Source organism: Moschus berezovskii, chromosome 2 (genome assembly GCF_049115385.1).
Source record: "Moschus berezovskii isolate FMDL1 chromosome 2, NW_MosBer_1.0, whole genome shotgun sequence".
Classification (NCBI taxonomy): domain Eukaryota; kingdom Metazoa; phylum Chordata; class Mammalia; order Artiodactyla; family Moschidae; genus Moschus; species Moschus berezovskii.
Genome location: NC_142461.1, coordinates 35,598,304 through 35,742,482, shown reverse-complemented (window position 1 = coordinate 35,742,482; position 144,179 = coordinate 35,598,304).

Genomic DNA, 144,179 nt, shown 5'->3' with positions numbered 1-144,179 from the left:
AAGAGTAAATAGAGGAAGTAAGTTTCTGTAGCAAGGCTTGAGGTTAAGAAACATTCACTACCATATTTTTAGTGGGGAATAACCATACCTAACGGAAGCCTTCCTGGTCCTAAAGGAGCCACTTTGTAAAGGTGAATGGGACCTTCAGATAAATTTCTAACAGACATAAGTCACTGACTGCAAGAAGTTCCAGAGACAAGACACATATACAAAAATCCAAATAAAAACTGTTATTGTGCTTGTCCTACATATAAGACATCATGTTAACCTTGTAGAGGATACAAAAACGAGACTATCATGGTCACTACCCTTACAGTTTTTATAGTTTAATATAAAAGTAAATATGAAGACTACAACCAAGGTTTTACAGAAGTGCCAGGTATGTGGAAGTAAGTATAAGGTTACGTCTAAAATGACAGAAATGTGAACTGCCAGGAAACTACAATGGCACTTAGATGACAATGTCAAACAGTACTTAAACACAGAGATAATCACTTCAAGCATGTTTCCTTCCTGACAAGTCCTGCCAATAGCAGATGGAGACCTGAAAAGATTGCCCATTTAGTTAATAGTAATGGAAGCCGAGGCAGTTGACTTTTCACTTCAGTCACACCTATATCAATAAGAATGACACCTGAGCAAAAAGTGTGTATGTGTGTGTATGCACATGCATGCATATGTGTGTTTGAGCCTTCTTAACAATTTGGCAGTCTTTCTTAAATATGTCCATTCCTGTTCTCATTATCCAAGAGATTTTTCTTAACCTCTAATTTAAAGATATACAGATAGTTACCATATGTTTGCTACTATTTACTTCTCTTTTTTTCCCCCAGAATGAAAAAAAAAAATTTACAAAGATTCACAAATTAGTTTTCCTTGCCAATTCTCTCCTTCCATCAGGAACTTATCTTTCAGTTCATAAATAAAGCATAAATATAAAATGGCAGTGAAACTCAAACGGACCATCTGAAAATTGAAAATTGAGTCTACATAAACCTTAAGTTCTAAACAGAAATTGTGTTTTCCTATTTGTTTTACACTCTACTTGTATCAACATATACTAAATAGAGAGTGAAAACTTGGTCAGTTTGTTTTTATATTAAAACTGCTAATCAAGAAGCTGGAAAACTGGTTCTGAAGCACATCCTAAAGGAATTGGTTTAACCAAAGAATCTCTAGAGACTTCAAGTTTAGCTGTTCAAGAAAGTCAATATTCTCATGAATCAGAATTTATGGATGCTGTAATGGAGAAATATCAAAACTGGAAAGAAAGCAAAGTGATTTCAGAACACATAATTATACAACTGAAAAATTCAAGCAAATCTATTTAAAAACTTCTGTGGATGGAAAAAGGAAAGAGAGATAGGACTCATATATTATAGTAAATGAAAAGAAGTTTGAGAACTGTCAAGTGAGCCTCTGTTAAAGCTGACGTTGAGGTCTGACACCATGTCCATGAATCTTCACATGGTCAGTTCATCACTTCCTTGTCATGGGCACATTGACCATTTAACATTTTTCAAATTATTTTTATTCTTAGCCATATATTTATTAACTTATAATCATGATGGATTGTGGGTTAAAAACAGGAACCATGAATGCTGAAACACAATCTCTTTTTTGAAGTTTGTAGAAAATTCAATATTTTTGCAAATCTACATAAGATAATTCATTTCTCAATAAATACAGAATGAATGACTTCTATACATCACGTATTATGCTAAATGTTGTGTCTAAAATGAACAAAATAAACAAGATTCCTGTTCTTAAGGATTTTATAGTTTAGTTGGTGAGGAAATAATGTAGGAATAAGCATATAATTATAAACTCTTAAGATCACTATGAAGAAAATGAATAAGGTACAAAGACATAACCTAAACTCAAAGTTAAGTAAGCTATCTCTGAAAAAAATAAATATTTAAGATGAGGTGAGAAGGATAGAAATTTGAAGCATTCCAGAAAAAGGAAATGAAAAAGAGGTTAGCACAACGGGAAACAAAACGGTCCCAGTGGGGCCAGAGCGTGGTACCTAGAGGAAACCTACACGTAGAGAGTTAGGCGGTGGAAGAACTTCACCGTCCCTAGTAAGGAACTGAACTCTTATTCTAAGTGTAGTTGGAACCATTAGGCAGGGGAATGAAGTGAATGGATCATTGCATTGTCAATGATGGTTATAACATCTGTGTAGAGCTGGCTAATAGGGTGACAAGGATAGAAGGGAGAATAACATAGGATGCTACTGCTGTATTCCAGGGAAGAATTTACTTTGGTAGGTGCAATAGGCAAGTCTACAGCTTGGACTATGGCGGGGTCAGTGGGGATGGAGAGAACTGAATACATTTGAAAAAGTTTTAGCAGTGAACTGGACAGGATTTAATGATGGATTTTGCAAATGGAGGATGAGAAAACTGCAAAGGTCCAATGTTTGTCTTTTGCTGTAGTTCCAAAGCCTAGAATAGTATCTGGCACAAAATGCTTTAAAAATATTTGCTAAATGAATAAGTGAAGTTCTAGTCTTGTGTAACTAAATTAAGGTAGATATTATTTATTAAAATGAGAACTGGAAAAGTTGGGGTTTTCTTGACAGACAGAGAGTATCTGGAGCTAAGAGGCCATAATCTAAGATATGAGTTTGGGGAATTATAGCTATAGTAATGGTTGGTGATGGACAGGGAGGCCTGGCGTGCTGTGATTCATGGGGTCGCAAAGAGTTGGACACGACTGAGCGACTGAACTGAACTGAATGGTATTTAAAGCCAGTGAACATACACAGTGTGAGAAAAGAGGATTCCAGACTGAGCCCTGAAAAAAGTCCAATACTTAGAAGATGGGCAAAGAAAGAGGAGTTAACAAAGACTGACGAGGAGCACCCAAGTAGGCAGGCAACATCCTGGATGGCGCAATATCAATGATGCCAAGATAAGAAGTGCTTTAAAAACTATGGAGTAGCGACTCCCCTGGGGGTCCAGTGGTTAAGAATCCACCTGCCAATACAGGGGACACAGGTTTGATTTCTGGTCCAGGAAGATCCCACTGGGTGCAGAGCAACTAAGCCTTGGCACCACAGCTACTGAACCCATGAGCTGCAAATACTTGGCCCATGCACTCAGAGCCCGTGCTCCACAACAAGGGAAGCCACCACACTGCACTGAGAAGCCCAAGCATCACAGTAAAAGAGTAGACTTCACTTGCCACAACTAGAAAAGCCTGTGCACAGCAATGAAGACTAAGCAGAGCCGAAAATGAAAATTTTAAAAATGATGTAGTCAACTTTGCTAGGTCATTTAGTTATATGAAAAGTTTAGTCCATTAGATTTTTGCAACACTGAGATCCTTGATAATTTCTATGAGAGCAAGGTTTATGATAGAAGCTGAATAGTGAAGGAAGAGTAAGGAAGTAGGAACCACATAAATGGACAACTCAATTATAAGTTACATTTATCTGATTCAAACTCTTCAGTAGCATATGCGATTGTTTCTAGATCTCTAGAAACAATGCTAATGAGGTAATATAAGAATGATTGTGTGAAGCTTTTTTTATTGGGAAGAAAAGCTATCCACATTTAAAAAACACTCTTATTTTATTATTTAAAATCAAATCTCAAAAAAATTAAAGAGTTATGCTCTAAAAAAGAAAACTGAAGATTTCAAAACAGCAATCATGAATGATATTTCTCTCTACTTTTGATGCAACTTGTGGAAAATAATAAAGTTTTACCAGGTGGTGATGTACAAAACAGCATGACTATGGAGCAGAGCCTGGCTGCTTAGAAGGCTTAGCTCAGATTATCACATATGAGACAAACACACTCACTGAATTTTAAAGATTTCTTCAGAGTCAATGAGGCTACCACAGCTAATATACTGAACTCAAAATAAATACTTCTTACTTGACCATTTGTTTATCATATAAAGTGCAAAAAGAATTCTAATTTTTTTTTATTCTAGAGTTTCTGTGATTAATTTTACTATGTGTGTGTTCTCAGTCACGTCCAACTCTTTGGGACCCCATGGACTGTAGCCCACCAGGCTCCTCTGTCTATGGAATTTTCCAGCCAAGAATACTGGAGTGGGTTACTCTTTCCTCCTCCAGGGGATCTTCTGATCCAGGGATTGAATCTGTGTCTCTTAAGTCTCTTGCATTGGCAGGCAGATTCTTTACCACTGTGCCACTTGGGAAACCCCAATGAATTAGGTCAATAAATGGTTGGAAACTTAACTCTGGAGGAAAAGCTACAATTTCCTACTGCTGAGGTTCTAGGAGATGCCCTGGTTCTATCCTTTCTGTGACCTCTCCTCTCCCTCAAGTATGTCTCCCTCATTTTTCTGCATAAGCTGTCTTGAATTGTCTCCTTGCACTGCCAAAAATTTAACAAATGCATTGTTTTCAGAAGTAGCCAAGAGAAGAAAAACAGAGGCTGCATTCTTTAATACTAGTGTCTCAGAAAATGAATCCTAAGAGACTAAGTGACAACTGTTTTGTTAAAGTCTAAAATTCCTCACACACATACACACCAGATGGAGAGGATGAGAAAATGATCAGGAGCCGAAGTGAAGCTGAAAATGAATTAGTTGAATTGATCTTCATGATAGTAAATTCATATTTACTTCTCTAAATTTAGTTAACTTGCATAACAATTTCTTGATCCACAGTTCTAGTTTACATTTTCATTCAAAGGGAAAGATACATTTTTAAATCTTAACTGTTTCCTCTTGGACTTATCTTGTGGAGTTTTTGTTCAAGTAAAGGCACATCTATAAATAATAGACAAAATAGAATAACCCTTAAAAAATTCCTTTCAATCATGATTTCTTCAACCATTATCAAAGAATAGTTCAAGGTTACTCAATCAAAATAACTTTATTTCTGGAGTTCTAAACAGGAGAAAAATTAACTACCTGAAAGAATTAACCATGCTAGTTTACATTTTGGTAGGATGCAAACACAGGCACACATATATGTAAGTATACAAACATATACTTTACACTATTTAAGTTCAGTTCAGTTCAGTTGCTCAGTCGTGACCGACTCTTTGTGACCCCATGAATCACAGCACACTAGACCTCCCTGTCCATCACCAACTCCCGGAGTTCACTCAAACTCATGTCCATCGAGTCGGTGATGCCATCCAGCCATCTCATTCTCTGTCATCCCCGTCTCCTCCCATGCCCAATTCTTCCTAGCATCAGACTCTTTTCCAGTGAGTCAACTCGTTGCATGAGGTGGCCAAAGTATTGCAGTTTCAGCTTTAGCATCAGTCCTTCCAAAGAACACCCAGGATTGATCTCCTTTAGAATGGACTGATTGGATCCCCTTGCAGTCCAAGGGACTCTCAAGAGTCTTATAAAGCACGACAGTTCAAAAGCATCAATTCTTCGACAATCAGCTTTCTTCACAGTCCAACTCTCACATCCATACATGACCATGGGAAAAACCATAGCCTTGACTAGACGGACCTTGGTTGGCAAAGTAATGTCTTTGCTTTTTAATATGCTATCTAGGTTGGTCATAACTTTCCTTCCAAAGAGTAAGCGTCTTTTAATTTCATGGCTACAATCAATATCCACAGTGATTTTGGAGCCCCCCAAAATAAAGTCTGACACTGTTTCCACTGTTTCCCCATCTATTTCCCATGAAGTGATGGGACCAGATGCCATAATCTTTGTTTTCTGAAAGTTGAGCCTCAAGCCAAACTTTTCACTCTCCTCTTCCGTTAAACTAAAAAAGACTGAATAGTCCAACTTTTCTTTCACTCTAATTCAAAAGATTAAGTTGATTAAACATGGATAATAAGAGTGGCACTTCATTAAGATCAGAGCACACTTGGGATGCTTTACCCAGTTCTGGACTACAAAACATTGGCAGACATTGACAAAATACCCACAGTTGGAGGACTATGCCATATAAGAACAGATTGATGGAACTAGGGCCATTCACCTAAAGAGGTGGTATAATAAATATCCTTAAACAATCGTGAGGCTATCATATGAAAGATGTCCAACCTTTCCTGCCCGGTGGCAGTTACCCCAGGAAAGTGAAGTCCAAATACACTAGGAGGGTACTGAAATTCTGGAAACACTTGTTTTAAGACTGGAGTACTTACAGCTGATGGAGACAAATCAAAACTTGCAAAGCTTGGACCAATGCTAGTACCATCCAATGTGCGTGCTAAGTCATTCAGTCGTGTCTGACTCTTTGTGACCCATGGACTGTCAGTCCATGGGATTTCCATTTCCTACTCCAGAGTATCTTCCCAATCCAGAGATTAAACCCGTGTGTCTTACATCTCCTACATTGCCTGGCAGGTTCTTTCAGTTCAGTTCAGTTCAGTCCCTCAGTCGTGACCGACTCTTTGTGACCCCATGAATCACAGCAAGCCAGGTCTCCCTGTCCATCAACAACTCCTGGAGTTCACTCAAACTCAACTCCATTGAGTCGGTGGTGCCATCCAGCCATCTCATTCTCTGTCGTCCCTTTCTCCTCCTGCCCCCAATCCCTCCCAGCATCAGAGTCTTTTTCGGTGAGTCAATTCTTCCCATGAGGTGGCCGAAGTATTGGAGTTTCAGCTTTAGCATCAGTACTTCCAATGAACACCCAGGACTAATCTCCTTTAGAATGGGCTGGTTGGATCTCCTTGCAGTCCAAAGGACTCTCAAGAGTCTTCTCCAACACCACAGTTCAAAAGCATCAATTCTTCGGCGCTCAGCTTTCTTCACAGTCCAACTCACACATCCACACATGACCACTGGAAAAACCGTAGCCTTGACTAGATGGACCTTTGTTGGCAAAGTAATGAATGTCTCTGCTTTTTAATATGCTATCTAGGTTGGTCATAACTTTCCTTCCAAGGAGTAAGCGTCTTTAATTTCATGGCTGTAATCAGCATCCACAGTGATTTTGGAGCCCAAAAAAATAAAGTCTGACACTGTTTCCACTGTTTTCCCATCTATTTCCCATGAAGTGATGGGACCAGATGCCACGATCTTAGTTTTCTGAATGTTGAGCTTTAAGCCAACTTTTGCACTCTCCTCTTTCACTTTCATCAAGAGGTTCTTTAGCTCCTCTTCACTTTCTGCCATAGGGTGGTGTCATCTGCATATCAGAGGTTATTGATGTTTCTCCAGGCAATCTTGTTTCCAGCTTGTGCTTCTCCCAGCCCAGCGTTCCTCAAGATGTACTCTGCATATAAGTTAAATAAGCAGGGTGACAATATACAGCCTTGACGTACTCCTTTTCCTATTTGGAACCAGTCTGTTGTTCCACGTCCAATTCTAACTGTTGCTTCCTGATCTGTATACAGGTTTCTCAAGAGGCAGGTCAGGTGGTCTGGTATTCCCATCTCTTTCAGAATTCTCCACAGTTTATTGTGATCCACACAGTCAAAGGCTTTGGCATAGTCAATAAAGCAGAAATAGATGTTTTTCTGGAACTCTCTTACTTTTTCCATGATCCAGTAGATGTTGGCAATTTGATCTCTGGTTCCTCTGCCATTTCTAAAACCAGCTTGAACATCTGGGAGTTCACAGTTCACATATTGCTGAAGCCTGGCTTGGAGAATTTTGAGCATGACTTCACTAGCGTGTGAGATGAATGCAATTGTGTGGTAGTTTGAACATTCTTTGGCATTGCCTTTCTTTGGGATTGGAATGAAAATTGACCTTTTCCAGTCCTGTGGCCACTGCTGAGTTTTCCAAATTTGCTGGCATATTGAGTGTAGCACTTTCACAGCATCATCTTTTAGGATTTGAAATAGCTCAACTGGAATTCCATCCCCTCCACTAGCTTTGTTTGTAGTGATGCTTTCTAAGGCCCACTTGACTTCATATTCCAAGATGTCTGGCTCTAGGTGACTGATCACACCATCGTGATTATCTTGGTAGTGAAGATCTTTTTTGTACAGTTCTTCTGTGTATTCTTGTCAACTCTTCTTAATATCTTCTTCTTCTGTTAGGTCTATACCATTTCTGTCCTTTATCGAGCCCATCTTTGCATGAAATGTTCCCTTGGTATCTCTAATTTTCTTGAAGAGTTCTCTTGTCTTTCCCATTTGGTTGTTTTCCTCTATTTGTTTGCATTGATTGTTGAGGAAGGCTTTCTTATCTCTCCTTGCTATTCTTTGGAACTCTGCATTCAGATGCTTATATCTTTCCTTTTCTCTTTTGCTTTTTGCTTCTCTTCTTTTCAGAGCTATTTGTAAGGCCTCCTCAGACAGCCATTTTGCTTTTTTGCATTTCTTTTCCATGGGGATGGTCTTGATCCCTGTCTCCTGTACTGTGTCACGAACCTCCGTCCATAGTTCATCAGGCACTCTATCTATCAGATCTAGTCCCTTAAATCTATTTCTCACTTCCACTGTATAATCATAAGGGATTTGATTTAGGTCATACCTGAATTGTCTAGTGGTTTTCCCTACTTTCTTCAATTTACAAGGTGTTAATCTGAATGGACTATAAATAAGAATAAATTGAACACAAATACTGTAGCTCAAATGCAGTTAAAGTTTAAAGACAAGACAGAAGTGAAAACCTGACTTAAAATCTATGCATTATTTAGAACCAGTTATCACTTTGCTGAAATTTTATTTTCATGATTTCAGAAAGAGTTGGTGAAGGAAATACCAAAAGCCTTAAAGCGATACCTGGGCACTGATGGAATAAACTCAACATCTTTTACAAGTTATTAAGTACAAGGCATTTCACATGCACTACTTCATTTAACCCACACCACCAATTTCAGGTCACATGCACTATTATGATTGTTATCTTCATTCTTAGATAAGCTTTAGCTTACTACACCACACTATTTTGCTACAAGGGATTAAATAATTACATTTGACACTTGTGAAGTGAACCAGGTCCTATCCATAGCAATACAGAGGGAGGCAAACTTTCAATAACAGTAATTCTTCACCAAACTTTCTGAAAATGGAAGAATTTGCCTCAGAGTGGATTGAAGTTTCCATCATTTAGTGGCTTTGAGAAGAGTGAAGAAATATGCAGAGAAGTTAAGCGTTAGTTTAAATAAGAATGTCTTTACAGTACCTTCCTATTTGAAGATTTTAATTTTACAAATGAAGCAAAAGGAGTTAAGTGTTTCATTATTTTAAGCACAGGAATTAGGTTAAGGCAGGCTGGATCTAAATTTTAGGTAGTCTATCCATTGCCAGCTGTTTGATTTTATTTAATATGTTTTTTAGTTAATTAATTAATTAGGCTGCGTTGGGTCTTAGCTGTGGCTTGCAGGATCTTTGTTGCACCATGCAGGATCTTTCATTGCAGTGCATGGGTTCTCTAGTTGCAGAAAACAGACTTAGTTGCTCCATAGCATGTGCGATGTTAGTTCCCTGACCAGGGATGGAACCCACGTCCCCTGCATTGCAAGGTGAATTCTTAAACACTGGACTACCAGGGAAGTCCCCAGCTGTTTGATTTTGATTGACTTACATAACCTTCTTAAGCATGGTGTCCTATCTTCACTGGTAGAGAGAACAGTATCAATCACAAGAGTGTAAATAAAACCATGAACAATAATACAGATAATATACTAAGCACAGTGTCTGACACACAGTGAGAATCACTAAATGGTAGCTGGAGTTCACGCAGTTCAGTGAATTACACACTGCTTAAATTTTGTCAACAAACAAGAACGTCCACGACTTTTTCATAACTAAGAATAAAACACTAGCTTCAGAGTGTCTAAGTCATCGTAAAAGTTGAACTTCAAGAGACCTGGGATAATGAGGAAAAGAAAGAAAATAATAAAAGAAGACAGGAGGCCTTTGTGAACCTTCCCCTCACTTCTCCCAGAGAGATTCCGTGAGTTACCTCAATAGTATAACAGTTTTCACTGATAGAAGGTCATCAGATGGCACAAGCCAATATGAGCCAATGTGGAAGCACTACAACAAGAACCAAACGCCTTCCATCTATAAATTAACTATCAGAACAGCAGTGAATGACAGCAAGATACTTCCAATTTTTTAGTAAAAATCTTACTCCAGAAAGAAATGGTCTTATAATTCTACATCAGTTTTGATCATTTCTTTCTTTTAACTTTCCTCTCTTTTTTCTTTTCAGGATACCTGTAATCACAGAATCATCCTTTGCCCTGAATTTTTTTTTTTAAATGCAGTTTTGGGGAAGGGAGGTATATAGAGATCTGTCATGCAGGAACTATGGAGAAGTATAAAGGAAATCAACCCTGAAAATTCATTTGAAGGATTTATGCTGAAGCTGAAGCTACAATACTTCGGCCACTTGATGCGAAGAGCCAACTCATTGGAAAAGACCTTGATACTGGGAAAGACTGAGGGCAGGAGGCGAAGGGGATGACAGAGGATGAGATGGCTAGATGGCGTCACTCACTCTATCGACATTAATTTGAACAAACTCTAGGAGACAGTGAAGGACCGGGAAACTTGGCATGCTGCAGTTCATGGGGTCTCAAAGAATCAGACACAACTTAGCAACTGAACAACAAAGGAGAAGTAAAATCTTTAAATTATTAAATATCATAAAGAAAGGAATTACAGAGGAAGCAATATACCACTCAATCCACCAATGTTAAAGAAGAATTTCAAAAATGCCTGTCTTTGTAGATATTATATAGAAACAAAATCAAATATAATAAGGAAACATAAGCAAACAGTTGAGAGTAAATGTTTCATTTGGAAAGGAGAGGCAGGAAGCAAGCAGTTTTCGGCTACAACTAATTTTAATATGGATCCTGAGATCTCTGGAAAAGATTTAAATCTACATCCTTGGAATTATACAAAAAGAGTTCATTTTATTCTGTATAAATAGTGACCATAGTGAACAAATTCTAAAGCACAGAGAGGCTTCATTTTGACAGGCCTCCGGGGTAGCAGTTTGGTCCCTGACTTAAGGTGTTTACTTGTTTAGGGATTTTAGAAGAGATGAACAGTTTAGAAACCCTCTTTGGGTGGTTCTAATAGAGTTCATGACCTTAGAGGCCCCCAGTTCAATGAAGATACTCTAACAATCCATTATAGTTCACTGAACTTTGGACTTCTGCTCTGTATGTACACTTGGTTATGGTTGAATTTCTCAGACACGTGTCCTCAGGGATACTAACTGGCCCTGCAAATCATTCTCACTGGTCCTGATCTCTACTGACAGGACACAATCTCCTTTCAACAACTTAAAAATCATTATTTAATCAATTAAAAACATTCAAAACAAAAACAGAAGAAAAACCTATACAAAGAGTGCCAGATAGAAATGTGTTTACTTGTAAGTACCAAAAAATTAATATTAGTAAGTATAAGGTCTATAAAAAAGGAGAGTATTGCTTACCTTACAACTAGAAGGCCAATCCTAGGTACCTTGGGCTAGGACAACAGCTAAATGATGGCATCAGGAATCCTGACTCTTTAAACTTTTTACAATCCTTGAAAAGTGGCTTTGTCACTGTGGTTTAGAGATGGCTGCTGTACCTCTGCAAGTTAGTCGCTAAGTCATGTTTGACTCTGTATCCCCATGGACTGTAGCCTGCCAGGCTCCTCTGTCCATGGAATTCTCTAGGCAAGAATAATGGAGTGGGGTGCTGTTTCCTTCTCCAGGGGATCTTCCTGACCCAGGGATCGAACCCATGTCTCTTATGTCTCTTGCATTGGCAGGCAGATTCTTTACCACTAGCTCCACCTGGGAAGAAAATGCCTCTGTATGTATTGGATACATTAGATAAAATGTATTCCATACATTTTATGGAAAAACCCAAATGAACTTTTTGTCCAGTCCAATAGATCCTAAAAAACACTGCAATTCCTGCTAACCCAGTAATCATAGAGAACAGTGTGACCGGATCTTGCTTTCCTTCAAGAATAAGAGGTATCTCCTGATGTGCTTCAATTGTGGGCATAGTTAGACTTCCCCTCCCTGCTCCCAAAAAAGCCCTCCCACTATCTCCTTCTATCCAAGAGGTCTCACCAGCTGATCTAAAAAGGTCTTGGAGATTTTCCTACACATTCTCATAGAAGTAGGCCAAGAAAGATTAAAAGGCATTTTAAGAGACACCATCACTGGAAAATGGAAGGCTCAAACTAAGAGATTTATATGGAGGCAGAACTAATATAAAAAATAAGACATACTCACACAAAAGCAAGTATGTATTACATCTTGCTTGCACAGCATTAGATTAATCATGACCTTTGGTTTATTAAAACATTGCTGTTAGGCAAGGTGTTATCATCAGTTTTATTATTCAATTTGTTTTTAAGCAATACAATTTATTCATATAACATAGCGCAACATCTAGAATATTACAAGTTACTTAAATTTATTTGTTTCTTTTCTCTTCTTCTCACTCCTCTTACATAGAGATAACTGCCATTCTGAATTTTATTTTATTTATAGATCTATTATTTAAATGGGTATACCTAAGGATTCTTCGGACTTCGCTGGTAGCTCATCAGTAAAGAATGTCCTGCCAATGCAGGAGACGCAGGAGACTTTGAGTCGATCCTTCAGACAGGAAGATCCCCTGGAGAAGGGAATGGCAATCCACTCCAGTATTCTTGCCTGGGAAATCCCATGGACAAGGGAGCCTGGTGGGCTACAGTTCATGGGGTCACAAAAGAGTTGAACATGACTGAGTGACTAAACAACAACAAGAAGTCTTTAGTTTTGCTTGCCTTGTGAACTTTTGGAAGAGGGAACCTTCTGGTACTCACTTTAGAACTCAACCTAATGTTATTAAGATCGATGCACAAATTTGCTGTGTATTAGCTGGTTTCAACTTTCATGTAATATAATGAGTGTACCACTACTTATTTATTCATTATACTATTAATGAGTATGTGGACTGTTTCCAGTTTTTGTTTTACCAACAGTGCTGCCACGGATATTCTTTTCCATGTCTTGAACTGAACATATGCAAGGGTTCACCTGTTTGATACACACTAGTTTCACTTGGGAACTGCTGAGTCCAATTTATGGAAGTATTCAACTTACAGAATAACGTCAAATTGTCCCAGTGAATAAGAAATCTCAATGATTTCAAATTTGGGGTCAATTTCTGCCAATCAAAGTGTACAAAATAGCATTTCAGTGAGATTTTTAGGCTCTTAAGGAGACATGCCGTTCATGGGGTTCTCAAGGCAAGAATACTGAAGTGGTTTGCCATTCCCTTCCCCAGTGGACCACATTCTGTCAGACCTCTCCACCATGACCCGTCCATCTTGGGTGGCCCCACACGGCACGGCGTAGTTTCATGGGTTAGACAGGGCTGTGGTCCATGTGGTCAGCCTGGCTAGTTGTCTGTGATTGCGCTTTCTGTCTCTCTGCCCTCTGATGCCCTCTCTCAGTGCCTGTTGTCTTACTCGGGTTTCCCCTGCCTTGGACGTGGGGCATCTCTTCATGACTGCTCCAGCAAAGTGCAGCACCTTTTTAGTGGAGGTGATGGAATTCCAGTTGAGCTATTTCAAATCCTGAAAGATGATGCTATGAAAGTGCTGCACTCAATATGCCAGCACATTGGAAAACTCACCAGTGGCCACAGGACTGGAAAAGGTCAGTTTTCATTCCAATCCCAAAGAAAGGCAATGCCAAAGAATGCTCAAACTACCGCACAATTGCATTCATCTCACACGCTAGTAAAGTCATGCTCAAAATTCTCCAAGCCAGACTTCAGTAATACGTGAACCACGAACTTCCAGATGTTCAAGCTGGTTTTAGAAAAGGCAGAGGAACCAAAGATCAAATTGTCAACATCCGCTGGATCATAGAGAAAGCAAGAGAGTTCCAGAAAAACATCTATTTCTGCTTTATTCACTATGTCAAAGCCTTTGACTGTGTGCATCACAATAAACTGTGGAAAATTCTGAAAGAGATTGGAATACTAGACCACCTGACCTGCCTCTTGAGAAACCTGTATGCAGGTCAGGAAGCAGCAGTTAGAACTGGACATGAAACAACAGACTGGTTCCAAATAGGAAAAGGCTGTATATTGTCACCCTGCTTATTTAACTTATATGCAGAGTATATTATGAGAAACGCTGTGCTGGAAGAAGCACAAGCTGGAATCAATATAACCGGGAGAAATATCAATAACCTCAGATATGCAGATGACACCACCCTTATGGCAGAAAGTGAAGAGGAACTAAAAAGCCTCTTGAGGAAAGTGAAAGAGGAGAGTGCAAAGTTCGCTTAAAGCTCAACATTCAGAAAACTAAAACTGGTCCCATTACTTGATGGGAAATAGATGGGGAAACAGTGGAAGCAGTGTCAGACTTTATTTTTTGGGGCTCCAAAATCACTGTAGATGGTGATTGCAGCCATGAAATTCAAAGACGCTTACTCCTTGGAAGGAAAGTTATAACCAACCTAGACAGCATATTAAAAAGCAAAGACATTACTTTGTCAACAAAGTTCCATTTAGTCAAGGCTATGGTTTTTCCAGTGGTCATGTATGGATGTGACAGTTGGACTGTGAAGAAAGCTGTGACAAAGAATTGATGCTTTTGAACTGTGGTGCTGGAGAAGACTCTTGAGAGTCCCTTGGACTGCAAGGAGATCCAACCAGTCCATTCTAAAGGAGATCAGTCCTGGGTGTTCATTGGCAGGACTGATGTTGAAGCTGAAAGTCCAATACTTTGGCTACCTGATGCAAAGAACCGACTTGTTGCAAAAGACCCTGATGCTGGGAAAGATTGAGGACAGGAAGAGAAGGAGACGACAAAGGATGAGATGGTTGGATGGCATCACCGACTCAATGGACATGGGTTTGGGTGGACTTCGGGAGTTGGTGACGGACAGAAAGGCCTGGTGTGCAGTGGTTCATGGGGTCGTTAAGAGTCAGACACGACTGAGTGACTGAATTGAACTGAAGGAAACATGATTAGAATATCAAGTTTTTATTTAACATCAAAAAGGATTCTGTGTCTAGATGAATTCCACTAAATTCTCCTTTCTTTCAGGGAACAGATGATTTTGAAAGTATTCTACAACATGGAAAATTTTGAAAGCATCTCTACACCTAAGTTTAAAACCTTAGAACCTAAATTTTAAAGTGCTACTAAAAGGGAAGCTATAGATTAACTTCACTTATGGTCATTATCAAAAAATCCGAATAGTTACTCCATCTGTAAGTTGAATCCAATGGTGTATTAATATCATCAGGTATCATGACTAAGTATAGATTTCACAGGAATGTAGGACTATTTCACTATTAGCAAATCTGTTAAGATGATTTGTTCCATCAGAAAATTTAAAAGAACAACCAAACAAATAATCACCTGATATTGAACTTTGATAAAATTCAGCAGGCTACTAAATTTCAGTAAATAGAAATGAAACTGTCCAAACATGAGACAGACTCACACATCCATGTGCTGGAAAAATCCCTTAGGGACAATTATAGTATTCGTTCATTTTTATCCTCATTATCCAAGGTTTTGTCACCTAGTCGAAATTCAGAGAGGAAAAAAATAAATATATTCCCATTTACTTCCAACTTAAAAGAAAATAAAACTATAGGGTAAAAAAAAGATTCTGTATTCATGGAAACTCTGATGTGATACAAATAGAAAGAAAGATTAATGGAAGATTGAAAAGTGGAAAAAAAATCAACCAGGGTCATCTGTACTCTTATCTTGTGGATGTTAAGATACAATCCCATGCTAAAAAAATAACCTTACAATAAATATCCTCACATATACGAGAATAACCTTGAAGTCTTTTCAAACATTTCCCTCTCATTAACTTCTGAGAGTCTCTGGCATTAATGCAAATATGAAGGACTGTCACACTCCCATGCCTGATCTGCAGTTATTGTACAAGTACATCCAGGAGGTCATAGAAAACCTGGAAAGTACTTTACTAAACTCTAGAAAACCCTCTTGTCAATCCTAATACAATTTAATGTGCTGCCACTGGTCTTCATTTAATTCAATTTTTTTCTTGACTGATTTTTATTCTATACCCATCTACAGTTTCATGAACCTCTGCCATTTGAAATAATTTACATCTGAATTCCCTGTAAGCTCACTGTGAAAGTTTTTTTGCTTTTATACCTTTTCCTTAGATACTGAATCATAAACTAGCTTCTTTAATCACAGAACCCAAGTCTATACACACACACCAACATGCACACATATTCTTAACTGGATCACTTAGTGACCTAACCTATAGGAAAGCATGGAATTCTTTTCTCTCAATATATAACATTTCCAAATCATGTGATGTCAACAGGAAGCAAAACCATGTGACTGAATGCCTCCAGTAAATTGCTAGTGAAAAGGAAACTATTTCTACGTTGCTGAAATTTAATAATGTGTATTTTCAACAACTATTAACAATAAAACCTAATGTGGAAATTCAAATGTCAAGGATCCAAGAATGATACTGGGAGAGAAGACAGTAGCATTCTTCGTTACTGTCAGTAGATATTCTTGCAGTTTGAAAAGAAATAAGGTTAGATACCTCAATTTTATGTAAGACTTAAAAAACTACTGCCCTTTGTTACAGTAATTTACACCTACCAATTGGAAGCAAATAGTGTCTGTTGTACTTCAGAAAATCACATTTCTTTTCATCAAATGTTCATCTCACTGTAACGTGAAATCACTTTTAAAAAATTGAAAAACTTCTGTATATTGATTTTTAAAACATAGAATCTTTTAGAAACTGGGCAGGAAGAAAAGCAGATACAAACATTCTGAGAGAATTAAATTACCCACTTGTAGTTCCGCTACAAAGCTTTTTACAGATAGTGTTCTCTTCTGATTTCTTACGGGTCAGCGATATAGGAATAATTTTTCCTAAAAATAATATTGAAAAAATGAAAGTGCTAGTCTTTCAGTCATGTCCAACTCTTTGCAACACCATGGACTATATGTAGCCTGCCAGGTTCCTCTGTCCACGAAATTCTACAGGCAAGAAGACTAGAGTGGGTTGCCATTCCCATTTCCAGGAGATCTTCCTGACCAATGGATCAAACCTGGGTCTTCTGCATTGCATGCAGATTATTTACCATCTGAGGCACCAGGGAAGCCCAAAGAAGCATATTAAGTTAAATACTACTCAAAAGTCTTGCACTTGCAACAGTTAGTTAGTTCAGCCACTCAGTCGTGTCCGACTCTTTGCAACCATATGAATCACAGCACGCCAGGTCTCCCTGTCCATCACAAACTCCCGGAGTTAACCCAAACTCATGTCCATTGAGTCGGTGATGCCATCCAGCCATCTCATTCTCTATTGTCCCCTTCTCTTCCTGCCCCCAATCCCTCCCAACATCAGAGTCTTTTCCAGTGAGTCAACTTTTCACATGAGGTGGCCAAAGTATTGGAGTTTCAGCTTTAGCATCAGTCCTTCCAATGAACACCCAGGATTGATCTCGTTTAGAATGGACTGGTTGGATCTCCTTGCAGTCCAAGGGACACTCAGAGTTTTTTCCAATACCACAGTTCAAAAGCATCAATTCTTCGGCAATCAGCTTTCTTCACAGTCCAACTCTCACATCCATACATGACCACGGGAAAAACCATAGCCTTAACTAGATGGACCTTTGTTGGCAAAATAATGTCTCTGCTTTTTAATATGCTATCTAGGTTGGTCATAACTTTCCTTCCAAGGAGTAAGCGTCTTTTAATTTCATTGGTGCAATCAGCATCTGCAGTGATTTTGGAGCCCCCAAAAATAAAGTCTTGACACTGTTTCCACTGTTTCTCCATTTATTTCCCATGAAGTGATGGGATCAGATGCCATGATCTTTGTTTTCTGAATGTTGAGCTTTAAGACAACTTTTGCACTCTCCTCTTTCACTTTCATCAAGAGGCTTTTTAGTTCCTCTTCACTTTCTGCCATAAGGGTGGTGTCATCTGCATATCCGAGGTTATTGATATTTCTCCCTGCAATCTTCATTCCAGCTTGTGTTTCTCCCAGCCCAGCGTTTCTCATGATGTACTCTGCATATAAGTTAAATAAGCAGGGTGACAATATACAGCCTTGACGTACTCCTTTTCCTATTTGGAACCAGTCTGTTGTTCCATGTCCAGTTCTAACTGTTGCTTCCTGACCTGCATATAGGTTTCTCAAGAGGCAGGTCAGGTGGTCTGGTATTCAAATCTCTTTCAGAATTTTCCACAGTTTATTGTGATCCACACAGTCAAAGGCTTTGGCATAGTCAATGAAGCAGAAATAGATGTTTTTCTGGAACTCTCTTGCTTTTCCAATGATCCAGCGTATGTTGCCAATTTGATCTCTGGTTCCTCTGTCATTTCTAAAACCAGCTTGAACATCTGTAAGTTCACGGTTCACATATTACTGAAGCGTGATTTGGAGAATTTTGAGCATGACTTTACTAGCGTGTGAGATGAGTGCAATTGTGCGGTAGTTTCAGCATTCTTTGGCATTGCTTTTCTTTGGGATTGGAATGAAAACTGACCTTTTCCAGTCCTATGGCCACTGCTGAGTTTTCCAAATGTGCTGGCATATTGAGTGCAGCACTTTCACAGCATCATCTTTCAGGTTTTGAAAAAGCTCAACTGGAATTCCATCACCTCCACTAGCTTTGTTCATAGTGATGCTTTCTAAGGCTCACTTGACTTCACATTACAGTATGTCTGGCTCTAGGTGAGTGATCACACCATCATGATTATCTTGGTTGTTCTTGCCACCTCTTCTTAATATCTTTTGCTTCTGTTAGATCCATACCATTTCTGCCCTTTATTGAGCCCCTCTTTGCATGAAATGTTCCCTTGGTATCTCTAATTTTCTTGAAAAGATCTCTAGTCTTTCCTATTCTGTTGTTTTCCTCTATTTTTTTGCATTGATCGCTGAGGAAAGCTTTCTTATCTCTCCTTGGTATTCTTTGGAACTCTGCATTCAGATGCTTATATCTTTCCTTTTCTCCTTTGCTTTTTACTTCTCTTCTTTTCAGAGCTATTTGTAAGGCCTCCCCAGACAGCCATTTTGCTTTTTTGCATTTCTTTTCCATGGGTATGGTCTTGATCCCTGTCTCCTGTACAATGTCACAAACCTCCGTCCAGAGTTCATCAGGCACTCTATCTATCTGATCTAGTCCCTTAAATCTATTTCTCACTTCCACTGTATAATCATAAGGGATTTGATTTGAATGGTCTAGGGGTTTACCCTACTTTCTTCGATTTAAGTCTGAATTTGGCAATAAGGAGTTCATGATCTGAGCTACAGTCAGCTCCTGGTTTTGTTTTTGCTAACTGTATAGAGCTTCTCCATATTTGGCTGCAAAGAATATAATCAATCTGATTTTGGTGTTGACAATCTGGTGATGTCCATGTGTAGAGTCTTCTCTTGTGTTGTTGAAAGAGGGTGTTTGCTATGACCAGTGCGTTCTCTTGGCAAAACTCTATTAGCCTTTGCCCTGCTTCATTCCATGCTCAAAGGCCAAATTTGCTTGTTACTCCAGGTGTTTCTTGACTTCCTATTTTTTCATTCCAGTCCCCTAAATGAAAAGGACATCTTTTTGGGGTGTTAGTTCTAAAAGGTCTTGTAGGTCTTCTTGTACTTGCAATACGCTTTGCCAAAACAAAGTACAAAAACAAACAAGACAAACAATCCCACCAAAAAAACCAACCAGGAAAAAGAAAGCAACATTTACATTTGAGTTCTATTAGAGAGATTTAAACTTTTTTTTAACTTGATAGTGTTTTCAATAGCTAGTGCCCTTCAATTTGATTATCTGTGATAATATATAGATATGAATTGCCTGCTTCCTAATTCATTGAAAGACAGGTATTGTTGTTACCATTTGTTGAGTACTTATAATGTACATTGTGGGCTTTCCTGATAGCTCAGTTGGTAAAGAATTTGCCTGCAATGCAGGAGACCCCTGTTTCATTCCTTGGTCGGGAAGATCCACTGGAGAAGGGATAGGCTACCCATTCCCATATTCTTAGGCTTTGCTTGTGGCTCAGCTGGTAAAGAATATGCCTGCAATGTGGGAGACCTGGGTTCGATCCCTGGGTTGGGAAGATCCCCTGGAGAAGGGAAAGGCTACTCACTTTAGTATTCTGGCCTGGAGAACTCCATGGACTATACAGTCCATGGGGTCACAAATAGTGAGACACGACTGAGTGACTTTCACTTTCACTATAATGTACATTATAATTTAAACTTGTCTTTCCAGGCACCACTACAGGACATGCCCATTATATCTTATTTATGTGATGCAAAAAATTGAGGCTTACAGACTTACACCACCCAAAGCCTCACAGCCTGGAAGTGGCCCAAGATAATATTAAAACTCTAACACAAAACATATTTAAAAAAAGAAAACACATATTTTAGCACTTTCCCCATACGCATCCATGATACATTGAAAATTAAAATAAGTCTAGGCTATAAAATGGGCTTCCCAGGTTGTACAGTGGTAAAGAATCCACCTGCCAATGCACGAGACACAAGCGATAAGCATTCAATCCCTGGATCAAGAAGATCCCCTGGAGGAGGAAATGGCAACCCACTCCAGTATCCTTGCCTGGAAAATCCCATGGACAGAGGAGCCTGGCAGGCTACAGTCTGTGGGATTACAAAGAGTCAGGCATGGCTGAGCACACATGCACTGCAGGCTGTAAAATAAGTGCTAGTTCAAACAAAATCTTATATTTTCAAGATGAATTTTTTTCCCCTTAAGTATAAATTCTTTCATTTGGGAGGTGAGTTTGAATTTGGACTTTGGATTCAGATGCTTGAGTCCAAATTCCTGCTCTGTAGCTTCCACTTGCTCATTCCATGACTTGGAAATAAAACCTCTTGCTGCCTTTGTTTCCTGAGGGTAACAGTAGAATCTCTTCATAGGACTACTTAGAAGGGTAAAAGAGCTGATCTATGTGTCAAATGTTTCGAGTAGTACCAGGCACACTGTAAACCTTAAACAAGCATTAACTATGATGATGAATATGAACATGTTGTCTTATATTTCAGGGACCTGGTTTTTCCCATGCCCCTAACCAGGTGCCTGGTCTGCCTGTTTATAATCCACTTATGCAGTCATTTGTTCTTAGCTGATCTACTAGCAGCTGAAAATTTTAAGACACAAGAACTCAGGGACTGTGGAGGACTCATCCTCATATTTCAGGAAAGGAAAGACTAAAGGTGAGCATGGGAAGTGAAAGGAGATGGGAGATGGGTTGAGGTTGACACTTTCTCAGGCTGGAGAAAATCAGCAAATGAGGACACAATAAAGTAGGACTCTTAAGACATGTCCTTGAACTTGAGCATCTCAATGTGACTTTTCACATCCATCTTGAAATTTACTAATTGTTCCTCTGATACTGAACCCTCCATAGGTGTCTAGTTCAAACTCTGGAACAAATTCTCATGAAAGTTAAACATTTCACTGATGGTGAAGGAAAGCATTAGGATAAACAAGAGATGAGGCTTAAGCAAGAATATTCAGAGCAGTTATATTTGTAAAAGATGAAGCCTGAAAGCAACCCAAATATTCTTCAGTGATAGACTGAGTGGATTGTGATATAATTACAAGGGATGTCTGAAGATATTTAAGAACATCTTTGAAACTATAGGAAAATGTCTTTAATCTCATCAATGGATTAGAGGAGAAAAGTTTTATATATAATATAAAAGTAACTGCCAGTACTTTTTCTCTCTGCCTGACTCTGAATATTTTGCATCTATGATTGTTCTTGCCTGGAGAATCCCAGGGACAGGGGAGCCTGGTGGGCTGCCGTCTATGGGGTCACACAGAGTCGGACACGACTGAAGTGACATAGCAGCAGCAGCAGACCTCACAACAATTTCTGTCCCTATTTTACAGATGAGAAAATGGGGCTCGTTTTACTGAGGCTTGTTTTCTTACTTGTACAGGAAAATTTGTACTTACTTGTACAAGTAAGTAATGGGACTACTATTTGAATCCAGTTGAGACTCGGAGTTTGGATCAGTTTGGGAGATTTCTATCTTGTGCTTCCATCTACAGTTACAGCTTCATCTAGTAGTATATTACATCATGTGGAAAGAATAAGAGATCTTACTTTAATACATAAATAAGTTCAAAAGACAATCAGAAATAACTGGTCTCTCTTTTCCCAAATTAGGTTTCCCAGGTGGCTCAGTGGTAAAGAATCTGCCTGCAATGCAGGAGATGTGGGTTCGATCCCTGGGTCAAAAAGATACCCTGTGGAAGGAAATGGCAACTCACTCCAATATTCTTGCCTGAGAAATCCCAAGGACAGAGGAGCCTGGTGGGCTACGGTCCAAGTAGTTGCAAAGAGTTGGATACAACTTAGTGACTAAACAACCACCACCCCCTTTCCCCAAATTATTCCAGACTCAACAAATGGTTTCCTTTCAAGGACTGCATGCAGGGCTTTTGGACACAAATGTTTAGGAATGGCAAATAGGTGCTGGGAGGGATTGGGGGCAGGAGGAGAAGGGGACGACAGAGAATGAGATGGCTGGATGGCATCACCGACTCGATGGACATGAGTTTGAGTGAACTCCGGGAGTTGGTGATGGACAGGGAGGCCTGGAGTGCTGTGCTTCACGGGGTTGCAAAGGGTCGGACACGACTGAGCGACTGAACTGGACTGAACTGAACTGAATGCCTCATCTAGAGTCGTATGGAGATGCCTGCTATGCCTGCTGGCCACCAGGTGCACCAAGTTGCAATATTTGAGATGCATGAAAACTTATACATGCTGTCCATTTTACTAGAGACAGATGTGATTAAGGAACTAATTAAAATACATGAATATAATCAATCTGCTTACATTATTTTAAATTTTCAGATAGTAATCATATATACAAGATTTTTTGTTGTAATATAAAAATATATATGTTGTATTTCAGAAAGGTATTTTTTTATTTTTGAAAATGGTTTCCAATATATCATACTTTAAAAATCTGTCGAGTAAAAAGTAAATATTCCAGGAAACTGAGTGATGCTGCTGATGTTGAGTACCTCCTCTGGGACAATGTATTGAGTGGTTTCCTGTTTGTAATTCCGTGCTGCCTCACCATCCGCTCCAGGCTGCTGGATCTTTCTCTCAGCCTCACTCTGAGTTAGCCATTCAGCTCCCTTTAGTTGCACTTGAACTGAACTTGGGCCTTTTACGTCAAAGACCCACAGGGTCTTTGTTGTTGCAAAAATAAGTACTGGGTTTGCCAAGAAGTTTATTTGAGTTTTTCTTTAGAAAGGGAAAAACTTGGAATGAACTTTTTGGTGAACCCAATATCAGTCCTGGGACAGATTTATGTTAAAAACGTTGTCATCTCTTCCTCTGTCTTGACCAGCACTACCAAAGGGTCTTTGGGGCTTTCTCCTAATTCCAGAAGATGAAGGAGAAAAATATCTATCTGACATATTATTTGTTTAGTCACTAAGTCATGTCCAACTCTTTTACAACCCCATGGACTACAAACTGCCAGGCTCTTCTGTCCATGGGATTTCCCAGTACTGGAGTAGGTTGCATTTCCTTCTTCGGGGAATCTTCCTGATACAGGGATTGAACCCATGTCTCCAGCATTGCAGGTGGATTCTTTACCACTGACACACCAGGAAAGCCCATCTAATATACACGTATAGATAAATAGATACAGTTCAGAGACATCATGTTTAGTGTATTATCAGTCACTTTACCTCAAACCTTCTTGGAAAAGACTGTGTTTAAATAAATTTCAAAGTACATACAAAGCTGTTATCTATAAACTTATTACCTTCTTTGGTAAATTCACCTTTCACTTTCTTTCACCTCATTCAAAATGTCTCAGATCAAGATACTTCAAAAATAGTTGACATCTCTTTTAATTATGTGGCCGCCAAATTGAACAGTATTCTATTTCACTTATACCCAAAATACTTACCTCCCCAGCCATTATCTTGGAGGAAAGCCACTCAAACGGAGTTTTCAAACGTATATGCATTATTAGAAGCCATGCCTTGGCTTCCCATTCATCATTTTAGCACTCTGGACCATCTACACAATAGAAGGGAAAACAAGAAAGTCTGCTTAAGACTCAATAGAGCACCATGTGCCAGTGGAAATATTTTCAAATTCAAACTGCCAATGACTGCTGGATATGACTTGCTGACACCCAGTACCCACTTGCCCTCTGAGCTCACCTCGAGCTTGCAGGAGCACAAAGCTTGTAAACTCCATTTCCATATTCTCATGCCAGCAAGGATCCAGGGACAGTCCTTCAGTGAGAAAAGCTTGTGTGAAAGCTGGAGGGCAGCAATGAAGAGAAGCCACTGATCTCAGGTGGCAGCTGCTGCAGGTGAGGTCAGGTCAGAGGGCTCAGGTGCTTTAGCGCAAGACTTTGGGTAACTTCCTGAGATGTACGCCTGTTGGTTGCTGCGGGCATCTGAGAGTGTTAGTCCAACTTTACTCAAGTTCTGCCCTTCCAGATTCCCTACATTATGCCTCCATTCTACAATAAGGATCTAGGATGCTTTTTACTGACCCAAATCATTTATGCACCAAACACACAAATATTCAAACAACAATTCAAATTATGATTTTCACCTTACGTATACAGTATTGCATTGTTAGAGAATTATAGTCACCACGATGTACATTAGATGTTCAGAACACATTCTGTTTTTAAACTTTATTTTTAAATTTTAATTAATGGGTCTTAGTCACAGCATGTGGGATCTTTGATCTTCGTCACCACGTGGGAACTCTTAGCTGTGGCATGTGTGATCTAGTTCCCTGACCACAGATTGAACCTGGGCCCTGTGTATTGGAAGAGGAGAGTCTCGGCAACTGACCACCAGGGAAGTGCTCAGAATGAGTCTTTTCATAACTAAAACTGAGCCCTTTGACCTGCATCACTCCACTGATTCCCAGACCCTGGTACCCACCATTATATTTTCTGTTTCTACAAAATTAGCTTTTTTTAAAAAAAAAAAAGTTCAACTATAAATGAGACCATACAATATTTTCCTTTCTCTCTCTGACTTATTTAACTTAGCATAATGCCCTCCAGATTCATCCATATTCATTTCAGTTCACTTCAGTCGCTCAGTCGTGTCTGACTCTTTGCAACCCCATGAATCACAGCAAGCCAGGCCTCCATGTCCATCACCAACTCCGGAGTTCACTCAAACTCAAGTCCATTGAGTCGGTGATGCCAACCAGCCATCTCATTCTCTGTCGTTCCCTTCTCCTCCTGCCCCAATCCCTCCCAGCATCAGAGTCTTTTCCAGTGAGTCAACTCTTTGCATGAGGTGGCCAAAGTATTTGAGTTTTAGCTTCAGCATCAGTTCTTCCAATGAACTGGTATACTTGAAAGTTGCTGAGAATAGATTTTAAGGATTTTCATCACACATACACACAAAAGAGTTATTTCTGTTAACTACCTAAGGTAATGGATGTGTTAATTATCTTGATCTTGCTAATCATTCTACAGTGAGTATGTGTGTAAAATCATTACAGTGTATACACAACTGTATTTGTTAATTATTCCTCAATACAGCTTAAAAATAGCTTTCCGTTCATAGATTTCACAAGGATCCATATACAATTTCATCCATCTAACTTTTAACCTTGTCTCTGTGACAATTCCCAATCAGGTAGAAGGCTTCTTAATTTACCTTCCTTTATGTGACCCGCTGGGTTAACACTAATTAACAATTCCCATTTCCATCAGCAGTGACTGATGTGATTGTACACAGTGATCCCAGCTAATAGGAGCCCCATAAGTTAAGTTTCTCAAGAATCAGTTGTGTTTATTCACAATCTTGTTATACCAGTGGTCCCCGCTGGTATTATGCAATTTGATAAGTATTACATAAATACTGTCGTTGTTCAGTTCAGTTCAGTTCAGTCACTCAGTCGTGTCTGACTCTCTGCGACCCCATGAATCACAGCACGCCAGGCCTCCCTGTCCATCACCAAGTCCCGGAGTTCACTCAAAGTCATGTCCACAGAGTCGGTGATGCCATCCAGCCATCTCATTCTCTGCCTTCCCCTTCTCCTCCCGCCCCCAACCTTTCCCAGCATCAGAGTCTTTTCCACTGAGTCAACTCATCGCATGAGGTGGCCAAAGTATTGCAGTTTCAGCTTTGGCATCAGTCCTTCCAATGAACACCCAGGATTGATCTCCTTTAGAATGGACTGGTTGGATCTCCTTGGAATATTTATAGAGCAGTTACTATGTTCCTCCACTGTTCTATACACACTTTATAAATTATTCCACCTAACAACAATTGTATGTAGCAGACACTATTATTACCACCCCCCCCCCAGAGGTGAGAGAATTGAGGCCCAAAGAACCCAGAAAACTTTTCCAAAGTCATACAGAGAGTATGTTGCAGATTTGAACACAAACAATCTAACTCCAGAATCCATGTTTGCTCTTAACTGTTCAGCAAACCCTGAAAAGTACAGTTGATTTTCAAAGAGAAGCATGAAAGCCACATGATCTGGATATGGTTAAAAGCACTTCTGTGCCTGGAACATGAGGCAGGTGCAGAGAAGTAAGAGGAAGGACATGCAAATGGAGAGGAAACTCAGGCCAAGGATGTCTCACTCAGGATTATACCGCTTATTCTGTCAGTCCAAGGGATCTCACAAAGATCTTTAGGTGAGGGTCGAGCAGCATTGCAAACCTGAATGTGTTGGGGTGGGGGGTGTTCTGTCTGCAATACAGGCAGATTGGAGGCAACAACAATGGAGGCACAGAAACCAACCCTGCGGTTAGTCACTATCAAAGCAGGAAATGCTGAGACCCAAGCCGCAGCAATGATTAAAAGACAGAGAGGAGAGGATGTGTCGATATCTTTATACAGAGTAGAAAGAGCTGAGTGACAAGAATAGAGGATGAATTCCATGAGGACAGGAAGCAGGTGGCTTTGCTCACAATTTTACACCAGAGCTTATCCAGTTTCCTAACACACTAGTGTTCAATGTTTGCTGAGTAAATAAATGACTTCTGAATTTGAAGGAGGGAACAGGGATGAAAATGTTCTTTGTTTTCTAATAAAATTTTCTAGATTTGATAATGAGAGCTTTAAATGGAAATGAAGATTGCAAGAGAGAGATCTCAAAGAGGAAATGATAAGTTCTGTGGGACAGCTTGGGACTGAAGTAACTGAAAATAAGAAACTGGCAAACATGTACATACAACTAACTAGAAATAGAGGGCTGGAGTTCCAGAAAGAAAGGAGGATGTAAATTTCAGGAGGCCTTGAGGTAAATAATAGATAAAACTGAGAAAATGACTAAGCTTGAATCTGCTAAATCTTCAGTGAAAGAGAGAATGTTAGGTGTGGTAGCTTGAAAAGCTAAGAAACATAAGCCCAACCAAGGCAGACTGTAGAAGGATGCTCACAGAATTAGTGAGGGGTGATGTTAGAAAGTTTGAGAAGAGAGTTAATATTGGGGTTTCCAATCCTGAATGCAAATTTAGAAGAATTATCCATTATCTACTCAAAATCTACATGGTAGAAAATGTCATTCCAATCATAAAAACTCATTATGAAATACAGTTCTTGGATTTGCTGCTGCTGCTGTTGCTGCTAAGTCACTTCAGTCATGTCCAACTCTGTGCGACCCCATAGACAGCAGCCCACCAGGCTCTGCTGTCCCTGGGATTCTCCAGGCAAGAACACTGGAGTGGGTTGCCATTTCCTTCTCCAATGCATGAAAGTGAAAAGTGAAAGTGAAGTCACTCAGTCGTGTCCAACTCTTCAAGACCCCATGGACTGCAACCTACCAGGCTCCTCTGTCCATGGGATTGTCCAGGCAAGAGTATAGGAGTGGGTTACCATTTCCTGCTCCATCTTGGATTTGAGAACCCATCAAATAAGTTCTGAGTTGTCTGCCAGAAGTACCCTCAACTAAACTATTAGATTTTCTTTTTCTTTCCAGATCATAAGTTTGCTGTACTTATATTAAAACATTACCTACCATAAAGCATCATTTTAGAGATTTTCATGTAGTTGGAAAATAGTTCAGTATAAAGACTTGTTTAGTCACTCAGTTGAGTCTGACTCTTTGAGACTCCATGGACTGCAGGCACGCCAGGCTTCCTTCCCTGTCCTTCATCATCTCTCAGAGCTTGCTCAAACTCATGGCCACTGAGTTGGTGATGTCAGCCAACCATCTCATCCTCTGTTGTCCCTTTCTCCTCCTGCCCTCAATCTTTCCCAGCATCAGGGTCTTTCCAAATAAGTCGGCTCTTTGCATCAGGTGGCCAAAGTATTGGAGCTTCAGCCTCAGCATCAGTACCTCCAATGAATACTCAGGACTAATTTCCTTTAGAATCGACTGGTTTGATCTTACAGTCCAAGAGACTGACAAGCGTCTTCTCCAACACCACAGTTTAAAAGCATCAATTCTTTGATGCTCAGCCTTCTTTATGGTCCAGCTGTCACATCCATACAAAGACTCGTCTCTGCAAATTAAATTGCAATGACCAGCATCTATCCACAGAAACAAACTGCAGTAATGAAATACATTGTCAATCAGTCTCAAGCTAACAATATGAGGATGGGTTCAAAGAACAGGATCCAGAAAAGGGAAGACCAGAAGGATCAGGAAGTTCCAGCTTCTCTCTAGCCCATCCTGAGGGAAAGTTCATTGACTTGAGGTATCCATTCTCAATCTACAGACAGAAATAGCTTTGAGGTAGGGAGGAGTTAATTCATCACAACGCCTACAATTGCTCTCAAGATCAGGCAGTTTCCTTCATTATTATTTGATGGCCTCCAGCCAACCTCTTTACCTGTAATTGTTTCTGGAAGAAGCTGCCCAGTGTGTGGTAAATTTCCAGTGAGGTTCTTCAGTGTCAGCCATAATCTCCCTTCTTTAACATCTCTTCATGGGAATACACAAATCCAAAAGCCACCTCATGTCTGCTCCACCCCATGTCCTAGTTGAGTGTGCTGTTCTCAACATCAAAAACCTAAGAGAACAGTCATTCATGAAACATTATTTTTGACTGTCTTCTATGTGTTAGGCATCGTGCTACATACTTTGAATACTGGATACATCAGAGATTAAAAGAGAAATCACTCTTACTTTATGGAGATCCAAGAGAAAGAGAGCAAGGGGAGAAAGGATTAATTAACTTTCATAATGTGATGTTGAGTCAAAAGCTGAATCTACTCTACACTCACTGGCCCTTCATTGCTCCTCAAACAGGCACAGTCCCACCCCAGGACCTTTGCATTTACAGTCTCCCCACTGCTGTCTGGAATGATCTCCCTCTAATCTATGCTCCTTTAATTCCTTGACATCTTTGTACAGGTCATCATTTCTTGTCATCAAAATGGAGGACTCTTCTTACCATACCACTTAAAACTGCCATTTTCACTCCTAAACTTTTCATCCCTATTCTCTGCTTCATTTTTCTGTAAAGCATCTATCACCTTCTAGCATACAATACAATATGATACTTTTATTTTCTGTACTAGAATGTAAGCTACTTGAGGTTGGAGATATTTGTCTGTCGTATGAATTGATTTATCACATGTCTAGAACAACTCCTGGTACATAATCAATGCTCTTTCTAAGACAGATAAAGTGGGAGTAAAGAAGGATGGACTGTTTTAGACTGGAGTGAGGATCAGAAGGGATTCCCTGGTGGCTCAGAGGTTAAAGTGTCTGCCATCAATGCGGGAGACCCGGGTTCGATCCCTGGGTCGGGAAGATCCCCTGGAGAAGGAAACGGTAACCCACTCCAGTATTCTTGCCTGGAGAATCCCATGGACGGAGAAGCCTGGTAGACTACAGTCCACGGGGTCGCATAGAGTCGGACACGACTGAGCGACGGAACGGAACGGAGGATCAGAAGGCTTCCCTGAGAAAGGGACATAAAGAATCAATAACAGCTAACCATGCCAAAGGAAGCATAGTGCCTTCAAGCAAAGGCCCCAGATGCAGGGAGAGGTCAACAGGGTGTTGTTTGTAACTAAGTAGTGTTGACTCTTTGGACCCCATGGACTGCATCACTCCAGGCTCTTCTGTCCTCCACTGTCTCCTGGACTTCTGGAGTTTGCTCAAATTCAGAGTTGGTGTTTCTATCTAACCACTTCATCCTCTGCTTTCCCCTTCTCCTTTTGCCTTCAGTCTTTCCCATCATCAAGGTCTTTTCCAATGAGTCAGCTCTTCATATCAGGAAGCCAAAGTATTGGAGCTTCAGATTCAGCAACAATCCTTCCAAGGAATATTAGGGTTGATTTCCTTTAGGATTGACAAGTTTTATTTCTTTGCAGTGGAAGGGACTTTTAAGTCTTCTCCAGCACCACAAGTTGAAAGCATCAGTTCTTCAGAGCTTAACAGGGTAAGGACCTGAAAAAAGGCCAGTGTAAAAAAGCAACCAGACCACATTACTTGCCTCCTGAGAAATCTGTAAGCAGGTCAAGAAGCCACAGTTACTCATAACAACTACTGGACATGGAACAACAGACTGGTTCCAAATTGGGAAAGGGGTATGTTAAGGCTGCATAGTGTCACCCTGCTTATTTAACTTCTATGCAGAGTACATCATTCAGGCTGGATGAAGCACAAGCTGGAATCAAGACTGCCAGAAGAAATATCAACAACCTCAGATATGTAGATGATACCACTCTTATGGCAGAAAGCAAAGAACTCAAGAACCTTTTGACAAGGGTGAAAGAGGAGAGTGAAACAGTTGGCTTAAAACTCAACATTAAAAAAACTAAGATCATGGCATCTGGTCCCATCATTTCATAGCAAATAAAAGGGGAAAAAGTAGAAGCAGTGACAAATTTTCTTTTGGGGCTCCAAAATCACTGAAGATGGTGACCGCAGGCATGAAATTAAAAGATGCTTGCTCCCTAGAAGGAAAGCTATGACAAACCTAGACAGTGTATTAAAAAGCAGAGACAGCATTTTGCTGACAAAGGTCTATATAGTCAAAGCTATGGTTTTCTCAGTATTCATGCATAGATGTGAGAGCTGGACCATAAAGAAGGCTGAGGATCAAATAAGTGATTCTTTTGAATTGTGGTCCTGTCCCTTAGACAGCAAGGAGATCAAACTAGATAGTCCTAAAAGAAATCAATGCTTAATATTCATTGGAAGGACTGATGCTGAAGCTGAAGCTCCAATATTTTGGCCAACTGATGCAAAGAGCCAACTCATTTGAAGAGACCCAACGTGGGGAAGATTGAGGGCAGGAGGACAAGGGGTCAACAGAGGATGAGATGGTTGTATGGTATCATCAGCTCAATGGACATGAGTTTAAGTAAACCCTGGGAGATGGTGAAGGCGAGGGAAGCCTGGTGTGCTGCCTTCCATGGGGTTGCAGAGTCGGACATGACTTAGCAACTGAACAACAAGAACAAAGAAAGCACAGCAGGAGAGGTCTGAGGCAGAGTCCTAGAATAGGCAAGAGGAAGATGATGCAGTTCCTTGAATGTCAGGATGAGGATATACATACACGAGCTAAGAGGATTGGAGGGAGAAAAGAGCAGAAGTAGACAAACCGCGTCTGTTCTATGATAACACAGATTGGACGAGGCAAGAATAAAAGTATAGAGGACCAGCCAGGAGACTGAATAAATATTTCAAACTTGGGATGAAACTAACTGGGACAAGGGCACACCAGTGGAGATTCGAGAAGTAAAGGAATTTGAGAAATGTTTTGCAGATACACACATTTGTTGATGGATTCTACCAAAAATCCATTTTGCAATAGATCACATTGGCTGATGGATTCTACCAAGGCATAAGAAGAACATGGAATTGAGAAAGACCTGGGTTTCTAGCTTAAGCATCAGATTTCACATCAGCATCTAGAGATTCCAACAGGAATACACTGCTCTGACTCTCCTGTAAAATGAATGGGATATAAATGAGATCAACCATTTGTTGAATGCACTGAATGTCTTCGAAGTCTACTGTCTAACTCCATAAGTCTAAGTTAACTTGCATTTCTATTTTAATCCAAAGCTTTCATTGATTTTAAACTTGCAGCCAATACATAGCTTAGTTGGTCAACATCTTTAATTCTATTGAAGGGAAAGATGAAATATTCAACATGTGTGCCTTGCTTCCTCCTTTCTTTGTATATACTCATTGCTTTACTGATGCGATTTCATTATTTCTTGTCAACAATCCTTCTGTGTCTATTTGTTATTATTTATGAGAAAACCAAGGCTCTAAGAGGTTGAATATTTTGCCAAATATCACTGAGCTAGCACAGGCTGGGGTCAGGATTCAAAACTAGGCAAGCTCATTCACAAAATGTTTTTTCTTTATACCATGCTACTTCTGATGGTTTAAATTATTTGAAATTCAAAATGGCAACTCATCCCCACATTCCTGCCATTTTACCTTCAAATGCATTATTTCATTATTTACACAGTACTTTCACATTATTTCACATTTAGATTAAGATTAAAATAGATGTTGGATTTTTCTGGGGGAACGCCACCTGGATCAGGTGAAAAGGGAACAGAAAGCTCAAGATAAACCTGTGCTGTGCTGTGTTCAGTCACTCAGTCGTGTCCAACTCTTTGGGAACCCATGAACTGTAGCTCTCCAGGCTCCTCTGTCCTTGGGGATTCTCCAGGCAAGAATACTGGAGTGAGCTGCCATGTCCTCCTCAAGGATAAACCTACGAGAGACTAAAGATTGACTCTGAGTCTGACAATCCTTTTATAAAACATCTAGAACAGATTGTGACTTATTTATTAATTGTATCACATAAGATAGTACCAATTAATAAAGAATTTTCTCCCAAGATCTGATTATAAAAGAGGATCTCTCTGTTGTTATTTAAATAGGGGAACATAAGTTAGGAGCAAAATATATTTTATCACCTTAATTTCATCTCCAACATCTAAATGTCTATAAAAATATATCTGATTCTAACATAATAGCCCACAGCCAGAGGGATATTCACTGTTTATGGGGTATTACAGCTTACATATACAAAATAAAGGAAAAAAAGAGTTCCTTTCTTCACTTGACTTATAGTATGATCTGATTCCATCTTTTTAGGTTGGAACGAAATGAAATGAAATGAAAATGATCAAAATCAGAAACAGATGGTATAATAAAAATGCCTGCATATGTAATTCTTTACCTCAATCCTCTAAATGTTTAGTCTCACCAAAATGAAGCAAAATTAATAGAAAACTTGGTCTTGTGCTGTCTCCAAATTTGAAATTTCCATCAATCAGTTAATCTTTCACTTTCTTTTTACATGCTTCTATTATTAATGGTATAGAAAACCTTAATATACATAGCTATTAATTTTTTAAAATGCATATTAATATTAAAGCAAAAACACCTGGAATCCTGGATACTGATCACAATATGCATTATTCAATGAACATAAAATATTACATGTGAAATAATTTATGTTTATGTCGTCTTAAATGATACCTGAACTAACATCCCCATCCCCATAGGCTAGGGGGAGGGAAGAAAAGATTATTCTATTATTATTATTTTTTTAATGACAAACAGTTTTAAATTATCAAAATAGAATGAGATATACAAGCATTAACTATTGCTTTGGGGCATCTTAAATGTATCTTAATTATAGCATAATAACTGAGGAAAAATAATAATAGGCTTCTGCTGCTGCTAAGTCACTTCAGTCGTGTCCGACTCTGTGTGACCCCATAGACGGAAGCCCACCAGGCTCCCCCGTCCCTGGGATTCTCCAGGCAAGAACACTGGAGTGGGTTGCCATTTCCTTCTCCATAATAGGCTTCTAGTAGCTTATAATTATATTGCTATTCTTTTCACCTAATTCTTTTAAATAAAATTTAAATGTGTGAAAAAATACTTCCCCCTCCTAAAAGAAGTGCAAGTATATATTATTCCACAAGGTGGCGCAAGCATGCCATGCGTTGTTCTTTCTTTCCGGCTCAAAACGTACTTTTCTATTTAAACCTTTTTATTCCGTGATCATAGTGTTTTCTGTTATAAAGAGTTCACACTTCAAAAAGCCATCTTTTTCTTAGGCAGTGCTTGCTAGTACACAAGCTACTCATGTTACATGCAAAAGGACATTGGAATCAGGACAATTTTAAGCAAATAAAATTGCAAACCTATTCAATAACCTCTTCTGAGAGGCTCCAGTTATCGCTTTGACTTTATTGTTCTGGACTGTATCAGAATCCCAGTGCAGCAAATGGTTTGTATTTTCAGTTTTAAAATATATTCTACCAAATATATTTAGAATATTCTTAACCTGAAAGTGTTAGACGCTCACTCGTGTCCGACTCTTTGTGACCCTATGGACTGTAGCCCACCAGGCGTCTCTGTTCATGGGATTCTCCAGGCAAGAATACTGGAGTGAGTTGCCATGCCCTCCTCCAGGGGATCTTCCCGACCCAGGGATCGAACCCCGGCCTCCTGCATTGCAGGCAGATTCTTTACCGTCCAAGCTACAGGGAAGCCCCAGTGTCCTGTGTCCCTGGTTAGTACTGTTAATGTTTCCTGATAATGTGAATAACTCACATTAAACATCTTGCTCAGGACCCAGTACAGAGCAAAGACTCAATTTTTTCTTTAAATCTCTAAGCTGTGTCTGATTTTTTTGTGACCCCGAGAACCGTAGCCTGCCAGGCTCCTCTGTCTATGGGATTTCCCAGGCAAGAATACTGGAGTGGGTTGCCATTTATTCCTCCCAGGGATCTTCCCAACCCAGGGATCAAACCCAAGTCTCCTGCGTCGGCAGACAGATACTTAACCACTGAGCCACCAGAGAACCCCAAGGACCCAAAGAACAGTAGCTATTGTGATGATCATGGCATATTTCTTACGAGGCCTTTTCATTCAGTGACTGGAATGGGGCAATGGAAGATAAGAAAGAGGCAGCAGAAGACTAAAAAATAAATTTTGTATGGCAGTTTTGTACATGGTAACATGTGTGCTGTGCTGTCCCTCCACTGCTATGACTTCTGAGAATTTCAACGATGCCCCTCTTAAACTTCCATTTTGAAGTCAAAGTTTCCTGTCTTCAAATCCTACCCACACCTATGCAACAAGAAGCCTGAACTCTTCAAGAACCCCGTCTTTCTCTTCTTTCTATGGCCCCTCTCCCCAGTCTAAAATTCAACCAATAACTTCCAGGGTCTCTGAATGCTGCAAGCACTCAGTAAGTGCCTGCCAGCTCAAGCATCACTATTCAACATGCACCAATAGCTGAGAAGGTTTTTGTCTCCTGGTCTCTTCCAATCTTTTGTCTCATATCCAAATCCTTATATAACATCAGTACTATTAGATAGTCTGCATTCTCACATCTCAGCATTACTCCTGTCTCATGGAAGGCTATTAAGTGAAGTGAAAGTCACTCAGTCATGTCTGACTCTTTGCGACCCCATTGACTGTACAGTCCATGAAATTCTTTAGGCCAGAATACTGGAGTGGGTAGCCTACCCTTCTCCAGGGGATCTTCCCAACCCAGGAATTGAACTGGGGTATCCTGCATTTCAGGAGGATTCTTTACCAACTGAGCTATCAGGGAAGACTGAATGCTATTAACTTAACCAAATGGGGTCACTGATAAGCCTGATTAAGGAGCCAGCTGTATCCTTCAGAGCTACAGTAACTTGGAAACTTGGATTTAATGCACTGTTGTTCTTTTAAATAGGGGCAATATGTTACAGTATCAAGGAAGGTGATTTCATTTCCAAGTCTTTGTATTTCAAATAATTAAGCTAAATAAATAAGCAGAAGAAGTAAACCTATGTTTGACCCAGCCTCCTGATTTTTGAGTAGGAAAAATACATTCATCACTTTAATATCAAGTTATTCTTTTGCACAATAGTTTTAAAAATAGATCAGAACAATGATAGAAGAAATTTAACTGCTGATATTACATCAAGGTGGTGATGCTATTATAATCTTGAGACTAAACCTGAGGAGTGAGGTTGGGTCATTACATGTGCTATTCAGGGCTCTGGATTGGGAACTGGTGCAAGCCTGGCCAACTGAAGGAGCAGAACACTCTAGATCCGCAGTTCTCAAAGTATGATCCAGGGTCCCTGCAAGTCCCCAGAACTGTTCAGGTGGTTCACAAGATGAAAGTTATTTTCATAATATAAAGATATCATTTGCCCGTTTCATTCTGACCCTGTCACAAATGTATTGTGGGATTTTCTAGAAGCTGTATCTTTTTTATTTATTTATTTATTTTTATTGGAGGCTAATTATTTTACAATATTATATTGGTTGGTTTTGCCATACATTGACATGAATCCTCCCCGGGTGTACATGAGTTCCCCTTCCTGAACCCCTCTCCCACCTGCCTCCTCCCTTTATCCTCCTTCTGGGTCATCCCCGTGCACCAGCCCCGAGCATCCTGTATCATGCATCGACCCTGAACTGGTGATTTGTTTCACATATGACAACATACATATTTCAATGCCATTCTCCCAAATCATCCCACCCTCACCCTCTCCCTCAGAGTCCAAAGACTGTTCTATACATCTATGTCTCTTTTGCTGTCTCGTATACAGGGTTATCATTTCCATCTTTCTAAATTCCATATATATGTGTTAGTATATTGTATTGGTGTTTTTCTTTCTGGCTTACTTCACTCTGTATAACAGGCTCCAGTTTCATCCACCTCATTAGAAGCTGTATCTTTAGAGACCCTTGAAGAGTAAGGAGATCAAACCAGTCAATCCTAAAGGATATCAACATTGAATATTCATTGGAAGGACTGAGCTGAAGCTCCAGTACTTTAGCCACCTGATATGAAGGGCTGACTCTGATGTTGGGAAGGATTGAGGGCAAGAGGAGAAGGGGGCAACAGAAGATGAGATGGTTGGATGGCATCAGCAACTCAATGGACATGAGTTTGAGCAAACTCTGAGAGTTGGTGATAGACAGGGAAACCTGGCATGCTGCAGTCCATGGAGTTTCAAAGAGTTGAACAAAACTTTGCAACTGAAAAACAACATCATACGTGTCTTGTCATCACTATGGCCAGTTAATGGATATGCTTGTGTATTCTCACATTGATAAAACTTTTCATTTTTAATTTCTAAATGGTAAATATCACTAGACATAATGTACCTGAACTACAAAAGTCCACCTAATTTACATAATCTACATGAAGTTCTTTGAGGTCCTCAATAATTTTTACATGTTCTTGTTCTCTGTTAAATACAAAATTTTCTAAATACTTTGTACTTACATAATTAGCATTTGTCTTGCTAAATTTCCTTCAAAGTAGCTTCTATCACTTATAGTATTCTATAATAAGATCTGTCATTTTAAATTATTCCCATATTGTTTCTTGTGTTTAATATTTGCTACTTTTCATAACTGTAAATATTCATCTTTACATGCCTTTTTCCTTAGGATAAGTTCCAATAAGTAAAACTTTTAGGACAGAGAAATGAAATTAGTGAAGTTTTTTGATATAAATCAGAAAATGAATTTTCAGAGAGTGTACCAACTTTACTCTTGTCACCATCAGTACAAGACAATGCTGTCAGACGACACTCTCAGCAACTCTAAGAATCTACCTATTTTCTTGTCATTTCAGTTAGATCAGAAAAGCATAGAATGGAAATTCCCTGGCAGTCCAGTAATTAGGACTCCAAGTCCTCACTGCTGAGGGCTCAGGTTCAATCCCTGATTGGGAACCAAGATTCTATAAGACTCACAGCATGATTAAAAAAAATAAATTAATTAATTAAAAATTAAAATTAAGAAAAATTTTAAAATAAAGCATTTAGTACAGTTTGCAACTCATAATAACTAGTTAATAAACAGCAACAGCTACCATTATTATTTTTTTAAATAGAAAAGCATGGAATCATATTTGTTGTCTCAAATTTTATTTGTTTGATTATTAATGCAATCAAACACTTTGTCATATTTTTACCAACCATGAATATCTCTTCTTGTGAACCGTCTGAATCTGACTTCATGCCACGTTACTCTTGACATGTTAACACATTTTTCTAACCGGAGCATTCCAGTATAGTAAAGAAAAGGGTAATTGTTTTCAACTAGCCAAATATAAACTATGAAGATGCACACAGTTTATACAACCCAAATCACTGTCTACACATTTAGAAAATAAAGTAAAAATAATGATAATAATAATAAAACCTTAAACACTCCATGCTGATTATTCTCCATCTGCCCCCAGATCCCTCCTCTGTCCGTCTCAACCCTGTTCCGTGCCCTGGGAGGCTGACCCCTACAAGAAACAGCACCTGCTTTCCCTGGCTCTTGTGCTCTTGGTTGGGTTTGGCTAAGAGGGTTGCCAATAGAAGGTCTAAGTGCAGGAGGAGAGAGGTTGAAGGACTCCGTCTTGTCACCTCTCCTGCTTTCCCTCAGTTCTTTGTGGCTACTTAGTACGCAGCTCCTGTTTGCACCTCCATTATCTGGTTGCAGACATTAATAGGGCTCAGCAACTCTTATTGCTTCCCTTGATCCCTTAGCCTACAGAGGTAATGGCTTCCTCTTTTTGTTAGTTCAGAGGTGACTCAGTCACACTGGGTTCTTTTAAATCTGGCTGCTGCTGCTGCTAAGTCGCTTCAGTCGTGTCCGACTCTGTGTGACCCCATAGACGGAAGCCCACCGGGCTCCCCCGTCCCTGGGATTCTCCAGGCAAGAACACTGGAGTGGGTTGCCATTTCCTTCTCCAATGTGGCTACACTTCTCTAAATAGTAGCTGCATTAAAATACTTCTTGAACACCACCACTGTACCTAGTTTCATTTTTGCTAGAACCCTGAAAGATATCCAGTATTCTTGCTTGGAGAATCCCATGGACAGAGGAGCCTGGCAGGCCATGGTCCATAGGGTTGCAGAGAGTAGGACACGACTGAAGTGACTAAGCACCCATACACTGAAAGATACACTAATCAAACTCACTATTCAATTTATATTCAGGATTGTCTCTGATATTTCATTCATCAAAAGTATCTTATTCAGGGGACTTTCCCGGCAGTCCAGTGGTTAAGACTCCATGCTTCCCATGCAGGGGACACAGGTTCGAGCCCTGGTGGGGGAATGAAGATCCTGCATGCTTTGTGGAATAGCCAAAAAATAAACAACATTTAAAAATACATTTTAAAAAATAACATTTTATTCAGTATTAGCTGAGTATTTACTCTGAATCTACTGATGTCTCAGATGCTGAAGAATTGCCTGCAGTGTAAGACACCCGGGTTCAATCCCTGGTTTGGGAAGATCCCCAGGAGAAGGGGCTGGAAAAGGCTACCCACTCCAATATTCTTGCCTGAAGAATTCCATAGAGAGAAGGCCCCAACAGGCTACAGTCCACGGGGTCGCAAAGAGTTGGACACAACTGAGCAGCTAACACTTTCAGCACTTTTCTTTGAATTTGGCCTGGTGGTAGTGCTGAAGATGTGTAATTCACCTTTCCTAACTTGGGCAGGTTTTTGTTTAAAAGTTAAAAACTGTTAACATTTTCCAATTTACCCAGCACTAAGTGTGATGACATTTAAACTAAAACCTAAATACCTCTTTCTTACCTATCTGATCTGAATCTCCGGCTCCTTAGCTGTGCGTCATCAGCCTTATAGAGCCTCTCTCTGTCTACTGAATGTGTCAAATTTCTTCCCCACCTTCTAAGCATACTTATGAGTTCTTTTTTCAATTGCTAGGACAATTTCACATTTTTTTTCTCCCTAAACTGACGTAATGTTTAAAACACTTTTTTTCCCCTACCTCCTCTTTCAAGTTTTAAATACACAGTGGCGGTTTTCCTCTTGTATTTTTTTCATTTCTAGCTTTAATCTGGCCTTAACAAGTTTCATGCTTATATCTTGGGTGTCTTTAAAGTTAGAGAATGAGTTTTTTGATATGCTTTACCAAATCTGGCATGATACTGAGCGTACAACAGTTGTTCACAAAGACCTTTTTAGTTATTGTGAGACAGGATTTAGTTAATACATAAAATAATAAAACAGGAATAGAAAAGGCAAACTTAGAACAAGCCAGTATTCAGAACAGAACTTAAGGGAGTCAGTTCTGACTTAGTGTAGTATAATATCAAGCATATGATTTAATTTTCAAAGATATATGAGCTGATACTTGGTTTGAAATAACTGATGAAAGGGAAATTCTTCAGACCTCAAATACAATTAGAATCACACAGGTTATAGATGCAGTTATTCATGTGGAAATTGACCAGCATAATCTGGAGGCTATTATGACTTTAAGTGAGACCCATTGTGAAAGTACAGTAGCTAATGTAATTACAAGAAACCCAGGCCTAAGATTTCTCCTTCCAATTCCAGAGCGCACATCTGTGTGTGTTCAGAATACAGAGGTTAGAAGAGTCACACATTCACCCCTGACTTGGATCAGATTCCAGCAGATGTGACAACCAGCAGCCCCTGCAGCTGCCTCCTAACAATTTCCTAAGCAGCTCTCACAGCTGCATAGTAAAAGGTTGGAGCATTCAGGGGACACACAGCTGTGCTCCCAGACACAGCTGTGCACCAGAAAAATTACTGGGTGGGGCTATACTTAGCAAATGCCACCCATTGTCACAGACCCCCACTAATGGGACCTGGTAACTTGGTTTGCATGAGCACAGTACCTTTGAGGTTAGTAGCAAAGGGCATAAACCCACAAAGTTGGATTATGAGCTGCTGTTTTGTTTAGCTTCAGAATGGAGAATTAAGTGCACTTTCTCTCTTGCCCATATAATACGCCGCACACACAAGCATACACACACGCACACACACTTGCTCTATTTTGTTTTGTTTCATTGTGGAGTTAATCTCACTGGATTATCACTTGAAATGACACTAGTTTGTGTCTGCATTGACCCTGAAGGAAGCTTTACACACTGATCAGTTATACTCCCCCCAAAAGCTTAATCTTTCCACGTATGTAACCAAGAAAACACAATCTAAAATTGCACAGATAATAACCTAACTCAGCCTTTAAATAACAGCTAATGTTTCTGTATAACTCTTGAATCAACATTTCTTTAGCAAAATATTTATTGTGTATCTACAAAATACAAGGGCCTCAGAAACAAGTCTTAGATTTAAGAAGAAGGCTGGTAAAAATATTTGTTTTACATTACTGAATTTAAAAGCTCCATCTTTGAACTTTATGAAAAGATACCTTCCAGATTAATTTTTACGTGTTTTAGCTATTTAGGCTTTTGGTTAACAAACTCTGAGTTCATATCTGTGCTGGTACTAGTATAATAAAGATCATATATTGAATACCTGACACTTAAGAAAGTTTAAAGAAATACTTACAGATTTAATTTATTCTAAAGTTTACAGTTTTAAAAAGTAGTAAAACAGTTTTCAGTTTTCTAGATTCATTCTTCATGAAAGAATCCCAAACACGTGACAAATGTTAACTGTTTTTTCAAAAATGTGCAAAATGATACACATAAGTCAAATGACATGAATGTTGAAAAAGTGGTGGTGGTGGTGGCTTAGTCACCAAGTTGTGTTCGAATCCTGTGACCCCATGGACTGTAGCCTGCCAGACTCCTCTGTCCATGGGACTCTCCAGACAAGAATACTGGAGTAGGTTGCCATTTCCTTCTCTAGTTGAAAAAGTAAATGAATGTAATAAACCAGTAAGATTTGATAATAAAAGCAAACTAACATTTGCCTTTTTTTCTATCTGATAACTATTCCTCACTGTTTTGTAAAACACTATTTGGCATTCATATTTGTTAAAATTAGTGTCATGACAATTATTGAATTGTCATGCTGATCTGTGTACCCATACCTCATTTGGTTTTTATGTAAGGTGCGTGAATAGTTTTAGGTAGGAAGCTGGCTATATAAAACTGCAGAAGAAGTCTATGTCAGGATTAACCTGTCAGTATCTGTGTAAAAAATTAGGCAGGAATCTTGCAATTCAAAAAAGTTTTTTAAAAAGGCTGATAGTAAGTAGTAAAACATCCAGTTATGCACCCAAAGAAATTCATTTGGCAACACCTACATTTTATATGTCTCAATTGACATTAGCGTTTTTTTTTCTCTATTCTGCACACCCTTTAGGTAGTGTCATTATCAGTTCATCAGCCATTCCATTAACAAAAATATTCTCTTTCCTGCTTTTTCCTGGCATAGGCTTGTTCTTCCACCCTTCCCACATATGTACTCTTCCAGTAACTAATCTCTACAACCCTGGCAGTAAGAATCTGAAATGTTTAGTGTGAGATTTAAAAGAAAGATGGGAGCATAAGTGCCAGTGCTTGAGCTCTAAAGCACAGAATTAAAATCATATATCACTCTTTCCCACAAAAGTCTTTACTCATTGCATTTATTTTAAACATAGCTGTCTGAACTAGAAATTACCATGTTGCTACGCATCAAAATGTAGATCAGAGAAGCAGACTCACATAATTCAGTAACAACTTGAACTACACACTGCTCTATGAATGAGAGCGTTACAGGGATGGATATTCTGACACAGAGGAAGTGAAAAACCTTAAACTTTTGCCCCTCTCGCAAACTGATGATCATGCAAGAGGAGAACATGATGGTCAGAAAGAAAAAGAGATATTTATAACTGGATCTTGATATCGATGGAAGGCAACACGAATTTACAGCCCATGTTCTTCACCTGGAGAACAGCCACTTAACGAAATAATGAAATCCAGTGGAGAATCCATGGTTGGCTCCCAATTCAGTACAGGTGCTCTCCTGATACTTTAGGATGACTGGAGTGTAATGACTATAGGATGCTCTGGGAGTGCTCACAGTGGAGACCTAAAGCTTTAATTCAGTAAATTTCTATAATAGACACAAATAGTAATATAACTTGCCGAAAGAAGAAAGGGGAGAGCGAAGAAATCAAGTGACTATTAGCAAATGAGCCAAGTAGAGAAAGCATCAACTGACATAATGGCCTTAGAGGAGAGAAAGCTTGAATCTTTTAATTAACCACTTCACTTAGATGGAGATTGAGAACACACATTCTTTACATTTTTTAATGTGGTTTTGCTTCATCAATGAAAAAAGAAACTTACCCTAATACATATATATAATACTTATATATAATATATATACATGTATATATAAAAAATACTATAGTGTATGTATATATATATGCATCTATATGATTTATATACTATATACCTGTGTATGTGTATATATATATTGTATAGATATATATTTTATAGATACATACCTGATGTATGTATATATACTTTGCTAAAAGAAAATCTTCCCCAATGGTTATGACTGATAAGCACTTAAAATGTATTACCATAAGGGGTGGTCAAAATTTATTTTTAGTATTTTTTTTTTTTTAGTTTTCTATTTGCCTGAATATATTTAGATCCAAAGAGAGGGGATGAAATGGTTAAAGTTCAGTGTTTATGCTTAAATAATTAGGGATACAATGATGCTCTAAATCATAAGATCCTGAAGGTACATCTTACCAAGAGCCTCCAATCAAGAGAAGAAAGCAGTTACTTATTGGTCCAATGCTAAATTGCTTCAGTCGTGTCCAATTCTGTGTGACCTTATGGGCTGTAGCCCAAAAGGCTCCTCTGTCCACAGGATTCTCCAGGCAAGGATACTGGAGTGGGTTGCCATGTCCTCCTCCAGAGGATCTTCCTGACCCAGGGATCAAACCCATGTTTCATTATGTCTCCTGCACTGCAGGTGGGTTACTTGCCATTAGTGCCACCTGGGAAGCCCTATTGGTCCAGAGGACAATTTAATTCACATGACCAGGTCAGTTAATGAGTTACTTTCCACACTGTTTATAAAAAGCCCAGAGTAGATTCAAGTAATTCCATTAATGTGCTGGGACTTTTTATAGCCAAAATCAACACATACAATATTTCCCATTGCATTAAAAAAAAAATAGTAAGTTTTTTCATGGTTAAGGGTAGCTTAAGGGTCTGAGATGGCTGGATGGCATCACCGACTCTGTGGACATGAATTTGAGTGAACTCCGGGAGTTGGTGATGGACAGGGAGGCCTGGCGTGCTGTGATTCATGGGGTCGCGGAGAGTCGGACACGACTGAGCGACTGAACTGAACTGAACTGAACTGTAGGGTCTGAAAGTTTTCAGCCAATTCTTTGTGCCTTTCACTCTAATTCATCACTAGTTTGCCAACCACTATTAAAACACTTTCATGTCTAAATGTAAAGGCCCATATCCTGACATTGATCCAAACGCGGAACTCCCATTGAAGTCGATGAGAGTGTTGCATAGAAATCAATGACAGGATATGGACCTCAAGGCTGGACCATCTCTCCCCTGGAAACTTTTTTTCATTGACACTCAGAAATTTGAGAGTATTACAAGAAATGAGATACATAAAGCAGAGCATTTGCAGATGGGCTCCTTGGTTCTCTGTTCCTTCCCTGGCAAAGTTGATTGTGGGTTAGATGCCAATTGTATTTTTTAAAAGGGGGGACTGTAAAAGTGCCAACTTCAGCAGCAGCGACATGCTTGACTAGAATTTCATCTCTCACTATGCAGGTGAGCAGGCCTTGTTTTAATCACAGCCTCTGTTTTGGCAAAGACACTGCCTTACAAACTGAATGAGTTCTTTTTCTAGCTCTGATGGCTGAATTGGCAATCATAAAATATTTTACAAAGTACACTTCTTATTCAAAACTTGAATAATATTGAACATTTTATACTCTAATTTCTAATAACGAACTATATGAATTATTCTGCAATGCCATAAATGTGAGGAATAATCCTTCAGATTTAAAATGAGTCTTTCTTCCAGTAAATGCAAAGCGTTTCAGGCACACTAAAGGTAATTCTTTCATTTTTGCAGTCTTGAACATAATTTTCAAAGATCTTTAAGAAAATGCAAACACCCTAAAATAAACTCAAAAGTTATTCCTTCCTTACCATTGTAATATTCTCATTTACTTAAAAATGTGAAGTAAATAGAAAATTACAATATATATTTGGTCTCGTTCAAGTAATGTGCTGTGCTTAGTCACCCAGTTGTGTCTGACTCTTTGCGACTCCATGGACTATAGCCCACCAAGCTCCTCTGGCCATGGGTATTCTCCAGACAAGAATACTGGAGTGGGCTTCTTGCCCTCCTCCAGGGGATCGATCAAACCCAGGTCTCCCGCACTCCAGGCAGACACCTACCATCTAAGCCACCAGGGAAACCCAAGTAATAAGTTCAAGTAAATAAATCAAGGATTAGTTTTCTAAAAGGACAACTTTGATTTATATGGTTGTTCAGAATATTAACTCATGTTTAAAGCGAACAAGTCAATGACTCATCTTGGCTTTGACTTCCTTCTGGGTCAAAAATTGAATAGACTGTCTAGAATCAGTGGTTCTCAAATTTTAACTTCCTTTAGAATCAGCTGGGGCACACCCCAACAGTTTCTGATTCAGCCTGGAAGGTTACAGTCCTTGGGATCACAAAGAGTCTGACAAGACTGAGTGACTAACAATTTCACTTTTCAGGTCTTGCGAAAGACCAAAAATTTGCATTTCTAACAACTTCCCTTGGAGGGGCTGATGCTGAGGCTGACCATCTGATGCAAAGTGCTGACTCATTGGAAAAGACCTGATGTTGGGAAAGATTGAAGGCTGGAGGAGAAGGGGATGACAGAGGGAAAAATGGTAGGACGGCATCACCGACTCAATGGACATAAGTTTGAGTAAACTCCGGGAGGTGGTGATAAACAGGGAGGCCTGGTGTGCTGCAGTTCACGGGGTCACAAAGAGTCAAACACCACTGAGAGACTGACCAACAACCAGAATCTGGTGATACAGATTCTGCTGGTTTAAAATTACAGCTTTAGAACCAATGGACTTCAGTGGTCAATGGACTTCAGCCTTTTGAGGGCATAAAAATCAGCAGGGATGTTCATTGGAAGGACTGATGTTGAATCTGAAACTCCAATACTTTGGCCACCTGATGCGAAGAGCTGACTCATTTGAAAAGACCCTGATGCTGGGAAAGATTGAGGGCAGGAGGAGAAGGGGACGACAAAGGATGAGATGGTTGGATGGCATCACCAACTCAATGAACATGAGTTTGGGTAAACTCCGGGAGTTGGTGATAGACAGGGAGGCCTGGCGTTCATGGGGTCGCAGAGTCAGACTCGACTGAATGACTGAACTGAACTGAATCAACTGGGAAGCTTGTTTAATAAATTGTGCCGCCCATCTCTCTTCACCCTTAATTTAGACTGAACAGATGTGGAGTGGGACAGACTGGGTATTCTCTCCTTAAGGAACACTGCAGTTAATTCTGGTGTGTTTGTTCTCAGAATACTCTGAAGAAAAAAAAAAAAAAAACTACTTTCTAAATCCCTTTAAACTGTGAACAAGTAGGATTGTTTTTTATAAATCAAATTAGTAAAGTTAAATAGCCCAAGGACAGAAAACAAATCCCAGAAACAAAGACATCATAGGAGTAATAGCACAGTGGCTCTACACAGATAACCTTTTAGATTCTTTGTTTAGTGGTGAAGACCAATGACTAGACCACCTTCCATCCTAACCTTATCCTTTGTAGCATTGTATACATTTGTAGTTGTACAACTGCCTATTTATAAGAATATATATAATGGTTATCTTGTCAATGACAATCAAATAACCAGGTTTCATCATTTTTTAAATTCACCATTGTATCTATTAGGTCTGATGTATAATTAACACAGACTTCCCAGGTGTCACTAGTGGTAAAGAACATGCTTGCCAATGCAGGAGACATAAGAAACACTGCTTCGATCCCTGGGTCAGGAAGATCCTCTGGAAGAGGGCATGGCAACCCACTGCAATATTCTTACCTGGAGAATCCCGTGGACAGAGGAGTCTGGCAGGCTATAGACCATAGAGTCGCAAAGAGTTGGACATGACTAACGTGATTTAGCACGCATGCACCATTAATATATTTGGGTTAGGGCCACTTTCTTTTGTGTGGGAACAGTAGACACCCTTCTTCCTACAATATGGAGAAATCCTACAGGTAGAGAATTCAGTAAGATTTATAAAATTACTTCTGTGTTGATTGAATGTCTGATGAGCAAGGTATAGTACAACTATGTACTTCCTTAACAATATTCCATATACATGTAAAGATTATAGAATCTAATACTCCTAATTTATTATCTATTACATGGAAAAAATTAGTTCACATGAAAAATAAACATATGCTTTGCTCAGTGAGAGCTCTTTTTTGAGGATTTAGGGAACCATTCAGCACCCTTGGCCACCTTAGTTCTTCACAAGAGCATCATTTGTGAAGATAATCATTTTTGACTTAATGGTAAAATAAAGGGTTCTTTCCAAATTCAGGGCACTCATTATAGGGTAAGTCACTGAACACAGAAAACAACAAAATTTTCCATGATTCAGTTCTTTATTTACAAAGGGGAAAGTTGGAGTATAGGTGACTTCTAGGGAAGGTCTCTTCCATTTCCAAATCTTTTATGACTTATGACTTACAAGTACAAAGTTCACCCAAATGTCTATTATGTAAAAAATTCCCATAATGATATATGTTTTATATTTAGTGTCAAACTGATACTATAAATAATTTCATTCTTACTCAGCCTCTTAAATGCCTGTATATTTCTTTATATCTGAAATTAAATCATATCTCTAAGGGTAGATTTCCTGTAAAGTGTGCATGTTGTTGTTTAGTCGCTAAGTCATGTCTAACACTTTGTAACCTCATGCACTGCAGCACACCAGGCGTCCCTGTACTTTACTATCTCCTGGAGTTTGCTCAGATTCATGTTTACCAAGTCAGTGATGATATCTAACCATCTTGTCCTCTGCCTCCCTCTCCTTCTTTTGCCTTCAATCTTTCCCAGAATGAGGGTCTTTTCCAATGAGTCAGCTCTTTGCATCATGTGACCAAATTATTGGAACATCAGCTTCATCATCAGTCCTTCTAATAAATATTCACGGTTGATTTCCTTTAGGATGGACTGCTTTGATCTCCTTGATGTCCAAGGGACTCTCACAAGTCTTTTCCAGCAATACCAAAAAAATAAAAAGTAAAGAAATGTTTATCTTTGAAATAAAAAAATAAAGCGGTCCTCAGTTTGGAGTATTTAGTAGCATTTTTCACATTATAGTTACCTAGCAATTAGGGTGTTTTTCCCCCATTAATCAGAAGGATTGAGTATAGAAAATTAATTTCTCTGATTTTTTATATATTTTTCATATACTCCATAAGTTCCAATGAGTGCTATAATTGTAACCCTTTATAATTGGCAGACATTAATTACTGAAATTGTACTAGAATTTCCATATAATTTTATACCAAAGCCACATGAATACTGAATACATTCATCATGTTTAGAATACCAATGGAAGAAATTAATTTCCTACTATTAGAATATGAAAGAACTTATATGAATATGATAAGGATGAGATATGCATGTTCCTGAGTCCTATGTCACAAGTAATACTTCTGTGTATGTTCAAGTGTATTGAATCTAGAGCAGTTGTTCTCCATTCACTAAAATGAATCCAGTTCTCTCTTGCTAGAGGATTCATAAAAATGGAAGGCAAGAACCAAATCAAGAAAAAGCTCCCAGACAAGAGTGGAAGGTAAGAAGTACCACAGCTATCCTCAATAAGCTCACTTTGCAGACACTTTGCAGATCTCCCAAACAGCCAGGTTTACAATCTCAGAGGCATTTTCAACTCCCTATTCCATGACACACGTTCTGTAGATTCAACCTCCGTAATCTCTTTTTAAATCAGGACTTCTTACATGGACCTTGGCTGGGTCCATGAATTACCTCAAAATGTCATAAAACGTACAAGAATTCCATGCAAAATTACACATCTGTGTATGGACATCCTTTCTAAGGAATGAGTCTACAGATTTCATCAGATTCTCAAAGAGGGCTGTCACTCAAAACATTTAACGGCCACTGGGCTAACCTGGGTCATCCTTTTCCAATTCCACAGCCACCAAACAAAGCCTGCTCTGGTGTTACCTTTTTTGAATATTATCCAGTCTCTTGACTCCCGTTTCTTGTCATCTTCATCTACATAACATGGTGCTTTCAGTCATCTTCCTGAAGTTCAGGATTAGTCATGTTGATTACTCCTGTTTACTAATTTTCAGGGCCCTCCCCTGCACACTAAATAATGTCCAAATTCCTGGGTGCAGACATCATGCCTTATTCATCTCTGTATCCTCTGTATCTGGATGGCCCAAAACATTCATGCTTTTGAGTTCTCCTGATGTCAGAAACCGTCTGCGTCCCAGCTCCTACCTTTCTATGGTGCTAGCTGCCACTATGTCCTTTCACGAAATCTATTTTCCAACCAATTCAATCATCTGACTTTCTGTTGGTTCTCTGAACAGAATCCGTGTTTTTTCTCCTTGCATCCTTTAATCATATTTTTTCTTTGTTTGAGTGCCTTCCTGACTTCCCCTCCCCCTGACAGATCACTTCTATCTGATGAAATCTTAACCATCCTTCAATGCTTAAAAAATGCTGCTTCATGAAGACTTCTAACTCTGGCTCCCTGTGAGAAATAACTGCTTTCTTCTGTAAATGTTTTGTACATTTCTTGGGATTTTACTTTCATTAAGTGCACAGAACACAAATTTTAATATTGAATAAATCATTTCATAGTTTATATATTACACAACACTCTGCACACTCTTTGAAGGCAAGGCTGTTTATTTTTCTCTTTCCCGCAACACCTAGAACAGTCTCACACATCATAATATTTGACAAATATTTGCTGAAGAAATAAAGAATAAATAAACACAAGGTCACTGATTTTTTCAGAGGCTTCAGTGATGATGAGAGTTCAGCACTGGTTTTACTGGTGAAGAATGTGAAGTTCAGAGAGGCTGAGAGGGCAGCACAGGAGCACACAGAAGTCACACTGCCAGTGACTGGCCAGTCTGGACTGGTGCTCAGATCAGATATTTCAACTTGATCTTAGTCTCTGCCCATCACACAAAGACACCCCCCATTTTTTTTTACAAGAAAGTGCACTTATATGTGTTCTTTTAAGCAAATACAACCTTATTTTTATAATTCTAATTATTGGTTTTAACATTTATTATCTGTGTCACTGAACATTTTACTTCATTTTCTTTTCTATAAATTGAGGGTCTAAATTTAATGCTCTCTTAGCTTCATTCCAGCTGTGAAGTTTGAATTGCTTCTGTCACCTCACCCTTTTTCCCCAGAAAAGAAGGTTACTTCTGCAGGTTTTCCCAAGTTTCCTGGTGTTCCACCTCCCATTCTGTGTTCTAAATGACACTTGCTTACCAGTAGGTGATAACAATATGTTTTGTTTTGTGTGTGTGTGTGTTTAAATTTTGGGGCTGTGCCAAGGAGCATGTTAGTTGCTCAGCTGTGTCCCACATGGGGTTCTCCAGGCAAGAACACTGGAGTGGATAGCCATTCCTTTCTCCAGGGATCTTCCTCACCCAAGGATCAAACCAAGGCCTTTTGTATTGCAGGCAGATTTTCAACCATCTTAGTCACCAGGGAAGCCAAACCAGTCAAACCTAAAGGAAACCAATCCTGGATATTCATTGGAAGGACTGATGCTGAAGCTGAAGCTCCAATACTCTGGCCACCTGATGTGAAGAGCTGACTCATTGGAAAATATCCTGATGCAGAGAAGAATTGAAGGCAGGCAGAGAAGGGGGCAACAAAGGATCAGATGGTTGGATGGAATCACCAACTCAATGGACATGAGTTTGAGCAAGCTCCAGGAGATAGTGAAGGATAGGGAAGCCTGGTGTGCTGCAGTCCGTGGGGTCATCAAGAGTGGGACACGACTGAGCAACTGAACGACAACAGTGGAGCATGTGGGATCTTAGTTCCCCAACTAAGCATCAAATCCACACCTGAAAAGCAGTCTCAACCACTGAACCACCAGGGTTGTCTGCATAGATGGTAAGGACAAATATAATAGATGGGATTAAAGAGCTCATATGTAAAGATTAGGCTTTTTTTTAATTGATTTAATTAGAGGCTAATTACTTTACATTATTGTATTGGTTTTGCCATACATTGACATGAATCTGCCCGGGGTGTACATGTGTTCCCCATCTTGAACTCCCCTCCCACCTCCCTCCCCATCACATCCCTCTGGGTCATCCCAGTGCACCAGCCCCGAGCATCCTGTATCATTCATCGACCCTGGCCTGGCGATTTGTTTCACACATGATAATACACATGTTTCAATGCCATTCTCCCAAATCATCCCACCCTCACCCTCTTCCACAGAGTCCTAAAGACTGTTCTATACATGTGTCTCTTTTGCTGTCTCATATACAGGGTTATCGTTATCAGAAGAAAATAAAAAAAAAAAAGGTTAGGCTTGATAAAGATAAGAGTTTAAAGAAGTTTGTTTTCTTTTTTAATAAAAGATCCTTTAAGATATTTAAAAATTCAAATAATTAGGTAAAAGGCTAATTCCGCAGATCTGATACTCAGCCCATAAGGTTATATTATGAGAAGCTCCCATATGGTTTTTTTCATTGTAACAAATATGTATAGCAAAACAAGATTTAAATCCGAATGCCTCTGAGTTCCATCCCAATAATAAAAAATGAAACTATTTTTCTTTCATTTTTAATACTCTAAATATTTTCACTTTGTTTCCCACACACTGCATTATTGTTCCTTCTAATTTATATATTCTATTCTAAAATGCATTCTCACTCCACTCAGTTCCAACCCAAAGTCTTGGGCAAACTCTGGTATTAACCACTGAGTTCTGTAATTCCCTCTCCCGTCTTTATTCTAGTAAATCTTACGCGATAGATTTAAGAAGTGCTCACATTCATTGTTTGATAATGAATGTCTGTTATCCGCATAGTCTTCAAAAGAACATGCTTTGCCTTCTTTTAAGGGTGGCGTACATTAGAGGGAACAATGTAACCTGTGTTCCAGAAAGAGTGTCTCAGAATCCAACAAGGAAAAGTTACTGGAAGATATGAGCACTATAAAGAGCAAATTGGCCCACTTATTAGTCAAGAGACTAAGTAAGTCCCTTCAAGGTCTCTAGATTTGGCAGAGGGCACAAAAACCTCATGCTTTCTAAATTTGTTTCACAAATTTATTACTTTCTCTCAAGATACATTGATTTTTAGTTGATTTGATATCAGGGTCTTTAAATCAAATTTAACTTATTGTATTTTTCTGTCATAAGAAGCCTGAGCAAAACAATAACAGGTGATCATAAGGGAAATTAATCCTCAATGTCATTTTAAAATACAAATAGCCTTATAGCTCAAAATGCTACCTCATTCATAGTAGCTAATTTGTTATTACATATGCTCCCAGAAAGCAAATAATAATGGGGATAACTTGACAATTTATTAAGATAAGTTGGTGCCTATGCACACATAGGTAGTTTAGGATTTTACATATGTATATTTTGGATAAATATTCTTCACTCTCTTTAAAGAATAATTGTATATAAATATGTGTGCTTATACATGTTATACATTATTTATGTTTGTGTAAACCCACATACTCATATCATGAACAGAAGAAATAACTGTCTTTGAACTGTGAAAAGTCGTGTGCCAACCCATGGTGTTCAAATCTTGTTAAGCCCTATAACACAGGTTAGGTTAACTCATTGTTACTTTCTTACAGTTGTTACATAGTTGCAATACTGCCACTCAGTTTTAATTTGTACTAGAAACTACCAGAAATTAAAATTTCATGGCCAGGTGACACTGTGCATTAAAGATAATTGAGGCAATCATATATAGTAACTCTTGGAGTTTGGAGGTGACAATGTTGAGGTACAAGAAATTTGCTAAGTCCTATAGAGACCAAAGAGAGAAAGGGGAGGTGGGATGACTTGGAAGATTGGCATTGACACGTGTACACTACCACATATAAAACAGATAACTAATGAGAACCAACTGCATAGCACAGGGAATGCTACTGAGTGTTCCGTGGTGACCTAAATAGGAAAGAAATTAAAAAAAGAGGAGATATATATATATATGTACATATAGCAGATTCAGTAGTCATGTACAGATTTGAGAGTTGGACCATAAATAAGGCTGAGGGCCAAAGAATTGATGCTTTAGAACTGTGGTGCTGGAGAAGACTCTTTAGAGATCCTTGGACAGCAAAGGAAATCAAACCAGTCAATCCTAAAGGAAATCAACCCTGAATATTCAGTGGAGGGACTGATGCTGAAGCTGAAGCTCCAATTATTTGGTCACCTGATGAGAAGAGTCAACTCCTTGGAAAAGTCCCTGATGCTGGGAAAGACTGAGGGCAAGAGGAGAAGGGGTGACAGAGGGTGAAATGGTTGGATGGCATCACCTACTTGATGGACATGAGCTTGAGTAAGTTCAGGGAGATACTGAAAGATGGGGAAGCCTGGCATGCTGTAGTTCATGGGGTCAAAAATGGTCGGACACAACTTGGTGACTGAACAAGAATAGCTGATTCATTTTGCTGTACAAGAGGAACTAACACCACATTGTAAAACAACTATACCCCAGTATTTCTTTTTAAAAACAGAAATTTAGTAAGTCCCCCAGTGTTTATGCAAGACTCCATAGGACCTCACCCCTGACAGGTGAAATGCCCTAACCATAGTCCAAGCCTGGTTCCCTGAGGAAACAGCAGACACTTGGGATTCCCACTCTCTGAACTTCCCTAGCCTTAGAGCCTCTGCAGTCTTTCAGCTTCTCACAATACGATATAACTTATATGAAAAGTATACGTTGACATGTTGACTTTTGTCAAGCCTCTGCAGGGCTAATTCACTATTGGGTTTAATTAAGTCCATGGGGTCGCTAAGAGTTGGACATGACTGAGCAATTTGCTTTCACTTTTCACTTTTATGCACTGGAGAAGGAAATGGCCACCCACTCCAGTGTTCTTGCCTGGAGAATCCCAGGGATGAGGGAGCCTGGTTGGCTGCCGTCTATGGGGTCACACAGAGTCGGACACGACTGAAGTGACGCAGCAGCAGCAGCAAGAACAGATGGTTAAGAAAACCCCAAAACACCGAAGTATTATCAGTGCAATAAATTAGCAAGGATTATGCATTTAATGTCTCTCAGATATTTCTAACATTTGAGGTATAGTTTATATTACATGGGCATCCGTGGTGGCTCAGTCAGTAAAGAATCTGTCTGCAATGTAGGAGACCCAGGTTTGGGCAATTTAGTTTAATTCTAGTATATTTTCAGTTGGGTCTGTCACAAAATATAATACACACACATTATTATTTTTTTCTCTTTCTACAAGGAAATCTGATTCTTCCCTTAAGACTGGAGAAAGTTAGGCAATGAGAATGATAAAATGGTCCAAATCATTCAAATCATCACTTTTAATGAATATGATGTTTATGTAAACTCTGAGAAACACAGCTGAGAGGAAACTGAAGGGAGATGTGAGGATCCCAGAGAACATGATGCCACATCAGCTGACTTGGAGGAGGTTAAGGGACTTCACTGAGCATAGAGTTCAAATACAGAAACCTTAGCCTCGGGTTGGCTATGGACTGAACCTTCAGAGACAGTTGGTACAGGGAGGTAAGTTAAAAGGTAAAGGACAGAGTCCAAGCAAAGGTTAGAAAACACAAAAGGAACCATGTGCAGTGTGTGCTTGCTCAGTAGTGTCTGACTCTTTGTGACCCCACAGACTGTAGCCCACCCTCTGTCCATGAGATATTCTTGGCAAGAATACTGGAGTGGGTTACCATTTACTAATCCAGGGCATCTTTCCAACCCAGGGATCAAATCCGCTTCTCCTGTGACTCCTGCACTGGCAGGCAGATTCTTTACTACTGAGCCACCTGGGAATCCACAGAAAATCCAAGGAATCCAGGCTAAGAAGTTTGGATTTTAATCAATAAGAAGTGGGGAGCTATTGGAAGTTTCTCAGAAGAAAGAGGGATATATTTCATTATTAAAAATGTGTAAAAAATACATAGAATGAATTAGACAAGAGAAGTTTAGCTACAGGAAGTTGCTACATTTATCTTAGTTTCAGGAACAAGAGTTGAACCTGAACCATGGAAGCAGGAAGTGATACTCGTCAATTAATAAAAGAATAAAGTAATATGATTCAATGGTCATGATTTCACCTCAGAAGGGTTGGAAACTTAATCCATGCCTCCCCCAAAAAACTATAAACAGGAAATTCTAGGGGATTTTGGACTGAGTGCACTTAATTTAAAGTTTTGACTTCAGTTAATAAGCATGTCTCAGAGGAACACCTATGAGATTTTGTAATAAATGAATTATATTATAATTTCATATTGAAAGTGTTAGTCGCTCAGTCATGTCTGAATCTTCACAACCCCATGAACCATAGCTCTCCAGGCTCCTCTCTCCATGGAATTCTCCAAGCAAGAGTACTGGAGTGGGTAGCTATTCCCTCTTCCAGGGGATCTTCCTGACCCAAGGATTGAACCTGGGTCTCCTGCATGGCATGCAGATTCTTTACAATCTGAACCACCAGGGAAACCCCAGTTTCATACTGGACACACATAATATCACAATAATAACACTGAGATGGGACTAGGATAAGTTCTCTGTGCCTCCTTAGATACAAAATGCAAAAACCATACAAAATGATAATCACTGTATCAGTTAAGGATTTTGTGTAGTGGCTAACAACCAAGATACAACCAAAAGAGAAGTTCATTTTCTCTCATGAAAAAGAAATCTGGTGCAGGTATTACAGTTTTACAGTATTCCTGGTGTTCAACAGCTTTTCTTATTTTTCTGCTTCATCTTCCTTGTTGCATGACTTGAATTTCCATGGGTGTAAAATAATGACTATCATCTGGCCAGCTCATCTATATCCCAGCAGAAGGAAGGCATTGTCCTCTTAAATGATCTCAGAGCCCTTCCCAATGACTTCTACTTAGGATTCATTGGTTGTGACTATCAGCAAGGGAAGGCTGGATAATATAATAAGTCCCCTATATACGAACAAGTTCCATTCCAAGAGCAGGTTTGTTAAGTACAATTTTTCTAAGTCTAATGAAGTTGGCCTAGGTACCTAACTAACAATACCTATATAGTAATTGAATATAATAGATTGATAATACTTTTCACACAAGTAATACAAAAAAAAACAAACAAAAATAAACATAAATCATATAGTACCTTGAAAAGTATAGTAATACACTATAACAGCTGGCATCAAGTGAACAGGCAAGAATTATTTACTAGAGGAGGGAGAGGAGGTGGGAGATGGCAGAACTGAAGGATCGCTAGCAACAGGAGATAGAGGGCAAGCTGCAATTTCACTCCTGCCTGACATTGACGGAACGCACGTTTGCATCGCCATTAAGTTCACAATCTGAAGGTTCATGTGTAGGAGACTTACTGTAATCTCTTTCAGCTGAGTACATTGCCACGATGAATTACACTGGGTTCTGTTATTAAGGCAGAAGGGGGAGACATTGAGTGGGTCACTAGCAGTCACTGCCGTAGTCACAGAAACTCATCCCAATTCTAGAATTTTGGGATTGTAACACCACATAGTCTTCATGCACAAAGAAATAGCTACTAATTGTTTGACAGTGTCTTCTTCAAAACATTAGACTTCTTTCTCCTACTGAATCATGGGATATAAGTCTGTTTTACTCTAAATGTTAATCCACAAAAATAGCTTAAAATATTAAAAAAAAAGAAAGAAAAAAAAAACTCCCCATACCACATTCTACCTCCTAACATGGGAATTTTTTCTTTTCACTTATAGGCAATCAACTCTGCCCACAGATAAAAGATTGCTGCTTTTCCAAACTGGGAGGGACACTCATCTATTATGATACAATGCAAATGTACTGTGAAGGCTGCCAGGGAATATCCATTATTTGCACACAGCAAATTTGGAAGTAACTATACAGTTTTTCAGCACCAAAAGCCAAGGTCTTATCTTTGAGTTTAAGTCATCTATTTAGGAAACTCATGTTCCTGTCAACCTGTATATCTCTAAGGACTCCTGACATCTGAGGTCACCGTTGCCTTTAATATTTAAATAGAATGCATGACTACCCATTCAGATTCATTGGGAAACCTGGCCTCCTGCACTGCATACCCACACCTATAGAGACTGTTAGAATGCTTAGCATCTCCTGGTCACCTCTTGATCTGACTTTTGCTTTCACTGAATTACCAATGTCCTGTTTCCTGTACTTCTATGTCCCCATCACTTTCCTTTGCAGCTTCACCCCAAGTGGACACTGTCTGTATTTGTTAAATCCCCTGAAGTACTATTCACAAATTGCTATTACTGTTAACCAAATTTTCCTAATGATTTTCAGTAACAGAGAGAAATTAGAGTGCAGCACAGTACAAATACCAACTGATTTCTCAACATTGTGCTAAAAATTCATCTGATTTTCCCTGGGCAGAGAGAGATCTCTTTCTGACTCTGTCCACCTTTCTTCCTTGCTCAGTGCCCACATCTCTTTGGCTCTCTTTTTTTTTTTTTAATTTTAAGTTTTGGCCATGCAACACAGAATGTGGGATCTTAGTTCCCCAACCAGGAACTGAACCCACGCCCCCTGCAGTGAAAGCACTGGAGTCTTGACCACTGGACCATCACCAGGGAGTCTTCTCTTTTGCTCTCTAGACCTTTCACTCATTTCCCCTTTTCCTCAGCCTCCCTATTCTCTCTACTATTTTATGCAAAGGAATTTATGTTTATTCCCTGCCTTCTTAAAAAAAAAAAAAAGACCCACTGGCACTATCTATATCTGCAGATTGAAAACTGTTAAGATGCTCTGGTAAGTACAAGACAATTTTTAATATGAGAAAAGAGCAGAAAATTTGAAATTATCAGTTTCTGTTTCTTTTGGATAACCACACTAAATTAGAAACTGATACAGCACAGCCTAGGACAAACTCAGCTCTGAGAATTAGACCAATAACAAAAAAGATCATTGTAAAAGCATTACAACACACACAATCATCACTCAGAAACCATCATTGAGAATCTAACTCACAATGCAAAGCACTATCTCACCACACCCTTTGTTTTCATTCCCTCCAAACCTATTATTATACCCCAGAGATGTACTTGTGTCTTGCACAATTTAAACTTCAAAATCTCTCCCAGAAGCCCCCTTGCTAGTGAATTTCCTGTCACTTTCTTTCTTCCTGCTTCTTCACTTCTTCCCCTCTAATTATTCTTCCAATTGGGCATCACAAGCCCAAAGAAACTGGACAGAAAAACGTGAAAGAAGTTGATAGTGACACGCTCCCCTGAATCAGGTAACCACTGACTAGAAATATCTCAGTATAACCCAGATGTGTCCAGAGCCATCTAAGAAAGTGACCTATCCTTAGCAGGAAAGCCAAGAATGAATAGAAACCCACTGGTAAAGAAGAAATGACATAGGACCATCCAAGAAGTACTCCTGGCCAGCAGTTAGATCAGAGAAGATCCACGAGATGTATTAGACCCAGCTCTAGTCCAACGTTAAGCCATGAAAAGTCCTTTGTCTCTTACAAAGGTAACAAGACAGTTTTGAACTATTGTTCAGTTCTTGATTGTTGGCTTTGGTAATCACAAAATCAAATACACAAACAAATCTAAGAGGAGGTTGAGAAGAAATGTCCCCATTGCCCAGTAATTGGCAAAGATTCACATTTTAAAACAATAGATTCGATATATCCCACATTCTAAAGAGAGCAGTCAGCAGCGATCTGTCATGTAAGTCATCACCTATGAAGCTGTTGTAAGAAAGAGCAGGATCACTCACACTAAAATCAAGCACTTCCCTGTCCTCCCGCACCCCATCCATAATATACAAGAGGGTATGAAGACAGCAACTGAAAAGAGAAGTCTGGGTAGAATTTACTGTTGTTTATGTTTCGGTCACTAGGTTGTGTCTGATTCTTCTGTGACCCCATGGACTGCCTGCCAGGGTCCTCTGCCCTTGGGATTTCCCAGGCAAGAATACTGGAGTGGGCTGCCATTTCCTACTCCAGGGTATCTTCCCAACCCAGGGATCAAACCTGTGTCTCCTGCATTGGCAGGCAGATAGTTACTGGCCTAGTACAAGATGCAGTGATTGTGGTAAAAGGCCCAGTGAGAGCCTCCAGGGAGGCTCCAGCAGAATAATTTTTAGAATTTGGGGGAGAGGCCTCTAAGAATGGGAGAATATGAGAATGTATCTTTTTCTTCATCTAAATGTTTCCTGGAGGCCTTCCTGGGGTTGCCTTCAAAGGGGGTTGTAAAGAAGCCATTCTTGGAAGAGCAGGTCTGATTTCCAAATCCGTGAAGAGCACATTTTCATAGACAATGGAGCTTCCACTTCTAAAATGTGCAAGCTTGCCACAGTAGCCTAGAGGAGAAGAACAACTAGTTCTGTGACATAGGTAGCCTATGAAAATAAACTGGTAATTCTGAACCATGTTCTATTTTTCTGCGACTCTCAACGGAAAGCAGTTCCAATGATTTCATTTCAGTTAAATGAGCCAAGAGAATTGGAGCCAGTAGACCAAGCAACACTACATCTACATTTTCTGATGCTTTTTGTCCCCCTAGATTTTTAAAATATTCTTCATCTTTCTTCTTTCTTGTTCATCCTGTCTCTGGGATGCCTGCTTAATGGAGCTAGCTCCCATGTTCGGGTTGTCTGCTAGGTAATCCAGGATGGCCTGCTTCAGCATTTTGCATCCTTTGATCACAGTTGGAAAACTGGCCCCCACAGGTGTCCACTGGTATCCAGCTCCACCTTGGCCTAGACCATCACCGTCTCTTAGCTGGAGTTCTTCAACAGTCTACAAAGAAATCTTCCTGCTTCTGCTCTGGCTCTTTCCCCTCCATCTCCTCTTCATGTTGCAACAGTGGTAACTTTCTTAGAACACAAAATGGATCTCGGCCTTGCTTTGGGCATAGAAAGCAAAATTTATTTGGGCATAGAAATCCAAACTTATATTGCCTTGCAGCAGTCAGCATGATCTGACAGATACATTTCTCTCTGACCTCACCGGGTTGGCCAAATGGTGACCTTTGGCCATTTGACTTGACACAAGTCAAGCACCACTTGTGTCACTCTCCCCTCCAGGTTCTGTATTCCAGACCCCACTGTCTTCCAGGACTTGCTGTCACATGTGAAACTCTTTTCCACCTCAGAGCCTTTATTCAGTCTTTTCTTCCATTCCTGTCTATCTTTCTGCATAACTGACTCCTTTGGGGGAAGGTCTTAGCTTAGGGTCTTCTTCTCAGATCATCCAATCTAAAGTAAACTCCTCCTGTTATCCTCCACCATAAAGTCATGGCATTAGTGGAGAGAGGATTGTTCGCATTATTTATTAATTTGGGGCTGTGCTGGGCCTCCATTGCATCACGAAGGCTTTCTCCAGTTGCAGCGTGCACGGGCTTCTCTAGTTGTGGAACATGGATTCTAGGGCCTGCAGGCTTAGCAGTTGTGAATAGACTAAGTTTCCATGCAGCACATGGGATCCAAGTTCCTTGATCAGGGATCAAGCCCAAGTCCCTTGCATTGGAAGGCAGATTCTTCACCACTGGACCACCAGGGAAGTTCCAGGATGTTCATATTATTGATCACAATTTTAAAATACATTTTAGAACATGTATATTTATTTGCTCATCTTTTATTTCTCACTCCTAATAGGTTATAAATGAAATAGAAGATTTTTGAACATTTGAAAGTGTGGGAAAAAGAGACAGATGATGGATTGGCTAACTGATGGAGAAAGGTCTCTGGATAATAGATGAGAACACCAGAAGAGTTCTTCAACATGAGTACAGGGTAAGCAAAAAAGAAAAACAAGGCTTTAGATGTAAATATGCTTTTTCAGTGAGGGTGTTCGAGGAAGAGAAATGAATAGTATGAAGGATTCCCTGCTGATAACCTCAGTCTCTTCAGTGAAGGAGGAAATAAGAGTGAGCATCAAAAACAACAAAGCACTGCGCTTCAGAGAGATGAAACAGGCCAAAAATAGCCACTGAAGTAAATAGGAAAGAAAGCTGATTAGGGACATTCCAAATGGATCTGTAGTGCCAACAAATCAAGTCTTCATTTAGTTATCCACTCAATGAATATACATTGAGTTCCAGTTCAGAACCAGGCACTATACTTGTTTCTAGCATCACAAAGACAAATAGGCACCACCTTGTGAAAAATCCCCTGGATTTGAATTAGAGGATGGCTGGATGGCATCACCGACTCGATGGACATGAGTTTGAGTGAACTCCGGGAGTTGGTGATGGACAGGGAGGCCTGGCGTACTGTGATTCATGGGGTCGCAAAGAGTTGGACACGACTGAGCGACTGAACTGAACTGAACTGAATTGTGTAGCCTCCAAAAGATCCAGTGAAAGTGAAAGTCACTCAGTCATGTCCGACTCTTGGTAACACCATGGACTATACAATTCATGGAATTCTCCAGGCCAAAATACTGGAGTAGGTAGCCTTCCTCTTCTTCAGGGGATCTTCCCAACCCAGGGATTGAATCCAGGTCTCCCACATTGCAAGCAGATACTTTACCAGCCAAGCCACCAAGGAAGCCCCTCCAAAACATCCAAGCACCCAGTTACCTCACTTGGTTCCCCTTGGCTCTGGTTAGAAATAAAGCACTGGTCACTGACTTGCCCCAGTTCAAGGTGGGCTCTGGTATTTCATGAATGTCCTTATTGTAGGAATTTACAAATCCTTCAATATAGGGGCTTGTGATGTTTCACAGACCTACCTCTCCCATCATTTCCATTAGACACAGGGCCCTTTTGTTTCATTCAAGGAAGAAGAACAACTTAGGTTATCCCATAGCTTTCTAAGAGACATATCTAAACTAAACTATAATCGCAATATTCAATTCATTAAAGTAAAACAATTATGTATATTATACTTCAACATAATTTTTAAAACATAGATAACAGTGATACTAATCTTTCTATAATCTGGCCATTACTTTACCTTTTCACGTATGGATGTGAGAGTTGGACTATAAAGAAAGCTGAGCACCAAAGAATTGATGCTTTTGAACTGTGGTGTTGGAGAAGACTCTTGAGAGTCCCTTGGACTGCAAGGAGATCAAGCTAGTCAATTCTAAAGGAAATCAGCCCTCAATATTCAATGGAAGGACTGATATTGAAGCTGAAACTCCAATACTTTGGCCACCTCATGTGAAGAACTGGCTCACTGGAAAAGACCCTGTTGCTGGAAGGATTGAAGGCAGGAGGAGAAGGGGATGCCAGAGGATGGGATGGTTGAATGGCATCACCAACATGATGAACATGAGTTTGAGAAAGCTCCGGGAGTTGGTGATGGATAGGGAAGCCTGGAGTGCTGCAGTCCATGGGGTCGCAAATATTTGGACATGACTGAGACCAGTTGTGGATATGACTGGTGATAGAAGTAAGGTCCGATGCTGTAAAGAGCAATATTGCATAGGAACCTGGAATGTTAGGTCCATGAATCAAGGCAAATTGGAAATGGTCAAACAGGAGATGGCAAGAGTGAACATAGACATTCTAGGAATCACTGAACTAAAATGGACTGGAATGGGTGAATTTAACTCAGATGACCATTATATGTACTACTGTGGGCAGGAATCCCTTAGAAGAAACAGAGTAGCCATCATGGTCAACAAAAGAGTCCGAAATGCAGTACTTGGATGCAATCTTAAAAATGACAGAATGATTTCTGTTCGTTTCCAAGGCAAACCATTCAATATTACAGTAATCCAGGCCTATGCCCCAACTAGTAACGCTGAAGAAGCCGAAGTTGAACAGTTCTATGAAGACCTACAAGACCTTTTAGAACTAACACCCAAAAAAGATGTCCTTTTCATTATAGGGGACTGGAATGCAAAAGTAGGAAGTCAAGAAACACCTGGAGTAACAGGCAAATTTGGCCTTGGAGCACGGAATGAAGCAGGGCAAAGGCTAATAGAGTTTTGTCAAGAGAATGCACTGGTCATAGCAAACACCCTCTTCCAACAACACAAGAAAAGACTCTATACATGGACATCACCAGATGGTCAACACTGAAATCAGATTGATTATATTCTTTGCAGCCAAAGATGGAGAAGCTGTATACAGTTAGCAAAAACAAGATTAGGAGCTGACTGTAGCTCAGATCATGAACTCCTTATTGCCAAATTCAGACTTAAATTGAAGAAAGTAGGGAAAACCACTATACCATTCAGATATGACCTAAATCAAATCCCTTATGATTATAGAGTGGAAGTGAGAAATAGATTTAAGGGACTAGATCTGATAGACAGAGTGCCTGATGAACTATGGACGGAGGTTCATGACATTGTACAGGAGACAGGGACCAAGACCATCCCCATGGAAAAGAAATGTAAAAAAGCAAAATGGCTGTCTGGGGAGGCCTTACAAATAGCTCTGAAAAGAAGAGAAGCAAAAAGCAAAGGAGAAAAGGAAAGATATAAGCATCTGAATGCAGTGTTCCAAAGAATAGCAAGGAGAGATAAGAAAGTCTTCCTCAGCGATCAATGCAAAGAAATAGAGGAAAACAATAGAATAGGAAAAACAAGAGATCTCTTCAAGAAAATTAGAGATTCCAAGGGAACATTTCATGAAAAGATGGGCTCGATAAAGGACAGAAATGGTATGGACCTAACAGATGTAGAAGATATTAAGAGGTGGCAAGAATACACAGAAGAACTGTACAAAAAAGATCTTCACGACCAAGATAATCATGATGGTGTGATCACTGACCTAGAGCCAGACATCTTGGAATGTGAAGTCAAGTGGGCCTTAGAAAGCATCACTATGAACAAAGCTAGTGGAGGTGATGGAATTCCAGTTGAGAGATTTGAAATCCTGAAAGATGATGCTTTGAAATTGCTGCATTCAATATGCCAGCAAATTTGGAAAACTCAGCAGTGGCCACAGGACTGGAAAAGGTCGGTATTCATTCCAATCCCAAAGAAAGGCAATACCAAAAAATGCTCAAACTACCACACAGTTGCACTCATCTCACATGCTAGTAAAGTCATGCTCAAAATTCTCCAAGCCAGGCTTCAGCAATATGTGAACCATGAACTCCCAGATGTTCAAGCTGGCTTTAGAAAGGGCAGAGGCACCAGAGATCAAATTGCCAACATCTGCTGGATCATGGAGAAAGCAAGAGAGTTCCAGAAAAACATCTATTTCTGCTTTATTGACTATGCCAAAGCCTTAGACTGTGTGGATCACAATAAACTGTGGAAAATTCTGAAAGAGATGGGAATACCAGACCACCTGACCTGCCTCTTGAGAAACCTGTATGCAGGTCAGGAAGCAACAGTCAGAACTGGACATGGAACAACAGACTGGTTCCAAATAGGAAAAGGAGTATGTCAAGGTTGTATACTGTCACCCTGCTTTTTTAACTTATATGCAGAGTATATCATGAGGAACGCTGGGCTGGAAGAAGCACAAGCTGGAATCAAGATTTCTGGGAGAAATATCAATAACCTTAGATATGCAGATGACACCACCCTTATGGCAAAAAGTGAAGAGGAACTAAAAAGCCTCTTGATGAAAGCGAAAGACGAGAGTGAAAATGTTGGCTTGAAGCTCAACATTCAGAAAACAAAGATCATGGCATCTGGTCCCATCACTTTATGGGAAATAGATGGTGAAACAGTGGAAACAGTGTCAGACTTTATTTTGGGGGGCTCCAAAATCACTGCGGATGCTGATTGCAGCCATGAAATTAAAAGACGCTTACTCCTTGGTAGGAAAGTTATGACCAACCTAGATAGTATATTAAAAAGTAGAGACATTACTTTGCCAACAAAGGTCCGTCTAGTCAAGGCTATGGTTTTTCCAGTGGTCATGGATGGATGTGAGAGTTGGACTGTGAAGAAAGCTGATCGCCGAAGAATTGGTGCTTTTGAACTGTGGTGGGGGAGAAGACTCTTGAGAGTCCCTTGGACTGCAAGGAGATCCAACCAGTCCATTCTAAAGGAGATCAATCCTGGGTGTTCATTGGAAGGACTGATGCTAAAGCTGAAACTCCAATACTTTGGCCACCTCATGCGACGAGTTGACTCACTCTAAAAGACTCTGATGCTGGGAAGGATTGGGTGCTGGAGGAGAAGGGGACGACAGAAAATGAGACGGCTGGATGGTATCACCTACTTTATGGACATGAGTTTGAGTGAACTCCGGGAGTTGGTGATGGACAGGGAGGCCTGGCGTGCTGTGATTCATGGGTTGCAAAGAGTCAGACACGACTGAGCGACTGAACTGAACTGAACTGAACTGAGAGACTAAACTGAACTGAACTTAGCTTTTCAACCAATCTTAGCTTTGCTGAAGTTCAGCTTAACTTCTCCTAGATGCTTGAACAAGCCAAGCCATTCTGTTTTTAATTAATTTTTTAATTGGAGGAAAACTTGTTTATAAATCTTGTGTTGGTTTCTGCCATACAATGATGCTCATTAGCCATAATTATACATATGTCACCTCCTTCTTGAGCCTCTGTCCTCTCCCCAATTCAGCCTTCTAGGTCATCAGAGAGTGACGGGCTAGGCTCTCTTTGTTATATAGCAACTTCTTACCAGCTATCTATTTTACACATGTCAGTGTAGATACGTCAATGCTACTTTTACCATTTGTCCCATTTTCCTTCCCTGTGTCCACGAGTCTGTTCTCTTTATCTGCCTCAATTCTTTCCCTTCAAATACTTTCATCAATACCATTTTTCTAGATTCCATACATACGTGTCAATATATGATATATATGTTTTTCTCTGACTTACTTCACTCTGTATAACAGGCTCTAGATTCATCCACCTCACTAGAATTGAGTGAGATTAATTCCTTTCTATGACTTATTAATATCCCATATATATGTACCACGTCTTCTTTATCCACTCATCTGTTGATGGACTTCTCGGTTGCCATGTCCTAGTTATTGTAAACAGTGCTGCTATGAACATTGGGGTACATGTGTCTTTTTCAATTATGGTTTTCTCAGGGTATATGCCCAATAGTGAGATTACCAGTCATATAGTAGCTTTTTCCCTGAATTTTTAAAGGAATAGCCACATTGTACTCCATAATGGCTGTATCAAATAATTTACATTCCCACCAGCAGTGCAAGAGGGTTCCCTTTTCTCCACATCCTCCCCGTCATTTACTGTTTGTAGACTTTTTAATGGTCATTCTGACTGGTGTGAGATGATACCTCATTGTAGTTTTGATTTGCATTTCTCTAATAATGAGTGACATTGAGCACTTTCTCATGTGTTTATTGGCCATCTGTATGTCTTCTCAGGAAAAGTGTCTGGTTAGGTCTTCTGCCCATTTTTTGATTGGGCTGTTTGTTCTTCTGATATTGAGAAGGATTCGCTGCTTATACACTTTGGAGATTAATCTTTTGTCAGTTGTTTCATTGCCAAGCTATTCTTGTGGCTAACTGAGGCCATACGATGCCAGCTGGGAATTCTTTCTTCCTCTTCTATGCAAAGCCTCCTTTTATTTAAGTTTAATCTCAAGCGATACATTTTTGAGATTGCAAATAGTTCTGGATTATTTAATAATCCTGGAATATCTAAAATTATTTAACACCTCTTTTAAAAATTAAAATTTAAATTCATGGTACTGAGTTTAAAAGAGAACCCCCCCAAAACCTCACAAAATATTAAATCTCACATAAACAGTCAAAATATACAATCCTTTGAAAATTTAAGGTGCAAATAACTGGATCAGTAGTCTCAGATTGAGATTTAAAGTCATAATAAAATTCAGAAGACCAAAAGCACCTAAAGTTCAAAAAAGGGGATGTGTCTAGATCTTATTATTAAAACTTAAATAAATATTACAACTATGCTATTAGGTTTAATAAGTACTTATGAAAACTCATCCAAAAGGCCACACTGATGTTTAGAAATAGCTGAGGCTCTGTTGACTGAGATGGCTTATTCCATCTCTCAGGAATGCAAGTCGTTAATGGCAGCATGAGAGATGAGGTGATCTACCCATAAACACAGGGCTCTGATTCAGCCTGAATGCTAGCGATTTTAATGCCAGACACATCCACTTTCAGCTGGAGGGTATTTGTTGAGAGCTGCCGTGGAGAATGCCCACACTTAGAAAAAAATGCACACCCTTAGCAACCACTAATGAATAAAATACTAACCCACTGATCAGGATTTAGAAGTTGCAAAAAAACAATATGATTTGGTATTTTGAAGTCATAGTTTGGGTATGCAAACAAAAACAGATCTGGCAATGTAGGTTGGATTCCACAGGTGTTACTCAAGCTACTTTTTGTGATCCTTGGGAATTTTTTCCCAAACAAGTTTTGGAAAATCAAATCTTATTTTTTCCCCAAATCCCTGGAGTGTCTTCCTCAAATCGTGTGAATGGAATTTAGCAGTGGGAACTTTTTGGGTTGGTATATTGAGAAACCCTCATCATGCCAACTGATACTCATCTGTGCAAAGAAAATATCCACCTCCAAGAAAGACATACAGGGAAATGAAACATGAGCTACAAGCCTGGTGTCTGCCTCACTATATCTGACCACTCTGGCCTGATCACTCACTTTAGATATTGGCCTGAAAAACTATTTCATGGAGATACTAGGGACTGATCTTAAAGAAAAAATGAAAGCGTCCTGTCGTTATCAGAAGAAGTCCTGGCGTCCACTTCTATTTCCACCACTTAAAATGTTTATGACAGGGAGTGTGTAAATCAAGCAACCAACTTTTTTTTTGTTTTTAAAGATTTTTTATTTATTTATTTTTTACTTACTTGGCTGTGCCAGCTCTTAGTGGGGGTGTGTGGGAATCTAGTTCCCGACCAGGGATCGAACCCAGCCCCACTGCATTGGGAACATGTAGTCTTAGCCACTGGACCACCAGGGAAGTCTCTCAAGTAACCAACTTGAGTCTCATTTTCCCGGCTGGTGAAGCAGGGACTCCAAAGGTGCTTTAATCAACATCTCCTGAGCATTTCCTATGTGCCAGAGATGGCAGTAGGTGGTATGCTAGGTACAGTCACTATTTTCAGGCAGCTTACCATTTATTTAGAAAGGAAGACAAACATCCTAACTTACGAATAATATGTAACTACATTCCTAAAAATTGCCATGAAGGAAAAACAAGGAGTACAGATTAAAAAAATATAAATGAGAAATGTAGCTTCATTTAGGAAGTCAAAGACATCTCCTTAGGGAATGATATTTAAGCAAAGAAGGTGGGAAGGTAGGGAGTGGAAAGAATCTTCCAAGACAAGGGTATAACATATGCAATGGCCACAGGGCAAGAAAGAGTTTGATGTGGTCCAAGAACAGCAAGAAGACTCCTGTGGCTACATTGAGGGGGAGAGTGGCAGGAGATAAGCCTCACTGTGTTGTTACAAGAATCAAAGAGAAATGTGTGCGAACATGCTTTGCCGAGCGCAAACCTAGCCCGGTGCCTCTGTGAAAATGAGCACAGTCACCAGTGTTTCAGGAGTCCTGTCCTCAGCAGCAGACACAGCAGGTCAAAAAGAAAAAAACATTTGAACACAAGTTTTACCTCTTCTTCCATCCTTCCTAAATTGACTATTTCTCTCATCTTTGCCATCAAGCTAAGTGCCAGCCGATTTTTGATTTGTTTTATCAGAAGTCTTAAAACAAGACCTAAGTTTCTCTCTTTCTTGTACCCAACTTGGGTTCTTTAAAGCCTGAAGACAAAATTACTGAAGTTCTTTTATGTCTGGGTAACAGAAAACAGAGTGCCTTAAACATCCAGAATTCCTTTATATTTCCATTTGTAACATATAATGCGACACAACACACAAAACAAACAGATGGAGAACTGGACACTCCTTCTACCCGCTGTCTCCAACTCTGCCACTCATTTTCCAATGGAATTTTATTTATTTGGTTATAGCTTGCAGGATCTTAGTTCCCTGACCAGGGACTGAGCCCAAGTCTTGGCAGTGAAAGCACCAAATCCTAACCACCAGACCTCCAGGGAATTCCCTCCAGTGGAATTTTTAAAATGGTATGTGGGAGGAAGAATGGTGGGATGTAGTCCCAGCAAACTCATCCATCATCCATTCGTTCACTCAATCATCACATGTTTATTGAGTATCTATCAATCACTGTGATGTTATATATGGGGACACTGAGAATCAAATTTTATTATACTGATTTAGTTTCATAATTATGCAGAGATGTCAAGGACCTGGGGGAAGATTCCCATTTAAGTTACAAGGGTAACGTGGATGCCAGCTTCCTGATCAAAACATCAGAAAGGGACTCTGGCATCAAGAAGACATAAAAACCAAGAATGGGTCAAGAATGGAAGGAAGAGAGGAGAGACAGACAGACAGACACCAGAGGGCAACAGCGACAGGACCCTGGCATGGATGTGTTGATGGGCATTGATAGGCACAGATGGTACACTGATGACAGTGACGTGAACAGCAGAGCTGAATGCGAGCTCGCTTCTCTTCTCCGAAAAGTGAGTCAGGAGACAGCTTTGCTTGGAAGAGACTCTTAAACTAAAGTCATCAATAAAGCTTGTGCCTACTTCAATAAATGCTGTCTCCAGACCGTTTTGTCTTCTGTCTCCCATACACTGAATGCCTTGGGAACACTGAGCTGACAGTGATGCATAACAAGATCTCAGGCAATTGCTGTGATGAGAAGCAGAAAGAAAGGATTGCTTCTGAAAAGTGCCACATGAGAAATGATACAGAATGTAGGAGGGAGGTATTACCACGAATGTGGCTGAGGGATACCAAGAATGGGATGCTGTTTCTAGAGGAGAAATACAAAATCATTTGCAGATGTTTAGCTGCAGATTGTAAAGCTGACTTTATTTATTTATTTAATTTTTGGCTGAGCAGCATGTAGGATCTTAGTTCCCTGATCAGGGATCAAACCCATGCCCCCTGCAATGGAAGCAAACAGTCCCAACCATTGGGCTACCAGGGAATTGCTAGACGCTGACTTTCACTGATAATTGAACTGTCTAGAAACCAACCAGAAGCACAGAGATCTAAAACAGTTAGTACACCCCAGAAGAACTTTCAGAAACTTATAAAAATCTTTTCTTATAAGGCATCAAGACACTTCATCAGCCAATCAGTTTCTATGCATATATGGAGGTGGAATTAGTCTGGGAGGGAGGAGTTGATAGATACAGAATAAGACATTTTTTGTTATGTTTTTCCAGAAAGGAAACAAGCAAGGGGAAACATGGCAACTGGGAAAAACTGTTAAAGGGGAAAGTCAAGAGGAAAGCTAGTTAGAAGTTTGTTCTTCAAACCAGGACAGTCTCCCATTCCATACAGTATCAGGAACTGAAGTTTAGATATAAGAGTAAATTTTCAAAAGAGACACCAAAAGTCTACTGCAAATAAACACATCACAGATACATTACCAAGCTCCTTTCCTGAACATAGTGGGAAGAATACAATAGAAAATCTAAGAGAACAGTAGCAGACTTCCCTGGTAGTCCAGTGGTTAAGACTCTGCCCTACTGCAGGAAGCAAGGGTTCAATCCATGGTGGAGGAACTAAGATCTGTATGCTGCGTGGCTTGGCTAAAAATAATCATCATAATATAATAATAAATTAAAAAAATAAAATAGCTCTTCCCTGATTTCTTTCTTCCTTTGCCATTTTTGACATATTAAATATCAGGTAACTTTCCTTTTAGTTTTATATCCACTATAAACAGTGCTGAGACCCTTACAGTACTCCATTACAGTCACTTCCCCATCCGTTCCTAAATATAATTTTGAACCTTTCAAGTTTAAAACAATAAGACTAAGTGTTCCCTGAGAACAACCACCACCAGCATTACCAACACAACTGCCATTTGTGCCCAAAGTGCCTTAAATAAAATTTACCAAGTCAGAGTTAAAATGAGGTGAAATTAAAGTGAAAGACCCGAGCAAGGGAAGATGGCGGAGGAATAGGACGCGCGACCACTTTCTCCCCCACAAAATCAGCAAAAGAACATTTGAATGCTGAGTAAATCCCACAAAACAACTTCTGAATACCGGCAGAGGACATCAGGCACTCAGAAAAGCAGCCCATAGTCATCGAAAGGAGGTAGGAAATAGATAAAAAGATAAAAAGAGAGACAAAAGAGGGAGGGACGGAGCTCCCTCCTGGGAAGGGAGGCTTAAAAAAAAGAGAAGTTTCCAAACACCTGGAAACACTGGCGAGTGGAACCTCAGAGGGCCGCATAACTGGGAGACAAAAGACATAAATAATTAAAACTCACAGACTAAGTGCCCAGAGGAAACTCTCATCGGAGAAGTGGTGCAGACGCCTGCGCCCCCCACTAGCAGGCGGGGGCTGGGCAGGGAGGCGCGGGCGCCAGCGCTTAGAGGGAGAACCGGGCTTGAACGCCCCAGGGCAAACTGAGGGTGCGAACTTAAAATAGCGAGCAGACATTGCAGTTAAAAGGCGAAAAGGCTAGAAAAAGCCTGGAAAAGCCCCAACCCAGGATTCCGCCAGCCCCGCCCACAGAACAGGGCATTAAGCAGAGAAAGCCAGCAGTGAGTGGCCCATCCCCCAGCCCCCGCAGACGCAGGCGGGGAGGGCAGCCAGCGCCAGAAGGGTCAGCCGCGGCCCCAGAGAGGCTTCCCCTGCCAAGCTGCAGGCAAGCTTCCTTGCTGGCCAGGACTTCTTGGGTTCCGGCCGGTCAATATCCGCCTGAGAAACTGAGCTAGTTGTACTCCCAGAAAACCAAGCGCAGGGACCGGGAAGGCGATAAGTAGCAGCGACTGTGCTCGCCAAACGCCTGGTCACCTGAGCTGCTCCGACTGGGGAAGGCACAGAACACAGGCCCAGCCAAGTCTGCGCCATTGTGGAGTACCCGAACACCTGAACCTGAGCCTCTCAGACCTGGGAAGTGCATGCAACCCAGCGCCAGCCGCGGACAGCTCCCAGCAGAGCAACCTAGAGCCTAAGCAGCATAAACAGGGAAAGCACACACACCTTGAGCGGGAGCATTCCCAGTGTAGCCGAGACACTGCGAGCACTCCCCACAGACGCCAGGGATATTTGTTAGCTGCGTTCCTCCCTCCCCACAACAGGACTGAACAAGTGAGCGGAAAAAAAAAAGTGTCCACCACCACATCCTGGTGTCAGGACGGGAATTAGACACTGAGGAGACCAGAAAACAGAAGAACTTTTTCAACAGAAGGAACTGCGGAGAAGTAACAGAGGGAGAAGCCTTGAGCCTACTGAAAGAATAAGACTGAAAACCAGAGGCAGAGGCTTAAGTCCAAATCCTGAGAACACCAGAGATCTCCTGTTCCAGAGAACACTAATTGATAGGTACTCATCAAATGCCTCCATACATACACTGAAACCAGGCACCACCCAAGGGTCAACAAGTTTCAGTGAAAGACATACTACGCAAACTATCCAGCAACACAGGAGAACAGCACTGAGCTTCAATATACAGGCTGCCCAAAGCGACTCCAAACCCACTGACATCTCAAACTCATTACTGGACACTTCATTGCACTCCAGAGGGAAGAAATCCAGCTCCACCCATCAGAACATCGACACAAGCTTCCCTAACCAGGGAACCTTGACAAGTCACCCATCCAACCCCACACACAATGAGTTAACTACATAATAAAGAGAACTCCACAAACTGTCAGAAGACGGAAAGGCCACTCAGAACACGGCAATATAAGCAAGATGAAGAGGCAGAGAAATACCCAGCAAGTAAAGGAACAGGATAAATGCCCACCAACACAAACAAAAGAGGAAGATATAGGAAACCTACCCAATAAAGAATTTCGAATTTTAATTGTGAAAATGATTCAAAATCTGGAAAGCAAAATGGAGTTACAGATAAAAAACTGGAGAAAAGGATTGAGAAGATGCAAGAAATGTTTAATAAGGAATTAGAGGAAATAAAAAAGAGTCAATATACAATGAATAATGCAATAGATGAGATCAGAAACACTCTAGAGGGAACAAACAGTAAAATAATGGAGGCAGAAGACAGGATAAGCAAGCTAGAAGATAGAATTGTAGAAATAAATGAAACAAAGATGGAAAAAGAAAAAAAGAATTAAAAGAAATGAGGACAATATTAGAGACATATGGGACAATATTAAATGCCCCAACATTTGAATCATAGGAGTCCCAGAAGAAGAAGACAAAAAGAAAGACCATGAGAGAATACTTGAGGAGATAATAGTTGAAATTTTCCCTAAAATGGGGAAGGAAATAATCACCCAAGTCCAAGAAACACAGAGAGTCCCTAACAGGATAAACCCAAGGCGAAATACTCCAAGGCACATATTAATCAAATTAACAAAGATCAAACACAAAGAACAAATTTTAAAAGCAGCAAGGGAAAAACAACAAATAACACACAAGGGGATCCCCATAAGGATAACAGCTGATCTTTCAGCAGAAACTCTTCAGGCCAGGAAGGAATGGCAAGACATACTTAAAGTGATGAAAGAAAGTAACCTACAGCCCAGATTACTATACCCAGCAAGGATCTCATTCAAATATGAAGGAGAAATCAAAAGCTTTACAGACAAGCAAAAGCTGAGAGAATTCAGCATCACCAAACCAGCTCTCCAACAAATACTAAAGGATCTGCTCTAGACAGGAAACACAGAAAGAGTATATAAACTTGAACCGAAAACAATAAAGAAAATGGCAATGGGATCATACTTATCAATAATCACCTTAAACGTAAATGGGTTGAATGCCTCAACCAAAAGACAAAGGCTGGCTGAATGGATACAAAAACAAGACCCCCATATATGTTGTCTACAAGAGACCCACCTCAAAACGAGGGACACATACAGACTGAAAGTGAAGGGCTGGAAAAAGATATTCCACGCAAATAGAGACCAAAAGAAAGCAGGAGTAGCAATACTCATATCAGATAAAATAGACTTTAAAACAAAGGCTGTGAAAAGAGACAAAGAAGGAAACTACATAATGATCAAAGGATCAATCCAAGAAAAAGATATAACAATTATATTTATGCACCCAACATAGGAGCAGCACAATATGTAAGACAATTACTAACAAGTATGAAAGGGGAAATTAACAATAACACAATAATAGTGGGAGACTTTAATACCCCACTTACATCTATGGATAGATCAACTAACAGAAAATTAACAAGGAAACACAAACTTTAAATGATACAATAGACCAGTTAGACCTAAGAGATCTCTATAGGACATTTCACCCCAAAACAATGAATTTCACCTTTTTCTCAAGTGCACACGGAACCTTTTCCAGGATAGATTACATCCTGGGCCATAAATCTAGCCTTGGTAAATTCAAAAAAATTGAAATCATTCCAAGCATCTTTTCTGACCACAATGCAGTAAGATTAGATCTCAATTACAGGAGAAAAACTATTAAAAATGCCAACATATGGAGGCTGAACAACACGCTGCTGAATAATGAACAAATCATAGAAGAAATCAAAAGAGAAATCAAAATATGCATAGAAATGAATGAAAATGAAAACACAACAACCCAAAACCTCTGGGACACTGTAAAAGCAGTGCTAAGGGGGAAGTTCATAGCAATACAGGCACACCTCAAGAAACAAGAAAAAAGTCAACTAAATAACCTAACTCTACATCTAAAGAAACTAGAAAAGGAAGAAATGAAGAACCCCAGGGTCAGTAGAAGGAAAGAAATCGTAAAAATTAGGGCAGAGATAAATGCAAAAGAAACAAAAGAGACCATAGCAAAAATCAACAAAGCCAAAAGCTGGTTCTTTGAGAAGGTAAATAAAATGGACAAACCACTAGCCAGACTCATCAAGAAACAAAGGGAGAACTAAATCAATAAAATTAGAAATGAAAATGGAGAGATCACAACTGACGACACAGAAATACAAAGGATTATTAGAGAATACTATCAGCAATTATATGGCAATAAAATGAATAACTTGGAAGAAGTGGACAAATTCCTAGAAAAGTACACCTTGCCAAAACTGAACCAGGAAGAAATAGAAAATCTGAACAGACCCATCACCAGCATGGAACTAGAGGAAGTAATCAGAAATCTTCAAGCAAACAAAAGCCCAGGTCCAGATGGCTTCACAGCTGAATTCTACCAAAAATTTAGAGAAGAGCTAACACCTATTCTACTCAAACTCTTCCAGAAAATTGCTGAGGAAGGGAAACTTCCAAACTCACTCTATGAGGCCACCATCACCCTAGTTCCAAAACCTGGTAAAGATCCCACAAAAAAAGAAAACTACAGGCCAATATCACTGATGAACATAGATGCAAAAATCCTTAACAAAATTCTAGCAATCAGAATCCAACAACTCATTAAGAAGATCATACATCATGACCAAGTGGGCTTTATCCCAGGAATGCAAGGATTCTTCAATATCCGCAAATCAATCAACGTAATACACCACATTAACAAACTGAAAAATAAAAATCATATGATTATCTCAATAGATGCAGAGAAAGCCTTCGACAAAATACAACATCCATTTATGATAAAAACCCTCCAGAAAGTGGGAATAGAAGGGACATATCTCAACATAATAAAAGCTATATATGACAAACCCACAGCAAACATTATCCTCAATGGTGAAAAACTGAAAGCATTTCCCCTAAAGTCAGGAACAAGACAAGGGTGCCCACTCTCCCCACTACTATTCAACATAGTTCTGGAAGTTTTGGCCACAGCAATCAGAGCAGAAAAAGACATAAAAGGAATACAAAGTGGAAAAGAAGAAGTAAAACTTTCACTGTTCGCTGATGACATGATCCTCTACACAGAAAACCCTAGAGACTCTACCAGAAAACTACTAGAGCTAATCAATGATTACAGTAGCGTTGCAGGATATAAAATCAACACACAGAAATCTCTTGCATTCCTATACACTAATAATGAGAAAATAGAGAAATTAAGGAAACTATTCCATTCACTGTTGCAACGAAAAGAATTAAATACTCAGGAATATATCTACCTAAGGAAACAAAAGACTTGTACACAGAAAACTATAAAACACTAGTGAAAGTAATCAAAGAGGACACTCATAGATGGAGAAATATACAGTGTTCGTGGATTGGAAGAATAAATATTGTGAAAATGAGTATACTACCCAAAGTAATTTATACATTCAATGCAATCCCTATCAAGCTACCAATGATATTTTTCACAGAACTAGAACAAATAATCTCACAATTTGTATAGAAATACAAAAAACCTCGAATAGCCAAAGCAATCTTGAAGAAGAAGAATGGAACTGGAGGAATTAACCTGCTAGACTTCAGGCTCTACTACAAAGCCAAAGTCATCAAGACAGTATGGTACTGGCATAAAGACAGAAATATAGATCAATGGAACAAAATAGGAAGCCCAGAGATAAATCCACGCACCTATGGACACCTTATCTTCGACAAAGGAGGCAAGAATATAAAATGGAGAAAAGACAGTCTCTTTAACAAGTGGTGCTGGGAAAACTGGTCAGCCACTTGTAAAAGAATGAAACTAGAACACTTCCTAACACCATACACAAAAATAAATTCAAAATGGATTAGAGAGCTAAATGTAAGACCAGATTCTATAAAACTCCTAGAGGAGAACGCAGGCAAAACACTCTCCGACATAAATCACAGCAGGATCCTCCAAGACCCACTTCCCAGAATATTGGAAATAAAAGCAAAAATAAACAAATGGGACCTAATTAAAATCAAAAGCTTCTGCACAGCAAAGGAAACTATAAGCAAGGTGAAAAGACAGCCTTCAGAATGGGAGAAAATAATAGCAAATGAAGCAACTGATAAAGGATTAATCTCCAAAATATACAAGCATCTCCTGCAGCTCAATTCCAGAAAAATAAGTGACCCAATCAAAAAATGGGCCAAAGAACTAAACAGATATTTCTCCAAAGAAGACATACAGATGGCTAACAAGCACATGAAAAAATGCTCAACATCCCTCATAATCAGAGAAATGCAAATCAAAACCACAATGAGATACCATTTCACACCAGTCAGAATGGCTGCTATCCAAAAGTCTACATGCAATAAGTGCTGGAGAGGGTGTGGAGAAAAGGGAACCCTCTTACACTGTTGGTGGGAATGCAAACTAGTACAGCCACTATGGAGAACAGTGTGGAGATTCCTCAGAAAACTGGAAATAGAACTGCCATATGATTCAGCAATCGCACTCCTGGGCATACACACCGAGGAAACCAGAATTGAAAGAGACACATGTACTCCAATGTTCATTGCAGCACTGTTTATAATAGTGAGGACATGGAAGCAACCTAGATGTCCATCTGCAGATGAATGGATAAGAAAGCTTTGGTACATATACACAATGGAGTATTTTTCAGCCATCAGAAAGAATGCATTTGAATCAGTTTTAATGAGGTGGATGAAATTGGAGCCTATTATACAGAGCGAAGTAAGCCAGAAAGAAAAACATCAATACAGTATACTAACACATATATATGGAATTTAGAAAGATGGTAATCTTAACCCTGTATACGAGACTGCAAAAGAGACATAGGTATATAGAACAGTCTTTGGGACTCTGTGGGAGAGGGTGGAGGTGGGATGACTAGGGAGAACGGCATTGTAGCATGTATATTATCATATGTGAAATGAATCACCAGTCCAGGTTCGACGCATGATACAGGATGCTTGGGACTGGTACACTGGGATGACCTGGAGGGAGGATATGGGGAAGAGGGAGGTGTGAGGGGGGTTCAAGAAAGGGAACACATGTATACCCGGGGCGAATTCGTGTCAATGTATGGCAAAACCAACTAATATATTAAGGTAAGGTAATTTGCCTCCAATAAAATAAATTAAAAAAATAATAATAATAAAGTGAAAGACCCAAGTCCTTGCCATTTGAAGGGAACTGACACCATCAGTCTCCTTTGGACATACCTTAAATATTCATCTAGTTGGAAAAGGCAAATTTAGGGGAAAATGTCCAGTTGTAGATGTAGAAAATTTTTTATAAAGTTAAACTCTTTCATATTTAAATATTCATTTTTTATCTCATCAGCTAAGAGAATTGAGGACTCACTGTCAGCTATGTCTATAAAGTAGTTTTCCAGTGTTAGTTCTAGGTCACCTTGTGGTGTGGATAGAATAAAAATCATTTATGAACATATGTAAATGAAAATGGTGCCCTTACACCAAGACAGTAATGAGCATGTGACTTGCTAAAAGTATTCTACCCTTTGCTTAGACACATTAAATGCACAAGAGCAACTGTGTGACAATTTCTCCCCAATCTTTGAGTTGCTTATTCAAGTCAATCTCATAATGAAAACAAAGTTTTTTAATTTGATAGCAATTCATTAATGATGAGATATAATACTGGTCTCTTTCACCAAAACCTAACTTCTCCTATCAAAAGGCACATTACCATTTCCCAGTGCCAGACTTCATTCTCTCTGATTTAAACAACCTAAATAATCTCTTCCCTGGTGGCTCAGATGGTAAAGAATCTGCCTGCAATGCAGGAGACCTGGGTTTGATGCCTGATTATGCTGGGAGGATCCCCTGGAGGAGGGAATGACTACCTACTCCAGTATTCTGGCCTGGAGAATTCCATGGATAGATGAACCTGGCAGTCCATGGGGTCACAAAGAGTTGTACACAACCGAGCAACTTTCACTTACTTATTTAATCTCTTAATTGGTCTCTCTCTAATCTCTCCCAATTTAACTCATCCCTCACAATGTCAAGGATCTATTTATATTTATCATACTTCCTAAGAACAAATCTAACTAATTTTTTCCTTCCCCTTTTTTGTTAGATGATAAAATTCAACTCCTCAGCATAACATCTGTACCACCAACCTGTCCCAACCTGTCTCGCCATCAACTTTCCACTTCCTGTCTCTGACCACTCAACCTTCTCTAACACTCTTTCCTTCCAAATGCCCCCACCTCCACTATGGCTTTCCCTCTGCTACCTGGAATAACCTTCTTCTTATTGCACCTGTCAAAACCTTACTTCACAACTGAAATATTTGGGCCACTTCTTTCATCCTCATAGCCTTTAAATTGTCATTTCCTTTCATATACTTTGCCTTTAAATGTTTGGGCTTTTGTTATTGCTGAGGGATATGTCAAGTAAGCCTTCATGCTGAGTGTGCCATGTATAAGGAGCTCCCAAACCCCTTTCACATACCTCACGTAAGGTACATTCTGATGGGTTTTTACATTGCTTCTGTCTACCATTTGTCCCCCAGGGAGGTTTTTTGATCCTTGACAAGAAATTCATCCCTTCTGTGTCAATCCCAGTGCCTGAAAAAGGTTAAGCACTCAAGTGTTTGTTGAATTTTACTGAGATGTAAACATAGGTTGGCCAAATGCAAGCTGATTCATAGTCATAGGAGGTTTGCATAGAACAGTTTTTTTTTAATTAATTTATTTTTTATTGAAGGATAATTGCCTTACAGAAGTTTGTTGTTTTCTGTCAAACCTCAACATGAATCAGCCATAGGTATACATATTTCCTCTTCCCTCTGAATAGTTTTTGGAGACCATTCAGTGTAACGGTTTTTAAGCATTATCTGTTTCTTTGGTTTTTTGGCATGCTTTTAGTAGAGCAATCCTGTTTTCAACAAGAAGTGTATTTGAAAGGCCAAGATGCAGAACAGATAAAAACCATTCATGTTAAAGCTTGAAAAAGCACAACCACAACCTTCCCCCTCCCATCCCCTGCCACTAAAGGGAGTCTGAAGAACATGGTTTAAAATCCACTTCACAAGTTAAAAGAAATGCAGAGGAGGAAGATACTTTCCCCAAAATCTAATACTCAGATCTTAAATTATTTCTAAGATAAAAAATCTGCCCACCCAATGCAGGAGATGTATGAGGCACAGTTTTGATCCCTGGGTCAGGAAGGTCCCCTGGAAAAGGAAATGGCAATTCACTCCAGTATTCATGCCTAGAAAATCCTATGGACAGAGGAGCTTAGAGAACTACAGTCCATAGGGCCACAAAGAGTCAGACACAATGTGCAGACATTGCACACTTCATATTGTCAAGTGAAATGAATTCTTAGAATACGAGAACTATTTTATGACTTTCAAGAGCAGTTAGATTATTTCTATAACAGCCAGAATTTAAGATGCCCATTTTTCAAGTTCTTCTGGAAAGTGACTTGCTTAAAGACAACTCATCACAGAGCTTATGTGTTCACGTTTTTCATGCACTCGTTTTCTGGGGTGGGAGAGAAGCTAGGAGGTCACAAGATCGGGATGTGCTAGACCGCTAGATGATAGAAATTTCTCACTTTAGTAGAAATACAGCAGTATTCTTTGGCTGGACATAAGGCTGAGTGATTCTATGAACTATAGGGACATGGGCCAGGTTCTTGGGATGGAAAGCAAGAGTAGAATTAGATGAAATAGTACGTTTCAATCTCACCAAGAGAGACAGGATTCTTCCCATTTATTTTCAGACTATACTCTGACTCTGAAGCAGTGAGACCTGCAAAGAATAAAGAAAGCTCTCAGAACCCCAAGGATGTTCAACTCTAGAAGCACAGGAAGATATTAGGCTGGCATGCTCCTTGAGTGGTAGTGGTGGACATCAAATATTTTTTAAGTGAATTGTTGATGATGGGCACTAATAAGGCTACCAGATACAAAGTATGTGAAGAAACTTGTTCCCAGACATAGAGTCTCAAGGCTGATATCTTCTGATAGCAATGGGAACACCAAGCTACTAACAGAATATGGGAATGTTAATGGTTCACTTGAATATCAATTATGAGAGTTAAGAAATGAAAATAAAACTGGTAAGTACTCTGTGAAAAACTAATCTCATTTGAAGGAAAAGTTTTCCTACCTCAGCAGTCTAAACTGTTTAGCTTTTATCAAAACTTCATCTGAGGCAATTAATAATGGTGAAGAACAGCCTATGGTGCATGCTAAAAACACCCATCACCAGCCCATCTCAAAGTTGTGCCTTTGAGATAAGCAGAGGGTGCCATCTTGAAGGAAATCACTAACTCTCCCACAGAAATGACTTCATAGAAAGCTATTTAAATTTTGTACCGTCATTTTTTCTTAACCAAGCGTTGATGTAGATGACACCAAGCCTACTAAAATGCTGAACACTAACTTTTATATAAAAACTTTGCAATAAATTTATCTTAGAGTTTAGAAAAATGGTAGGGGGTTTCTTCACTAGATGTTCATGAGGAGATAAATAACCATTTTACAGGTAAGTAGAATTGAGCTCAGGTAAGTTACAATTTGTCCAAAGTAAATGGTGATGAAGGGCAGAACAAGGGTCACAGCTCACCTCTGTACACCCTCACTGTTCATTCACCCTTCCATTGTTTCTCAACAAAATTTTAATTTCTCCTTTACAGATTATGAAAGCAATAGGAATCTACTGGATTTCTCTTTTTCTAAGTCTTTTAGATAATTCTTCACTCAAGTGCCATATCTCTGGGGTTCAAATGAAAGTTTTTACCTTTATTCTATTAGCTGAATTGTTCTTGCAGCTTTTCACATTGTCCCTAAAATCTTTTTGGAAAGTAGAAGGCAATCAATTTACTAAGTAATTAAGTAAGTAATCGATTTACTAAGCATTTACTCTGGCAATGTTTTTTTTTAACTGTATGATTCAAACTGGAAAGAGGAACTTTACATATAGTAGATAGTATTGGAAGTCACTTTAAAGTCAGGATTTTTAATATACTTTTACCTTTGTCATTTTTTGGAGAAGGACGTGGCAACCCACTCCACTTTTCTTACTTGGGAAATCCCATGGATAGAAGAATCTGTTGGGCTACAGTGCATGGGATTTTAAAAGAGTTGGACACAACTTAGCAACTAAACAACCACAATACGCACACACGCACACACACACATATATATATGTATATGTATGCATGAGAAGGAAATGGCAACCCACTCCAGTATTCTTGCTTGGAAAATCCCAGGGACAGAGGAGCCTGGCAAGCTACCATCTAAAGGGTTACAAAGAGTTGGACACAACTGAAGTGACTTAGCATTTGTCATTTTTACGCATCTTTACTAAGAATTGTACGACACATACAACTTAAGGTAGGCACTTTCAAAAACCTTGAGGAATAAACAGAGGTGGAGACCAACCAGAAGTCATCTCAAACCTACACACCTGCTTGCTCACAAAAATTTACCCAGAAACCCTGCTAGGTGCCCTGGTAATCAGACAACTGTCCTTTACTAAGAGAAAATCGAACATTCCCCAGCAAACTGCAGTTTTCATTAAATCGTAGTTTGAAGTTAGTCCATGTACAATACAAAGGACATCTGCGCTGACAGTTGTGAAATACTCAGAATTTTGCAGGCACACACTGGGATCTAGGAGACAGGGAGGTTGCTGATTAATGGACAATGTCAGAGCCACTCAGTCTCCACGCTTGATCAGCTGAGTAATGAGGTCAGGAACAGTTAGACTGGCCTGTTAGCAAAGTGGATAAACCAGTCTCAAATACCAAAGAAGTATCATTTAGGAATGTGGACTCAGTGGATGGTTGAAACTCCTTGCTGCCTATAAAAACTGAGTCATCCTGAGATGTCCAGGGAGTGTATTGTCTAAGGGGGACTTGAATCTGAAATGTCATAAAAGGTTTGGCAAAACTCATCTGACCCAAAGATTACACTCTAGTTACATGTGTGCTAAAGAGATTTCATCAGCATTCCATAAAGATTAGTGGTTCTAATACCTACAAAGCGTGAGATGACACTGAAAACTACCCTTGTTGAGGAAAGGCTTCTGTGTGTGTGTGTGTGTGTGTGTGTGTGTGTGTGTGTGCGCGCGTGTGCGCGCGCGCATGCGCGCAAGTGCCTTTGACACTTTATGACCCCATGGACCATAGCCCACCAGGCTCCTCTGTCTATGGAATTTTCCAGGCAAGAACACTGGAGTGGGTTGCCATTTCCTACTCCAGGGATCTTCCCCACCCAAGGATCGAACCCATGTCTCTTACAGCTCCTACACTGGCAGACAGATTCTTTACCACTGTGCCACCTAGGAAGCCTAAGCGTAAGACATATATAAAGTGGATGTTATCCAAAAGAATCTTTAACAGACTAAATAGGGTAACTTTAAATTTTTATGAACCAGGATTCTACAAAACAGAAATAAACATTTATATCTAAAATGCTTGCTATTTTAAAATTTACATCCTGGTCTAAAACAAAACATCCTGATTTTAAAACAAAACCCAAACTATTCCTTTAAATTTAGAGCTTATCCTTTGGTACAGGTTAAGAATAAAATATATTATTTTTTATTTCTATATTTTTATTTCAATAAACATATATTCCTTTCCTGGGCAAGAGTTTCACTTAGGAAAATATAAGTTCAATAGCCTTTTCTTCAAGGTTCTAATTAAGACATTGTCAAAGGTAGAAGAGGAGAAAACGAAAATTTCAAAAAAGGCAAAGGAAGAGAGGAAGAGAAAAAAAAGGCAGAGGAAGAGAAAAGTGAAGACATAGGCTCATGTTATGAAACCACAGATGCAACTGGGGAGCACATAACTCAGGGACATAGAGTCTAGATTCTCTCTCCCACATATGTGCCTTGCTCTGGGTCAGCTATAGTCCTTTAGCCTGGTTCTGAATGGGACTCATCTGTGGGCAGTTCAGAGCTTACACCCAACAGCTTGCAACCAGAGAAGTTAAGAAGGCTTCACCACCAACTCGGGTTAGACTAAGCCAGGAAAGGACCCTGGCAACTCACTACAGATCACATACTCACAGCTACACCAATTGCCACAGTTTAGAACAGCCAAAATCACAGCTCCCTCTGTGACCAGGGGAAGAAACGAATCTAATTGGCAGCCACCAGCCAGAACCATATCATCAGAGATGAATAGAAATTCTTTCAAGTAGGCAAAACAATAAATATTTACTCCCCCAAGTATTTGAAGTTAACACTGCGATCATCCCAAATGTGTTCTTTTTATTAAGGTCCACATACCAGTATGTGTGTGTATGTATGTGCATATGTGCATTCTCAGTTGCTTCAGTTGTGTCCAACTCTCTGGGATCCTCTGGACTGTAGCCCGCCAAGCTCCTCTGTCCATGGGATTCTCTAGGCAAGAGTACCAGAGTGGGTGGCCATGCCCTCCTCCAGGGGATCTCCCTGACCTGGGGATTGAGCCCACTATTTCTGTTATTTCCTGCACTGCAGGCAGATTCTTAATCCACTGAGCCACCTGGGAAGTCCATGTGTGTGTCTACACACACACACACACACACACACACACACACACACACACACACCCATCCTAAGTACTTTTTATATTTCTGCACTTAGAATAATTTTTTAAATTGTACATAGTTAGTACAAAATGAGTTGTGAATAGTTGTGCTGCCTATTTCTCAAGGACACAATAGAAACATTTTTATATACATGACATTTCTTCTGGGTACAAAAATCACTGAAATTTTTAAAATTCAATATTTCATTCAAAGGGGAAGATTGTGAATTTGGGGACTTAGAAAGGCTACTAAAGCTTTCATTGTAAACAATATAGAAAAATATGTATTTCTGGCAAACAAGTCAGGTCATGTCTTCCAAATCTGCCTTAAGATATTTTGGAAAAGATCATATTCTATAATATTCTATACGGAATTCTAACTGAAGAATATAAAATTTTTTCCAATTATCAAAAAGAAAAGAAAAGAGTAGAGAACTCAGTAAATTCAACTGAGGCTGTGTTGAAAGACATCAAATTAAGAGATCATGCACAGAGATCATGCACAGGCTGTCATGATCTTCTAGACGGGTCAGACTGTTCACAGCATCCATGTAGACTCTGACCAAGCCATGCTCTGGGAAGCAAGTTTGTGACCTCAAAAGTATATTCTAAATTCTATATATATGCATTAATGTACAGTATATTCTAAATTCTATATATATGCATTAAATTCTTTTTCTGATTTATTTCACTCTGAGAATATCATTGAAACATGTACCTTGCCACATGTAAAACAGATGACCAGTGCAAGTTTGATGCATGAAGCAGGGCACCCAAAGCCAGTGCTTTGGGACAATCCAGACGGATGGAGTGGGGAGGAAGGTGGGAGGGGGGTTCAGGATGAGGGGGGACACATGTATACCTGGGGCCTATTCATGTTGATGTATGGAAATAATCATCACAATCAGTTCAGTTCATTCACTCAGTCATGTCCAACTCTCTGTGACCCCATGAACTGCAGCACATAAGGCACCCCTGTCCATCACCAGCTCCCGGAGTTCACCCAAACCCATGTCCATCTAGGCAGTGATGATATCCAACCATCTCATCCTCTGTTGTCCCCTTCTTCTCCTGCCTTCAATCTTTCCCAGCATCAGGGTCTTTTCAAATGAGTCAGCTCTTCGCATCAGGTGGCCAAAGTATTGGAGCTTCAGCTTCAACATCAGTCCTTCTAATGAACACCCAGTACTGATCTCCTTTAGAATGGACTGGTTGGATATCCTTGCAATCCAAGGGACTCTCAAGAGTCTTCTCCAACACCACAGTTCAAAAGCATCAATTCTTCGGCGTTCAGCTTTCTTTACAGTCCAACTCTCACATCCATACATGACCACTGGAAAAACCATAGCCTTGACTAGACAGACCTTTCTTGGCAAAGTAATATCTCTGCTTTTTAATATGCTGTCTGAGTTGGTCATAACTTTCCTTCCAAGGAGTAAGTGTCTTTTAATTTCATGGCTGCAATCACCATCTGCAGTGATTTTGGAGCCCAGAAAAATAAAGTCAGTCACTATTTCCACTGTTTCCCCATCTATTTTCCATGAAGTGATGATGCCATGATCTTAGTTTTCTGAATGTTCACCTTTAAGCGAACTTTTTCACTCTCCTTTTTCACTTTCATCAAGAGGCTCTTTAGTTCTTCACTTTCTGCCATGAGGGTGGTGTCATCTGCGTATCTGAGGTTATTGATATTTCTCCCAGTAATCTTGATTCCAGCCTGTGCTAACTCCAGCCCAGCATTTCTCATGATGTACTCTGCATATAAGTTAAATAAGCAGGGTGACAATATACAGCCTTGATATACTCCTTTTCCTATTTGGAACCAGTCTGTTGTTCCATGTCTAAATGCTGCTTCCTGACCTGCATACAGGTTTCTCAAGAGGCAGGTCAGGTGGTCTGGTATTCCCATCTCTTTCAGAATTTTCCACAGTTTATGGTGATCCACACAGTCAAAGGCTTTGGTATAGTCAATGAAGCAGAAATAGATATTTTTCTGGAACTCTCTTGCTTTTTTGATGATCCAGCGGATGTTGGCAATTTGATCTCTGGTTCCTCTGCCTTTTCTAAAATCAGTTTGAATATCTAGAATTTCACAGTTCACATATTGCTGAAGCCTGGCTTGGAGAATTTTGAGCATTACTTTCCTAGCGTGTGAGATGAGTGCAGTTTCGTGGTAGTTTGAGCATTCTTTGGCATTGCCTTTCTTTGGGATTGGAATGAAAACTGATCTTTTCCAGTCCTGAGGCCACTGCTGAGTTTTCCATATTTGCTGGCATATTGAGTGCAGCACTTTCACAGCATCATCTTTTAGGATTTGAAATAGCTCAACTGGAATTCCATCACCTCCACTAGCTTTGTTCGTAGTGATGCTTTCTAAGGCCCACTTGACTTCATGTTCACAATCGTGATTATCTGGGTTGTGAAGTATTTTTTGTACAGTTCTTCTGTGTATTCTTGCCACCTCTTCTTGATAACTTCTGCTACTGTTAGGTCCCTACCATTTCTGTCCTTTATTGTAAAGTAATCAGCCTCCAATTAAAATTAATCAATTAAATTTTGAAAAATCGTATATTCTAAACTTTTTTCTGTCTATGGGATTTCCAGGCAAGAATATTAGAGTGGGTGGCCATTTCCTCCTCCAGGGATCTTTCTGGCCCAGGGATTGAACCTGGGTCTCCTGCATAGGCAGGCAGATTCTTTACTGTCTGAGCCACCAGGGAAACCTGAAAACTGTAGGCCAGAAGTAGCCACAAGTAAAAATCTGGTGGAAAAATCCTGTACCTTCCAGGTACACCTGGAAGCTAGAGGTCAAGAAAGGGCACTGAATTAGTATCAAATAAATTACTTGCATTCAGGGACCTCAGACACTAGAGGTCAAGAAGGAGGGCAGAGTAGACTGTGATACTGGAGAGCAAGGGCAGAGTTACCTGCTTGCCATATCGCTCATACAGTTCTAGGGATGAGCAAGTTACCTATGGCATTATGCAATCAAGGAGAACTCATTAGAAACAAGTACAAACCTGATATAAAATTCTGTTTAGTAGCAAAACTGAAGTACCTTCTAGGGGTTTTCTCATATCTTTTCTACATTATGAGAGAAGTCTTCTGTTTGTGTATGGACCAAGGCAACAGAGAAACTGGGAAGCAAGGCAGGGCACCAAGTGGCAAAGAGGGATTAAACAACAACAACGAAAATTCTGGCTTCCTGCCACATGCACCTGGAAGAGGGTGTCAAGAAAAAAACCACAGATGTATGCCTCAGGCTTTGCAAGTCTAAAAAAAATCGATTAATTCTTTCAACAAATATTTATTGAGTATTCATTACCTGTCAGGCAGTTTGCTAGGAGGTAAGGATGCAAAGATGCACAAGACACTGTTTCTTCCCCTGAGTAGATTTCAATGTCTAGGGTGAGGCCAGAAAGTAAAATTTACATTATGAGTAAATGTCTAATCAAGGTATTTATTACTCTGAAAACATAAATAAGGGAGCATTTCACTTTAACTGATGGGAAAAAAAATCTAAAGACTAAATATGATTTTAGAAACTACCAATGGATCAAGAAATCATGTCCAAACAGATTTGTTGTAAATGTTGAATACTTCCTGCTTTGGGATGGGCCAGAAATACCAAGATAACAACTTGAGTGTATTTTGTTGAAACCAGGAAGTAAAGAGGACAATGAAAATTAAACCTAAAAAAAAAAGAAAGAAAGAAAGAAACAAATACTTAAATGATTTAATGGACAAAAATGGTGCTGAATTTGGAATGAGACACAGGAGAGAGAGCCATACTTGTTCATGTTCAAGATATCAGTTCACCAACTCAATTTAATGTTTGCTCTCTTTAGTCTAGAAATCTTCCAAAAGAGTAACAAGAGTCCTAATTTGTCCCTTATTCAGCAAGACTTGCAATACAGAGTAGTTAAAAAAAATTCCTTCCAGGCTCTACCCGCCCCCCTTCTTTTCTCCTTCCATGACCTCTTGTAAGTCTTTGATCATCTGAAAGGAATGTGTGGGTGGTGTGTAACCTTTAGAAACGTTTTTCTGCCAATTTACTATAGGGAAGTTTTCTTTTTCTTTTGCTTTTTTTCCCTTTGCCCTAAGTTCTGCACAGAACCGTGCCCCCACTGCATTGTGCAAAGCCGCTCAGAGGCGTCCTTGAAAGAATCCTGTGAAAAGAGAATGGAGCTGAGGCTGTGAAACCAGACAGCACCCCCTCAAAACCAGATTTTTGTGGCCCCAAACAATTCTGTCTCTTTGTGTGGGATAGCTAGTGGTTAGTGAGTCATGTTACCAGGTGTATTTATAGACCATGAATTTAAAATAAATAAATAAAAGCGGTTAGCGCCTCTTGAGAGTCTCAGAATGAGCAGAGAATAGCCAAAGGAACCTCTGAAAGTCAGAAATCTTGCTGTTATGAGAGATCAGGCTAAACTCTGCAGATCAGCCTAGGATAAAAGCGTTCATTCAAAAGACGGGGGATCTGCCTGAGTCCTCTGTGCAGTCCAAGAGTATTCACACGGCAGTTTGCACTTGAAAAATGATGAAGACATGTGTTGTGGAATCACTAGTGATGACTCTTAGGGAACAAGGTCGTTCTCATTTGTCTTGTGTATCCATTTCTCCTTTGAAACACCCTTGGTGTATAAGAATGATATTCCTTCTCACTAATTTTTTATATTCACCGCATATTAAGGTTATTTTTCATAAAATGAAAAATTTGGACTCATGGTAACTACTCTATCGGGTAGAGAACAACTGGAAAAAGTAACTGAGTAACGAATTCCCCTCCCTCAAAAAATCACTCAGTGATCTGATAAGCCAAGTGACCAACTAGTAAACTGAGCTGGAAAAGGTTTTCCTATTTTAGGAGCTCAGAACCATTTGACCATTTCTGAACTGCCTCCCAGAGCAAGTTTCTTAGGTAGGCCTAGTGAGAACCCAAAAGGCAGTTTCAGTACTGAAGCAAGATAGGCTAGGTAGCGGTGGAGAGGTGGGTGTAAAGCAAACATGCATACTTCAGGAAAACATGGGATCAGCCATTGAGGCCACTAGGTTTCTGTAGTCACTTAAAAGTGGTCTCTAAAGTGGATGCACCTAGCCACAGAATGTGCAAAATCATTTTAAAGAGAGGGAAATATAAAATCAGAACTTAGATTTATATGTGTTTTGTCTAAGAAAGGAAATTAAATTTTACTAATATTTAATATATGGATAAAAATTAACATATGTAGAAAATATATATACCTAGTTGTGGGTTTTGTGTTCAAACATCTTTTTCTGGCTGGCTTGGATACTCACTGGCTTTTTGTATCATTTTGACTGTTGCTTTTTGTGTCATTTTGTCTGTGCGATGCTTCATAAGTTTTAGAAGAGGATTTGGGTATGGAAGCATTCAAAATGTTTTTAGAGTGAACTGGAATATATTTGGTTAGAAAGAAAGAAGAGTATTGGGTTAAAATGAACTGTAATAAAGGTGAAGTTGTTTTCAAATGATTAAATAGGATTCAAGCATCAGATAGTGCTGGTGGTTTTATCAAATTGTATAGATCAGAAAGTCCATCAGGCAGCAGATCTTTAGGATAAGAAAAAGATTAAGCAAATGATTCAAGGCCCAAAAGAGACCTCTCAGAAAAAAAAGCATCTTTACCTGGAGATGTTTTGCCAGAAGACTGAGGAGGCTGAGGTGATAGGAGAGGGTTTGAGTGAGTCTGTGGAGTCTAAGAGATACATGTGCATGCATGCTAAATTGCTTTAGTCGGTCTGACTCTTTGCGACCCTGTGGATTACAGTCCCCCCAGGCTTCTCTGTCCGTGGGTTTCTCCAGGAAAAAATACTGGAGTGGATTGCCTTGCCCTCCTCCATGGGATCTTCCCAACCCAAGGATCAAACCCACATCCCTTAGGTCTCCTGCATTGGCAGGTAGGTTCTGCACCACTAGCGCCTCCTAGATATCTGAGACCCATACAAATCCCAGCCATCGTCATCAAAAGGACATTAAACTACACAACAATCCACCTTAAACCTGACTTGAAAATTTCCCACATTTTCTCAATTTGAAAGGAAAAGGGGCAGTCTTAGACACTGGCTAAAATAAAAACCAGAGCTTCTATTGAGAAAAAAAACAAAAAACATGGATTTGTTAGTCATATTTATGTACCAGTTCACCTACTTAACACCCATATAAGCTTGGGCAAACTTCATGACTTCTCCAGCCTCAATTTCCTTATGAATTTTAAAAAAATCACTAATATATCTCTTAAAATCACTAATATATCACAGGTTTATTGTGGTGATTAAATACATTAATGGAGCATTCCCCAAATCTCTGTCTTTCTTATAACATTTCAAAACTTTGAATCTAACATCAATAGTATTATTTCACCATTATTTTCCATTAAATACATGTATTTAAAAAGAAAACTTTGTATTATCATAAATTATCACTTATTATTAATTGTTGTTTAGTCACTAAGTCATATCTGACTCTTTGTGACCACCATGCCAGGCTCCTCTGTCCTCCACTATCTCCCAGAGTCTGCTCAAATCCATGTCCACTGAGTTGGTGATGTTATCTAACCATCTCATCCTCTGCTGCCTTCTTCTCCTTTTGCCTTCAGCCTTTCCCAGTATCAATGTCTTTTCCAATGAGATGGCTCTTCACATCAAATGGCCAAAGTATCATTAATAATAAGTATCATAAAGATAAATATATATTCCTTAAAAGTAAAGAAACCACACTATTTAGCTGCTTGGACAGTTTATTTCTGTTGTCCTGGTATAATTATTAACAGCATTTCTTCTACTCACAAAACTGTTTCAGTCTAGATAAGAAATGATGGGGTCACTCTTCCTAAAACTATCTGTGTATGGGCAGGGGTACAATTACCACTGAGAAACACTGACTCATGCATGAGACATAAGTGCTTCAAGAGCACCTGGCACATGGAAATCAATCAACCCTGAGAGTTTTCTTCCTTCCCTAGAGTGAATGTGAGATGGTAACCATGGTCTGACCAGCTCTAGAGGCTGTTCGGAGAAGGCACTGGCACCCCACTCCAGTTCTCTTGCCTGGAAAATCCCAGGGACGGAGGAGCCTAGTAGGCTGCAGTCCATGGGGTCACAAAGAGTCGGACATGACTGAGCGACTTCACTTTCATTTTTCACTTTCATGCATTGGAGAAGGAATTGGCAACCCACTCTGGTGTTCTTGCCTGGAGAGTCCCAGGAATAGGGGAGCATGGTGGGCTGCCGCCTATAGGGTCGCACAGAGTCGGACACGATTGAAGCGACTTAGAAGCATCAGCAGCAGCAGCAGAGGCTGTTAGGCCACAGAGATCAGTGATGGTGGCCAGGAGCACAAACATTGTGGGAAAGTGGGACAGAGCATCAGCTGTGGTCACATATCTTTCATTGCTTGTCCTCCCAAGCTAGTACCTGAAATAGACATGTATTGGACACTGGGTGATTCTGGTGTAGGTATATTAATGAATATGCACAATTTAGCATCTCCAAAAGTAAAAAAGATCTTCAATAGAACACCCAGAACCATACAAACTTCCAGTTACCAGATAAATAAGCCCTAAGGATATAATGTACAACATGATGACTATAGTTAACGTGGCCATAGGCTATATTTGAAAATTAACAGAGTAGATCAAGAGTTCTCATCACAAGGAAACAGACATTTCTTTTTCTTTTTTTGTATCTATAGGAGATGATGAATGTTAACCAAATTTATTGTGGTCATCATTTCACAATATATATGTCAAATCATTATGCTGAATACCTTAAATTTATGTAGTGCTGCATGTCAATTTTATCGCAATAAAACTATAAAAAATTAATTTAATTTAAAAAAACCTGAAAACATAAGCCAGCAAGGTCTTTCTCTCTGTTTTTGTTTATATGTGTGTGTGTGTGTGTAAATTTGTGAGACACTAAAAGTTGTGATGAAGACACAACTGTTTTAATTTGAGCTTAGGTTAAGTTAACACACTTTGGTGTTGACTGGGGGAGGAAGATGGTTTCAGATTCTCTCTTGGGTTTTCTTAAATTTCATGAATGATAATTGCAGAAGAAGCAAGCAAATGTACAAAACTAAAGTTTTCTTAGTACTTAAATAAATGTACCTTTTAGCATCTAGAAAATATTTTCTTGAAACGAATTATAACTGCTATAGTTGAAGCAGAAAATATTATGACAACAATTATTGAAAGAAAAAGTTGAATTTAGGGATATAAACTAATGCTGAGAGACAATGTTTGTACAACTCCTATCTTCTAATGAGAATTGTAAACTTTACAAGTAACATCTCCTTGATTTTGGCAGTAAGTACCAAATACCCTTGATAAGACAAAAAGAACATTTCTGAAAGTACAACGTAAAATGAGCAAATCTTAAAATAAATCCCACTTGTCTGGATAGAGCATCTATATTTTCAACAAGTAGGGTAAAAACCTCTTCATTCAGCAACTATCTCAATTTCATTACAAAATCAATTTTGGATTGTTCTATTAATAAAGGTGTTGAGTCGTCCTTATTTATTCTTAATATATGTTGAAAATTGTTACAAAATTTTGTTCTAAATAAAAACATTGGCCATGTGAACATATCAAACATCAAAAAAGTAACAGAAATAACCAGATGATTAACAAGCAAAAGCAGATAAAGGAAAATATGAGCTCTCTAAAAGGTCAAAGAAAATTTTTTAGCAGCTAGAATTCTGTGCATTTGCCCTCTGAGGCTTTCTGAAAACTTCTTTGGGGCAAAATACCTTTCCAAGAGCAGTCGTTTTGAAAGTGGTTTCAACTCTTCAGATGTGCTACTGTCTAAATCAAGAAAACACTTCCTTTGTCTGCTTATTAGTAGGTGCTTGAGTATGCAGAAAGGATGAGGTTCCAAGTGGAAGGTACTTCCCCGATACCTCATAACCTGTAGTTCTAAATGCTGGGCTGTTTGCACACTGAAAAGGTAGCTTTTTAAATAAGCATAGGCATTTTGTGTAAATAGATATCCTGTGTGGTTTTTCTTTAGAATAAGGGGGGAACGATTGTAAAATATACTTCTTTATAAGCTGGGATCTTGGGTATAGATTAGTTTTTCTGTTTTTGTTATTCCCTTGGAGGATTTAAGGTTAAATTGAGGTAACATCGAAGCAAAATAAGGAAAATATGGAAGGGGATAGAATTCGTGCTAGACTTTTTTCTGCTTTTACAGCTAAATTTCACTCATTTGTATAGGCACCATAATACTTGTAATTTGTTGTTAACTTTTACAGAAGCGTTTATATTTTAGAAGAGCATGTGTATGTGTGCTCAGTTGCTTAGTCTTGTATGACTCTTTGTGACCCCATGAACTTTAACCTGTCAGACTGCTCTGCCCATGGAATTTTCCAGGCAAGAATACTGGAGCCGGTTGCTATTTCCTACTCCAGGAGATCCTCGCAACCCAGGGATCGAACCCACATTTCTTGTGTCTCCTGCATTGGCAGGCAGACTCTTTACCGTTGTGCTACCTTGCTCCAAATTGATCTAGAGATTTAACACTATTCTCATGAAAATTTCCAAAAGTTTTTGTCAAAACTACTAAGTCGATTCTGAAAGTTATATGGAAACGCAAATAACCTAGAAATGCCTAAGCAGTTTTAATAAGAATAAAGTTGAAAGAACTATGCTACCTGATTTCCTGATTTCAAGATTTACTATAAAATTAGGTAATCAAGACAATGTGGTAGTAGTAAAAATTAGACATTGGTAATGGGATAAGAAGTCTAGAAACAGAGCCATGGATATAAGGTCACCTGATTTTAAACAAAGTTGCCAAAACTAGCCTTGTCTGAATGGGAACAACTAAATGTTTGTATGAAAAACAACAACTTTGACCTTATCTCATGGACAAAAGGGAAATGGATTCTAGATCTAACTGTGAAAGCTAAGCTACAAAACTTATAGAAGAAAACATATGAGAAAATCTTTGTAAGCTTAGATTAGGTAAAGATTTTTATGCACACACACAAACCATGAATCATAAAAGAAAACAAAAAGTAAAGCCACAGATTGCTAGAATTCATTATCTAATAAAGGACTTGTAATCAGAATACGTGAAGAGCTTTTACAAGTCAGTAATTTTAAAAAAATGAATGGGCAAAAGATTTATGGTCAAAAGAAATGGTTCTCAAAAGAAAAAAAAGATTTATAGTCATTTCACACAAAATAATATGAACTGCCAGTATGACTTGTCGATGTCAAATGGAAGAAGTCTTGTTCAGGCTTCAAAAGCAGGAGAGCAGGCCTCTGACTTTGCCTGGAAACTGGCTGGCTACATGTCTGCCCACAAGCACAGCTAGTCAGGTGGTACTTTAGATAAGAAAGGGAGTGGGTCTTGGAATTCTTGAGCCCCTAGAGGTCTGGCCAGCTGCATGGGTTTAAGGAAATCCTGTGACTCACAAAATAAACAATATTGTAAAAAGGTTAAAGTAAAACCAGAGCTGCATTTTTATGTGCAAATTGATCTGTTTGTGGCCTGAAACTGCAATTTGAAACCCCACCTGTAGAATGGATACAACTTTCACAACTGGGACTCCAGACTGCTGTTACTGAGGACTTCACAGCATGCTGCTTAAGTCGGGATAGTGGCTTCTCAAGTGGTTCAGTGGTAAAGATTCCAACTGCCAATACAGGAGACACAAGAGACGCAGGTTCAGTTTCCCAGTGGGAAGACGCCCTGGAGGAGGAAATGGCAACCCACTCCGATATTCTTGCCTGGAAAATCCCATGGATAGAGGAACCTGGAGGGTTACAGTCCATGGGGGTCACAAAGAGTCGGATGTGACTGAGCGACAGTACTCACGCACATTGCTTGGCCCAATTTGGTGATGTATGTGCTGTTACTCTTCTCTATTGTTTCTATTTCTCTTTTCTTTTAATGATTGTATAGGAAATTAAGTTAAATAATCTACTAAATATTAAAATTTCATATTTGTGTGTAATGAGTGGTTTCTTTTGTTAACAAATCCTTCAAAACTGAAACAAAAGTAAAACTTTTGGCAAAATATAAGTTGGTGCTGTGAGCAGGATTTGTGAAACAAAAGAAAGAGGTTAAGACTAATCAAGTTTTTATTCCCAGATGGGAAGATTTGTCTTATTGCTCCTTAGCTACTGAACGGGGCATACTCACTGAAGGTGTGAGAATTAGGACCCCAAATTAAATCAGGCCAAACCTTTTGAAGTCACTGAATGTTTGTGGCTCATGCCAAATAAGACAGGACAAGAATATACCAAGCTGGGTCAGACAGGCTGGACCCTTGACTCTGCCCACTGTGAGATATATGAAAACAAATTAAAATTGTTGAAGAGAAAATTGGAGAAAGCGTTATGCAATTTGTAAGGACTATTGTCCATGTTACAATGTCAGAATTACATTTTAGCTGACCAGGTCTCCACTTTTCAGTCGGTAGCCCAAAAAGCAGTGGTAAAGACTGCACAAGCTAAATATGGAAAGTGTTGTGGCAAGGTTAACAAAAAGAAAGTTCATCTGGCAACAGCTAAAGTAGAGACAGACTGGGATGCTTGGGATGGGAGATAAATCCCTTCAAGTTTTATGGGCCTGCCCAAACTGTAAAGTTTTGGGAAGACAATGGAACATAAATTTTACCTAAAGCTAAACAAATGTGGCTTCCCAGGTAGCACAATGGTAAAGAATCTACCTACTAATGCAGGAAAGAGATGCAGGTTCGCTTTCTGGGTCAGGAAGACACCCTGGAGGAGGAAATGGCAACCCACTCCAATATTCTTGCTGGGAAAATCCCATGGACAGGGGAGCCTAAAGGGCTACAGTCCGTGAGGTCACAAAGAGTTGAATACAACTAAGCAACTGAACACACTGAGCACATATTGAACTCAACACCTTGCTCCTGGGTTCTGAGTTTCAGGGGACGCAGGACTGGGGCTAACTCCCCATCGAGGACACCCGTCTTTTCTTGGGCTTTCCTGGTGGCTCATTGGTAAAGAGTCCATCTGCCAATGCAGGAAACTCAGGTTAGACCCCAGGGTCAGGAAGATCCCTTGGAGAAGGAAATGGCAACCCATTCTGTATTCTTGTCTGGGAAATCCCATGGACAGAGGAGCCTCAGGGCCTATAGTCCATGTGGTTGCAAAAGAGTCAGACACAGCCAAGTGACTAAACAACAAAACAAAAGATAATGGAATTTAAAACTCCCCAGATGAAAAAAACGAAGCTCAAAAATATATAAGGCTATTTGTTTTCTGGCAACAGTGTATTCCATATTTGGGGCAGATATTGAGTACACTTTACAAACTGACTTGATATGAAGAAATTTTAAGGAAAGAAAATGCAAATAAGAAAAGAGCTTTTAGATAGACTCTAGTAAGAATAATTATGCTTTAGGAATGTCTACTAAACACTGCTTCCTTTTACAGAGAAACAAAAGGTTTAGAACTATTAATGAATATATTTGGTATCATTCTGAGATGTTCTTTATAAGAAAGTAAATATTTTTTAGAAATTGTCACTGGCATTTATGTCCACCAATCTACAGAATGCTAATTAATATAAAGGACAGTTCATGATCATTTAAGGAAAGTAGGATGTGTGTTTTTAGTAAAGAAAGTATGAAGGATGGAACTGCATTTTGCTAAGGGAAAAGGAAGTAGGCCTGATTTACAGGTGTCTCTTTCTGAATGGGAAAATAAAGTTATGTATACAGCGAGTGATAAAAAAAGGTTTGTGGACTCCAAGAAAAGAGTTTTATCCATGGTACAAGTTTCCTTGGGAAGTTGAACTGCTGTTGATAACAGATTTTAAGTTTCTTTACCTCTTAAGTAATCTTGTCTGTATTTGCCTTTGAAATCTTCTGTTGTTACCTTGACTGTGCTGTGCTGTGCTGTGCTTAGTCGCTCCATCATGTCTGACTGTTTGTGACCCCATGGACTACAGCCAGTGAGGCTCCTCTGTCCATAGGTATTCTCTAGGCAAGTATACTGGAGTGGGTTGCCATGCCTTCCTTGTTCCTTTGGCTAAGTGATGCTAATTGGAGCTTATGGCAAAAACAGCAAGGCAAAAGAGTGCCTTTGGGTTTCTGGAGTAGGAAATTTCCAGAGGCCAGCAGAAATCACACTACCTTTGAAAAAACAGTTATTGGCTTTTTATTGGACTTTGATAGATAAGGAACAATTGACTGTAGATCATATTATAATATTAAGACCTCAAGTGCCAATCATGCAATGGGTACAAAGTTTGTCCCAAACCCAAACGGTTGGACAAGCCCAGGAGTCCAGTATCATAAAATGGAAATGGTATATTCAGGACCGAGCCAAATCTGGGCCACATGAGGTCACTGTCTTACATGAAAAGACTTCTGAAATTCCAATTAAAGGTCTCAAGCAAGAGGCTACAGTTAGGCCTGAGATAACTGAGTCACCTGTAATATGGGGAAAGTCTTTTGACTCTTTAACTGCACAAGAAAAATAGCATGCATGGTTTACTGATGGATCCACTTTGGACTCCCCTATGGCAAGCCACTCCAGTACTCTTGCCTGGAGAATCCCAGGGACGGGGGAGCCTGGTAGGCTGCCGTCTGTGGGGTCGCACAGAGTCGGACACGACTGAAGTGACTTAGCAGCAGCAGCAGTGGCTCAGCTGGTAAAGAATCTGTCTGCAAAGCAGGAGACCTGGGTTCGATCCTTTGGTCGGGAAGATTCCCTGGAAAAGGAAATGGCAACCCACTCCAGTACTCTTGCCTGGAGAATTCCATGGACAAAGGAGCTGGGCAGGCTACAGTACTCTTGCCTGGAGAATTCCATGGACAGAGGAGCTGGGCAGGATACAGTCCATGGGGTCGCAAAGAGTTGGATACGACTGTGCAACTAAATTTCACTTTCTTTTGCTTTGTCAGCTAAATATCCAGTATTCACTTGTTTTTGGAAAGTGGTGGCATACAAACCAGTAACTATAAAATTGCGGACAACTCCTGGGGAAGGTAAACGTAGCCACTTTGCTGAGTTATATGCTGTTTATCAGATGCTAAAACAAGAGAACTCAAGTGAACGCCATATATGCACAGATTCTTGGTCGGTAACCAATGGATTGGCTACTTGACTTCCCCTATGGGTAAAGAATAATTGGCAAATTCACTCCAAAGAGTTATGGGGAAAGGAATTATGGTCTGACATTTGGGAAACTGTTCAAATTACTAATGTTTTGGTGTTTCATGTAGATTCTCAGTGTTTCAAATTCTACAGAATGGATGATATAACTATTACACATGAAAAAAACCTGAATCCAAGCAGCAGAAGTTGATTCAGACTCCAGTGATTTTAAAAGTTTGACTTTATGGAGATACCAAAAATGTGGCCATCTGGGAGAAAAAGTAGGGGGCTCAGGATTGAGATATTTCCTTAACTATGGATCTCATTAAATCTGTTAGCTTACGAGGTCAAATTTGTCAACATATTAAGCACAGAAGCTTGCCACAATTAGTCAAAGGACAATTGGCACATGGCAAGCTGCCTGGACAAATATAGCAAATTGATTATATTGGTCCATTAATTCTTGATAAAGGATGTCAAAATGTATGTACTGCTGTGAATACCTATTCTGGATATTTAGTGACCATTCCCTTCAGAAAAGTCAATCAGACTAATACTATTAAAACAATTGGAGATAATGAATTTATATTATGGTGTTTTACTTCAAATTCAGAGTGACAATGGGTCATATTTTAAAGGTAAATTAATATAAGAGTTTGCCCAGTAACATAATATGCAATGAACTTTTCATATTCCTTATATTCTCAAGCTGCTGGCTTGATTGAAAGAATGAATGGTTTGTTTAAATAGCAATTAATTAAACTTGGAGAGGGCTCTTATAAAAATCAGAGGAGTTGACTCACTGGAAAAGATTCTGATGCTGGGAAGGATTGGGGGCAGGAGGAGAAGGGGACGACAGAGGATGAGATGGCTGGATGGCATCACCGACTCGATGGACATGAGTTTGAGTGAATTCTGGGAGTTGGTGATGGACAGGGAGGCCTGGCGTGCTGTGATTCATGGAGTCGCAAAGAGTCGGACACGACTGAGCAACTGAACTGAACTGAACTTGAATACTGCTCTCAATATTTTAAACAATAAACCTATAGGAGAATTAGGAACTCCTTTGATGAGAATGACTATTCCAAATTTACAGATTCATAAAATAGACTTCCATCCTATACAACCGCATATTGGGAAATTAGCCCAGGAGCACTAGCTCCTTCCCAAGCTACTCCTGAGGCTGCCTGACTGGATTTATACTGCTTATATAACATAGACTTACTAAGGGCCTCCCTGGTGGCTCAGACTGTAAAGAATCTGCCTGCAATGCAGGAGACCCAGGTTCGATCCCTGGGTGGGAAGATTCCCTGGAAAAGGGAATGGCTACCCACTCCAGTATTGTCTGGGAAATCTCATGGACAGAGAAGCCTGGCGAGCTACAGTTCATGGGATCGCAAAGAGGATACAACTGAGCAACGAATGCTTTCAGACTTACTGAAAGATTGATATGTGCTATTTCAATTATTGGAATTACGATGCCTCCCAGACAATTTGGATTAATTAAAGAATATTCTAGTTTAGTGTTGAAAGGGATCTGTTTCCATGGGGAGTAATAGACCCAGACTACCAGGGAGAAATCTGAGTAATTTTAAAAAATGAAGGAAAGAATGATCTATTTATTAATAAACATGATCTAATTGCCCAACTGCTGATTCTTCTGTGTGTTATTGGCAAAGTACAAAACAGAGACTTATTAACAGTTAGAGTTGATGGAGTGTTTGGATCCACAAATGAAATACATGCAATTGGAGCAGGAATCTGGGTGAAGTAGCCTAACGGTCCTCCCACACCTGCTGATGTGAAGGATAATACTGTATTAGTGAGGATCCTTGGACAGGAAACATGGAGATATATGCCATTAACTCACTGTTATTTTCATGAATAGATCATTCTTAGAAGTCTGACTGTAATGTGGATTTTCATTCATGACTCAACCTGCAAGGATATACTACAATAAAAAGAAAAATATGAAGAAAGCTATTGGGGAAATTTCAGGTGAAAAAACATGAGCTGGACTTGAACTTAGGTTAGCTTCACCTGCCCAGCAAACAAGGCCCATCCTTTCTTAACTTCGACTTTCTATGGACAAAATTTATCTGTCTGCTAGATTACAGAGCACTGGTAAGGATACAGCTTAAGCCTAGAATACAAGTATTATGTGCAAATTTCATGTGCTACTTTAATAGTAACACCCACTTACTGAAACACTGTGCCAAGGTGACAGAGGGACTGCTCTGTAGACCAGTTTCTCATATTTGAGGAACCCTGCTTATTGGAGAACTCCACCAACTATTGTGAATGTACTATCCTCCCTAAATTCTTTAATATTTTTTTTTTTTAATAGTCTCTCAATTCGTTCGTATCCTATGATGTAAGCACAACTTCTGTGTATCAGTTAGGAACTCTTTTTTTCCTGGATGCCTAACACATTTTGGTCATTTATACCTAAGATTTTGAAAGGAATCAGAGTTAAAAAATTTCATAGATAAGTGTAATCATACCTTGACAGAACATTTCTGTTGTTACTAACACTGCTGCCGAAAGTTAATGGATGTAGCAGTTAATGTACAAAAGCATATTTTGCATTCATGTTGGGACTTTTTCCATACTAAGTCCCCTACTGCTCAAAAATTGTTTTCTGCATTGTTTTAACCCTTTATTTGTTTAATTGATCACTTTATTTCTATTGATATCTAGAATTCTTATGTGACTTATAGAATTAAGAAGATGGCTCATGCTATTTTGCCTTATCCCTATGCTCTTCAGCCTAAACAATCCTGAGGCTGACTGTTCAGTTCAGTTCAGTCGCTCAGTCGTGTCCGACTCTCTGCGACCCCATGAATCACAGCACACCAGGCCTCCCTGTCCATCACCAACTCCCGGAGTTCACTCAAACTCATGTCCACAGAGTCGGTGATGCCATCCAGCCATCTCATTCTCTGTCGTCCCCTTCTCCTCCCGCCCTCAACCTTTCCTAGCATCAGAGTCTTTTCCAGTGAGTCAACTCGTCGCATGAGGTGGCCAAAGTATTGCAGTTTCAGCTTTAGCATCAGTCCTTCCAATGAACACCCAGGATTGATCTCCTTTAGAATGGACTGGTTGGATCTCCTTGCAGTCCAAGGGACTCTCAAGAGTCTTATTAAGGTATAAAAGAGATAGAAAAAACTTCTGACAAAGACATCGGAAGGGGGCCAAAAGAGTACCCAGTTTGTAGTGTTAGCAATGGAGTTATTAATTAAATTAGTTATTACAATGAATCAAAAGAATGTCTGTTAGGGAAATTAAAATGAAGGCATTCTTATTCAGGCTTCAGAAGCAAGAAAGCAGGTGTCTGACCTTGTGTGGACATTGCCTGGATTCAATGCTTGCCCGCAGGCATAGCTGGTCAGGTGGCACTTTAGCTAAGAAAGGGAGTGGTCTTGGGATTCTTGAGCCCCTGGAGGTCTGGCCAGCCACTCAGGGTTTAACACACTCCTATGACTAACAAGGTTAAACAAACAATGTTGTAAAATGTTAAAGTAAAATCAAAGTTGCATTTTTGCACACAAAAGTGATATCAATGATATCAGTTTGCAACCTGGAATTATAAGCAGGAACCTCTGAAACAACAATTTGAAGTCTCATCCATGGAGTGGGCACACTGCCCAGGACCCTTTCTCAATTGGGACTCCCGACTGCTGTTAATGAGGGACTTCCCAGCACGCTGTTCAAGTCTAGATGTTGGTCGGCCCTTTTGGTGATGCCTGTGCTGTTACTCTTCTCTATTGCTTCTATTTCACTTTTCTTTTAAAGATTGCACATTGAAATTAAGGTAAATAATCTTTTAATAAATATTGAAAATGTATGTTTATGAGTAATGAGTGGTTTCTTTTGTTAATGAATCCTTCGAAATGAAAGTAAAACTTTCAGCAAAATATCCAATCAGCAGAAAGATATTCAACATCATTATATATAGAAGAAAAATAAATTTAAACCACAATGAGATACCACTACAAAACCACTAAAATAGTTAATTTTAAGAGACTGATAATACCAAGTATTGTCAAGGTTATGGAGCAACTGGAACTCTCAGTGCTGTAGACAGGAATATACAATGCTATAACCATTTCCGTTAAACTTCCCATAAGACCTCCTAGCCATATGGCTCCTACTTATTCATCCAAGTGAAATAAAAGGATGTGTGTGCAAAAAGGGGCTTCTGTGGTGGCTCAGTGGTAAAGAATCTGCCTGCAAGGCAGGAGACACGGGTTCGATCCCTAGGTCGAGAAGATCCCCTGGAGGATGAAATGGCAACCCACTCCAGTATTTCTGCCTGTGAAATCTCATTGGAAGAAGTAGCCCGGCAGGCTACAGTCCATGGGGTTGCAGAAGAATCAGATACAACTTAGCAACTAAAATAACATCTACAACAAACTTTAATATGAATCTTCACAGAAGCTTTATTCACAATTGTCAAAAGTTGAAATCAACACAAAATCTATCACCAGATTCATGAATAAACAAAATACAGTATCTTCACACAATGGAATACCAATCAACAACCACATACGTGCAACAATGTGGTTACAGCTGAAAATCATTATGTTGAGTTATGAAAGTACAGAGAATGCTTGCTGTGGTCAGAAAGTGTGACAGAATTTGAGACTAGGTGGTAAGAGGAACAATACTGCAAATAATCTTATATGCAAATAAGTTTAAATTTATCACATAGACAGTTAAGAATTGAAGCAGGGGAATGTTAAAATTAGCTCTAGCAGCAGAAAGGCTGGTTAATACAGCAGCAGAAAGGCTGGTTAATACACTATATCTAATAAAACTGTAAAGAATAAAAGAAAAAGGAAATAATACAATGTTCAAGACAGGTCTTGCCCCTAGGGAGGAGGTAAGATTTAGACCAGGAGAGGGCACTTGGGTAGATGATGCAAGTCGATGTTGTAGTCTTGGGTTAGATGCTTAAAGTCTTATGCTTGAGACTCTGATATCATGTTATTGAGAAGGAAAGTTATATGGAAAACACTATAAAAGAAAAAACATATAAAAAGTTTGTGCATGATATGATGTGTTAGTCGCTCAATCGTGTCCAACTCTTTGTGACCCTATAGACTGTGGCCCACCAAGGCTCCTCAGTCCATGGAATTCTCCAGGCAAGAATACTACAGTGAGTGGCCATTCCCATCTCCAAGGGATCTTCCCAAACCAGGGACTGAACCTGGCATAATATGATAAGGGCAGGTACAGAACAGGGATATTGGTAATATGGATGGATGGCAGAAAGGTTGCTGAGTGGGCAAAGAATGGAAACTGAAGGAGAAGAAAAAGTTAGAGATGACTTCTAGAACACTCACTCAAGAAAATAAATGAAAGAGACAGTCATTTAGTTACCAAAACTGGAGAAATGGTCCCCTACGTCTTTTAAACCCATAGAGTAAACATTACCATCCACTTGATCTGGATATAGAGTTCGCCCAAGGTCCTATAAAACCTAAAATATAAAAGGCCTGTTATAAACACGGGTAATAATATTACTCCCACAAGGAAACATGAATATGTGTTTTTTATAATACAGCATAATAGTTCTTATAATACCACAGATATAAAGAAATCCTTTAAAATCCTTAGCAGTTTATCTTTCCACCTGCAGGAGTTGACTATCATTCCATCTCTGAGAGTATTACCTATACAGTCAGTGACCTGGCTCCTCCACCCAACAGAACTCCCCCACATACTAAGAAATATGAAACTGATAGGCTGACAATATACTGTCAGATTTCAGGGCATGTGAACATAAAAACTCATGTTCCTATAAAAGAGCTGCAATAAAGGCTTGACTGAATCATATCAGGCTTTCGTTACTCACTGGAGTAACCTGTGAGTTGAAAACAAACAGCTTCTCAGCCCTACTTGCTCTGTTCTTGGCTCATCAGAAGTGAGCGAGGAAAACCAGAGACTATTTTTAAGATGATGGGAAGGTTACCAAGAACATATATTCTGATGAAATTCTCAAAGCAAGTTCACACTTTAGTTAGCAGTGTAAGTGTTTTGCCTTCATCAGAGTTTCTGATCACAAATTATAAAAAATCTATCCTAGATACTGACACTAAATATGGGACAACCTTCTGTACTCCTTTTTTCATGTCTTAAAGTCATATGGATTAAAAGTGTTGAGATTGACATATATTTAATGAATTTTCAAGTTTCATTCTGTGGAAGTATCTTGAAACGGGTCTTGAACTTCAATGGAGAAGTTTGATGATTGGGGAGAATGGAATTGTAGCATGTATATTATCATAAGTGACCAGTCCAGGTTCGACGCATACATTTTCCTCTGTTCATTCCTTTGCATTTGTGCTTTTTTAATAAAATTCTTTTTTAGAAATAAAAAAAATAAAATAAAAAAAAAAGAAGTTTGAAAATAATTAGCTTTTAATTATACTGTTCTTAAGATATACCAAATTTTGGACTTAAATTCAAGTGTACTTATAGTTTAAGTTAGAGTAATAAACAGTAATTTGGCAGGTGTCAAGAAATCCTGAATTACAAATGGACAAGAAAGCATGGGTAGGTCCTCAATTACAAAAATTCCCAATTGGCAGATATGAAAATCAAACATTACATTTATAGAAATTAATTTATGCTTCACTACTTTTTAAAAAATTTTAGTTCCTCAGTTAGTAATTCATAGTCATTTTTATTTCTACAAGTCAGATAGGTGTTGGTCACAGCAAACTTGAGTTTTTTTTTTTTTAATTTAATCATCATTGTTGTTGCACACTCACCCCAAACAGGGAGTATCTAGTAACTCTGTCTGTGGACTCTTTCTAACCGTATCATGATTATTCCTATACCATTCCAAATTTATAGTTTGAGTATAAAGCATCAAAATACATTTCAGGGCAACTCCTGGAATAAAACATAATCATTTGAATACAAATAAGTTGAGTTTATGTTTTACGAATTTTTAATTCATCTTAATCTAACCTTCACTGTACTTTTACTTACACTTGATACTTAGCTAGAAATTATAAAGACTATAAAATATGAGATTCTTATATCTGTTAGTTTTTAAAGAAGTTACAATCTGAGAGGACCGAAGATAAACAAATAAGTAAAAGACTTGGATGCATGCAAGATAATGCAGAACAACTGATACACGGGAAAGAATGTAAACAGTGAAATTATCAGTGTAGAGGGAGCCAGGAAAACAAAGTCTTTAGTTATAGCTTAGGCAAGTATGCATGAAGATCAGGAGCATCTCCTTAACTCATTCCTGGGACTTAGGATATGCTTAAGAATAAAACAAAAAACTTCAATAAGAGGTCTTATCTATTAATAATAAGGTTGGTGCCTTAGTCAGTTTCAACTGCCGGAGCAAATTACCATAGACAGGTAACTTAAACAACAAACATTTCTTCCTCAGAGTTCTAAAGGCTGGAAAGAATGAGATAAAGCTTCCAGCAGATTCGGTGTCTGCTGAAGACCCACTTTCTAGTTCATAGAAAACTGTGTCCTCACATAGGAGGAAATCAAGAGAGCTCTCTGGGGTTTCCTTTGTGGGACATTAATCCCATTCAGGAGGACTCCACTCTCATGGCCTAATAACCTCCCAAAAGGTGCACCTCCTAATACCATCACATTGGGGGTTATGATTTCAACATATGAATTTAGGGGGATACAAAGACCGACTATAACAGTTGGTGATGCAGTAAGCTTGGTACGGACCCTAGGGTTTTAATGTAGGTAATAAAATAACTATGGCTTTATCAACCATAAAGGATGACACAAAGAGTGAATCTTTAAAAATCTGCTGAGGAAAATTGCAATACTAGCAACTTCTTAGTTTCTATGACATAGGAAGGGAGTTGCTCACTAGAGGAATCCTTTGGAAGTCCTGTCTCATTAACAGATAGGAACTTTGGTGAGATTTACTCCAGAGAGGAACTGATAAACTGTGTGCTGTGTGTATATGTGTGTGTGTGTGTTTAAGTTAATAACTTGGTTATGAATTTTAGCTTAGTTCTATCAAAAGTATGTTATAGTTTTAAAACATAAAAGCTGCATAGGATCTAGTCTTTACTTTCTTCTCAATCGTTAGTAGCACCCACTCTGGTAGTTTGGATGAGATAAGGTGACTTTATATATTGGAAACCATTTTTGGTCATGGATTTTGTCATATGAAGCCAGTATTGTTTGAAAACGAGGTGACAGTGTTACTCTAACAGGCTCCTGAATTGTTCTCTGACTCGGGTTATTGCTCCTCCTGGGCAGGAAACCATGACAGGTGGCTCCACTGATTTACCAGAAGCAGTAATTGTTTAATGTGAAGGTTGTCAAGTTTCATTTTCCTGGTGCTGCTGTGCTTGCAGAAATTTGGCTAGTGAGTTAGAGAAGAAGCCAACAGGGAGAAGAAATCAATGCTCCTATCCTCCAAGACACCTCTGAAAATGCTCTGCCTCTTGGCTTTTGGTTATTCTCTTTAACTTTCTTTCTCAGCTGTCTTATATTTTACAGTCTTCAGTTCAAAGTCCTGCTTGAGTGTCTTCAAAATGTACAGGTACTTACCTTAACATGTCCTGACATCCACTATATAATTCCACTTGGCTGTTCCACTAGAATCTCAATCTCAAGATATCTAAAATTAAACCAATTACCTTCCCTGAAAAATCAGCACCTTTCCCTGACTTTTATATCCCTGTTAATTGCTAAATCATATATACAACCATGCAGACATGAGCCTTCAAAATAAATTTGACAGGATCAAGGGAACAATTTTAGTAGGAGAATGAAAAGGCCCAAAATGAAATTTGAAGTACAATAAAACATAGGAGCCTTCCACATTTCACTTCACCTAATACATAGATCTAAATATGTTGCTCTTACTAGATTGTGCCCCAAATTTATTTACAAAGTTCAAGGTAATTCTCAAAAATCTTTGGCTTCTTAAATACCTGAGTCATTTCTTAAATACTGAGTTATATCAGTGCTAGTAAATCAGATTAGAATAAAGAAAAATGAACATTAAATAGTAAGAATATATCAAATTTTACAATACCATTGATGGAAGAGAGTGCCCTGAGAATACATATTTGTTTTAAATATCTTGGTAGACATCCCCTGATAATAGAGAGGGATGCATTAATCCACCATGATCTTATTATGCTAACCATTTAGACAATCCAAACTTCTTCAGTTAGTCATCTCTCTGATAATTATTTCCACATTAACAGACAAGCATCAAAACAAATGTAGATAACTCTGTCCACTGCAGGGTATCATGAGGATTTATTCAGGGATCCTGGGTGAGTGAAGTTAAGAGCTGGATACCTGGTGTGTGGCATAAACAATGAACATGTACCCTGACTACAGCCAACATCTTCACTGTATCTGTTTGCCAACACCACTATTTCTGTGGGTCCTTGGGGAGTTGTCTGATACTGTCAGGAGGCAAGCGGTGCCATATGTCTTTATGTTTCATATAAATTGTTACCAGCTGGAGACTTCATCCAGCAGTTTGAGAGGCGGTCAACTGAACTTAAAGTTCCTATCTCTACTTCTGAATCATTTAAGTACTAAGGGACCAAATTAGTGCAAAAAGGTAGTCTAGTAGTTCCACTTGAGAAAGGCAGGTGCCCTGGCATCTCTCAGACTGCAGTTGTCATCACTGCCATTGCATTTGCTGCCTGGATGCTTGTTCTCCACTCTCCACCCAGAGCTGCACTTCTGAGTCCAAACAAAGCCCTGACGAGGCAAGCCTGGTCCTTCAAAAGAAGACTATTGCCTTTTATCTCTAATCTCTCTTAGCCAAGCTTGCCTACATGCACCCATATCCTGGCTCCTAAAACTGCAGCTCGAGGTTCCCTGTTCCTTCAGTCCCAAACACTACCTTTCTCATCTCAGTCCCCACACTCATCCAGCATAGGTATAGACCTCCACCCTGATGGAACCTGAAACCATTATCTCTCATCCCAAGTCTGTGTTTCCATCCCAGGGGCCAGCTAATTTTGTGTTTTGTCCACCTCTTCCTCTTTCTGTGGAAACAGTTTGAACGACCTTTTAGAATCTCAAGATTTCAGCCTTGAGTCCCTTCACTATTCACCTGAAACTACCACAATATTGTCAATAGGCTTTATCCCAAAATAAGATGCTTTCAGTGGTTTAAAAAGAAAAAAAAAGAATTTCAGCCTTCAGAAACTCAAAAGAACCTGAATACCTTCCTTAGCAACAAAAAGGACCCAGATTTGAAACACACAAATTTCTGTTTACCTTCCCATGTTGAATAATTTCCATTCTTCCTAATATGCAATGCCATCTCAAGAACAGATTGGAAGTATTCTCCCTTCCAATCAGATAATAAACAAAACAAGACAAATAAATGAACAATACACATACAAGTTAATTTCTAAATGGGTCACCCTGCTACAGAGATATAAGAGCATCTAATGTTAATTTCTAAGTGGGTCATACTGCTACTGAGATAAAAGGTGTGTGACAAATCTGGGGCAGGTAACAGAAGCTAAAACGAAACTACTTGGAAATGACCCACTATGAGTCAGAAAGTCAGCTGATGATATGGACTTAACAGTGTCACTGGACACTGGTAGTTTGGGGGTATAGTTTTCAGCTAATTGAGGCCTACCTATTGACTTTATACCCTGGGGGAGAAAGAGTGCTACAGAGTGTATGTGTGTGTATGTAGGGAGTGTTTAAACAAAGTAAAAAGAATTTTAAAAAGCATTTACCCATCAGGTCTAAGCAACTGTGATACTGTATAGGAACACAGGAAAACATAGGAAAAGGGACAGCATTTTCCTACAGCAGAACTGAAGATAAGGTGTGGGGCCCAGAACAACCATGAAGGCTCAGTAATAGACAGTTAAAGGTTATAGGGGCTATTTGACCTTGGAGACATTAAAAAAAAAAAAAAGAAAGAAAATCTAAGGTGTCCTCATAGCAGTTTCTAGTAAGCCCCACCTACTAAATATGTGACATTGGTCATACTACATTGTGCTCTGGTTTCCTCATCTGGAAAATGAATACAAAAACTACTGTCTAACTCTCAGAGTAATTATGTGGTAACTTTTACACATATGCCAGTACTGTGTCTATAAGTATAAAATAAAACCGATGAAAATAAAAATGCATTTTATTCCAGGGGCTAAACTGTGACTAACAAAATAATAAACAAGCATGGATCTATTAATAAAAGGCTGAAATAATTTTCTAGGAGTCAAACATTTCAAATTTTGTACTTATTTTGCTTTAGAACATATGAATCTACTATAAATGCTAATAGTCTGTGATTTCAAATAAGACCAGGATGTAAACATGTTCGGTGATCTTGAATTCCAACTAAGAAAACAACATTTGAAATTGGCACAGGGACTATAGTCTTAGCCCAGTTTAAGCTGAATATGTGTGACAAATCAAGATAATAGAAGACAGCAGATTTTCACAGCAAGTCAAAATCCTATGCTCTTGCATTAAGTTCTGCTACCAACATTAACCCTAGTTCAGTCATTATATCCTCATTTTTTGGGAAACTTACAACTGTACAAATGATTTACTAAATTTTTTCATTTTTCATCTGAATATGTTGGTGTCATTTAGGGTAGACACAGAATAAATTTTCTAAATGATTTACTGATGGGGATAATAAGCATTTAAATAAACAAGTTATATTCCTGATAGTCACATGGATATCTTTTTTCAAGAGAGCAAGTGAAAACATTAAAGAACAAGATTTCCATCTCCTCTTATTACTAATTGAAATGCTTTTCATTAATTGTGATAAAATAAATGCATTTACTAGTTAGACTGCTAACTGTCCATTATCATGTGCTGATAAGTTGCAAGAAATTGCCCTTCCTAGTGCAGTGTAACCTGAATGCTTTCTGCCCTTTCATCAGCTCAGATAAGGCGCACCAAATTATCTTTCCAACAGCAGCTGTGTCACCTGAATGCAATTAACACCTTATTAAGTGTTAAGGCATTTCTACAGGTAATAAATAAGTCATGGCTCAGTACCTTGCAATACTTCTTTAGTACAGTAGTTGACACACTCACGGTAGGCTACAGAAAAATGCTAAAAACAATTAAATAAATACTTTATAGCAATACAATTACAGGGAAAATTTTATATATTTTAGTGTTGCTGACTGCACAAGCAGTCAGACAGTATGAATCAAAGATTTCTCTTTTTATGACCACAGGGTTTCTTCTGAATGCAGGCAAACTTTAGTGTCAGAAAGCTCACACTGTATTTCTGGAATTTTTTCATTAAATTTAAATCATTAAACCATTCCTTTATAAATTTTGTTCTCACTTTCTTGCCTATACTGAAATCTTAAGATACAGAAAATATCTATGCTGCTGCTACTGCTACTGCTGCTAAGTCACTTCTGTCGTGTCCAACTCTGTGTGACCCCATAGACGGAAGCCCACCAGGCTCCCCCGTCCCTGGGATTCTCCAGGCAAGAACACTGGAGTGGGTTGCCATTTCCTTCTCCAATGTGTGAAAGTGAAAAGTGAAAGTGAAGTCGCTCAGTCGTATCCGACCCCACGGACTACAGCCTACCAGGCTGCTCCATCCATGAGATTTTCTAGGCAAGAGTACTGGAGTGGCTTGCCATTGCCTTCTCTGGAAAATATCTATAATTATTTTAATTAAAATTTGCAAGATAAATGTAGAGCAACTCAATATTTAATATACATGAGTAATTTTAAATATTTGTAGCCACTTTATATAAATAAAACCTTCACTCATTTAAAAAAAAATCTTATCCATTTCTGCTCTACAAGTCCACATACTGATAACTTATTTCATGAAGAATGGATGAAATATTTTTTATTAAAAAACAAAATACAAATATTGATAATTAAATAGGTTTTACACATACACAGATTTTTAAATAGTCTCTTTTTGCATTTCCTCTGAGATTCAAGTTTTCTACCTGTTTTCTTTTCACCTAAAGAATCATCATCGATGATTGAAGGCCAGCGTAGAATTTGTAACAACATCAGTTCTTTCAGAGGAATCGGAGAACCTTTCCTAGGTTCAGATGATAGAAATTATGATATTTGATTTCTTCACTAAATATGAGCTCTAGTTCTACTGCTGTAGAAGTCAGTTAGTAATATACATGCACACATGAGTTAAAAATTCAAGTTATTTGCAAGTTTAAGTATCCCTTTGGACTTTGCTTGCATATATTGTTAAAAAGTAAGTGATACGATTTCTTTTTCCTTACCTTGTCAGGAAACTAAGCACTGGTATTAAGTGCCACATAAATAGCTAATTGGGTGGAATGATTAGACGATTACATAAACCACTTCTCAGGTAGGAACCGCTGAGACAAGCTACAGGGGAATGTGGGTCAAAGGTTTTTTCACCCTTTTCTGTCATATAAGATTAATATTTCTTAATGAACTCCAGATTGGCAATTTTCAGCTTTCTCAATAAACTACAAATCAGATCACGAAATCTATTAGCAGGTTAAGATCTCTATAGTCCACTTCCTCATATTACAATTGAGAAATTAGAATCTAAAGAGGTTAAATGACTTGCTCAGGGTCACATAGTGAGAACCCACTTCTTATGATGCTTCATTTGGAGCATCATGAGGATTGGCATAGTGGGAGTGTATGTGTCTTCATAACATCATACCCAAGAAATATTGGGTATGATGTTCTATTACTTGTTTCTAAGAGTGGATGGAGCCAGGTGGATTAAAGTGTGTGTGTATATATATATATATATATATGAGTTAAAACACATGAGTTAAAAATTCAAGTTATTTGCAAGTATCCCTTTGGATATATTTTTAAATACAGCATATCCTAAATTTAATACTGATTTAGCTTTTGTCCACATAACAGTAGCCAGAACACTGTAAAATACTTTCCCTATATTGTGACATTTTTACCCCATATGAGCTTTCAGAATTTTATTCCACCTTTCTTTTTTAGATATGTCAGGAGTAAGCCAATAGATTTCTCATGAAGCTTCAGCATTATTAATAAAATTGTTCTTGCAACTTGCAATTTGAGGTCATTTTTGCCTTATGTGTTTTACCAAATCTTGAAATTAACTGAAATTAAATTACAAAGGCTGTGTATGATTCTTCTCAAAATATAAAGCCTTCCATAAAATAATATAAAAAATAGTTGAAGATATCAATGAGAAGAAGACATTATTTAAGGAATAGTCATAAAATATTAAGAAAAAAAATTTTAAAAAAGATTCTATAACTTTTACAATTATGGCACTTTTACATTATAATTTTCCACAATGCTCTAATGAGATTTAAATAGCATTTTAAAATAGCCCTTTCATTGTAGTTAGTTCAAATTGAGTTAAGGAATGCTATGCTTCAGAATTAGTGTTTAATTATTCTTTTGGGTCAATGGTATTTTTCCCAAAGAGGAATGATTATTATATACTAAACAGATGCCCTCAGCTATTTCTACTCTTAGCACTGTTCTCTGACAACAATTCTGAGATTTTATAAACAATAAAGATTAAAACTCAAATTGAATATCCATGATAAGATGCTCATATTACCACTAACATATTATAATCAATTTATGAATGAAAACATACACTGACTATGGTTGAGGGCTATTTTTCTTTACAATGATTACTAACTCCATTGTTGATGTAACTATACTTCTAGAAATATATATTATCAAATCAAGATATAGTGAAAGATGTATGAATAAATGTTTTAAAATATTTATTGTAACATTATCTAAATAAGCAACAGATTTAAAAAATCCCTAGTAATTAGAGAATTATTGACAAGTAAATCATGGCACATTGTTCTGGTTTATCACTTTTGCTTATTTGTCAAGATATCCTTAAATACCTATTCCTCTTATCTTTCTAAATAAAGGCTTTAGAATATTTTTAAAATATCTTTTTGACAAAAATAAAATTAAAGGGTTCAAGAGAACCACAATATTACATTTGCCATTGCCAGAAGCTAAATTGTGACCATATGCTGAAACAGGCTGTATTTTCCAAAGAGGGCCACTGCAATATAACTCATGTCACACTCTTTATTACAAGATGACATCTAGTAGTGAGGTCTCAGTTTCAAGTTTCTTCTTGAAACTTGGTTGACATTTGTGGGTACATCTATCAACAGAATACAATGAAATCTTTATGATTTCCAAGACTGGGTCATAAGTATGCCATTCATGTCCACTTTGGCTTTTTGCTTGTTTTATTTGCATGTTTAATAATGTTCTTTCTTCAAAGACTGCTCACCACACTGTGAGGAAATACAATCTAACCCATGTGGAGATACCACGTGTTGATTCTTCATTTAGATTTTATGGCCAATGGCTGAAGTTAAGATCCCCCCCAAATAGTCAACATCAACTATCAGATATTTGAATAAACAAGCCTAGAGATGAACGTATCTTCCAGCTATCGAATAATTTTTCTTTGAATTTTCCCAGTTAAGGCCCCAATCAGTTCACTTTCTGAACTCTTGAAACACATAATCTGTGATCAATAAAATGGTTATTGTTTTGCACCTAAGAACAGGGTGGTTTGTTTTACATCAATAAATATTAGAAACATATGTCTCTTTCAAGAAAGAAATAGTCACTTGCTGCTGCTGCTGCTAAGTCACTTCAGTCGTGTCCGACTCTGTGTGACCCCATAGACGGAAGCCCACCAGGCTCCCCCGTCCCTGGGATTCTCCAGGCAAGAACACTACTTCCCACTAAAAGAGAAAAAATGAGAAATTAATAAGGCATTCAAATCTCCAAATACCTGAGAACAAATAAAAAGTCTGCAGATATCACTATGAGCTAATAAAAATAAAACTTATATGCTTAAAAAAATCAAACCACCTTGCTTTAAATGCTTAGAATCAAAATTGAATTTTCAGAAAATACTTGAGTACTTTGTGAATAAAAAGAAAAGTCAAAAGGTAAAAGAAAAGTCATCAAATTTCTAAATGTTGATGACCTTGATTTCAGCTTCAATGAACCATAACAAAGACTAACTATAAAAACAGGAGAAAAGAGAAATGCTACATTTTCACTTTGAAACTATGTACAGTAGTACATATGAAAATGCTACAATGAAATAAAATGTAAGGGTTCTTGAGGATGAAATCTACTTTAAGAAAATCTTTTAAATATAATCTTAAACTACATTCAGTAAGATACCAGAGTCACAAGATGAATAAAATGCAAAAGTTTTAGTACTACCATAATGAGGAATTACTGTATCTAATAATCCAGCATCCATCAGGTTAATGTGGAGCAAGGAGTATTAACTGACATGAATGCATCATTTGACACTGTAATACAATCTGAGTATAATTTACTTGTTCCTTTGGGTTAGTGATTGTTGTCCCATCTGGACACATAAATGTCAAAAGAAGCAGATGAGGCTTATTAAACAGTTCTATGTTATAATAAAGTTGAAAGCTAAAAGGTCATTAAATCATTCATTCAAATAGTAAGATACATATTTAATAAGTAAGTACAAGGTATTAAAAGACATCTAACAAAGTCTTAGGTTATAACTAGGATGGAAAGCTCCAGGTTGGTTTCTTAAAACAGGTAAAGTCTAAGTAGATACCCGAATAGCAAATAAAACTGCACTGAATAAAGAGACAAGTGGTAAAATGTCCCAGGAAAAATTGGAAAAAGTCCAAAAGAAAATAAAAGGTATGGTATATTGAAGAAACTCTGAGAAATTCAGTTTATCTGGAGCTTAAACTCTGAGAAGAGTGGCAGTAGGTGAGACTGAATAGGAATGTGGGGCCAGCATATGATATACCCTACACATCATTCTGTATTTGGTTTTATGCTGTGACTTTGAAGTGTTTTAGGTACGGAAGTGACAATCAGACTATTCTCTATTAAGAGCTCTCGGGATAGAAGCAAAAAGATCGATTAGAAGGTAGTTTGCATTGATCCAGGGAAAACACAATAGTGGCTTCAAGTAAAACAGGGACAGTGGAAATGCAGAGAAATGGCTGGGCAAATTCCAATGATGTTAAGGTAGAACTATCAATGAGATTTGTTGTAGATTTATTGACTGTGGGGCTGAGGAAGAGATTAGGTATTGAGACTGTACCACAGTTTCTGGCTTGAACTACTGAGAAGATTGTGGTGACAACCTCCGAAATAAGAAACACAAATGGAATACTCGGGTGGTGTGGGGTTATGAAGAGGCATCGATTTTTCGATGTGCTGACTTTGTGATGCCTATGGAACATCCAGGTAGAGATATTAAGGACTCTTGGATCTGGTGCTTAGGCGAATGATTCATTCTAGAGCTAATGAGTTGGAGACCAGTGGTTTACAGATGATATTTGAAACATCATGAGAGGGGATTCATTTTGAAAGAATATATCAGGAAAGAGATGTATAAAATTAATTTTATTAGTAAAATTAATTTATTAATAAAATTTATTCAATTAATAAAATTAATTGAAAACTAATCTTATTTATGGATCAGATAGAAAAAGGAGAATATTTAGAAGAAGAATAAAAGGAATAATCATACAGGTAAGAGGATATCCTAAAGAGAGTAGGGTCATAGAGGTAAAGAAACTAGAACTGATTATTAAAGAAGAATTTGTAAATAGTTCAAATGCTATAATCAGCAAAATAAATTCTGGAAAACATTCACTGACTTTAGTGTTTCTTTTTGCTAGTCCCAAACATTCAATATGGTTTGCCAAGTCTATATCTTTCAGTTCAGTTCAGTTCAGTTCAGTCACTCAGTTGTGTCCAACTCTTTGCGACGCCATGAATCACAGCGCGCCAGGCCTCCCTGTCCATCACCAACTCCCGGAGTTCACTCAAACTCATGTCCATCGAGTCGGTGATGCCATCCAGCCATCTCATTCTCGGTCATCCCCTTCTCCTCCTGCCCCCCCAATCCCTCCCAGCATCAGAGTCTTTTCCAATGAGTCAACTCTCCCCATGAGGTGACCAAAGTATTGGAGTTTCAGCTTTAGCATCAGTCCTTCCAATGAACACCCAGGATTGATCTCCTCTAGAATGGACTGGTTGGATCTCCTTGCAGTTCAAGGGACCGTTTCTACTAATTTCAGAAGAGAAATTGTTTAATCATACAATCAGAGATATTTGAGATAAATGGAGTTCTTTTTTACTATTGTGATACCATTCAAAATATACTGTATTGGGAAAAATTATGTAACAAACTTTTTTTCCTAAATTTCCCTTTGTAGTAATTGCTATAATAAATTTAATCTAATAATTATTAATTTGCTAAAGATGTCTACTTTAAAATAGTAAGCTGAGACACAAAGACATTTAGTGATCTCCTGAGGTTTTCTTAAGTACAGGAAATGTTCTTTGGACAGAGACTCATATATTCTGATACAGAGTCGTGTATACAAGACTCTAAATAAAGTCAGGCAAAGCAAATAATCTTGTTAATTTCCTGTAGAACATTTTTATAATATCCCATTATTCAGCCTTTATCATTTTCAAATAGGCATAAACAACTTTAGAGCTTCATATAATTAAAAGTTTTACACATTTTGTGTGATTCTTTAAAGCTTTCATCAGTTTGTCAATTAACAAACAAAGGGAAAAACCTCATTTATTCTAGTTATGCCTGGAAGCTGAAGTTCCTAATAAAAAGGCTTCTTCCATAAAAAATAATAAAATGCCTTTAAGAACTGACTTTCCCTAACTTTCAGAATTATAAACCAATTATCGCTCTTCCTAAGTACATTCAATACTTTCTAAGTGCAAAACAGGGAAATTCCTTCTGCACTATAATATCTCTGTGTTTAACCACACTGATCTACGTACTTTTTCAGCTAGTGGACAGCAATGGTAGACTTTCAAGCCAAATTGACTCACAACTGCTGTGGATACCTGCTATATATTTATCAAGGTTCAATTACCACATCCAGCGGAAGATAAATCCAGGAACAAAATGCACCCATACACCATATTTAGGCCTGAGCAACTAGAAGAAACGGGTGATGAAAGGGAAGAGAATTTTCACTGCTTAAAAGTCCAGTATCTTTCACTCAAATGAAATACATAAATAAAATAAATTTATCATCCAAACATTACTTTATGAGAGTAGATGGCTATATGAGACAAGGTCATACTTAAGGAAGTGGAAGAATTGAATAACAAAGGAGAAAACAGGAAGGGATTTTATTTTATTTTTTTATTTTTTATTTTTTTGCTCTTTTTTTTATTTTTTTATTTTTTTTTATGTAATTAATTTATTTTTTATTGGAGGCAAATTATTCTACAATATTATATTGGTTGGTTTTGCCATACATCGACATGAATTCGCCCCGGGTCTACACAAGTTCCCCCTCCTGAACCCCCCTCCCACCTCCCTCCTCCCTTTATCCTCCCTCTGGGTCATCCCCGCATGCCAGCCCCGAGCATCCTATAACATACATTGACCCTGAACTAGTGATTCGTTTCACATATGACAACATACGTGTTTCAATGCCATTCTCCCAAATCATCCCACCCTCACCCTCTCCCATAGAGTCCCAAAGACTGTTCTAGCATAATATAGCATGTCAGGAGATACTATTAGCTTATACAACAGTCATGGTTTTTCAAACCTTTCCTTCACTTCTTTTCCCAGATATCCACCCTCCCATCTCCAGCCATGATTCAAGGGAGATAGGCCTCAGATCCAGTTCAAAAGAGTGAATCATAATCGGTAAAGACAATCATTCTATACTGATTTCCCTGGCCAATGACTGGTTTCAGCATAAGCACATGATACAAGTTCATCCAATGAGATAGGAAAATCCTGATGAGGTTTTCTGGAAAATGTTTCCTTAATAATAAGGAGAATAAAGGAATTCCCTCACAGAAGAACTTCCCTTTCACAGAAGAACTATATAAAAAAGATCTCAATGACCCAGATAACCATGATGGTGTGAACACTAACCTAGAGCCAGACATCCTGGAGTGGGAAGTCAGGTGGGCCTTAGGAAGCATCTCTACAAAAAAAGCTAATGGAGGTGATGGAATTCCAGCTGAGCTATTTCAAATCCTAAAAGATGATGCTGTGAAAGTGCTGCACGAAATACGCCAGCAAAAATGGAAAAACTCAGCAGAGGCCACAGTACTGGAAAAGGCCAGTTTTCATTTCAATACCAAAGAAAGGCAATGCCAAAGATGTTTAAACTACTGCATAATTGCGCTCATCTCACACACTAGCAAAGTAATGCTCAAAATTCTCCAAGCCAGGCTTCAACAGTACATGAATTGAGAAATTCCAGATGTTCATCCTGGATTGAGAAAAGACAGAGGGACCAGAGATCAAATTGCCAACATCTGCTGGATCATAGAAAAAGCAAGAGAGTTCCAGAAAAATATCTATTTCTGCTTAATTGACTATGCCAAAGCCTTTCACTGTGTGGATCACAACAAACTGTGGAAAATTCTGAAAGAGATGGGAATGCCAGATCACCTGACCTGCCTCCTGAGAAATCTGTATGCAGGTCAAGAAGCAACAGCTAGAACTGGACATGGAACAACAGACTTGTTCCAAATAGGGAAAGGGGTACATCAAGGCTGAATACTGTCACCTTGCTTATTTTACTTATATGTAGAGTACATCATGTGAAATGCTGGGTTGGATGAATCACAAGCTGGAATTAAGAATGCTGGGAGAAATATCAATAACCTCAGATATGCAGATGATACGATACTTATGGCAGAAAGCAAAGAGGAATTAAAGAGCCTCCTGATGAAAGTAAAGAGAAGAGCGAAAGAGCTGGCTAAAAGCTCAACATTCAGAAAACTAAGATTATGGCATCTGGTCCTATCACTTCATGGCAAGTAGATGGAGAAACAGTGAGAGACTTTATTTTCTTGGGCTCCAAAATCACTGCAGATGGTGACTGCAGCCATGAAATTAAAAAACACTTGCTCCTTGGAAGAAAAGCTATGACCAACCTAGATAGCATATTAAAAAGCAGAGACATTACTTTGCCAACAAAGGTCCGTCTAGTCAAAGCTATGGTTTTTCTCGTAGTCATGTATGGATGTGAGAGTTGGACCATAAAGAAAGCTGAGCACCAAAGAATTGATGCTTTTGAATTCTGGTGTTGGAGAAAACTCTTGAGAGTCTCTTGGACTACAAGGAGATCCAACCAGTCCATCTTAAAGGAAATCAGTTCTGAATGTTCATTGGAAGGACTGATGCTGAAGCTGAAATGCCAATATTTAGGCCACCTGATTGGAAGAACTGTCTCAGTGGAAAGGACCCTGATGCTGGGAAAGATTGAAGGCAGGAAGAGAAGGGAATGACAGAGGATGAGATGATTGAATGGCATCACCAACTCAATAGACATGAGTTTGAGCAAACTCCAGGAGTTGGTGATGGACAGGGAAGCTTGGCATGCTATGGTTCATGAGGTTGCAAAGAGTCGGACACAACTGAGCGACTGAACTGACTGAAGGGGGACTTCCCTGATGATCCAATGGTTAAGGGGCTTCTCTGGTGGCTCTGTGGTAAAGAATCTGCCTGCAATACAGAAGAAGCAAGTTCGATCCCTAGGTCTGGAAAGTCCCCTAGAGTAGGAAATGGCAATCCACTCCAGTATTCCTGCCTGGGAAATCTTATGAACAGAGGATCCTGGCAGGCTGCAGTCTATGGATTTTCAAAAGAGTTGGACACAACTAAACAACAATAACCATCAGCAGTTAAGACTCAGAGCTTCCAGTGCAGGAGGCATGGTTTTGACTCCTGTTCAGGGAACTAGGATCCCACATGCCATGTGGCATGGCTCCCCAAAAATAATAATAATAATGAGAATTATAGAGGAAGAAGAAGCCCCTCTTATTCCACTGGATATTGTTTTATCATGATTGAATACTTAGTTCTGCTGTTGTCATTTTGTGGCCGTGAAAGCTGCCAGCCCAAAGACTAGAAAACTTACTGAAAATAGTAGGGAAAGAAACACACACACACAAACACACACACACACACACACACACACAGCACATCCTGATGATGTCTTCAAACCATTAACTTTTTGTTATAGCAGATGATTAATTTTCAATGTTGCTTAAACGATATGAATCATTTCTGTTTATTGCTGCCAAATGAATTGTAAAAAATATGGTGGCAGTTTGGTCACTAAGTCGTGTCCGACTCTTGTGACCACATGGACTGTAGCCTGCCCGGCTCCTCTGTCCCTGGGATACTCCAGGCAAGAATACTGGAGTGGTTTGCCATTTCCTTCAAGAAGGGATCTTCTCGACCCAGGAACTGAACCCAGGTCTCCTGCATTGTAGGCAGATTCTTTACCAACTGACCTACAAGGGAAGCCCAAACACTGTTAATTCACAAGACAAGGTAACAGAGACCCCAAGAGTTAAAAAGATTTGCCAATCATCAGGCAACTCATTATATCTAGTAATCTTAATAGTCAATCTCCTTTTAAATCAATGTCCATCACATTTGATGGCTACTCTTCACCACAGCTAACCTGACCATGCTGAGTTAAGCAAATGTCCCTATTTCTGATCTATTACCTTGGTTTATAAAGCACCATCCTATTTCATGACTGTCTATCATAAGACTTAAACCAGAAACAGGTATGCTCATTATGTACAAAATTCAAAATATAACTTTGCATAAATAAGTTCTAATTCATATTACATGTAACCATATATAGCCATGTGGTGGTTCTTACCATTTCTGCTGGCAAATATAAACCTTGAACCTTTAATAATTTGCAAGTTTAAAAGCAAGTTTTATTGAAATTTCAATATAAGGCTCATTCTAGAATCTGCTAATGCATTATCAGAATTTAAGAAGACTATGTTTTCCTTTATTTCTGTATGATGTGATATACATTAACTAATGCTGAAAGGAACATTGTCAAAATTCAGTAGTGTTTTCTAAGTGAATTTAATTTTCTAATAGGTGTAAATCCTAAAATAAAATTTACTACCTGGATGGTTTGACATTTGGTGTCAATGTTGGAGGTAATGCATCTTCAGAAATTATAGATCAAATATGGTGAGAAAAGCAAGCATGTGGGGGATGCGGCATCAGTGGCCATGGGAGACTAATCATATATGTAGGAAAATTGATCAAATAGGTAAATATACTAAGGATAATGGGAACACGTTTTTATCTGGGGGAAAAGAGAGTTACAAATAAGAAAGGGGAAGAACTAGAATAAACTGCCAGTGGTGTTGGATTGGAATTGGAATTACTGGTCTAAAATGATGGTTTTCAGTATATGTACATAGAAATAAAAACAGAGGGATATATAAATATATTTTTGCACATATATTGGTGTGTATATCACCCACTCAGTGAACATGAACCTGAGCAAACTTTGGGAGACAGTGGAGGACAGGGAAGCCTGGCATGCTGCAGTGCACGGGTTTGCAAAGTGTCAGACAGCACTGAGTGACTGAACAACTAGTAAAAACTCTGAATTGGTTAGTTTGCATATGAAAGACATGCCCTCAGGGAGAACTGCTTGCTCTCTCTATCCTGGAAGAGGCAGTCCCCTCCCAGTCAGGTGGGTCCCAGTGCCAGAGCATCAGAAACATACAAAGGGAGCAAACACAGCTAATAAAGAGAGATAAATTCATGTTGCTGCTGCTGCTGCTGCTAAGTCACTTCAGTCGTGTCCGACTCTGTGTGACCCCATAGACGGAAGCCCACCAGGCTCCGCCGTCCCTGGGATTCTCCAGGCAAGAACACTGGAGTGGGTTGCCATTTCCTTCTCCAATGTGTGAAAGTGAAAAGTGAAAGTGAAGTCGCTCAGTCGTGTCCGACCCTTAGCGGCCCCACGGACTGCAGCCTACCAGGCTCCTCCGTCCATGGGATTTTCCAGGCAAGAGTACTGGAGTGGCTTGCCATTGCCTTCTCCGAAATTCATGTTAAGGGGCATTAAAAAAATATTGTAATCTTCTAAAGTGTCAAAACCATTAAAGTCAAAGGAAGACTTAGGAACTCTTCCAGAATTAAGAAAACTAGAGATCTGACAGGAAGAAGGCATTGGCAACCCACTCCAGTACTCTTGCCTGGAAAATCCCATGGATGGAGGAGCCTGGTAGGCTGCAGTTTATGGGGTCGCTAAGTGTCGGACACGACTGAGCGACTTCACTTTCACTTCACTTTCATGCATTGGAGAAGGAAATGGCAACCCACTACAGTGTTCTTGCCTGGAGAATCCCAGGGACGGGGGAGCCTGGTGGGCTGCCATCTATGGGGTCGCACAGAGTTGGACACGACTGAAGTGACTTAGCAGTAGCAGCAGCAGAGATCTGACCACTATATGCAATGTGTGAAGTGAATCCTTTTGTTATAAAGGGCACCACCAGCACAAATTTGAATGGGGTGTGAGGATTATATTATCAGTTTCCGATTTTAATGATAATATTATGGTTAGGTAGGAGAATGTTCGTTTTTAGGAAATCACATTGTTCAGCAGAAAGCTCTTAGTATTATATTTGCAACTTTTCTGCAATATATAAAATTTGTTATATTAAATATACTTAAAAATATATATAAGTATGAAAAAATGTATAAATATGAAAATATAATATGAAAGAATAGAAAATATGAAATCAGTGTATTTTAAATTCAGAAAGTATTCTTAGAAATCGTATCTTGAATCCTGAATTTTTCTTACAAACTACAACTGACTCAAACGCATTATCACATTTGTTTCACAGCCTGACTGTAGGTACTTCAATTTCCAGTGTGGAAATATAGGCAAACCAGTTAAAGGAGTGTGGACAGGGTAGATCTCAGCCAAATAAAATGCTAACCAAGCCTTAGGCTCCTTCATGTCAACACCTCAGGAGTTAGTAGCCTATTCTAGGATAAAGTACCTCGACCTCATCCAAAAATAGGTACAAAGAAAGGGACAAAGAAGGAACAGCTGTAGAGATCAAGAAGGTTAAGAAATAAAGGTAAGACCTTACCCTTGATCCTTCCCTTCTTACGTGGACAGATCTAAACTCTCTTTGGCCATTCCAGCACCATATTTTTCTTTCAAGGTTGCTGATTGCCTGTGACTACATTCTGGCTATTTTATCTCAGTCTTCCCACTGCTTCTCCTCAGTTGGAACATAAAAGAACTGTTAGAAGGGTTGCCAGCAGGCTGATTTTTGCTGATCCCTAGGTATAACAGGGGCTTCCCAGATGGCGCTAGTGGTACAGAACCTGCACAAGAGACACAGGTTTGATCCCTAGGTGGGGAAGACCCCCTGGAGGGCTACCCACTCTAGTGTTCTTGTTTGGGAAATCCCATGGACAGAAGAGCTTGGCAGGTTACAGTCTACGGTGTTGCAAAGAGTCAGACATGACTGGGCAACTGAGCAGGGGCAATGAACAGGCATAACAGAAGACTTGGCTTCCCTCTGGGCTTTGATCTTTAATATAAGTCTAGGTTGGCTTGTTTTGCTCTTGTTTTTCATCTGAGCAAGGTTATGAGCCCCTGTATAACTCTTCCAGGATGTGTTTCTCTATTAATAGATCACCATCCTTCCCTATACTTTGTATTCTCAGTTCAGTTCAGCTCAGTTCAGTCACTCAGTCATGTCTGACTCTGCAACCTCATAGACTGCAGCACCCCAGGCCTTCCTGTCCATCACCAGCTCCTGGAGTTTACTCAAACTCATGTCCATTGAGTCAGTATTTTGTACTTCGTATTCTCAGGATCAGCAAAAACTCTAACTTCTTCCAGAGAAATCACAGAGCAGGCCGTATCTTCTATTTCAAAAACCTGGGTGGAATTTTCAGAGCAGATACAACTGATTAGGATAAAGGAATCTTCTGTATGTGAGTTAATATTATGTATTATTAATAGCTGTGGCCTCTTCCTTCACTTGCATCAACTTCCTGCAATATAGCACATCAGCACATCCCACACCAAGACCAGAACAGAACATTCATTTATTCAGCAACAATTTCCTGAGCATCTACACTACAAGCCAGGCCCTGTAATAAGCATTTAGGGCGTATCAGTGAGCAAAACAGAAACAAATCAATGCTCATTTGGGGTTTATGTCTAGCAGAAAAGAAAATGAATAAGCAAGGAGCACAATTAACAATTAAATTATAGCATATGCTAGAAGGTGATAAATGCCATAGCAAAAAGTGAAAATGTAGAGAAGGGTAATGACAATTGAAATTACTGTGTTTGGGACATGCAAACTGCAATTTAAAAAACCAAACTAATAACAGAAGAGCATTTGTTTTTTGGTCAGGAAAAAAAATTGAGACAGATTTTTTAAAATTATAAAAATACTTGAGACAGCAATAAGAAGTTCAGTTCAGTTCAGTTCAGTTCAGTCGCTCAGTCGTGTCCGACTCTCCGCGACCCCATGAATCACAGCACGCCAGGCCTCCCTGTCCATCACCAACTCCCGGAGTACACTCAAACTCATGTCCACAGAGTCGGTGATGCCATCCAGCCATCTCATTCTCCGTCGTCCCCCTCTCCTCCCACCCCCAACCTTTCCCAGCATCAGAGTCTTTTCCAGTGAGTCAACTCGTCTCATGAGGTGGCCAAAGTATTGGAGTTTCAGCTTTAGCATCAGTCCCTCCAATGAACATCCAGGATTGATCTCCTTTAGAATGGACTGGTTGGATCTCCTTGCAGTATAAGGGACTCTCAAGAGTCTTCTCCAACACCACAGTTCAAAAGCATCGATTCTTCGGCGATCAGCTTTCTTCACAGTCCAACTCTCACATCCATACATGACCACGGGAAAAACCATTGCCTTGACTAGACGGACCTTGGTCGGCAAAGTAATGTCTCTGCTTTTTAATATACTATCTAGGTTGGTCATAACTTTCCTTCCAAGGAGTAAGCGTCTTTTAATTTCATGGCTGCAATCAGCATCTGCAGTGATTTTGGAGCCCAAAAAAACAAAGTCTGACACTGTTTCCACTGTTTTTCCATCTATTTCCCATGAAGTGATGGGACCAGATGCCATGATCTTTGTTTTCTGAATGTTGAGCTTCAAGCCAACCTTTTCACTCTCCTCTTTCACTTTCATCAAGAGGCTTCTGAGTTCCTCTTCACTTTCTGCCATAAGGGTAGTGTCATCTGCATATCTGAGGTTATTGATATTTCTCCCAGCAATCTTGATTCCAGCTTGTGCTTCTTCCAGCCCAGCGTTCCTCATGATGTACTCTGCATATAAGTTAAATAAGCAAGGTGACAATATACAACCTTGACGCACTCCTTTTCCTATTTGGAACCAGTCTGTTGTTCCATGACCGGTTCTAACTGTTGCTTCCTGACCTGCATACAGGTTTCTCAAGAGGCAGGTCAGGTGGTCTGGGATTCCCATCTCTTTCAGAATGTTCCACAGTTTATTGTGATCCACACAGTCAAAGGCTTTGGCATAGTCAATGAAGCAGAAATAGATGTTTTTCTGAAACTCTCTTGCTTTCTCCATGATCCAGCGGATGTTGGCAATTTGATCTCTGGTGCCTCTGCCTTTTCTAAAACCTGCTTGAACATCTGGGAGTTCACGGTTTACATACTGCTGAAGCCTGGCTTGGAGAATTTTGAGCATGACTTTACTAGCGTGTGAGATGAGTGCAATTGTGCGGTAGTTTGAGCATTCTTTGGCATTGCCTTTCTTTGGGATTGGAATGAAGACTGACCTCTTCCAGTCCTGTGGCCACTGCTGAGTTTTCCAAATCTGCTGGCATATTGAGTGCAGCACTTTCACAGCATCATCTTTCAAGACTTGAAATAGCTCAACTGGAATTCCATCACCACCACTAGCTTTGTTCGTAGTGATGCTTTCTAAGGCCCACTTGACTTCACATTCCAAGATGTCTGGCTCTAGGTCAGTGATCACATTATCGTGACTATCTTGGTCGTGAAGATCTTTTTTGTACAGTTCTTCTGTGTACTCCTGCCACCTCTTCTTAATATCTTCTGCTTCTGTTAGGTCCATACCATTTCTGTCCTTTATCGAGCGTTAGTGGCCGTAATAAGTTAGGTAGGAAAAGAAGACATGGTTCTTTTCCAGAAAGATCTAACAGCCAATCAAGAAGACTGGTAGAACCTAGGAAAATGTGCAAAAGATGTCTGTTCTTTCTCCCTCCACTAACCACACATTAGGGAATTTGAAATTCATCTTGGATGGCATAATGAAATTCTTCCTCCAGGGTCTTCCTCCACATCTGTTCCTCGTCTTCAATCTCCTCATTCTCTGCCCTCAATAGAATCAAAGTTCTGTTGATTCTTCTGCTCTTCCTTTGGCTTGGTTCCTTCCATCTTTCCCTCCCCAAACCTAGGTATAGAGGCTTCAGGACAAAACACTGACAATACAGACAATACTTTCTGTCATTAACATTAACTACTTCTAATGTTAATGACAGAAAGTATTGTCTGTATTGTCAGTGTTTTGTCCTGAAGCCTCTATACCTAGGTTTGGGGAGGGAAAGATGGAAGGAACCAAGCCAAAGGAAGAGCAGAAGAATCAACAGAACTTTGATTCTATTGAGGGCAGAGAATGAGGAGATTGAAGACGAGGAACAGATGTGGAGGAAGACCCTGGAGGAAGAATTTCATTATGCCATCCAAGATGAATTTCAAATTCCCTAATGTGTGGTTAGTGGAGGGAGAAAGAACAGACATCTTTTGCACATTTTCCTAGGTTCTACCAGTCTTCTTGATTGGCTGTTAGATCTTTCTGGAAAAGAACCATGTCTTCTTTTCCTACCTAACTTATTACGGCCACTAACGCATATGGTCCCATCACTTCATGGGAAATAGATGGGGAAACAGTGGAAACAGTGTCAGACTTCATTTTGGGGGGCTCCAAAATCACTGCGGATACTGCAGCCACGAAATTAAAAGACGCTTACTCCTTGGAAGGAAAGTTATGACCAACCTAGATAGCATATTACAAAGCAGAGACATTACTTTGCCAACAAAGGTCCGTCTAGTCAAGGCTATGGTTTTTCCAGTGGTCATGTATGGATGTGAGAGTTGGACTGTGAAGAAAGCTGATCACCGAAGAATTGATGCTTTTGAACTGTGGTGTTGGAGAAGACTCTTGAGAGTCGCTTGGACTGCAAGGAGATCCAGCCAGTCCATTCTAAAGGAGATCAATCCTGGGTGTTCATTGGAAAGACTGATGCTAAAGCTGAAACTCCAATACTTTGGCCACCTCATGCGAAGAGTTGACTCGTTGGAAAAGACTCTGATGCTGGGAGGGATTGGGAGTGGGAGGAGACGGGGACGACAGAGAATGAGATGGCTGGATGGCATCACCGACTCAATGGACATGAGTTTGAGTGAACTCTGGGAGTTGGTGATGGACAAGGAGGCCTGGCGTGCTGTGATTCATGGGGTCGCAAAGAGTCGGACACGACTGAGTGACTGAACTGAACTGAATGACCTCCATGTTACCACAGCTAACGGAATATTTTCAGTCTTCATCTCGACTTCTCAGCTGACTCCTCCCTCTCACTAAATACCTTCTAATTTCTTGGCTTCTGAGTCTCTACACTCTTGCCCTTCATTCAGATTCTCTGTTCTCAGTCTCCTTTATTGATTCCACCATACATTCTAAACCTCTAAATAATAGAGTGACCCAGTCTTCTGAGTGTATAACTCACCTGTAAAGAAACCATATCTATGCTTATGGTGTTAAACATCATCTCAATGACAAATCCATACCTCCAACCGAGAATCTGGCCTGCTATTGAATTCCACTTGGATGTCCAATGGCCATGTCAAATTTAGCATATCCCAAAGTAAACTTTTGATTTTCCCCATACACCAGCTCTCCTCTAGACTTTCCCATCTTAGTAGGCAACTTCATTCACCTGGTTGCACAGTATGAAAATCTTGGGCACACTACGAACACTCACTTCTCAGAGACTTGGCATCTGCTGATCCCTGTACTTAGAATTCCCTTCCCTCTCCATCTTCATAACTCAATCCCTCATTTCCTTCAGGTCTGAAACGCTGCCTCCTCAGAGTTCTTTTATGATTACCATTCTAAAAGTAGGATCCTCTGCAGCTCCTTAGCCCCTTGCTTTATCTTTCTTCACAAAACTTTCACTATTTGATGTATGTTTATTTTTTGCCTATATCTCCTTTTAGTAAAAGGTCCATGACAACAGGGATTTGAAATTTGTGTATCTCTATGACCAAGAATAGTGCCTGTCATATAGTAGATATGCAATAAAAATCTTGGAATGAATAAGCAAGAGATATAGGCTACATATGTAGATATAAGATGTATTATGCAACGTTAGGCTAAGTTTTTAATGGAAATTGACATGATCCCTGTATGTGGCTATCCGAAAGCATATCCACCTAGAACTTGTGGGTGATTGCAACAAAAGCCATAAGTAAAGCTTAATATTCATTAAGCCCATAATCCTTGGAAGTTTCTAATTGGAGGTCTTTGCTGTCCAATGTGGTAGCCTTTTAGCTGCATGTGTCTACTTAGATTTAAGTTGATTAAAATTAAATAAAATTTAAAATTCAGTTTCTCAGCTGCACTCACAGCATTTTAAGTGTTCAATAATCACAGGGAACTACTGACTACCATATGGACAAGTTTTATCACTTGGCAAGTTCTATTAAATAGCACTGCTATAGAGTAGCTCATGCTTTCACCACACCTAAAGTTTGCAATTACCTAGCTCCTTTCTTCCCTCATAGTTTGCAAAATGTCAAAAGTCTACTGTTTAGGTATTTCAGTATTCTATTTCTGGAGCTATCACAACATCTCAAGGGATTCACTTCCATGACAGCATGCATAAGTATACACAGGAATACACACACACACAGAGAGGATTGGTTTCTGAGAGAAAAAAATTTTGGTCACTTTGGTCTTTTGTCACTATATAGTTTATACAGTGTTACTCCACTGAACATATATACATATCTTAATGTCTCCTAGATTAAGAACACCATGCTTGTCCCTCAATGGGTAAAGAGCGTACAAGTAACAATTAAATGTGCAAGACAGCTTGGAGAAGGAGAAAACAAATGGAGATGTTGAAGCCTGTTATACTATATCCATGACCTGAACTAAAATGGCAGCTCTGGCAGAGACTCAAAGAACATTGACAGAAATTAAAGACAGCATAAAGGAAAAGTCAACAAGACTTAAGGACTAGTTGGACGTGATTGAGTTGTGTGGTTCTTACTATGTGTACGGAGATGGCATTAGAAGCAGCCCAAGCTTAGGAAATTAAACTTCTACTGGTAAAATCAGGCAAATTGAGTGTGGAAAAAAAAGTTTTTAGGGAATCTAATAAGATTTCAGAACAATAATAGTAAGATAGTCAGCTGAAAATATTCAGTCAGCAGGTGTACTGGAGGGCAAAAGTTTTAGAAAACACCTCTAAAAATCTGCAGGAGTGAATGAAAATGCCAAAGACAAGACGGAAAAGATAAAATGTGAGTATTTTTTCCTCTTAGTGGGCAACAGCGCCTTCAAATATTTTCAGTCTATAATTATGTCCTCCTCACACTACTCCCCCCACCCACTCTGAGTCAATGTTTGCCAGTTTTCACTAGGTCTCTCTTCCAAGCTTTCATCGTAAATCAAACTTTCTATTCATAGCATTATGGTATTGTACTCCAGTGAATTCTCATAATTTGTCTACTTCTTTGTACAATCTCCTAATTACCCTGAAGAACAGAAAAGTATTTTTATACAGTGGATCTGTACATGCAAAGTGTGTATATTTTGGAACAAAGCCCAGTTAAACTGTACTAACATGACCCATTAATATATAGTTGTTTACATGCATCTCAGGCAATTAAGGATGTCTTTCAGGTTTAACAAGGACCACAAAAGCAACTGAAAGTTTGTAGTATAAACTCTGTGGACTGATGGCTGCTTTTGATGTTGAACCTGAGAAACACTGCATCTTAAAAAAGAAGTAAGTGGGGGTACAAAGCTCTATTTTGCTAGAGATAAATGATGTCTACATATATTTATGAGGTTGTGACAGAGCAATTTGAATCACTATATCCCTTTGTATGTTTAATGTGTATTTATACACACATTTTTACATTTAATACAACTTCATTTGAAGCTCAATAGGACAATCAGTGAACCAGGATTTGAGTGGCCATGGTCTATTTCAAAAGAGGCAAAACAAAACAATATAAAAACCAATAAAAATTCAGATAATTTAGATGCTATTTAAGAAGACTGTGTGATTAACATCACTCAGTGTTAAATAAATGGGTTATTTTTATAGTAAAAGTACTGGGTGGCAAAGCTTTGCACAAAAGAGAAGCTTAGCTTTGTATAGGGCATCACGGAAGTTCCCTAGAAAGTCACTTTTCAGCCCTGTCCTGAAGGATAAATTGTCGCAATCTGAAAGAAGAGAAAGAAAGAAGGAAGCAGGTTCTAGGAGCAGGAAACAGACCCTATTCTTACAACACTTTGTCTTTAAGAGAAAAAAAAAATTAATACAACTGTACAGACTTTTCAGAACTTTATGTGAGCTGTCTGAAAAGTAAAATCACAAGTGTGGAAATACATGGTTCTGTTAAATAAAAGAATACAAAATTTAAAATCTTCAATGATCTTAATGTGTGAGATATACAAAGATACAGTAACCACTCTAAAATCTAGGGGAAAATATTTTAAAAAGAAATAAAACACTTTTATCTGTCCCATTTTATCAGAAATGGCACTGATCACCTGGAGCTTGTTTACTTCACTTTGTCACATTTCTCACTCCAAGACTAAAAAATCATTCCCAAGGAATGGGGGGAAAAATGATAAAACCACCATCCTCTCCTAAGGAAAAAATGTTTCCAGTGACTTCTAATATTGTCAATGTCCAGCTTGAAAAGCCATATTATAAAACTCTGGAAAAAACTGATACACAATTGCACTCATCTCACAAGCTAGCAAAGTAATGCTCAAAATTATCCAAGCCAGGCTTCAACAGTACGTGAACCGTAAACTTCCAGATGTTCCGGTTGGATTCAGAAAAGGCAGAGGAACCAGAGATAAAATTGCCATCTGCTGGATCATCAAAAAAGCAAGAGATTTCCAGAAAAACATCTACTTCTGCTTCACTGACTGCGCCAAAGCCTTTGACTGTGTGGATCACAACAAACTTTGGAAAATTCTGAAAGAGATGGGTATCCCAGACCACCTGACCTGCCTCCTGAGAAATCTGTATGCAGGTCAAGAAGCAACAGTTAGAACTGGACATGGAACAACACACTGGTTCCAAATTGGGAAAGGAGTACGTCAAGGCTGAATACTGTCACCCTGCTTATTTAACTTATATGCAGAGTACATCATGAGAAATGCTGGGCTGGATGAAGGACAAGCTCGAATCCTGATTGCCCGGAGAAACATCAATAACCTCAGATATGCATATAACACCACCCTTATGGCAGAAAGCGAAGAAGAACTAAAGAGCCTCTTGATGAAAGTGAAAGAGGAGAATGAAAAAGTTGGCTTAAAACTCAACATTCAGAAAACTAAGATTATGGCATCTGGTTCCATCACTTCATGGCAAATAGGTGGGGAAACAGTGGAAACAGTGAGAGACTTTATTTTCTTGGGCTCCAAAATCACTGCAGATGGTGAGTGAAGCTATGAAATTAAAAGAAGCTTGCTACTTGGAAGAAAAGCTATGACCAACCCCAACAGCATATTAAAAAGCAGAGACATTATTTTGCCAACAAAGATCTTTCTATTCAAAGCTATGTTTTTTCCAGTGGTCATATATGGCTGTGAGAGTTGGACCGTAAAGAAAGCTGAACACCGAAGAATTGATGCGTTTGAACTGTGGTGTTGGAGAAGACTCTTGAGAGTCCCTTGGACTGCAAGGAGATCCAACCAGTCCATCGTAAAGGAAATCAGTTCTGAATATTCATTGGAAGGACTGATGCTGAAGCTGAAGCTCCAATACTTTGTCCACCTGATGAAAAGAACTGACTCAATGGAAAAGACCCTAATGCTGGGAAAGACTGAAGACAGGAGGAGAAGGGGACGACAGAGGATGAGATGGTTGGATGGCATCACCGACTCAATGGACATGAATTTGAGCAAGCTCTGGAAGTTGGTGATGAACAGGGAAACCTGATGTGCTGCAGTCTACAGGGTTGCAAAGAGTCAGATATGACTGAGCGACTGAACTGAACTGAACTGAACTGATGTCCAAATGCTAACAAGAGTAAACAGCAGCTACAAAATTCTACAGTTTTGGTGTGATTTCACAGTTGTTTTTATGTGGATCAGGTTACTATATTATTGGAATCTTCCTGATGATTCTAGGTTATGAAAATGATTAAGTATTTTTGAACTGTCATTTGTTTTAGATATATATATGTGATTCTAACATGTACAGTTTTAAAATTCAACCTACATTAGAAAATGTGATTCTGCTCGTGGGGAGACAGCAAATTAGCCAAGATGGCATGTTCAGGCTCTCTCTCCCACATTTTGTAAACAGTGGCTCTGTAGTAGCTGAGACCATTTGTAGCACTGTGCTTGCATCTCATGAGGTACTTTCTTGGTCAGGGCTACTTTGAGCTTTAAGGGTATGTGAGCTCCACCGAAAAAAAGCAGGGGCATATTACTGCTGCTTCTCAACTGTGTCTGTTGGGTCAGCCACAAGAGGAGAGAATATAGCGTGTCTGCTTTACAGCTGCTATGCCAGCCAGGAGAAAATAAACATGTCTGCAATTCCTACAGCTCCTGGAATCTTCTTCCAGCCTCTTAGCTCACGCCTTGCCTACCCTGGGTTCAGCAAAGAGAACAGTGCAGACAGTGTGAACAGCAAGACAACTGGCATCACAAACAGGACCATCAATACACTGCTCTATTTGCTAAGGAAGGAGACTGTCATTATTAGAAAAATAAAAACCAAAAACTCAAAATTTTGCCACATTACTATAGCACTTAAAATAATTTTATATATAAAAACTGCAAAAACATAAAATTAAATGAAATACAACTTTAAAATACTAACAAGGCCCAGCTACCTTAAAATTTAATGACAAAATATAAACAATATCAACTTTATATAACCAAATCATTTTAATAAAGCATTGGCTATAGACCCAGAGAGAACTGGCTTTGAATCCCTGCTATACTTAACTGGATGGCTTTGGGAAAATTTTCTAATCCCCTTGAACTTTAGTTTATTCATCTGTAACATGAAGGAAATAATCTCTAATCTTAAATTTATTTTTGAGTTATATAATAAATTATATAAATTATCTATATAACTTTGAGAAATAAATGTTAATATATTTCCCACTCCCTTCTTCTAAAGTGTTACCTTAAATCCCGTCACTTCATGGCAAATAGATGGGGAAAGAGTGGAAATAGTGGCTGACTTTATTTTTCTGGGCTCCAAAATCACTGCAGATGGTGATTGCAGCCATGAAATTAAAAGATGATTACTCCTTGGAAGGAAAGATATTACCAACCTAGATAGCACATTAAAAAGCAGAGACGTTACTTTGCCAACAAAGGTCCATCTAGTCAAGGCTATGGTTTTTCCAGTGGTCATGTATGGATGTGAGAGTTGGACTGTGAAGAAAGCTGAGTGCTGAAGAACTGATACTTTTGGAGAAGGCTCTTGAGAGTCCCTTGGACTGCAAGGAGATCCAACAAGTCCATTCTAAAGGAGACCAGTTGTGGGTGTTCATTTGAGGGACTGATGCTAACTCCAACACTTTGGCCACCTTACAAGCAGAGCTGACTCATTAGAAAAGACTCTGATGCCGGGAGGGATTGGGGGCAGGAGGAGAAGGAGACAACAGAAAATGAGATGGCTGGATGGCATCACCGACTCGATGGACATTATTTTGAGTTAACTCCGGGAGTTGGTGATGGACAGGGAGGCCTGGCGTGCTACGATTCATGGAGTCACAAAGAGTCGGGCATGACTGAGCGACTGAACTGAACTGAACTGTGATTTTAGAAATTAAATCAAAATAACACAAGAAGGATAATGATTTCTAAGAAAGTAGTTCTTTTTAAAAAAATGACATAGAATTGACATATTTGCTGTTGTTCAGTTGCTCAGTGTGTCTGACTCTTTGCGACCCCAAGGACTACAGGATGCCAGGCTTCCCTCTCCTTCATTATCTCCAGCAGTTTACTCAAACTCATGTCCACTGAGTCAGTGATGCCATCCAACCATCTCATCCTCTGTTTCCCTCTTCTCCTCTTGTCTTCAGTCTTTCCTAGCATCAGGGTCTTTTACAATGAGTCATCTCTTTTCCAGCGAGTCAGCTCTTCCCATCAGGTGGAGTTTCAGCTTCAGCATCAGTCCTTTCAATGAATATTCAAGGTTGATTTCCTTTAGGGTGACTAATTTGATCTTCTTGCTGTCCAAAGGATTCTCAAGAGTCTTCTCCAACAATGCATTTGAAAGCATCAATTCTCAGACATTAAGACTTCCCTTGTAGCTCAGTCAGTCTATGGTTTAAGTCTCACATCCGTACATGACTACTGGAAAAAAAAATAGCTTTGACTATATATATCTTTGATGGCAAAGTGATGAATCTGCTTTTTAATTCACTGTCTAGGATTGTCATAGCTTTCATTGCAAGGAGTAAGCATCTTTTAATTTCATGGCTGCAGTCACTATCCACAGTGATTTTAGAGCCCAGGAAAAAAATCTGTCACTGTTTTCATTTTTTTACCATCTATTTGCCATGAAGTGATGGGACCAGATGCCAAGATCTTAGTTTTTTGAATGTTGAGTTTTAAGCCAACTTTTTCACTCTCCGCTTTCACCTCCATCAAGAGGCTCTTTTGTTCCTCTTTACTTTCTAACAGAGTGCTATCATCTGCATATCTGAGCTTATTGATATTTCTCCTGGCAATCTTGATTCCAGCTTATGATTCATTCAGCCTGACATTTAGCATGACATATTCTGCATGTAAGTTAAATAAGCAGGGTAACAATATACAGCCTTATCATACTCCTTTCCCATTTGGGAGTCAGTCTGTTGTTCCATGTCTGGTTCTAACTGTTGCTTCTGGTTCTGCATAGGAGTTTCTCAGAAGACAGCTAAGGTGGTTTGGTATTCTCATAGTTTTAAGAATTTTCCACAGTTTATTGTAATCCACACAAAGGCTTTCTCGTAGTCAATGATGCAGATTTTTTTTTTAACCCTTGTTTTTTCAATGCTCCAGTCAGTCAGTTCAATCGCATAGTCGTGTCTGACTCTTAGTGACCATATGGACTGCAGCATCCCAGGCTTCCCTGTTCATCACCAACTCCTGGTACTTATTCAAACTCATGTCCATCAAGTCCATTACGGCATCCAATCATCTCATCCTCTGTCAACCCTTTCTCCTCTCACCTTCAGTCTTTCACAGCATCAGGTTCTTTTCCAATGAGTCAGTTCTTTTCATCAGGTGGCGAAAGTATTGGAGTTTCAGCTTCAGCATCTGCCCTTCCAATGAATATTCAGGACTGATCTTCTTTAGGATGGACTGTTTGTATCTCCTTGCAGTCCAAGGGACTCTCAAGAGTCTTCTCCAACACCACAGTTCAAAAGCATCAATTCTTCAGTGCTCAGATTTCTTTATAATCCAAATTTCACATCCATACATGACTACTGGGAAAACCATAGCCTTGACTATACAGACCTTTGTTGGCAAAGTGATGTCTCTGCTTTTTAATATGCTATCTAGGTTGGTCATAGCTTTTCTCTCAAGGGGCAAGCCTCTTTTAATTTTATGTCTTCAGTCACCATTCTCAGTGATTTTGGAGCCCCCCAAAATAAAGTCTGTCACTGTTTCCATTGCTTCCCCATCTATTTGCCATGAAGTGATGGGACTGGATTCCATGATCTTAGTCTTCTGAATGTTGAGTTTTAAGCCAAATTTTTTACTCTTCTCTTTCACTTTCATCAAGAGGCTCTTCAGTTCCTCTTTGATTTCTGCCATCTGCATATCTGAGGTTGTGATATTTCTCCCAGCAATCTTTTTCCAGCTTGTGCTTCATCCAGCCCAGCATTTCACATGATGTACTCTGCATATAAGTTAAATAATCAGGGTGATAGTATACAGCCTTGACATACACCTTTCCCAATTTGGAAAGAGTCTGTTGTTCCATGTCCAGGTCTAACTGTTGCTTCTTGACCTGCATACAGATTTCTCAGGAGGCAGGTCAGGTCGTCTGGTATTCCCATCTCTTGAAGAATTTTCCACAGTTTGTTGTGATCCACACAGTCAAAGCCCTAGGTGTAGTCAGTAAAGCAGAAGTAGATATTTTTCTGGAACTGTCTTCCTTTTTTAATGATGCAACAGATATTGTCAATTTGATCCCTGGTTCCTCTGTCTTTTCTAAAACCAGCTTGAACATCTGGAAGTTCACGATTTACATGTTGCTGAAGCCTGGCTTGGATAAATTTGAGCATGACTTTACTAGCGTGTGAGATGAGTGCAATTGTTTGTTAGTTTGAACATTCTTTGGCATTGCCTTTCTTTGGGACTGGAATGAAAACTGACCTTTTCCAGTCCTGTGGCCACTGCTGAGTTTTCCAAATTTGCTGGCATATTGAGTGCAGCACTTTCACAGTATCATCTTTTAGGATTTGAAATAGCTCAACTGGAATTCCATCACCTCCACTAACTTTGTTCATCGTGATGCTTCCTAAGGCCCAGTTGACTTTGCATTCGAGGATGTCTGACTCTAGGTGAGTGATCACACCATCATGGTCGTCTGGGTCATGAAGATCTTTTTTTGTATAGTTCTTCTGTGTATTCTTTCCACCTCTTCTTAATATCTTCTGCTTCTGTTAGGTTTATACTATTTCTGTCCTTTATTGTGCCCATTTTTGTATGAAATATTCCCTTGGTATCTCTAATTTTCTTGAAGAAATATCTAATCTTTACCATTCTATTGTTTTCCTCTATTTCTTTGAATTGATCACTGAGGAAGACTTTCTTATCGCTTCTTGCTATTCTTTGGAACTCTGCATTCAAATGGGTATATCTTTCCCTTTCTCCTTTGTCTTTCACTTCTTTTTTTTTTTTTTTCCTCAGCTATTTGTAAGGCCTTCCCAGACAACTATTTTGCCTTTTTGCATTTCTTTTTCTTGGGGATGGTCTTGATCACTGCCTCCTGCACAGTGTCACAAACCTCTGTCTAAAGTTCTTCATGCATTCTCTCAGATATAATCTCTTGAATCTGTTTGTCACTTCCACTCTATAATTTTAAGGGATTTGATTTAGGTCATACCTGAATGGTCTGGTGGTTTTCTTTACTTCAATTTATGTCTGAATTTGGCAATAAGGAGTTTATGATCTGAGCCACAGTCAGCCCCTGGTCTTGTTTTTGCTGACTGTGCACAGCTTCTCCATATTTGAATGTGAAGAATATAATCAGTCTGATTTCGGTATTGACCATCTGGTGATTGTCATGTGTAGAATCTTCTCTTGTGTTGCTGGAAGAGGGTGTTTGCCTTGACCAGTGCGTTCTCTTGGCAAAACTCTGTGAGCTTTTGACCTGCTTCATTTTGTACTTCAAGGCCAAATTTGCCTGTTACTCTAGGTATCTCTTGACTTCCTACTTTTGCATTCCAGTCCTATAGGGGTCATCTCTTTTGGGTGTTAGTTCTAGAAGGTCTTGTAGGTCTTCATAGAACCATTCAGCTTCTTCAGCATTACTGGTCAGGACATAGACTTGGATTACTGTGATATTGATATGCCTTGGAAATGAACAGAGATCATTCTGTCGTTTTTGAGATTGTGTCCAATACTGCATTTCAGATTGTTTTGTTGACTATGAGGGCTACTCTTTTCTTCTAAGGGATTCTTGCTCAGAGTTGTAGATATTATGGTCATCTTATTTGATTCACCTGTTCCCATTCATTTTAGTTCACTGATTTCTAAAATGTCAGCATTCACTCTTGCCATCTCCTGCTTGATCACATCCAATTTACCTTGATTCATGAACCTAACATTCCAGGTTCCAATGCAAAATTGTTCTTTACAGCATCGGACTTTACTTTCACCAGTAGACACATCCAATGTTGAGTGTCATTTCCGTTTTGGCCCAGTCTGTTCATTCTTTCTGGAGCTAATTCTCCCATCTCTTCCCCAGTAGCATTGGACACATACTGATTTAGGGGCTTATCTTCCAGTATCATATATTTTTGCCTTTTTATATTGTTCATGGAGTTCTCAGGTCAAGAATACTGCAGTGGTTTGCCTTCCCCTTCTATAATGTTATATTATTTTCAGGTGTGCAACATAATGATTCAAGATACATACATATGTGTATATATAATACAGAGTTTCCCTCATGGCTCAATAGTAAAGAGACTACCTGCCAACACAGAAGCTGCAAGTTCAATCCTGCGTCAGGAAGGTGCCAGTGAACCACTCCAGTACTCTTGCCCAGACAATCCCATGGACAAAAGAACCTGAAGGTTACAGTCCTAGTTGCAAGAGCTGGACATAACTTAGCAACTGAGTATGCAGGAGCATGATCATGATAGTAATTCTAGTTAACATTCATTACCATACATTGTTATAAATCTTTTCTTGTAATAATAACTTCAATGATCTACTCTCTTTATCATCATCAACAAACAAAATCAGATCAAAGTTAGAGATCATGAAATTTGGCTACAGACCATAAGATCTATTGAATCCCAATGGTTATCATTTATTACATCACTTCCATAATGTTATGGAAAGTATTTGAAATATGTTTTACTATTTAGTTTGTACAATAAAGTTACATGGTGTAACGGTTATCCTTAATTTATAAATAAACTGAAGCTCAAGGTGTTTAAGAAATTTGCTCAAGATCACACAGTTAGTAACTGAAAAAATCATTAATTAGATTTTTCTAATACTAAAACCCAAGCTCTTCAAGATCAAGAATAAAGTAATTATTATTCAGTGTTTTGGTAAATAAGATTACCAAGGTTATAGACACAAAATCAAAACCAGCTAAGAATTAAAAATATTTATTTGTTATATTATAAGATGACTCTATGTTGTAGTGAAATTAGAAGTAGATTTTGAGTCCAGAAACTTGTCTAATCCAAAACATTTTAGGTAATATAATTATTATATTTATCAGTAAATGCATAAATTTAAACAAGGCAATTGACTTAAGAAAACTTACTAATGGTAATCTAGTTCTATCGAAGTACTAAAATTTTACTTCATACAAGCAATTTCCTTGATACTTTTGCATAGATTTCAAACTTTTAATGTGTAAACATCATACAAACTATATGTCCTAATAGATAAAAATAAATAATAAAGAAGGTCTAAAATTAAAACTAAAACTTCTCTCTGGATAACTAGTTTTAGTTATCAATAAAATAGTTTCTTTCATATGTATCCAAAAAAGCTACATTTTCTACTGTATGTTCAGAAATTTTTTATTAATTATAACATATTTAGAGAAAAGTACACAATCCACAAAGGGATAACTGAAAGTTAACGATTAAAGTGAACATACCCATGTTATCATCACTCAGATTCAGAACTGGAATACTACAACTACCCCCAAATCCTATCCTTTCCTGCCATCTCCCAAATATTCCTTTTCCTTCCTCCCAGGAAATAATTCTTACCATTAATCCTAACTTTATAAGTTAGTTTGCCTGGACAAATGGGGTTGTACAAACTGTGTTCTTACGTATCACGCTATTTACATTCAACATTATGTGTTTATAAAATTCATGCATGGTAGGTACTGCATGAAGCAGAGGTTTATTAACTTACTTTATTAATATGAAACTTCTAATAGAAACATAGTAGTGAGATATGTGTAGAATATGGTAAATTATAATATGTAATCATATTATCATTTATATAATACTATTAAGGGACAGTTAGGCTATCAGGTATGGAGAAGGACATGGCAACCCACTCCAGTACTCTTGCCCAGAAAATCCCATGGGCAGAGGAGCCTGGTAGACTGCAGTCAATGGGGTCACTAGGAGTCGGACATGACTGAGCGACTTCACTTTCACTTTCCACTTTCACACATTGGAGAAGGAAATGGCAACCCACTCCAGTGTTCTTGCCTGGAGAATCCCAAGGACAGGGGAGCCTGGTGGGCTGCCGTCTACGGGGTCACACAGAGTCGGACACCACTGACGTGACTTAGCAGCAGCAGCACGCTATCAGGTATAGTGCTAATATAAACACTTTTTTCAAGTCTTTTGATGTATGTTGAATACTTGGATATTTATGCAGCAGTAAAAGCCTTTGACTGTGTGGATCACAATAAACTGTGGAAAATTCTGAAAGAGATGGGAATACCAGACCTCTTGACCTGCCTCTTGAGAAACCTGTATGCAGGTCAGGAAGGAACAGCTAGAACTGGACATGGAACAACACACTGGTTCCAAATAGGAAAAGGAGTACATCAAGGCTGTATATTGCCACCCTGCTTATTTAACTTAATGCAGAGTACATCATGAGAAATGCTGGGCTGGAGGAAGCACAGGCTGGAATCAAGAATGCCAGGAGAAATATCAATAACCTCAGATATGCAGATGACACCACCCTTATGGCAGAAAAAGAAGAAGAACTAAAGAGCCTCTTGATGAAAGTGAAAGAGGAGAGTGCAAAAGTTGGCTCAAAGCTCAACATTCAGAAAACTAAGATCATGGCATCTGGTCCCATCACTTCATGGCAAATAGATGGGGAAACAGCGGCTGATTTTATTTTTCTGGGCTCCAAAATCACTGCAGATGGTGATTGCAGCCATGAAATTCAAAGATGCTTACTCCTTGGAAGGAAAGTTATGACCAACCTAGACAGCATATTAAAAAACAGAGACTTTACTTTGTCAACAAAGTTCCGTCTAGTCAAGGCTATGGTTTTTCCAGTGGTCGTGTATGGATGTGAGAGTTGGACTATAAAGAAAGCTGAGAGTCGGAGAATTGATGCTTCTGAACTGTGGTGCTGGAGAAGGCTCTTGAGAGTCCCCTGGACTGCAAGGAGACCCCACCAGTCCATCCTAAAGGAGATCAGTCCTGGGTGTTCATTGCAAAGACTGATGTTGAAGCTGAAGCTCCAACATTTTGGCCACCTGAGGCGAAGAGCTGACTCATTTGAAAAGCCCCTGATGCTGGGAAAGATTGAGAGCAGGAGGAGAAGGGGATGACAGAGCATAAGATGGTTGGATGATATCACTGACTTGATGGACAAGGGTTTGGGTGGACTCCAGGAGTTGGTGTTGGACAGGGAAGCCTGGCGTGCTTCGGTTCATGGGGTCTCAAAGAGTCGGACATGACTGAGTGACTGAACTGAACTGATAACTGCTGAGTTGTACCATTTACTTATGTTCAACTTCAGAAGACAGAGATAATTTTTTAAAGTTTTACAAACTTTGGCTCCCAAACCTGGCTCCCACCAGCTGTGAATATGTGGGTTCCAGTTTATTCTACATCTTTCCTAGTATTAATCTGAAAATATTTGAGAAACTTTAGCCCATTTTGGTGGGTGTATAGAGGTATCTCACTGTATCTTGTGATTTTAATGTTCTTTTCCTTAAAGACTAATTTTTATGTTTTTTTGCCTTTTGTATATCCTCTGGGGAAACATCTTTTCATTTTTTGACCATTCAGAAATTATTTTGTCTCTTATTTTGCTGTCAATTTTCAGGATCTTGTATATATTTGTACTATTACGTGTAAGTACTATGTGGCTTTTCTTATCATATTAAACATCTTTTAATGATCATAAATCTCTCCATATATTGGTAGAGTGGCTAGTGAGACTACATTAAAACAACAACATTGATAATTGCATCAAAAACATAAACTACCTGGGAATAAATCTAACTAAGCTATACAAGATCTATTCACCAGATAACAACAAACTAGTAGTGAGAGAAATTTTAAAAGATTTAAATAAATAAAACCATATGCCACAGTCACAGTATACAGGAGTGCAATGTTCTTAAGGTGTCAATATTAATATTATATTCATTGGAAGAAATGATGCTGAAGCTGAAGCTTCAATACTTTGGCCACCTGACCATGAGTCAGGGAAGAACTGACTCATTGGAAAAGACCCTGGTGTTGGGAAAGATTAAAGGCAGGAGGTGAAGGGGATGACGGAGGATGAGACGGTTGGATGGCATTACTGACTCGATGGACATGAGTTTCAGCAAGCTCTGGGAGCTGGTGATGGACAGGGAAGCCTGGCATGCTACAGCTTATGGGGTCACAAAGAGTTGACAAGACTGAGCAACTGAACTGAACTGAACTGAACTGAGCTGAAGGTGTCAAATCCCCTCAATTTAGGCATAGATTCAATGCAATTAACATTTTAAATGAATAAGTTTTTTTACATGTATGAGGTTGCAGTCAATTGATTATAAAGTTCTTATAGAAACACAGAGAGCCAAGGATATCAAAGGTAATCTGGAAGATACAGATAGATGTTAATACTGTCTGTGTGTGCTAAGTTGCTTCAATCATGTCTGACTCTTTGTAACACAATGGACTGTAGCCCACCAGGCCCCTCTATCCATTGAATTTTCTAGGCAAGATACTGGAGTGGGTTACCATGCCCTCCTCTAGGGGATCTTCCAGACCAGGGACTGAACTTGAGTCTGTGTCTCCTGCATTGGCAGGTAGGTTCTTTATCACTAGTGCCACCTGGGAAGCCCTAATATTAAGTCTACCAAGACTTAATATATAGTCAGAGTATTTAAGACAATGTATTATTGGCATAAAGATAGACAGGTAGACTAATGGAATGGAACAGTGAGTCCAGAAACAGCTACATATATAATTCACCCTTGATTAATGACAAAAGCGGCACTACAAAGCAGCTGGGAAAAGAATGTCCTTTCAATAAATGGAACTGCTTATCTAAGTGAGTACATTCTTTTTTGAACTTTCTTTCTACTTGACAATATACGTTAGCAGTCTTTCTATAGCAACACTTCCAAATCTAACTCATTTTGAATAACTGCATAATAGTTCATTATATAAACATTTATAAATCTTAACTAGTTCACCCATTCCCATGACTGACGTTTAGCTTGTTTCCAATTTTTTTTTGGTGGACACGTCTATAAATATAACTATAGATAACAAACATTCTAGAAATAGAATGCTAAAACAAATTGTGTGTGAATTTAAAGTTACTGACATATCTCCCTCCAAAGAGGCCACAGCTACATAATTCTTATCAAGAGTTTATGAAAGTACCCAGATTGTAACATAAATGATAGATGTTCCATATTTGTTCCACTTTTACTCTTCATGACTCATAAAGGACTTTGTGAACAAATTTAATCACATTAACCACTGATAACTTAGAATGAAAGTAATGCTGCCTCTGTAGAGATTAAAGGAAGGGCTGACAGAGCAAAAGGAGTGAACTACTCTGTGAATGCATGTAAAATGGTCTTGGTGCCTGGGTAGTTAAAGCACAGAAACGTTGCTTCTGAAAGAAGGTCACAGGAGTAGTAGGCAGTCTTGGGCTCAGTATAGAAAGCTAACTCCTCAAGAGACAAGATACTGCCTGCAAGGAAAGTGTCCTCAATTTCTACAGTGTTTATATTGTAGCCAAATGCAAGAAACTGAGTAAGCTGTCATGTCATCCTGGAATTCTGTAGCTTTGAATATTGTGGGGTATTTAAACAAATGGGTCAACTGCTGGGGTATGGAAATCTCATTAAAGATTTTCATTGGAATGATATTTTTTAAAACTGGGTTGAACTTCTACTACACCCAACAATTCAGCTAGGGCTGTCTTTCTTGATAAAACAGATTTCTTTTCCTCAAAGTTTACAAATTTTCCTCCCATCTTTTAGAGTTCATTTCAAGCCCCATTCTCTCCCTGAACACTCCCTTGAAACTCCATTCCATACTGCAGAAGTTTCTTACAACTCAGGGTTGCACTTGGTCTAGTGCAATTGCATAACATTCTTTCATTATTTCATACCTAATTATATCATGCATCCACATCGAGTTTCCCAAAATTTACTGTGTGAGAAGGATGAGGTGGGAACTTTCCTTGCACTTTTACTGGCCATGAAGTTGCTCAGTCGTGTCCAACTCTGCAA